The sequence below is a fragment of the Oncorhynchus mykiss genome, chromosome 7, assembly GCF_057628025.1.
Source record: "Oncorhynchus mykiss isolate SJ-2025 chromosome 7, ASM5762802v1, whole genome shotgun sequence".
Taxonomy (NCBI): domain Eukaryota; kingdom Metazoa; phylum Chordata; class Actinopteri; order Salmoniformes; family Salmonidae; genus Oncorhynchus; species Oncorhynchus mykiss.
The window spans coordinates 30,800,451-30,944,629 of record NC_143028.1 but is presented as its reverse complement, the minus strand read 5'-3'; the positions used below and the strand labels follow the sequence as shown (position 1 = coordinate 30,944,629).

The 144,179-nt window shown below is 43.0% G+C and overlaps 2 protein-coding genes, 1 long non-coding RNA gene and 1 pseudogene across 14 annotated transcripts in view; 1 reads left to right on the top strand and 3 right to left on the bottom strand.

The window, feature by feature from the left end:
• Positions 1 to 9,430, bottom strand: part of LOC110527686 (uncharacterized) — a 9,439-nt gene extending 9 nt beyond the window's left edge. Inside the window, exons 1-12 of one of the 2 annotated variants that reach the window (XM_021609126.3) lie at positions 8,861 to 9,430; positions 7,949 to 8,215; positions 7,633 to 7,675; positions 5,820 to 5,863; positions 5,658 to 5,711; positions 4,942 to 4,978; positions 4,723 to 4,773; positions 4,368 to 4,460; positions 4,028 to 4,236; positions 2,106 to 3,565; positions 1,835 to 1,922; positions 1 to 1,124 (exon numbers count right to left, since the gene is read on the bottom strand). The exon at positions 1 to 1,124 is cut by the window's left edge and continues 9 nt beyond it. In XM_021609126.3, the coding sequence (XP_021464801.3) occupies positions 1,024 to 1,124; positions 1,835 to 1,922; positions 2,106 to 3,565; positions 4,028 to 4,236; positions 4,368 to 4,460; positions 4,723 to 4,773; positions 4,942 to 4,978; positions 5,658 to 5,711; positions 5,820 to 5,863; positions 7,633 to 7,675; positions 7,949 to 8,183 (2,415 nt within the window). In that variant the 5' untranslated portion in view covers positions 8,184 to 8,215; positions 8,861 to 9,430 and the 3' untranslated portion in view covers positions 1 to 1,023. The remainder of the gene's footprint in view (positions 1,125 to 1,834; positions 1,923 to 2,105; positions 3,566 to 4,027; positions 4,237 to 4,367; positions 4,461 to 4,722; positions 4,774 to 4,941; positions 4,979 to 5,657; positions 5,712 to 5,819; positions 5,864 to 7,632; positions 7,676 to 7,948; positions 8,216 to 8,860) is intronic. The other variant, XM_090240667.1, reaches the window with a different exon arrangement.
• A 14,312-nt stretch (positions 9,431 to 23,742) lies between these two features.
• Positions 23,743 to 44,763, top strand: LOC110527685 (poly(rC)-binding protein 2). 8 transcript variants are annotated; one of them, XM_090240666.1, is made up of 13 exons: positions 23,754 to 23,936; positions 24,796 to 24,921; positions 25,666 to 25,804; positions 25,963 to 26,019; positions 26,135 to 26,251; positions 26,578 to 26,709; positions 33,720 to 33,848; positions 34,087 to 34,161; positions 37,293 to 37,334; positions 38,337 to 38,409; positions 38,773 to 38,828; positions 39,000 to 39,169; positions 43,670 to 44,763. In XM_090240666.1, exons 3-13 carry the CDS (start codon positions 25,736 to 25,738, stop codon positions 43,704 to 43,706), a joined length of 957 nt encoding a protein of 318 aa, XP_090096792.1. In that variant the 5' UTR covers positions 23,754 to 23,936; positions 24,796 to 24,921; positions 25,666 to 25,735; the 3' UTR covers positions 43,707 to 44,763. The 8 variants fall into 8 exon arrangements, with proteins under 8 accessions (XP_036839070.1, XP_036839067.1, XP_036839069.1 ...); XM_090240664.1 differs by having other exon boundaries at positions 38,316 to 38,409; XM_090240665.1 differs by having other exon boundaries at positions 33,720 to 33,854.
• A 3,985-nt stretch (positions 44,764 to 48,748) lies between these two features.
• LOC110527683 (mitogen-activated protein kinase kinase kinase 12-like) lies at positions 48,749 to 112,646 on the bottom strand (annotated as a pseudogene). The gene is made up of 15 exons (XR_016497194.1): positions 112,147 to 112,646; positions 105,274 to 105,457; positions 104,568 to 104,759; positions 104,115 to 104,273; positions 77,768 to 77,926; positions 75,926 to 76,034; positions 61,467 to 61,576; positions 54,961 to 55,077; positions 54,627 to 54,764; positions 54,124 to 54,333; positions 53,366 to 53,556; positions 52,750 to 53,021; positions 52,479 to 52,546; positions 52,031 to 52,325; positions 48,749 to 48,839 (listed from the first exon to the last, which is right to left on the bottom strand). The product of XR_016497194.1 is annotated as a mitogen-activated protein kinase kinase kinase 12-like (transcript).
• LOC110527684 (uncharacterized) lies at positions 65,769 to 71,822 on the bottom strand. 3 transcript variants are annotated; one of them, XR_002474151.3, is made up of 5 exons: positions 71,517 to 71,822; positions 71,159 to 71,246; positions 70,514 to 70,680; positions 66,104 to 66,138; positions 65,769 to 65,884 (listed from the first exon to the last, which is right to left on the bottom strand). It is a non-coding gene; the product is annotated as an uncharacterized LOC110527684 (long non-coding RNA). The 3 variants fall into 3 exon arrangements; XR_016497196.1 differs by lacking the exon at positions 66,104 to 66,138; XR_016497197.1 differs by lacking the exon at positions 71,159 to 71,246 and having other exon boundaries at positions 71,517 to 71,820.
• Positions 112,647 to 144,179: the final 31,533 nt, after the last annotated feature.

The following is a 144,179-nucleotide window of genomic DNA, read 5'->3' as shown; positions in this document are numbered from 1 at the left end:
ATTATCTTTATTAACATCCAATAAATAAATACCAACTTTCACAAAGGCACAGCAGTAGTATCTTATGTACAGTACATCTGTCAAGGCTCAGGAGAAGACCTAGACGAAGACAGTTTCGAAGTAACAAACATTTATTACAATAACAAAGAGGCAGGCAAACGACAGGTCAAGGGGCAGGCAGAGGTCATTAGTCCAGAGAAAAGTCCAAAAGGTACAGAACGGCAGGCAGGCTCAGGGCAGGCAGAGGTCAGTAATCCAGGGTGGTGTGACAAGGTACAGAACGACAGGCTGGGTCGAGGCAGGCAGAATGGTCAAAAACCGGGAAAGCTAGAAAACAGGAACTAGAGACAGATGGGAAAACACGCTGGTAGGCTTGACAAAACAAAACAAACTGGATACAGACAAAACACAGGTATAAATACACTGGGGATAATGAGGAAGATGGGCGACACCTGGAGGGTGGTTAAGACAAGCACAAAGACAGGTGAAACAGATCAGGGTGTGACAACATCGATTTAATGATTGTCATCAACAGTAACACTATACATGGAGATAGGACAATCTCTTCACAATTAAACAGTATGTGTGGACTATACCTCCAGGGCAATCCTTTCCATCAGATTACTCTGTCTGCACTCAGTCAAAGGACTGGTGTTGCATAGGAGTGGCAGCATTCAGAATGCACCGACTGATGCCACCTGATTCATAATGTCATTAACACTAACATGAACAGACCTCATACCTCATAATCAAACAATCAGTATCTGTTGGATGAACATGTTTCTGCGTGACTCATACAAATAATACTCAGAGTTCCCTGAGTCTAGTTCCCAGAGGGCCTTGGTCAAGTTCCTGCCTGACTACCATGCCTTGATAGGTATTTAACATACCACCTAACCACATCGTATGATATAGCAATCTGATGCCCAACTGCACAGTCGATGACATGGCACGCGACCATTGGTTGATGCAATGCAATGCCTGCGCATCGAGTCAGGCAGGAACTCAACCCTTATCAGTCTGTCAGCTCTTGTCTCTGTCAGTGGAGTAGACTGAAGAGATGACGTCTTCATCAGCATAGCCACTACTGTCTGACTGCATGCTGTCCCCTCGAACCACCAGACCTACACAGAGACAAATACACTGACACTGTCAGCTACACAGAGAGAAACACAACCACACTTAGCGTAACCCTCGAACTCCCAGGCCTGCATACTGTACAGGCAGATAATCACACAGTCAGGTCGAACGCAGATTTAGTTACACAGTCATACTCATGTCACTTAACCCTTGAACCACCACCAGGCCTACAACATACACACACAGATGGATACACAGTTATATTCTATTCATGGATTTAACACGTCAGGCCTGCATTACAGTACTTCCCAGAATAAAACATGCAGGGTTGGCCAGAAATCAGCCCATACTTTACTCAACATTTCCAGTTAGCTGACAATCTTAAAGAACAAGAATGTGAGAAATTCTTATTACGAGAAGGTGTGAGAACAAGTGGTGAACGCACCCCTTTCTTCACACACACACATACATGCATGCACAAATGCAGCAACTCATTCACAGCTAACGTGACAACAGCACTGCCCATTTGAGGAACAGTATCAACGACATTGACTTTCAAACTGTAAATTGAAACGGTTGTGTGTTCCTGTGAAATTAAACTGACGTCACATTCAGCACATTGGCTGCTCCGAATTGCGGTAGTCAGTCACCTTTCACTAAACAACTACTTTGGTAGTAAGCAGATGTACACTGTTAATATCACTCGGTTCAGCTGAATATGACCATGATGTATCAATCAAGACTATGAACTCACCTGTGTTTTGATTGACAGTAGACAGTGACAAAGATGTTGACCTTATGGTTTCTTGCTGTCCAAAGTCTTCCTCCCCTGCACTATGTACCTGTTGTTAAACAAAATTGGAAAACAGGTGGTCAGGAAAACTCCTGGCTCCAAGTATATGTCAGGCAGCCATGGGTGGATAGGTAGTTGACTACGCCACCTAGATGTGTCAATAAGCCCTAGGAAGTCAGACTGGAGTAGATTGTGCCATATAGGTTAAATCCCAAAAATTCAGTAATTTTACCTCCTCTAGCTCAAAGGAGTTGGCCTGTTGAAGACTGTGGGATGCCTCCCCTTGGACCCGGATTGGTGGCGGTTTCAGAGGACTCAGGCACCGCTTGTTCGCCCATACACCTGGATAATACTGGGCTGCTGAAGGCACCTTAGTGGTACCACCACTGGGAGTGAGAACCATCTCCGGTGTGTATGCAGAACTAAAACTACAAGCCACATCAGTTACAGTGATTAGACAAGGGGACCTCTTTCCACTAGGGAGCTTTATGGGCACGAACGTTGACTCCACCAGTGTCCCAGTTTCTAGCAAAGGAGAGTCACCCTCAGACTCAGCCTTTGGAATGGGAGTTATGGCGACCTCTAAACTCTTGGCTGAGTTATTGGTAGTTAAATCCTTCTCCTCTCTGGATTTGTGTAGTGCGTCTGATGTGGTGAAGGACCGGTCAGATCTGACATTCTCACAGGACACAACAGACGACAAAATGGTCGCCATCTGTGTGTTATTATTCCACTGTTGTAGTTGACTGCTGTAGAGTGCCTGGTGCACACTCTCAACGACCTGAGGACATATGACGTCATGGGTAACCTTGGCAACCGGTGCCACCACCGCTGCCCAGTCTGTGGGATGAATTGTGTTGTGAGTTTCTCCAACCTCACAAGTAGAACTTGGAGTAGTAAGGCAAAAGTCCAGCTTCATTCTACTACTGGGTTCTCGCTGACCTGATTCTGAAAGTGATGATGCTCGAAGATTTGGAGTTACATCGGTGTCTCTCTCTCTCTCTAAATCAGCCCCATCCCCATCTGATGACGATCCCTGGTCCAACCCCTTGCCTCTGACTGTGTCTCTATATCCCTGTGTCTCTGTCGCTCTGTCCTTGACCAGATGTGGCTCCACAGAACTAATTAAACTACTATGCCCTGTGTCCTGTACATCTGATAACAAACCCTGCTCCATCTCCTTGTCACTGACTGTGTCTATGTGTCCTTGTGTCTCTGTCTCTCTATTCTTCACCATAGTACTCGTGTCCACAGCAGCACTCATCCCATTACTGTCCCCTGTATCCTGATTCTTCTCCTCCATGCCTCTGGATACAGCCTCTGCCTTGGCATTCTCCAGGACCAGTCCCACCAAGTCAGGCAGGCTGCTTCTCTTCTTGGGGGACAACCCAGACCCAGGTCCGGAAGAAAATCCCGGACCGTGGCAGGCAGAGTCCGAGCCTAGCTGGGTGGAACCACCAGAACTAGTATACAGGCACATCTTAGAAACCGTGTCCTTAAATCGCTCCACTGGAGACCTCGGTTCGCTGCAAACGCTTCCCATGAAGCGCCGTCCAGTCTGCTTGTCGGCGGTGGGGGAGATGCTGAACTCGGGAGGGGAGAGCTTCTGAAGGGGCATGCGGGACACATGGGAGTAGAGGGAGTAGAAGGCATTGGCCATGGCTGTTAGCACCTCTACCTGCCTGAAACGACCTGCAGGGGGGAGGTGCGTTCATCAGGACAATTGAAAGAGAAAACAACCATTTGTTTTGAATGTTCTGGCTGCCTAACACAGGACAATGAGAGATGCATTAATGGTTTTTGTTCATAGCAAAAAACTGCGTATAATGTATTTATTGTATGTTACGATGATTGGTGGAGAAACATACTATACTGACAGTGCTATGTAAATGTAGACCGAATCATATAGACACTGTCTATTTAGAGATTAAGCTCTTTAAACCATTTGAACTGCATAAAAAGTGCTGCATAACTAAAGTTATTATGCAAATGAAAGTTGACTCATGTACAGACCTGGTTGTGTTGTGGGTGGGTGTTTATGACAATGATGATCATTACCACAGTAATGTGTGGGATTCGGACACAATGGTGGTGTGTGTGGGTGCGTGAGTTTGTGTGTGTGTGTCTGTCTGCCTGCATGCGTTTGTGTCTTACTGGCCAGAGAGAGTCCTGGGTCCTCCTGTCGGAGGCGGTACAGTTGGGACTGGAGGAAGAGGAGGAAGTTGATACCGTGAAGCTGGGAAGGGAAGTTGAGGAAACGGGTGGGGATGCGGTCTGTAACATCAGGCTCGTCACATCCGAACCCCAACTCGTACAGAGTCTCCTCTGCATCCTCTGCACACAGTTGCAGCACCTCAGACACACTGGGGTGTGTGTGTATGTGAGTGGTGGGGATGGAGAGATAGAGGGAGATAGAGATGTCCTGACAGATTGTATATACTATATGACTGTTAAGACTGTAACATAAGGTTGATAGTGGTTGGTCCTAACACACCTTGATGCCTTACTGGTGCTGTTGGAGAAGCCACTGGAGGCAATACTGTAACCGAGGTGGAGTAAGGGCAGAGCCAGCCTCTGACGGGGAGTACTGCAGGAACAAAGACATGAGATCAACATGCGACAGGTGAAAAATAAGCAATGAAACAACTTAAAAAACAAACAAAGTTATTATAGTAACAATGTAATAACGGTTGAAGCATGCCTGTATTCAACAGATATCATATGTTAATGTAATCGTATTTAATGTACTAGTAGCTGTTAAAATGCATAAAGAGGGATAGTCAAAATAAACTCTAGAATATTAAATATAGCTTGCCATATGTCATAGTTTGTGGGTTGCTCTAACTGACCTGGTGGTGACTCCACATCTGTGAAGATGTTTGGGTGGCGGAAGCAGCACCCTACACAGGCACCAGTCAGCAGGCACAACAGTGGGAAGATAAAAGCAGGTCAAGCTCAAATCATGTCAACCAAACTTGACAAATCTAAACCTCCCTCTGAATAGGAAGGAATTTGGTGCATAATTTCTGTAATGAAATCACACATTCTTCATATTCCATTTATCTTACCTCAGTTCTGAGACTCCTTCGACATTTAATGCTGTAGCTGTAAAACATTAAAGTGAGTGAAAACAGAACACTGTGTGTGTGTGTTTGTGTATGTGTGCGAGCGTGCGCATTTGCATTCATGCTTGTGTGTGCGCGTCTTCCTCCCAGATCTCTGTGACATTTGGCCCTTTGTGTTGTGAGGCTCCAGTGAGTGTTGGCTCCTCTCTTTGCAAACATGCTATTATTATTGCTTTGTATATTGGGCCAATCTTAAAGAGTTTCCGTCAGTCAGCAGCTAAATCACATGCACCAGGATGTCAGTCACTCATGGAAGAGGTGAAGGCTTAAGGTTTGATGCTACAATGAGTACATGTTCCTGGTGTACTATCAGTGGAGAAGCAGTCCTTAGACATGAGGACAGGCAGGGTATGTCACCAACATGTACAGACTTCTACTCTGAATTTAAATGGAACATTTAAAAAATGAAAGTGTCCATTATTCAAACAGGTATAATATTGGATAAAAGACCTATGTTCTTTAAACATATTAAATGAATGGAAAATTAGTTTGAATAGGAATAGCAAAAACAAAGAGGAAGGCGGTCACACACAAGATTAAAATAACCTTTTTCCAAAACATCCATGATGCTCTCCTACTTTTCCTACAAAGCTATTTCCTGCTTTGATTATTTACTATGGTATGCGTGTCATTGGGTTTATGTTCTCTTTTATCCTCACCCTCGGCACCCAGACTCAGGTCATCTTCAAAACTGTTCGCTTTCAGCAGAGACTCTGGAAGAGGAGAATAAATTATAAAATAGAAGCAGAGAGACTATAATCAGTGTTTTATGCCGACCAGTCGGTAGATTGCAGTGACGGTGGCTTTATTGTCAGACTTACCAACAGTCAGATGATTGCTAGAGTTCTCTGAGCCTGTCTCCAGCCTAGTAAAAATATATAACGTACACCAAAAAAACATTTTAGGATTCTGTATGGAGGAATGTGTAAGGGTGTGAACTGGCGGCAGAGAAGTCAGACGCAGGAGAGAAATAACTGTGTTTCCAACTACGCAGTTTATTGACAAAAAACCTCACAGGAAAACATAATAATTCAAATCAATGGGTAACATAACTCGATGCACATCAGTACAGACGTACACATACACTTACAATAAACAATCACTGACAAGGACATGAGGGGGAACAGAGGGTTAAATACACAACATGTAATTGATGGGATTGGAACCAGGTGTGATGGAAGACAAGACAAAACCAATGAAAAAAAAAATGGGATCAGTGATGGCTAGAAGGTCGGTGACGTCAACCACCGAACACCGCCCGAACAAGGAGAGGGACCAATTTCGGCGGAAGTCGTGACAGAATGGTCTAAGATTACTCCAAATGTGTTCTCCAACTCATAAAAACTAAAACTAAAAATAAATGTTTTGAAAAAGGCTCAGGGTCATCGTTCACCGTTGATTTGTCCTATCTTCGCAAGGTCAATCATTTTGACCCCTACGTTAATTTTTTTTAAAAAATGTATTACTTGTTCAACAAAATCTCTGTCTCTGAGCAATTGTATTAGTATAAAATAATATCTCACTTTTTTGAGCATACTATATAAAATAATAATTTGGTGTGTCCTATTTCACACAAGTACATGTGTGTATTAATACACATATCCCAACTCTTCCTGAGATACTCTTGGAGAGTGGGGTCACAGCCAGGGTCTGCCATAATCAACGGTGACCCTGAAGCAATTAGGGTTAAGTGCCCCATTTCTTTTACAGATTATTAAGACAGAAGTTCACTTTGTCGGCTCGTGACCTTTCCGTTACTGGCCCGATGCTCTCACCGCTAGGCTACCTGCCATCCTATATATCTATTTTATACAGTCATTTTTGCTAATCTTTATCAAGGGTGTCAATTTCGCAGACCACAGTATACTATACAGCTCTGGATCAACCTATAGGCATGATCTCTAGCTAGCTATCCTCCCAGTCTGTTCAGTAAAGCTACAGCTTTTAAAAGTTGGTTCACTTCCTACATAGGAGATGCTCTCAGGCTGAGTGATTAGCAGTCAGATTGTCAAGTCACGTTAACCACAGATGTTTTAAGAACGCCCCAACATTTCTTATCTGACATTATTTTAAATCAGATTCTATAAAACCCACAAAATAGCCTGAACATCCAAGTTCACACACCAGTTTAGCCACATTTTCAGACTCAACTTGATCAGCCAAGTTAGCCATGATCATTAGTAACACATGTGTAATTGCACAATAGTGAAGTTTGCATCCAGTGATGGAACAATTGCTTTTCTGTGACTACAATTTTCTGGTCAACACATAACTACAATAATCAACAGAACAAACAGTACTTTTGTACCATTTCCTATGATGCAAACTTGGGACTATAAACACCAAAAGCATTCAAATAGAATGTCCTCTAGTATAAACAGAGCCAAACTAGTTCTAGAACCAAGGTGTTTTGGAACAAGAATCCACTTTGGGCAATGCCATTGACCTGTATCCATATTCTAAACAGAATTCACATCTGTAACATTTCCCCAAACTGTGGGTGGTTTACCTAGACAATTTATTTTTATTGTTTAACTTACCAGTTGCCACTGGCTGACACATCATCCTATTAAGAGTCTTTCTTGTAAATGTCATTTCAAAGTCAAACCTTGCACGGCATGCTCACTCACTCACCCACAGCCCAGAAGCCAGCTCTCAATCTTTCCTGCAGAGCATCCTGTGGAAACAGTGGACATAGAACAGTCTGGGTGAGCATTCAGCATTCAGAAAATTAAAACTTCTTACACTCTTTTTTTCTGTGCTTTGTCGCAAAGATGTGTGATGCATCATGAAGTGGCCAACCGCCCACATATGAGTTATAAATATACCAGACTAAGCAGAGTTTTAACCCCCTGCATGTTATTTTCTTTATCACACAGATATCTTACAGTAATAAATCAATGTCACTCAAATATAAATTCTTAATCAAGCTACCAAAATGAGAACTGACCATCTGAGAAGACGTCATCCTCTGATGCAGACTGGTGTTGATCAGAGGGATGGGTGTATGGTGGTCCATGTGGGGCAGAAGGATGGGTATATCCTGGTCGTTGTAGGGTAGATGGGTGGGCAGAGGGGTGGATGTATGGTCCTGGTACCTGTGGATCTAGTTCTTCCAGGGTTAGCCACTGTCGACTTGTCTGGACCCAGGCCTGACGCCTGGTCGTAGAAGACGGGCTCTCCATCAGACCGCTCACCTATTCACTCAACAGCTCACCTATTCATTGAATAGGCTACTTCAATAATTATCAACTGGGAGAACCCAAATCATGAAGTAAGTACTGTATCAGTAGGTTTATATTGACACAATACTTCCAAACCAGGACCATCCAAATGATAGTTTCAGTGAAACTACAGTAGCCTACAGGGCATTTCATGCAGGAACATTTAACCCCCTGATATATAATCTAGTACAGCTGGTTGGAATAGCAAATTATTACATTATTGAAATGAACAGCTGCAATTTTAAAAGAATTGACACCACACACTCACTCAAATAAATCCATAAGTAGATAATCATCATAAGTCACAAACTCACAAAATAATTGCAATTATGTTAATGTTGTGCTGAAAAATAATAGCCTACATGACAATCACATTAGAAGTTCCCTCTTAGAAAAATAAAGTTATTGTATTATAAAGCTTAACAACTGCCAATATTTGTAGAAAGCTTTCAGTGCACATAATTACTCATGTCAAATTTGATACAACTTTATTTCACTGCTCAAGCAAAAAACAAGGACGTATTTAGAAAACATGGCTGAAAATCCAAACGCATGCAGATGCTGATACCAAAGTAGGCCTACAGTATTATATTTCAATAACTAATGTAGAGACAAGCAAATCTTCATTTCAAGCCTACCTTCACTGGCAGGTTTCAATTCTGGTTTCTCCCACTGCGCTCACCAGTCTCGACTCGTGTATCTTATTATCAGAATAGCACTGCTTAACGTTACATCATCCAGGTTTTCTTCAGTTTTTCTGATGACAATCTACTTAAACTGTTTATCAAGTACAAATGTTGAGACTATCAACACATCGCCTAGGCTACATGTTCGCGCCTGTCTCGTTCAACTGTCTCTTTAGGCGCAAATACAGAGAAGGTAAAAAAGGAAGTGTGGCTTCAAGTGAAATAAATTAACATTGCGACACATCCTCCCGGCAGTAAAAGAAGCCGACACATACACACTGTAGAATAGCTAGTCTAAAGACGAAGAGCTGACGGTGGCCCTCTTTATACCTGCTGGTGATAATATGCGCCCTGATATTTTCGTAGCAGGTTCAGGAGAATCTACGCTGCAGGTTAGGATAATTAGGTTAGCGAAAGGGTTAGCTAAATGGGGGGAAAATGGTTTAATTTTGAGGTCAATTTGACAAAAGCTGTATCCCATCTAGACATGACCCTCGAAGTTGGAGAGACATACAGATAGTTGGCCCAACCAGGTCTCCGTGCATTTTGTATTATTGTGGATGTAAATCAGAGACACTCTGTTTATTATGATATGTTATGTTTCGTTTGATATGCATTAATTTGTGGATATCCATCACCCATTTCGTATACGTTACAAATTAGTATTGGTATTATATGTTACGAATTTAGAAAGTATGGTACGTATTAGCCAAATGTTTGAAATATTACGAATTCTAGCTAGGTGGCCAGCTGGCTAGTGTTAGCTTAGGCTAGGGGTTAGTATTAGGGGTTAAGGTTAGGGGAAGGGTTAGTTAAAATGGTTAGGGTCAGGGGAAGTGTTAGCTAGCATGCTAAGTAGTTGCAAAGTAGCTACAGAGTAGTAAGTAGTTGAAAAGTTACTACTTTGCTAAAATGCTAAAAGTGTCCGTGATGAGATTTGAACTCTGGAACATTCGGGTTGCTAGACTTAAAGTTATAGGCCCACCCATCCACCCAAAACAAGTAACCATCTGTCTTGTCTAAGTATACGAAATGTAACATAGCACACACATTTTAATGATTTACGTTTACTATGCTATGTCTAGTCTATGAGACCAGGCTGGACAGACAGACACCAGACCACAGGCTCTCCTGCTAGTGTGTGCCAAGGCTGAGCAGTCAGTGCAAACAGGTTATCTATTATTTATCCCTTCAATTCCTTTACGTTCCTCACAACTAAGTTAAATAGATTTTTATTATAATAAATCCCTTTAAAAACAGCAATATTTTGATGATCCTGAAACAAGACTGAAATCTGAGTTAGGCCGATGCTACTGGAGCCATAATCTTATGAAAGTTGTATTTATTTATTTTTTTTACATTAAAATCATTGCCTGCAGTAGGGTTAGACATGCAGTACCAGTCATAAGTGTAGACACACCTACTTATTTTAGGGTTTTTCTTTATTTTTACTATTTTGTACATTGTAGAATAATAGTGAAGACATCAAAACTAAAATAACACATATGAAATAATTTAGTAACCAAAAAAGTGTTAAATATATCAAAATCTATTTTACATTTGAGATTCTTCAAAGTAGCCACCGTTTGCCTTGATGACAGCTTTGCACACTTGTTAAACGTTAATTTGTGAAATTTCTTTCCATCTTAATGCGTTTGAGCAAATCAGTTGTGTTGTGACAAGGTAGGGTTGGTATACAGAAGATAGCCCTATTTGGTAAAATACCAAGTCCATATTATGGCAAGAACAGCTCAAATAAGCAAAGAGAAATGACAGTCCATCATTACTTTAAGACATGAAGGTCAGTCAATATGGAACATTTCAAGTTTCTTCAAGTGCAGTCACAAAAACAATCAAGTGCTATGATGAAACTGGCTCTCATGAGGACCGCCACAAGGAAGACCCAGAGTTAAAATCCAATCAATTGTGTTTGTCACATGCGCACAGTGAAATGCTTACTTACAAGCTCTTAACCAACACCTTTAAAATAATACCTTTAAAAAGTAAGAAATTAAAGTAACAAATAATTAAAGAGATGGTAGCAGCAACATTATGTACAAAATATGTTACAAACAATGCAAAAAAATAAAATAAATAGCACAGTTGGTTAAGAGCCTATAAAACGGCAACCATCCTCTCCGGCGCCATTCTGTACAGATGATCTGTGTACTGTGTATCCAAGCAAACTATGGAACATTCTAATTCATCATAAACCCAGATTTTAGTCTGTAACCTATGCCTATCTTAACATCTGGCACATAACAACAGCACAATTGCCAGAAAATAGCCTAAGGTTTCTTGCTCAGAGATTTCAAAATCCTCTCTCTAACTTTTATCACTCATACTCTCCTTTCGGATGTATCTATAGTTATGCAAATGCACAAAGAGGATTTATTTACAATTATAAACCTGGTTCTAGTCCTGAAAGCCATGGTATATCAGACAATATACCACCGGTATGACAAACCATGACTTTTTACTGTTCTAATTACGTTGGTAACCGGTATATAATAGCAATAAGGCATCACAGGAGTTTGTGGTATACAGCCAATATACCACAGCTACCAGCTGAACAGCCTTTATCCGTGGTATATTGGCCATATACCATACCCCCTTGAGCCGTATTGCTTAATCATAGCAGTCCAAGTTAAATCTACATCCACTGATGGAAAATGATTTTTTGGGAGTCTAGTTTTCAGGCCTTTTAGATGCATTTTGAGTGGTCATTGGCCTAGAAATTTTAGCTTGACCTGGCAACCCTGCACTGACAGAAAGTTGGAAAACTTCTGCTGTTTCTAGGAAACATGACAATGGCAGACATGGAATTCACCTTTGTGAAATGTATTCTATTGAAACCACTTCTCTGACACGAAGCTGAACATGATCAACATGGTCCAAGGAATGAATATCAATATCTAACATCCACAATACTTATTTGGAATTTTTGTGATGGTTTTCTTAAAATATAACCAGGTAGTGAGTGCATAGACTACTAGAATGAGAACTTGTAGTTTTTTTTTCAGAATATTGGATATTTTTATATTTTTTTACCTTTATTTAACTAGGCAAGTCAGTTAAGAACAAATTCTTATTATGCTCTGATATGCTCTGTAGTATGCCATAGTATGCCATTTCTCCGTGCCCTTGTACATTCCTCATTATTATTTGTGATTGTGCAACTTGGAATTGTAACAGATGTGATTAAATGGAGTCCACAAAGATACGTACTGTATGGTAATTGATTGCATGTAAGTATCACTAAAGCATGGAGTGTATTTATTTAATTCTCAACCTTTTTGTTGCTTTTGTCAGAAAACACGTAAAGAACGGAATTTGATTAAATCACAAAACACTCACTGTACAGAAAAGGATTAGACTATACATGTACATCAGTTCACATATTGGGTAAACAATATGAAAAGGAACCTCCCGGGTGGTGCAGCGGTCTAAGGCAGGGAGGGTTTGGCCAGCCGGGATGTCCTTTTCCCATCACGCTCTAGTGACTGGGCTGGGTGCATGCACGTCGACTTTGGTTGCACGGTGTTTTCTCTGACACATTGGTGTGGCTAGCTTCCTGGTTAAGTGAGCAGTGTGTCAAGAAGCAGTGCTGCTTGGCAGGGTCGTGTTTCGGCTGAAGCATGGCTCTTGACCTTCCACTCTCCTGAGTCCGTACGGGAGTTGCAGCGATGGGTCAAGACTGTAACTACCAATTGGATATCACGAAATTGGGGAGAAAAAGGGGTAAAAAGTACCTCAAATAAAAAATATAATATGAAAAGGCTTAGACTATACAGTATATACATCAGTTCACATAACTTACTGGGTAAATAATGTGCCAAGCAGTCAAATACACTTGCTATTGACTCCACAACTGGTGTCTCGGGTACTTGCTCATCAATGGCTGGTTTCCTGGACACAGATTGAGCCTATACAATTGCCAGTGTAGAAATCCCCTACAATAACCCATGTGTAGCCTATTACACTTTACTCACACTTAATCGACAATCAACAAATATGCATTTTTTTTGGTGACAGCAATATTACAGACAAAACCAATTGTAGGCTCTAACATGGGACACAACATTTAGATAAATACATTAGCTATATTGTTGCAAGCAGCATACAGTCAGGTCTATAAATAGTTGGACATTGGACATTGACCAAGTTATTATTGTTTTAGCTGTCTACTACAGCATATTGGAGATTCAATTAAATAATAATATGAACTGAAAGTTCAGGTATTTACATCCAAATCAGGTGAACGGTGTAGGAATTACAGCACTTTTATATGTGGTCCCCCCCTTTTTAATGGACAATTAGCTGCTCAGCTGTTCCATGGCCTGGTGTGTGTGTTATTCTCTCATTAGTTAATTTACAAGTAAGCAGAAAAAAAGGTCTGGAGTTGATTTCAAATGTCGCATTTGCATATGGAATCTGTTGCTGTTGTCATGACTCTCCTGTGAGGATACAACAGATCAGGTTACAGTGGATCAACTCTATAGAGCTCTCTCTCTCCCACAGAGGGGGAGAGGGATGGAGGTGGTGGTTTTATGACACCTCACGTCGTTCGTAAAAAAAAAAATAGGCAGCAGACGATTCCTTTTGGGGTTTAGTTTGGGTGATCGGATGTCTGTGTCTTATGAAGAGTTTGCAGCCCAAAACTACAACATCAAACCATGGACACTGGGATAATATATTTCAACATCCGGATATTGGGTATGATGAGAGATGCAATATGGAAAATGAATGTTTATTTTGTGATGTCATTAAAAGTTGCATGAAGACGTTATAATAAAAACATTGTAACTTGAAGAGTTTTCATACTGTGTACATCATTGTGTGGAAAGTATCCAGGATAAAGAGAATGTTTTGTGATGATAAGACTGTGATTTTGGTTCTCTAACGAGACCATAGTAAATTGTGAAACCTTGCCTTGTAACAAGGGAAGCCAAAGAGTGCGTCAGCCTGATGTAAAAACGTCCCCTTTTTACCCGAGGGTATAAAGCATTTGAGTTAAGAATTAAAATAAACGGACCACAGCTGCAGCATGGGCTAAGATAGTCGCAACCCCAAAAATACAACACGAGGTTGAAGACAAAGGCATCTATGCTACGGTTGAGTAGCTGTTCTAAGTACTGTATCTAAGAAGGAGAATTTAAGTAGGATCATCCAGTTATTCTCTTTAAATCATTGTGTCCTACACTGCTTTCATTGCCACTCTTGGATCATCGACATGGCTGATTAGCCATCCTCAGGAGACCACTCTTCCAGAATAAGTGGAAGTAAACAGAAAACTAAGGACATTGTGACCTCTTGTGGACAATCAGAGACTTACACCTGAGAACAAAAGACAAGGTCATCCAAAGAGAGCCCAACAGAGCTTTACGAGGAAGACCTTCAGCACGTAAATGCATCATTATATTACCTCTTACCCAAAGGAACGGCACTTCGGGGCAAGGTATTAGGGCTAAACTAAGTGTAGTTTACAAATGTATCCAAGTGTTGCTTCTCTTTCTCGCTCTTTCGCTCTCTCTCTTTAAATCGAAATCTTGTGTAACAAGTCTCATATTTTATTAGTACGTTAGGGACTTGTTGTCATCATATTACATTTCTAACCTGTACCGTGTGTGTGTGTGTGTGTGTGTGTGTGTGTGTGTGTGTGTGTGTGTGTGTGTGTGTGTGTGTGTGTGTGTGTGTGTGTGTGTGTGTGTGTATCTTATGTTATCATTTAGCTTGTTAGTAAATAAATGATCAAATCAATTTGTGTGATTCAGAATAATTAGTAAGACTCGGGTTTGTGCAGATCTACAAAGTCAACGACATTCAAAATGAGACTGATATGAGGAAATGATTAATTGGTGACTGGTATGATATCTATATATTCTTGAGTTAATTCGGGAGAAGGGCACTCATTAAGACGGTAACTCCCGTGGTGCCCAAAAATCCTAATGAGTTAATTGTTACATGATTAATTATTATTCGATAAATAGCAGTCATCACATTAACTAGATCTAGATTCCAAGATGGCGTAGCAGTGCAGACGTTGTAACAACACCACCCGTAGCACACGCTCCAGCAGGTATATCTCACTGGTCATCCCCAAAGCCAAAACCTCCTTTGGCCGCCTTTCCTTACAGTTCTCTGCTGCCAATGACTGGAACGAATTGCAAAAATCCCTAATGTTGGAGACTTATATCTCCCTCACTAACTTTAAACATCAGCTATCTTAGCAGCTAACCGATCGCTGCATCTGTACACAGCCCATCTGTAAATAGCCCATCCAATCTACCTACCTCATCCCCCATATTGTTTTTATTTACTTTTTGCTATTTTGCACACCAGTATTTCTACTTTCTACATCATCTGCACATCTATCACTCCAGTGTTAATCTGCTAAATTGTAATTACTTTGCTACTATGGCCTATTTATTGCCTTACCTCCTCACGCCATTTGCACACACTGTATATAGACTTTTTTTCCTGTTGTGCTATTGACTGTACGTTTGTTTATTTCATGTGTAACTCTGTGTTGTTGTTTGTGTCGCACTGCTTTGCTTTATCTTGGCCAGGTTGCAGTTGTAAATGAGAACATGTTCTCAACTGGCCTACCTGGTTAAATAAAGCTGAAAAAAATGAATAAATAAATGATAGTCATGTCACGACACTGTTAGCCCTCAATATGAAGTCCAAAGAGCTGTCAATGCCAGTGAAGCAAGACATCATTAGGCTTAAAATTCAAAACAAATCCATCAGAGAGATAGCAAAAACATTATGTGTGGCCAAATCAACTATTTGGTACATTCTTAAAAAGATTGAACGCACTGGTGAGCTCAGGAACACCAAAAGGCCCAGAAGACCATGGGAAACAACTGTGGTGAATGACAGACAAATTATTGGCCAGATCAAAAACACCCTCAAGGAGGTAGGCGTATCTGTCAAAGTCAACAATCAAGAGAAGACTTCACCAGAGTAAATACAGAGGGTTTACCACAAGATGTAAACCATTGATAAGCCTCAAAAACAGCTAGACCAGATTAGAGTTTGCCAAAAAAACATCTAAAAAAGCTAATGGACAGATGAGACAAAGATCAACTTGTACCAGAATGATGGGAAGAGAAGAGTATGGAAAAGGGAAGGAACTGCTCATGATCCGAAGCATACCACCTCATCTGTGAAGCATGGTGGAGGTAGTGTTATGACATGGGCGTCTATAGCTGCCAATGGAACTGGTTCCCTAGTATTTATTGATGATGTGACTGCTGACAAAAGCAGCAGGATGAATTCTGAAGTGTTCATGACCATATTATCTGCTCAGATTCAGCCACATGCTTCAAAACTCATTGGACGGCGCTTCACAGTGCAGATAGACAATGACCCGAAGCATACTGCGAAAGCAACCCAATAACTTTTGAAGGAAAAGAAGTGGAATGTTCTGCAATGGCAAAGTCAATCACCTGACCTGAATCCAATTGAACATGCATTGAGCATGCATTTCACTTGCTGAAGGCAAAATGCCCCAAGAATAAGCAGGAACTGAAGACAGCTGCAGTAAAGGCCTGGCAGAGCATCACCAGGGAATAAACCCAGCATCTGGTGATGTCTATGGGTTCCAGACTTCAGGCAGTAATTAACTGCAAAGTATTGGCAACCGAATTATTAAAACTCACAATTTAATTTATGATTGTTCATTTGTCCAATTACTTTTGAGCCCCTAAAATTGGGGCCTATGTATAAAAGTGGTTGTAATTCCTACACGGTTCATACAACATTTTTGACAAAACCCTTAAATTAAAGATGAACGTCTACATTTAAAGCACATCTTGATCGATTCCTTTCAAATCCTTTGTGGTGGCATACAGAGTCAAAATTATGCAAATTGTGTCACTATCCAAATACCTGACTGTATTTAATTTATTTACAGTGCCTTCGGAAAGTATTCAGACCCCTTGACTTTTTCCACATTTTGTTACGTTACAGCCTTTTTCTAAAATGTATTAAATAAAACATTTTCTTCCTCAATCTACACACAATACCCCATAATGACAAAGCGAAAACAGGTTTGTCTTATTTACATAAGTATTCAGACCCTTTGCTATCAGACTCCACTTGTGGTAAATTCAATTGATTGGACATGATTTGGAAATACACACACCTGTCTATATAAGTTCCCACAGTTGACAGTGTATGTCAGAGCAAAAACCAAAACTTGAGGTCGAAGGAATTGTCTGAAGAGTGCAGAGACAGGATTGTGTAGAGGCACAGATGTAGGGAAGGGCACCAAAAAATGTCTGCAGCGTTGAAGGTCCCCAAGAACACAGTGTCCTCCATCATTCTTAAAAGACTGAGCAATCGGCAGAGCTCTATAGTTCCTCTGTGGAGAGCTGTGCGAGAAGCTTCCAGAAGGACAACCATCTCTGCAGCACTCCACCAATCAGACCTTTATGGTAGTAGCCAGATGGAAGCCACTCCTCAGTAAAAAGCACATGACAGCCTGCTTGCAGTTTGCCAAAAGACACCTAAAGGACTCTGAAAATGAGAAACAAGATTCTCTGATCTGAATGCCAAGCATCACATGTGGAGGAAACCTGCAACCATCCCAACATTGAAGCATGAGGGTGGCACGCTGTGGAGATGCTTTTCAGCGTCAGGAACTGGAAGACTAGTCAGGATCGAGGGAAAGATGAATGGAGCAAAATACAGAGATTCTTGATGAAAACCTGCTCAAAGTGCTCAGGACCTCAGACTGGGGCGAGGGTTTACCTTCCAACAGGACAACAACCCTAAGCACACAGCCAAGACAATGCAGGAGTGGCTTTGGAACAACTCTCAATCAGAGGTTGACCGATTAATCGGAAGGGCCGATTAATTAGGGCCGATTTCAAGTTTTCATAACAATCGGAAATCGGTATTTTTGGAGGCAGATTTTGCAGGTATTTTTTTTAAACTTTATTTAACGAGGCAAGTCAGCTAAGAACACATTCTTATTTTCAATGGAGGCCTAGAAATTGTGGGTTAACTGCCTTGTTCAGGGGCAGAACAACAGATTTTTACCTTGTCAGCTCAGGGATTCAATCTTACAACCTTACGGTTAACTAGTCCAACGCTCTAACCACCTGCCTCACGAGAAGCCTGCCTGTTATGCGAATACAGTAAGAAGGCAAGGTAAGTTGCTAGCTACCATTAAACTTATCTCATAAAAAACAATCAATCTATCATAATCACTAGTTAACGACACATGGTTGATGATATTATCTAGCGTGTCCTGCGTTGCATATAATCGATGCGGTGCGCATTCGCGAAAAAGGACTGTCATTGCTCCAACGTGTACCTAACCATAAAACATCAATGCCTTTCTTAAAATCAATACACAGAAGTATATATTTTTAAACCTGCATATTTAGCTAAAAGAAAGGTTAGCAGGCAATATTAACCAGGTGAAATTGTGTCACTTCTCTTGCGTTCATTGCACGCAGAGTCAGAGTCAGAACAGTTTGGGCCGCAGTTTGGGCCGCCTTGCTCATTGCAAACTAATTTGCCAGAATTTTACGTAATTATGACATAACATTGAAGGTTGTGCAATGTAACAGCAATATTCAGACGGAACCGTTCCGTATTTCACTGAAAGAATAAACCTTTGGTTTCCAAATGATAGTTTCCGGATTCGACCATATTAATGAACTAAGGCTCGTATTTCTGTGTTATTATGTTATAATTAAGTCTATGATTTGATTGAGCAGTCTGACTGAGCGATGGTAGGAACCAGCAGGCTCGTAAGCATTCATTCAAACAGCACTTTTGTGCGTTTTTGCCAGCAGCTCTTCGCAATGCTTCAAGCATTGCACTGTTTATGAATTCAAGCCTATCAACTCCCGAGATTAGGCTGGTGTAACTGATGTGAAATGGCTAGCTAGTTAGCGGGGTGCGCGCTAATAGCGTTTCAAACGTCACTCGCTCTGAGACTTGGAGTAGTTGTTCCCCCTGCTCTGCATGGGTAACGCTGCTTTGAGGGTGGCTGTTGTCTATGTGTTCCTGGTTCGAGCCCAGGTAGCGGCGAGGAGAGGGACGGAAGCTATACTGTTACACTGGCAATACTAAAGAGCCTATAAGAACATCCAATAGTCAAAGGTATATGAAATACAAATGGTATAGAGAGAAATAGTCCTATAATTCCCATAATAACTACAACCTAAAACTTCTTACCTGGGAATATTGAAGACTCATGTTAAAAGGAACCACCAGCTTTCATATGTTCTCATGTTCTGAGGAAGGAACTTAAACGTTACACGTTAAACGTTCTTACATGGCAAATATTGCACTTTTACTTTCTTCTCCAACACTTTGTTTTTGCTTTATTTAAACCAAATTTGCCAGCATACCACTGCTGGCTTGCTTCTGAAGCCATCCTGGTCAGATGGGAGACCAGATGCTGCTGGAAGTGGTGTTGGAGGGCCAGTAGGAGGCACTCTTTCCTCTGGTCTAAAAAAATATCCCAATACCCCAGTGCAGTGATTGGGGACACTGCCCTGTGTAGGGTGCCGTCTTTCTGATGGGACGTTAAACGGGTGTCCTGACTCTCTGAGGTCATTAAAGATCCTATGGCACTTATTGTAAGAGTAGTGGGTGTTAACCCCGGTGTCCTGGCTAAATTCCCAATCTGGCCCTCAAACCATCACAGTCACCTAATAATCTCCAGTTTACAATTGGCTCATTCATCCCCCTCCTCTCCCCTGTAACTATTCCCCAGGTTGTTGCTGCAAATGAGAACGTGTTCTCAGTCAACTTACCTGGTAAAATAACGGATAAATAAAAAAATGGAACATGTTTCATTATTTAGTTGAGGCTAAATTGTTTTTATTGATGTATTATATTAGGTTGAAATGTGTTCATTCAGTATTGTTGTAATTGTCATTATTACAAATAAATAAAATGAATTGGATGATTAATCGGTATCGGCATTGAAAAAAATCATAATCGGTCGACCTCTCGTCTCAATATCCTTGAGTGTCCCAGCCAGAGCCCAGACTTGAACCAGATCAAACATTTCTGGAGAGGCCTAAAAGTAGCTGTGCAGCGACACTCCCCATCCAACCTGACAAAGCTTGAGAAGATCTGCAGAGAAGAATGGGAGAAACTTCCTAAATACAGGTGTCATACCCAAGAAGACTCGAGGCTGTAATCGTTGCCAAAGGTGCTTCAAGAAAGTACTGAGTAAAGGGTCAGAATACTTATGTAATTGTGATATTTCCGTATTGTGTGTAGATTGAGGGGGGGGGGGGGGGGGGGAAACTATTTAATCAATTTTAGAATAAGTCTGTAAAGTAACAATGTTGAAAAAGTCAAGGGGTCTGAATACTTTCCGAATGCGATGTACCCCAAGAGTGAAGTAATGTTTCTGAAAATGCTCTAAAGGTTGGTGGGACATGTCAAATAGCCCAACAGCAAATGAAGAGTCAATTTACATTTATTTTGCCTGCAGAGATCCCAGTAAGAAGAAGCAGCATATCTGTCACATCGCAGGTTGTGGGAAGGTGTATGGTAAGACGTCTCACCTTCTAACCCACCTCCGCCGGCACACTGGAGAATGACCATTTGTCTGCAGCTGGTCTTTCTGTGGGGAAGAGATTCACACGCTCAGATGAACTGCAGCGCAGTAAGAGGAGACACACAGGTGAGACGTGCCAATACAATATATCTTTATTTAGCCTAGTGGTTAGAGCATTGGTCCAGTAACCGGAAGGTTGCTGGATTGAATTCCCGAGCTGACAAAGTAAAAATCTGTCATTCTGCCTCTGAGCAAGGCAGATAACCCACTGTTCCCCAGGCGTCGAAGACGTGGATGTCGATTAAGACAACCTCTGATTCAGAGGGGTTGGGTTAAATGCGGAAGACACATTTCAATTGAATACATTGAATAACTGATTAGGTTTCCCTTTATTTCCATTTTACAGCGATAATGAAAATGATCAATTTTCACCACAGGTCATGGCCAAGTCAGGAGCTGTAGATACTGTTGTCACTCCTTACGAGGGCTAGATTTCCTTGGCAGACCGTATGGCCAGACCAAGAAAAGCTCTGGGCCCTAGTTACAGGCTCTGAGTTATAATAACTTGGTTTTAGGAATAACCCCTGGCCCTAGCTATTGACATTTCTGTCATTTAGCAGACTCTTCAGTCTTGGCAACTTTTATGGTCAAATGTGACAATGACTGTGCAGTTGATGTATGATGTTTTCATTTCTGAATAATTGTTATGAATTAAACCGCTTGATGCCAGAGTGAATAAAAAAGAAGGAACATTTACACAGGATTTATAAAAATGATAAAATATCTGAGAACTAGCTACCAGCAACCATGCATTTTCAATTAAATGAGGGACACGAGAAGACTAGAGAATTTGAGAGCCAAGTTCAACATTTCCCAAGATTATGCAAATTTCAGCCACGTGATGGCCAATCAGGATAGGGCAGCTCAGGCTAGCCAGATTTGACATAGGCTAACAACCTGATGAAGATCCGGTTCGGATAGAAATGTTAATGGGGGGGGGGTGTTTACAATCTCACATATGCCAGCCGGGACACTAACCTTATGTTTCGTTATTACTTCCAGGTGAGAAGCTCTCATGTACATTGTGTCCAAATCGCTTAATGCGCAGCGACCACCTCTCCAAATACATCAACACCCACCTCAACTTAAAGGAACCACCTGCGGTGCCACAGCCTCCAATAACTCTGCCCCTCAGTCAGAAGGCGGAATCACAAAGGGTGGGGCAGGGGGCGTAGTCAGCGATCAGCACACACGTATCGCCATGGAAACACTATCGCCTGAGGGCATTGCCCGATTGGCCAGCAGCGGCATCAACGTGTTGCATGTGGCTGATCTGCACTCCAACTGTAACGGATATGAATTACTGATTGGATGTGGGAGTCAGGTCAGAAGAGGAAAGTAGTGTAGACAGTGGACATGGACTTTTATCTAAGGGCTAAGAAGGGATAATGGATAATGTATGTATGGATAATATACAGAACAAAAGTACAACTAAATGCTACTGATATGAAGGGAGGGTAGAGTTCAATAAGTTATTTTTGAGAGCTGCGGCAAGGCAGAAAGACCCTGTCCCTTTATTTAGATGTATGGCGTTGCCCCATGGACTTCAAGCCAATGGAATGTTAAGTGGAGTAGAATCTATATGTTGGTTAGGTAGATCTGATGATGGAAGGGTATGAATGGCACTACTAAAGTGGTGATTTAATTTTGTTTTATATAATAATTTATCTAGGCAAGTCAGTTATGAACAAATTCTTATTTACAATGACGGCCAAACGCGGACAAGGCTGGGACTCCCAATCACGGCTGGATGTGATACAGCCTGGATTCGAACAAGGGACAAGTGACGCCTCTTGCACTGAGATGCAGTGCCTTAGACCGCTTAGACCACTCAGGAGCCCTGTCATAAATTGTCGTTAACATAATCACAAATTCCCCTCTCTGCAACTGGTGTGAGATTGAGGTAGGCTTCCAATGCAATATGAATCCATCTCTTCCAGTCTTTTTGTACAGCATACAGATGGCTGCACACTACTACTATTGCTACTCAAGAGTCTAGCCCCCCCTTCTCAGTTCCCTCTTGGGTCTCTTCTTTTCCAACCCTCTCTCCCTACCTGGGTATAGTACAATGTATACCAGGGCTTCCTTCTATACTCCACTGCACTAGCGCTTGTGAGTGGGTTGGGCCTTGCCATGTCTGCTCTGACCACACCCAGTTTGACCATTAGTTCCTTCTCATTGGAGGCCAGTTTAAAGTTTTTATTTGCAAAGTTTGGAGCGTTTCATCTTGCTGAATATGCTGCAGACCTAGGAGCACTAATCATCAGGGGATGGACGAACTCTCTGGTAGCCTATTCCCTACTTTTGACCAGAAGTCGTGCACTATGTAGGGAATAGGGTGCCATTTTGGACACCAATCTAAAATCCTAATTTTACATATTTTTTGTTGTTGTTGACATTTATGATGAATTATAGGTATACATTCAAGCCATCATGCTTTGATAAGTTTACTATCGTAGCAAAACACTTTTTTGATAACTTTCTATGTACATATATATAATTATTAGTTTTAATTGTAAAGCTACGGAAATTACCATAGGAAGGATCAACTGAACTTTTTGCAAGAAATTGCTTTTCTGTTGTGAGTGATTGTGTATGAGAATCAATCTTAAAATGATATTGTTATAAACTTTTATATGAATGTAGATCTAGTTTGTTAACTCTATTTCGAGAATTCTGTCTATAGAATGAACTATGCTTGTATTCCAGTTCTTTCCAGTACAAAAACGTATTTCTGTGGCTTTTGTCAACTTGCTTCATACTCAAGCTCTTTCTCTGATGCATTTGGAAATCTAATTCCTCCTCGACTAACAGTTTATTTGCAAGTAATGCAAAAAATAGACTATGGAATGTAACTTTTGGATGTAACTTTTGTGGCGCAATGGGTAACGATGCTTCATGAGTGACTGTGGTTGATGTGTGCAGAGGGTCCCTGGTTCGAACCAAGGTTGGAGCGAGGAGAGGGATGGAAGCTATACTGTTACATCTGGAGTGTATGGTTGGTGAAACGGTAGTATGTATGTTGAAGAGACAGAAAGATTGAAGTCGGGGTTGGAAGGGATTTGGGGCATGCGGGAGGGTCTATTATAAGTCAGTAGAGCTCTTTTTTAAGGGTTATTTTTTTAATTTTCTCAGAAGTACTAGGCAGGAGGATTTAGAAATGTGGAGCTTATGTTGTAAACCGTGATTGACCACACTCCTAAACAGTAGGTGGCGGCATGCACCTTTAACGTTTGTTTACGGACCGCCATTATATCATGGAAGAAGAAGCAGCTCAGCGAGTGGAGCCCGATCATCATCTCACACTTCCCTCTTCCCCGAATCCTTTTAAAACTCTCCCCCGGGTTTCTACCCTCCCGAACCTCTCCCTTTCTACCCTCACAACCCCACCCCCTCCCCGACAACGCATCCCAAAACACGGATCAGGTAAGAACATTTTATATGTGTGTGCAATACAATCACAAATAAACCCACCGCGTGAATTTGCCAGGCCGCACGACTTGCACGCAGCTCACAAAGCCAGCCAAATGGCTGCTATTTACGCTTTTCCATTTGTAAATGACGAGTGTTGGTGTTTGTAGCCGATATATTCTTGAAACCGTGCTAGCGTGAATGACTACAGCACAGCCATTCATACAATGTACACATGCTCCACATATGGATGCTAGCCACTCAGTTAACTTGCTAGTTAGCGCGCTATGCTAGGTCGTAAATCTAGCTAAAAGCTAAACTAGAGCCGGCCGGTGAGGCTAAACTGCGTGCCTTAGCTATGAGTGCAGTTAAATTCATTGGAGCCAAGTAATCGGACACATTGTCCATTCATTTACGAACTGAGCCGTGAGTTCCTTTCGTTCCGGATTCAGTCTTGGGACCATTAACCTGTTTGTTAGTCTAACATGCAAGAAGTGTGCTACTAGCAAGCTAAAATATGCACACGTGAACCATTGCTATGATGACCACGCCAACTAAATGTGTTCCTTTTAGTCTAATGGCATGTTACTTTGCATGAATTATGATACAGTTCTAATGATAATCATGGACGCAACCTCATACTAGAAGGCCCCATTATTTTGGTGGGTCAGAAGTTAGCTAGCTGAGAACTCAACTCTTTCCATATAACGTTAGCTACATCTCTACGGAGTTGAGTGTTGGCGGAGTGTACCACTATCAGTCCATACTCGTAAAAATATATTGTTCATTGCTTACATTGTACTAGCTTTTCTTTGGGTGCTGAAATCCGTAGTTTAAAAAAATTAAATAAAGTAACATTTTTTCCTCTGCATAGGTAACGTTAGCCGTTGTTGAGAAGGAGCAGACCGTCATTTCACGGCAGATTCTTACAGTAGTTTTGGCAAGGGACACAGAATGCATTATAGATTTATCAAACTATGGATTACAACTGACAAGCACGGTAAGCAGTAAGCGTTAAAAAATGTATATGTATTAAAGTATCGAGTAGTAGAGCACGTTTTGAAGTCTTAACTTCGCACTCCATTGAAAAGCTGTGGATTAAAGGGTGCAATATGACAGACCTCACTCAAAATGACTTCTTAATCAAAAACGACTCAATTCAGCACCCAAAGAAAAGCCCACAGTACACGGGACAAACATGGGTACAAGGTGGAATAAAATAATGTACATTTTTACATCCCTGATAGCGACTCAATGTAGTTGGTGGTACTCTCAGCCAACACTTATAGCAACTCTACTCTGTAAAGGTACAGAGTTTAGTTTATGCAGCAAGGTGACGAGCTGCAAATTGATGTTTCACTCTTATAATAATGGCAATCAGTTTAGATCAGGTGTTTGATTAGTTTGTAAGAACATCAGTGCCTACAGATCATCTCATCCATTGAACTAAAAGCAGCTACTGTTGTAAGTGACATGGCATTATTTGGATGGTTTCAGCAGCTTGGATCATTTACTTGATACCTTCCTATCAAGTTTTATGAGTTCAATAGTTCGCTAGCTATTTAGTATTATTGTACAAAGTCATAGGCTGAATTAAAAACCAAAACCACCAGTCTTGTTCTGTTCACTGTTCTCACATTCTATATTCAATTGTTCTCCTGCTCTTCCCTCGGCCCCATAATACTTCCAATGCACTATTCTAACTTTTCCTACTTTTCTCACTTTTTTCTTGTCTTACCTCCAGATCCAATCTTTGTGACCATACCCCAGTTTTGACCCATCTGCAGCAGCTACTCTCCCATCCAGTGGTAGTTATGGACTCCGGTGTTATTGAAGGAGGACTCAATGTCACCCTGACCATTAGATTGCTCATGCACGGCAAGGTGAGCAAGATCCCACAGCAGATGACTGTTAGCCCACGGTGCTAAAGGCTAGGTAATGTCATGCTGACCATTAGATTGCTGATGCAAGGAGTGACCTCCCACAGCAGGTGACTAAAGTTTAGGAATTACATTTCTAAATGTATTTGTTTTTCTTTTAGGAAGTTGGAAGCATCATTGGCAAGAAAGGTGAATCTGTGAAGAAGATGAGAGAAGAGGTGACAGATGCCTTCTGTTTCTAAATGACACTAAAGCTGTTTGTGTTCTGTTAGTTGCACCTCTTTTATATAACTCTTATAACTAATGGTGAATTTCCCATCCCCCTGCGTCCAGAGCGGAGCTCGCATCAACATCTCCGAGGGCAACTGTCCTGAGAGGATCATCACTTTGGCAGGCCCCACCACCGCCATCTTCAAAGCGTTCTCCATGATCATCGAAAAGCTGGAAGAGGTAACTTAATTACCCTGTCTTGTCCAGGCCCAACTGTTTTATTTGTCACTTTGGCATCTATAGGGAATGCGATGTGGCTACTTTTACGGAACCGATTAACACTACCTCTCAGGTGCATGAATAGAGGGGCTGACTGGATGTGTGAGGTGTTCAACTAATCCTAGAGGACTATTGGAAGTTGATTTGAAAAAAGGTTATTTATTAACAATACATCTGTTTACAGTTGTCCTCCAAGAGTGTCTGAACACCTCTCACATATCCATCAATGATGTTGTCAAGTGGAAGTTGTGGAGTAAGTTCATTGATCAATCAATCTTCTCTCCCAGGACATCAGCAGCTCCATGACGAACAGTACGGCCACCAGCAAGCCCCCTGTCACCCTCCGCATCGTTGTGCCAGCCAGCCAGTGTGGGTCCCTCATTGGCAAGGGAGGCTGCAAGATCAAAGAAATCCGAGAGGTGGGTGGGAGAACATGTACTCACATTTGCACTTGCTTTTTCTTACTAGCCAGCAATGCAAACTAGTCACATCTCGGTGAAATTATAATTTTTGAATCCAAAATAGGTGACCTACGTGATTTGTGTAGATGAGAAAAGTTTGGGTGGGGGAGGAGGCTTTGGATCACTACTGGCTGTAAGCGAACAAGTGAAGCGCGTTTGGAGCAATACTGGCTGTATCCAAGGCTCAACCAATCGTTCACATTAACAGAATGCAACACGCGACTGAAGTTAGAAGATACAACCAATTTGCTTGTTACAGCATCAGCACGTGCTCTAGGATGAGTGCAAAGGCAGTTTGCCAGTTGCAGCAGCGCGTCCCCTGAACGATAACAGAGGTAGGTGAGAAACCTGACCACGGAGATGGGGGTGAGAAGGTGATGACCCGTATTTCATGAGCTGTAACCGAAAAACAACTGGCATTTGGAAAGTTTGAGGTAAGGTAGGGCTGGGCGGTATACCGTATTTTACTATGTACCGGTATTAATGCACTGACCTGTTTGGGTTTTTTACTTTACCTTCTATAATGGTATTTTAATATTTGGTTTGTTAAATGTGATGCGCAGTGTGTAACGTCCGTTTTCATAGTTTACTCCGCTACTTGGGTCATCCCTCTACGTTCTCTCTTTCCATGCCGCTTTCCACACAGACCTAGTCCCACCCCTGTCACTCGAGGAGCGCATTTGTTGTTGCTTGACCACGAGACTGTTTCATTCAGTCTGCATGGTCAATGCAGCACATGTAACAATGTTGATGACGACAATGTTGTTTCCACTTTGATCTTAATATAAATCCACAAGCGTTCTATAATTACAATATTAGTTTGTTTCTCACATCTGCAAACAGCTAGTTTGTATTTTCTTAGTAAGTTAAGCTAAATAGTGTTAGCCACTAATGCTAATCGCTAGCTAACTAATGTTAGCTAATAAAAGTACTGAGTCAGAGCAAATGTAGCTAGCTAATACAGCCTGATACCAGTGCTGGTGGAGGCCTAAATCAGCATGTTTGTGCAACAGTATATTCTAAATTAAAGCGAAAAGGTGACGCATGAATGTTGGCTACATGAATTTATTTATTTTTATTTTACCTTTATTTAACTAGGCAAGTCAGTTAAGAACAAATTCTTATTTTCAATGACGGCCTAGGAACAGTGGGTTACGCTCTAACCACTAAGCTACGCTGCCGCCCCATAAAAGATTTAATGTAGCCAAAGACTGTAAGGTCCCCTAAGAAACACTGAACATCACTTTGGTTCCTACCCTGTCACAATAACTTATCCATGGCATTTTCATTCGTTGTCATGTCAAACAACACTATTCAAAGTCCCCTTTATTTGTTATATTCCATCTATAGAATTATAATAAACATTCTATTTCTTTGATTCCAAAAGTTCACCCAAGTGTTTTGATCTTAATCACAATTGCAACATTTGGTTAAAAATACATTTTGTATTTTTGCCAATATCGTGGCAGTGTGGAAATTGATGGAAATGCAGAAAATTATTTTGGGTTGAATTGAACAGCATAAAACAATCTGAATGGAGAAAGACCCATTGAAATCATTTAGGATATATGTTGCCACCCTAGGGTCACCCACTACTCATAAAGCAAATGTAGAACTTTTATTAATCAAAAAACATAAAATACTGTCATGTGAAAAATACCATATGATATTTTGGCCATATCACCCAGCCCTTATGTGAGGGAGAAAGCGTGGTTGAACAAGTATTGTTAACATTAAGTATCTTGCTAGCTGGATCGAATTCTCCGTTAGCTAGCCAGAGAAATGTTGGGCAACATTAGCCAACTTACCTGATCAAATGGAGTTTATGGTGTGAAAATTAGCTGATTTAATAAAGTCAGACAGCTAGCTAGCTAACATTACAACATCAGATGAGCTAACTTTAGTAACCTAACCAATTCACTATAGTGTTAACTGGTATGCGACTCCTTGCCGTTTCTCAAGTTATAACGTGTTACTTGCTTACTGGACCCTGGCAATCTGTGTGAAATGTTAACTAGCTAATGAACTAACTGCTATCTGTGAGCTAATGTTTTCCCTCTACAGAATGTGGTTAATTTTCAGAATGAGAGAATTAGGTGAAAATGAGGTGTTGCTTGTTAAACCTCTTAAGTCTACCCCTTCCTTTTTCGAACATTCTGTTAAAAATCGCGCAACTTTTTAGCGTCCTGCTACTCATGCCAGGAATATAGTATATGCATATGATTAGTATGTGTGGATAGAAAACACTCTGAAGTTTCTAAAACTGGTTAAATCACGGCTGTGACTATAACAGATCGTGTGTTTCATCGAAAAACGCAAGAAAAACTGCTCTCTGAAAGCTAAAAATAATTTCCATGCGTCACTTTCATGGGTTGTTAAAAGGGCACAAAATTAATTATGGATCTGCATGCAATTCCTACAGATTCCACACGATGTCGTCATTTTCCAGGGAGTTTTTTCTTGGTAAATCCAACTAACTGGATTCAATTTCTTCCGGTCTCCACCAGGATGTTTTGAATGTGCACATTGGCAGCCATTGATTTGAAGACGAGGAGCTATTGAATACACATCGCCCTGTAATCAATTTGATAGATTATAAACGTTTACTAAAACCTAAAGTTGGATTACAAAAGTATTTCGAAGTGTTTTGTGAAAGTTTATCGTCGACTTTTTTAATTTTAAAAAATGACGCAGCGTTTAAAAACGATGTTTTTTTCTGAATGACACAGCTTCCATAGAAAGCTATTTTGGGTATATATGGACCGATTTAAACGAAAAAAAGACCCAATAGTGATGTTTATGGGGCATATAGGAGTGCCAAGAAAGAAGCTCGTCAAAGGTAATGAATGTTTTATATTTTATTTCTGCGTTTTGTGTAGCATATAAGCTAAATCTTTGTTTACGTCGCATTCAGGCATTTTGAGGTGTTGCATGCTATCAGATAATAGCTTCTCATGCTTTCGCCGAAAAGCATTTTAAAAATCTGACTTGTTGGCTAGGTTCACAACGAGTGTAGCTTTATTTCAATACCCTGCATGTGCATTTTGATGAACGTTTGAGTTTTAACGAGTACATTTAGCGTAGCGCATTTGCATTTCCAGGTGTCTACTTGAGACATCTGCGTCTCAAGTAGGAGCAAGAAGTTAAACAAGTGGATTCAGGGATCAAGTGTAGCTGGAGCTGGGCCTGGCTTAAGCTGGATGCCACTGTAGAGGTTAGAGGTCGACCGATTATGATTTTTCAACGCCGATACCAATACCGATTATTGGAGGACCAAAAAAGCCAATGCCGATTTAAAAAAATAAATAAAACATGTATTTGTAATAATGACAATTACAACAATACTGAATTAACACTTATTTTAACTTAATATAATACATCAATAAAATCTATTTAGCCTCAAGTAGATAATGAAACCTGTTCAATTTGGTTTAAATAATGCAAAAACAAAGTGTTGGAGAAGAACGTAAAAGTGCAATATGTGCTATGTAAGAAAGCTAACGTTTCAGTTCCTTGCTCAGAACATGAGAACGTATGAAAGCTGGTGGTTCCTTTTAACATGAGTCTTCAATATTCCCAGGTAAGAAGTTTTACAGTGGGGCAAAAAAAGTATTTAGTCAGCCACCAATTGTGCAAGTTCTCCCACTTAAAAATGATGATGAGAGAGACCTGTAATTTTCATCATATGTACACTTCAACTATGACAGCCAAAACGAGAGAAAAAAAATCCAGAAAATCACATTGTAGGGATTTTAAATGAATTTATTTGCAAATTATGGTGGAAAATAAGTATTTGGTCAAACAAGCAAGATTTCTGGCTCTCACAGACCTGTAATTTCTTATTTTAAGAGGCTCCTCTGTCCTCCACTCATTACCTGTATTAATGGCACCTGTTTGAACTTGTTATCAGTATAAAAGACACCTGTCCACAACGTCAAACAGTCACACTCCAAACTCCACTATGGGCAAGACCAAAGAGCTGTCAAAGGACACCAGAAACAAAATTGTAGACCTGCACCAGGCTGGGAAGACTGAATCTGCAATAGGTAAGCAGCTTGGTTTGAAGAAATCAAATGTGGGAGCAATTATTAGGAAATGGAAGACATACAAAACCACTGATAATCTCCCTCGATCTGGGGCTCCACGCAAGATCTCACCCCGTGGGGTCAAAATGATCACAAGAGTGAGCAGAAATCCCAGAACCACACGGGGGGACCTAGTGAATGACCTGCAGAGAGCTGGGACCAAAGTAACAAAGCATACCATCAGTAACACACTACGCCGCCAGGGACTCAAATCCTGCAGTGCCAAACGTGTACCCCTGCTTAAGCCAGTACATGTCCAGGCCCGTCTGAAGAGAGCATTTGGAAGACGATTGGGAGAATGTCATATGGTCAGATGAAACCAAAATATAACTTTTTGGTAAAAACTCAACTCGTCGTGTTTGGAGGACAAAGAATGCCATACCTACTGTGAAGCATGGGGGTGGAAACATCATGCTTTGGTGCTGTTTTTCTGCAAAGGGACCAGGACGACTGATCCGTGTAAAGGAAAGATTGAATGGGGCCATGTATCGTGAGATTTTGAGTGAAAACCTCCTTCCATCAGCAAAGGGCATTGAAGATGAAACGTGGCTGGGTCTTTCAGCATTGCAATGATCCCAAACACACCGCCTGGGCAACGAAGGAGTGGCTTCGTAAGAAGCATTTCAAGGTCTTGGAGTGGCCTAGCCAGTCTCCAGATCTCAACCCCATAGAAAATCTTTGGAGGGAGTTGAAAGTCCGTGTTGCCCAGCAACAGCCCCAAAACATCACTGCTCTAGAGGAGATCTGCATGGAGGAATGGGCCAAAATACCAGCAACAGTGTGTGAAAACCTTGTGAAGACTTACAGAAAATGTTTGACCTCTGTCATTGCTAACAAAGGGTATATAACAAAGTATTGAGAAACTTTTGTTATTGACCAAATACTTATTTTCCACCATAATTTGCAACTAAATTCATTAAAAATCCTACAATGTGATTTTCTGGATTTTCTTTCTCATTTTTTCTGTCATAGTTGAAGTGTACCTATGATGAAAATTACAGGCCTCATCTTTTTAAGTGGGAGGACTTGCACAATTGGTGGCTGACTAAATACTTTTTGGCCCCACTGTAGGTTTTAGTTATTATAGGACTATTTCCCTCTATACCATTTGTATTTCTTTTACCTTTGACTATTGGATGTTCTTATAGGCACTTTAGTATTGCCAGTGTAACAGTATAGCTTCCGTCCCTCTCCTCGCTCCTCCCTGGGCTCGAACCAGCAACACAACGACAACAGCCACCACATTGAAGCAGCGTTACCCATGCAGAGCAAGGGAAATAACCACCCCAAGGCTCAGAGCGAGTGAAGTTCGATACGCTATTAGCACGCGCTAACTAGCCAGCCATTTCCCTTCGGTTACACCAGCCTCATCTCGGGAGTTGATAGGTTTGAAGTCATGAACAGCGCAATGCTTGACGCACAACGAAGAGCTGCTGGCAAAACGCACGAAAGTGCTGTTTGAATGAATGTTTACGCGCCTGATTCTGCCTAACACCGCTCAGTCAGATACTTAGATAATTGTATGCTCAGTCAGATCATATGCAACACAGGATACGCTAGATAATATCTAGTAATATCATCAACCATGTGTAGTTAACTAGTGATTATGATTGATTGTTTTTTATAATATAAGTATAATGCTAGCTAGCAACTTACCTTGGCTTGCTGCATTTGCGTAAAAGGCTCCTGGAGTGCAACGAGAGAGAGGCAGGTCGTTATTGCGTTGGACTAGTTAACTAAGGTTGCAAGATTGGATCCCCCGAGCTGAGAAGGTGAAAATCTGTCTTTCTGCCCCTGAACGAGGCAGTTAACCCACCGTTCCTAGGCCGTCATTTATAATAAGAATGTGTTCTTAACTGACTTGCCTAGTTAAATAAAGGTGTAAAAAAAAATAATGTATCGGCAAATCGGCACCCAAAAATACCGATTTCCGATTGTTATGAAAACTTGAAATCAGCCCTAATTAATCGGCCATTCCGATTAATCGGTCGACCTCTAATAGAGGTGAAAGGAACACCACACACTCCCCCTCCCCCTTCTCACTTTTTCAATACACTTTTTAAATTATGCCAACAACGGGTATCATGCTCAGCTGGCACATTGTACACTTTCTGCCTGTGGACATCTATTCTACAATGTAATAATGTGCTGTGTAGCCCAAAGATATTGGTTTTGTTGAACTTTCCTATAACACTTGTGTGAGTGAGGGGGGATTATTAGATTTTTACTCTGAATGTTATTTTTGCACACATGTAGCCTTGTGCACTTGATTGATGTCTACCATAGTGGCCACTATAATAAAAAAAAAATAGAATCCCTGTTTCATTCTATTTCTACTTTAAATGTTTTTTTCTGAAGTGCAATATATAGATTGTGTGGTCACAAGCTTTCTATTAAAAAGCCTGTCATGGCTAACTGCCATTTTAGTGTATTGTTTTTTTCTCAAGACTTGAGTGTTTGCAGTAAAATCTAGGCAACAAATAACATTGCATTGCTTTCTTACATTTTTTTTTAGCTGTGAGTTAGATTCACGTTAACCACTTTATCTTACACACAGAGACTGATCATGTAGATTCTTTGTTTAATTAGTTAACTTGCATTTCCCCCTAGCAGGGATTTTATGGATGTTTCAGTGCAAAGAAAGTGTCACCTTCTTGGGCCCTCACCAGTTTGCATCCCCGACTTGCACAGATTTAGCAGAAAGTGGCTATTTTGAAAGGTTTTACTTGCAGTGACTAAGTTACTGCTTGCTGGTGGTCGTTTTACCTACCTTAGTTCAGAGCACTGATTGTAAGTTTTGTCTGGATATGAGCGTCTGCTAAATTACAAAAATGTTAGTGTAATATGTAAGTCCAGACCAGTCAATCTCTCCTCTCTCTCTAGTCGACAGGTGCTCAGGTACAGGTGGCAGGGGACATGCTTCCTAACTCTACAGAACGGGCCATCACCATCGCAGGGACCCCCCAGTCCATAATTGAGTGTGTCAAGCAAATCTGTGTGGTTATGCTCGAGGTAAGTGTAAGTAATATCCTCAAATCGTTGTTCTATTTTTATTCAGCTTAAATGTTCATAATTTTATTCATTTGTCAAATTACCCTTACAACCTCTTGGTACCGATTTTGGCATCTCTTGCTTACTTATACAAAAGTGTTTTGAAAACACGTCTGAATTAAACCCATTTTCCTGTCCCTCCTTCTCTCCCATCCCTCCTTGTCTCCTGTCTCTCCTTTTAACTTTCCCTTTCCTCCAGTCTCCCCCTAAGGGGGTCACCATCCCATACCGACCAAAACCTTCAGGATCCCCTGTCATCTTTGCTGGAGGACAGGTATGTTTGATATATTTTTACACATTTATATACAGTGGGGCAAAAAAGTATTTAGTCAGCCACCAATTGTGCAAGTTCTCCCACTTAAAAAGACGAGAGGCCTGTAATTTTCATCATAGGTACACTTCAACTATGACTGATAAAATGAGAGAGAAAAAATCCAGAAAATCACATTGTAGGATTTTTAAAGAATTCATTTGCAAATTATGGTGGAAAATAAGTATTTGGTCACCTACAAACAAGCAAGATTTCTGGCTCTCACAGACCAGTAACTTCTTCTTAAAGAGGCTCTTCTGTCCTCCACTCGTTACCTGTTTGAACTTGTTATCAGTATAAAAGACACCTGTCCACAACGTCAAACAGTCACACTCCAAACTCCACTATTGCCAAGACCAAAGAGCTGTCAGAGGACACCAGAAACAAAATTGTAGACCTGCACCAGCCTGGGAAGACTGAATCTGCAATAGGTAAGCAGCTTGGTTAGAAGAAATCAACTGTGGGAGCAATTGTTAGGAAATAATCTCCCTCGATCTGGGGCTCCACGCAAGATCTCACCCCGTGGGGTCAAAATGATCACAAGAACGGTGAGCAAAAATCCCAGAACCACACAGTGGGGACCTAGTGAATGACCTGCAGAGAGCTGGGACCAAAGTAACAAAGCCTACCATCAGTAACACACTACGCCGCCAGGGACTCAAATCCTGCAGTGCCAGACGTGTCCCCCTGCTTAAGCCAGTACATGTCCAGGCCCGTCTGAAGTTTGCTAGAGAGCATTTGGATGATCCAGAAGAAGATTGGGAGAATGTCAGATGAAACCAAAATATAACTTTTTGGTAAAAACACAACTCGTCGTGTATGGAGGACAAAGAATGCTGAGTTGCATCCAAAGAACACCATACCTACTGTGAAGCATGTGGGTGGAAACATCATGCTTTGGGGCTGTTTTTCTGCAAAGGGAACAGGACGACTGATCCGTGTAAAGGAAAGAATAGATGGGGCCATGTATCGTGAGATTTTGAGTGAAAACCTTCCATCAGCAAGGGCATTGATGATGAAATGTGGCTGGGTCTTTCAGCATGACAATGATCCCAAACACACCGCCCGGGCAACAAAGGAGTGGCTTCGTAAGAAGCATTTCAAGGTCCTGGAGTGGCCTAGCCAGTCTCCAGATCTCAACCCATAGAAAATCTTTGCAGGGAGTTGAAAGTCCGTGTTGCCCAGCAACAGCCCCAAAACATCACTGCTCTAGAGGAGATCTGCATGTAGGAATGGGCCAAAATACCAGCAACAGTGTGTGAAAACCTTGTGAAGACTTACAGAAAATGTTTGACCTCTGTCATTGCCAACAAAGGGTATATAACAAATTATTGAGAAACTTTTGTTATTGACCAAATACTTATTTTCCACCATAATTTGCAAATAAATTCATAAAAAATCCTACAATGTGATTTTCTGGATTTTTTTTCTCATTTCGTCTGTCATAGTTGAAGTGTAACTATGTTGAAAATTACAGGCCTCATCTTTTTAAGTGGGAAAACTTGCACAATTGGTGGCTGACAATACTTTTTTGCCCCACTGTACATGTTTTTATTTAGATAATTTAATCAACTTACTGCTGGCTGGGAAGGGGGATGGGGGGGTTCCTCTGAGAACTAACCTGTAGTTTATCTGTGTCCTGCTGTATTTTTATAGGGAATTTACCAATAATAAACTCTGATACTTTTGCCCAGCCTTTGGTTTTGTTACTGTTACGACATCTCTGGTGGTTACCAACAGAAATAGGGATGTGCACGGTTATTTGAACATCTGAATGGGCATTAGTATTCAAATACTTGTGGGAGTATTTTTTGGGCAGCAGGGTAGCCTAGTGGTTAGAGCGTTGGACTAGTAACCAAAAGGTTGCAAGTTCAAATCCACCGAGCTGACAAGGTACAAATCTGTCGTTCTGCCCCTGAACTGTTCCTAGGCCGTCATTGAAAATAAGAATTTGTTCTTAACTGACTTGCCTAGTTAAAGGTAAATAATTAATGTTTGTGGGCAAGAGTGTAGGGGCCTATTAAACAGAGAAAAGGGCTTTTTTTCAAGTTAAAATATCCATCCATATACAAGGATATACCATGACATTTCAAATTATTAATTTAATAAAAACCTTTTCAGTGTAGCTATGACCTCCCATACGTCATAGGAGAGTCTGCTTGCTCCCATTTCACTGGCCCCTCTGCAGCTTCAGCAATATCGCGCCAGCCTCTCTCCCTTGTGCCTTTGTGCTAAGGTTAAAAACTTAAGTAAAAAATATCCAGAAATCCCACACAAATGCATGCTATTATTCGAATAGTGAACTTATTTCAAAGCCCCATTCCTAAACTGAAGTAGACCTCCCTCCACCCACCATTGTTACTGTTACTGGGAGAATTAATAAATAAAATCCCTGAAAACCCAAGCCCAGTTCATGCTCCGCTAGGCAGAATGGAAACGTGCATTGTTTTTTCTGTGTTTTCAATCGCTTTAACATTCCTTTAGATATGTTATCTTTCTCTATAATATGGATACTTTGTTCAAGATTTGGCTACTTTAAAATGTATTGAGCATTTAGAGATATAGACCTATAGGATCTGTGTGTGTTGAAGAAAAATATACTCTTGTTTGGGGACATGAAACATTCAGGCACTCTGCACAGACACTATGGAAGCTCTAGTCCTGAGCGCAGAGTTAAATTGTTTCAAACCATTTTTAAACTTGAAATTGTTGTTTGAGATGGATGTACAATGCCTAGTGAAAGTCGACACACCCTTGCAACGTTTTTACATTTTGTTGCCTTAAATTTCTATTTAAATGATCAAATTGAGATTTCCCCTCACTTATCTACACAATATACTCCACATTTTCAAAGTGAAAGAGAAATTATAGAAATGTTCGGGAAATTTAATAAAACAGACCTCTTGATTGCAAAGGTCTTCACACCCCTTTCTGTGGAACATCTAAATACGTTCAGGAGCAAATTTTCATTTAAATTTCTTGGATGGGGATTTTATACTTTTAACATTCTAACATACGTTTGTCCTGTATACTCTTGTGGCTGCGAATCGTGATATGTGGACAGGATGCCTATGAACACGTTGTTCTTTTTTCAGGCGTACGCCGTTCAAGGACAACATGCGATACCACAGCCAGATGTAAGTGCTGTTGTCACAATTTCTTCCTCCTGGTGTCCGTATCCTCGCTACCCTCTGTCCTTCCCCCAAAATCCTTACCTGTCCCTGCCCTACCTTTCCGTACCTTCCCTACCTTATGCTATCATCCCTACCCTTCACCTCTCAATTTATGCCCCCCAGTTCCCTATCCTCTGTACCTCCATGCCCTCCCATTTCTTTTATCTACCATTCCTAACCTACCCTCCCTCCAACCAGTGCACTAGGAAAAGGTGTTAGGTAGACTGTAGGGCCAAGTCTCCAAACCCAGCCTGGTTGTAAATGCCTTAAGAGGAAGGGTTTGATCAGAAATTTGCGTTATGGTGAAGAGATGATATTAATAGACAAATCGTTTAGAGGAGTTGGTGTATTTGGTAGTGTGTTAACCAGTAACGTCATTCTCAAAATTTTTATTTAACATAGCACTAGGTTATGGTTTAAGAAATTATGTTTATGTTCACTATTGATCTTATATTATTGTCTTAACTATTACTGGGTTGATTATACTATGGCCTGTAGTTGTGTGGGCCTGGTTGGTTTTGTTTGGTACAGGCCAGGAAATATCTATTCCTACATACTGAGAACATGTAGTGTCATATTCATCTGCCAGAAGACTATAAGCAAACATTCCGAGTCCGAGTTCTCCAGAGCTACAGTGGAAAGACCATGGGGTACAAATTTAAGAATGATTCCACATCCCATCCAACACTTGTCCATTTTAGAGAAAGAAAATAAGATAGCTGGGTTGTGTGTTTATCAGTGCATGCAACTGAGTTTAACAGAAGGTCCAGGTAGTCCCTAACTGTTCATTAGTTTGTTATGTAATGAACACAACTCCAACTACTATTATGAATGAATGCCATGGTGAATGAAATGGTTTTGGTACTTTACTGACTGTGCTTCTTGTCCCTTCTCTTTCCTTTCCATTTCTCTCCTCCCTCCCTGCCCCATCTCTTGCCCTCACAGTCTTCCTCTATCTCTCCACAGCTCACCAAGTTACACCAGCTGGCCATGCAGCAGAGCCCCTTCCCAATGGCCCCAAGCAACCAAGGATTCCAAGGTACTGGACTTAACAATACAATAGTTTGTATAAAAAGATAAGGTTATTGAAACTACTGCGCTCAGAACTGGTGTGTTGACCAAATTAGAACATCAGCAGGAGTGCATTTTATGCTTTTAAAAAAACAAATATTTGTTGAGGCAAAATGCAAATGTTCTGGCTGTCAGGCCATCGTTGGTTTGTCACATGGATAGAGAAAACAACTCCTCGACGAAGGCTTTACCTACTGAAATGTCAGTTAAGATTTTGTTTTTACATTTTGTTTTTACATTGAACCTGCCACCACAATGGCATTTACATATCATGAAGAGTGCCAAATTGTTCCGGATCCTTGTTTTATGTATTTTTGGCTTGTTGATTTAGGAGGGATGGATGCGTCTGCCCAAACTAGTTCCCATGAGATGACCATTCCAAATGATGTAAGTATTTCCACAGTGATGACTGACCCTCCCCTTCCATTTCCCTCCAGTGGTTAGACATTTCACACTATCAATCGACTCCACTCTAATTGATTGACGTAACTGAATTCCTGGTTTTGTCTCCCATCTTGTTGATTGGCTTAACTGACTTTCTGTTTTTCTTCCTCCTAGTTGATTGGCTGCATCATTGGTCGCCAGGGTGCTAAGATCAATGAGATCCGCCAGATGTCGGGTGCCCAGATAAAGATAGCGAACCCTGTCGAGGGCTCCGCAGACAGACAGGTCACCATCACTGGTTCCCCCGCCTCCATCAGCCTGGCAGAGTACCTCATCAACGCCAGGTCAGACACATTAGTTACAAGCTTTTTAACCAACTGCCATCTTTTGTCCTTTTAGAGTCGGGGATAAATTGACTTTGGGTTGCAAAATTCAAGAAACTTCCCCTAAATTCCAGTTGGAGGATTACCTCCCTGCACATTCCTGATTCTGGAAATCCTCCAACATGTTTTCTGAAAAACCTGAGGACTTTGAGTTCTGGGAACTTTCTGGAATTTTGCTCCTGGTCCTGGAGCACCACAGTTGCTTGGTGCAGTAGGCTTTTGATCCAGCCCAACGCAAACTAAAACAGCTGGGTTGGAACAAAAGCCTGTGGCTCTCCAGAAGGACCTTCTTCCGCCCAGTATTCAACCAAGCCCCCCCCACCCTTTTTTTTTTTTTTTGTAGAACTGAGAATCCACCCAATCTCATCTACCCCCACACCATGGTACTTCCTTTTGACATTTTGGTGCCTCCCAGTTAGTCTGCCTACAGTGCAATGTGTTTGTGTTAACTGCTTAACCCCCACCCCTATCCATGGCATGTTTGAGGGGATCAGTTTGAACAAGACGAGGCACAGAATCACAGATTTTTATCACATAATGAGTAGTTATTTGGGGATGGAAGGTGATTTGTAGATCAGTGATCCTGTGCAGTCCGGCTGGAACGTAGTCGATCTCAAACACGCACATTGTCTATTGAAACATGAGTTGGTCTTCTAATGATGTTTACTCATTGATGGCCACTATTGTCAGTTTTTCTATGCCTGTCACTCTCACACCCCTCCCTGACTGTCAGTCTGCTTATGATTCCCCTTCATGCACCCTCCCAACCCTGAAGTCTACCCCTCACTCCTTCCATACTCACCAGCCTATCCTGGAACCCATCCCGACTGTGTGTCCCTCTTTTTCCTTCTTGTCTCTCTTGTTTCTACAGCGTAGAGTCCTCTAAATTCTCCTCCTCGAACCCTGAACAGACCCACAGCACCAGCCTCCTCTGCCCTCCTCTCTCCACTACTACCACCTTTCCTGCCGCTACCTCTACTGCTTCCTCCTTCTCTTCTTCCTCCTGTTTGGCGCCCCCCTCCGCCTCCATCTCTCTGTCCTTGTTGGCTCCTCAAGGACCTTCTTCCTCTGACTCACCACTCCCACCCAACTCCCCTGCTGTCCCCTGTGTCTCCGGTCTGCTCAGTCTTAAGCCCCTCCCCCTCCTGGCCCTCCATGTTGTTTCCACTGGCCCCTCCTCCTCCGGTAACCCTGTCCACTCAGCCAATCCCGAGCCAAAGCTTTCCTCGGAGCTGGGCTCCAAGTCTAAAAGGCGAAGGCTTTCTCCGTACTAAAGCTACAGCCATAATAGAAACTACAGTACAGACGTGAAGTGTGTCCCAAATGGCACTTCCTTATATAGTGCACTAAATCAAATCAAATTTATTTATATAGCCCTTCGTACATCAGCTGATATCTCAAAGTGCTGTACAGAAACCCAGCCTAAAACCCCAAACAGCAAGCAATGCAGGTGTAGAAGCACGGTGGCTAGGAAAAACTCCCTAGAAAGGCCGAAACCTAGAGAGGAACCAGGCTATGTGGGGTGGCCAGTCCTCTTCTGGCTGTGCCGGGTGGAGATTATAACAGAAGATGCCAAGATGTTCAAATGTTCATAAATGACCAGCATGGTCGAATAATAATAAGGCAGAACAGTTGAAACTGGAGCAGCAGCACAGTCAGGTGGACTGGGGACAGCAAGGAGTCATCATGTCAGGTATTCCTGGGGCATGGTCCTAGGGCTCAGGTCCTCCGAGAGAGAGAAAGAAAGAGAGAATTAGAGAGAGCATATGTGGGATGGCCAGTCCTCTTCTGGCTGTGCCGGGTGGAGATTATAACAGAACATGGCCAAATGTTCATAAATGACCAGCATGGTCACCAGGGCCCTTGTCAAAAGTGGGCTCTGGTCAAAAGTGATACACTTTATAGGGAATAAGGTGCCATTTGGGATGTTGCTTAGCGTTGTCTGTACTTGGTCGTCACTGCTTTAAACCTGGCTGTGCCTTATGCCACATGCTTAACTATACAATTAATCAAAAAATGTCACAAAAAAAGTTACACTTCAAGATCTGGCTTCTCTCCTCCTTGTCCTTTGTTCCACTGCTTGGTTTATGTCTCGCTCACCCCCTTGAAGGTCCCTGATCGTTCTATCTAAAGACTGCATCAGCATGGGCACGCTTGTCTCAGACCGACTTCAACGTTACTAATTAAAAGCTTTTGGTTGGATTTTCTCTTGCTGTAAGCTCAGGTAGCACCTCTCATGCCATCTTTATGTTAAGATCTCATGCTGTATTTAATTTATTTTAATATTAACTTTGTCCTGGATAATACAGTTGAAGTCTGAGGTTTACAAACACCTTAGCCAACTACATTTCAACTCAGTTTTTCACAATTCCTGACATTTAATCCTAGTAAAAATTCCCTGTCTCAGGTCAGTTAGGATCACCACTTTACTTTAAGAATGTGAAATGTCAGAATTATAGTAGAGTGATTTATTGCAGCTTTTATTTCTTACATCACATTCCCAGTGGGTCAGAAGTTTACATACACTCAATTAGTATTTGGTAGCATTGCCTTTAAATTGTTTAACTTGGGGCAAATGTTTCGGATAGCCTTCCACAAGCTTCCAACAATAAGTTGGGTGAATTTTGACCCATTCCTCCTGACAGAGCTGGTGTAACTGGGTCAGGTTTGTCGGCCTCCTTGCTCGCACACGCCTTTTCAGTTCTGCCCACAAATGTTCTATGGGATTGAGGTCAGGGCTTTGTGATGGCCACTCCAATACCTTGACTTTGTTGTCCTTAAGCCATTTTTCCACAACTGTAGAAGTATGCTTGGGGTGATTGTCCATTTGGAAGACCCATTTGCGACCAAGCTTTAACTTCCTAACTGATGTCTTAAGATGTTGCTTCAGTATATCCAAATCATTTTCCATCCTCATGATGCCATCTATTTTGAAGTGCACCAGTCCCTCCTGCAGCAAAGCACCCCCACAACATGATGCTGCGTCCTCCATGCTTCATGGTTGGTATGGTGTTCTTCGGCTTGCAAGCCTCCCCCTTTTTCCTCCAAAAATAACAATAGTCATTATGGCCAAACAGTTCTATTTTTGTTTCATCAGACCAGAGGACATTTCTCCAAAAAGTACGATCTTTGTCCCCATGTGCAGTTGCAAACCGTAGTCTGGCTTTTTTATGGCGGTTTTGGAGCAGTGGCTTCTTCCTTGCGGAGCGGCCTTTCAGGTTATGTCGGTATAGGACTCGTTTTACTGTGGATATAGATACTTTTGTACCTGTTTCCTCCAGCATCTTCACAAGGTTTTTTGCTTCTGTTCTGGGTTGATTTGCACTTTTTGCACCATTCATCTCTAGGAGTCTTCTTCCTGACCAGTATGACTGCTGCGTGGTCCCATGGTGTTTGTACTTGCGTACTATTGTTTGTACAGATGAACGTGGTACCTTCAGGCTTTTGGAACTTGCTTCCAAGGATGAACCAGACCCTTGGAGGTCTACAATTTGTTTCTGAGGTATTGGCTGATTTTCTTTTGATTTTCCCATGATGTCAAGCAAAGAGGCACTGAGTTTGAAGGTAGGCCTATCCACAGGTACACCTCCAATTGACTCAAATGATGTCAATTAGCCTATCAGAAGCTTTTAAAGCCATTACATAATTTTCTGAAATTTTCCAGGCAACTTAGTGTATGCAAACTTCTGACCCACTGGAATTGTGATACAGTGAATTATAAGTGTCTGTAAAGTCTGTAAACAATTGTTGGAAAAATTACTTGTCATGCACAGAGTAGATGTCCTAACCAACTTGCCAAAGCTATAGTTTGTCAAAACAATACATTTGTGGAGAGGTTAAAAAACAAGTTTTAATGACTCCAACCTAAGTGTATGTACATTTCCGACTTCAACTGTATGTGGGGTAGCTAGTTATATTTGTAAAGTGTTCATTATAGTGCAAAAATCTTGTTTTGTTTATGTATCTATATGCCACATGGGGTAAAGTTGGGCTTAATCACTATAATAATTTTCCCTCAGGTATCATATAGCCCTGCTAATCATGGGCTGTTGGACCTTTACAATTTCAGGAAATTGATGTCCTCGTAATGCCTAGATTAGGACTCTTGAATCGACCCATACCTGCTTCTTTTATCATTTCGCTGGCAATCACTGATGCACTACAATTTATTAGCACTGATCAGAGGTCAGTGACCGTAAGGTGAAATGGAAGGACATGGAATACACTCTTTGAAGAGGTTGATGTCAAGGAAACAACATCCTCTTATCCATTGATAGTTAATACACCTCTAGAGGTTTATCTATTGGGTAGACATTTTATGAACTGAAAAAAGCGGTGTGGAGGTTTGTAAGAAGGTTAAATTTTGAAAAGGTGAGTTTGTCCTCTTTTATTGTTGTAATTTGAAACGCACAGCATGGCTTATTCTCTCCCCCTTCGATCTCTCAATGTGTCTCTCTCCAGGCTCTCCTCTGAAGCTACAGGACTGGCGGCCAACTGATAGAACAGACTCTGCATAGATGTGATCTGCACTAATCCCCCCCCCCCCCCCCCACATGTTACCTTCTACCACCAATCGATCCATCAGTCAGCTCTCTCCTTTTAAAGTGGTCAATGCAACTATCCAACTTAGTTTATTTTTATTATTTTATGAAAATCACGCCCACCCACCTGATTTTACTTTGATCTGCATTCATTTTTATGTTTTTACTTTTTTTTTTTATTAAGGCCTTTTGTGTCCCAGTTGGATGTTTTTAATGATTTGTTCTTAGGTTATTTTTTGTTGAAGGGAGAAAGTTTTCCATATCTTTCTTGACACCATCACAAGAGTATAGGTATAAAAATCTCAATAGGTTTAGTTCGCTAAAAGTTTTTGTATTTTTGTTTTATACAAAGAACAAATAAATGTCCAAACAAAATATACTTTTTTTTCTTCTGCATTTTTAGCGCCCCCCCCTAGTTTATTTGAAACGTTTTTCTGGATCCCCTGGTAATTTTATCCATTGCAGAAATTAAAAACTCACCTTCATTTGGTTATGTCACTATGCTCACAAAATTAAAGGGGAAATCGGTCACTGCTGGTATTTTGGGTATGACAAACAGCTCTAACACTACTAGAAGACATGGATATTGCATTTGTTGAAAACAATTTCAAACTGTATGTATTCATGTCACCTTAACTTTTTTGTTTCTGTGTCATTCCTATTTTTCCACCTTCACTTTTGCCCCACCCACCCGTGTGATCATGTTTCTTCAATGGAGGAAATATTTGTTTTAACTACCAAAGGAGAGAAACTCCTGAACTGACTGACTGGTGTGTCTGTGAGTGTGAGGAGAGAAACTAAGATATTATGAATCGCTGAAACTAAGACAGGGCGATTAAAAATAAATGAATTTCCTGCTCTTTGCTTTCTTTGCTCAAGTCATATTTAATTTTTTATTATTTGCAGGAAATAAAGTAACTTTTGTGCACGTTTTGGAAAGAAATGTAGACATTGGGTGCCACAACATTGTCAAAGAACTACAGAAATAAAGATGTGAAATGCTCAAACTACAAATTCTCGTTCTGTGTTGTGTGTGTGTAACAATGTTCATTGGAAATTAAAGTTGATGGAAGTTCATTGGAATGGTCACTGCTATGATTTTATGAAAACCTATACTTACCCAGCATTAAACACCCACGTTTCCAGTTTTTGAACAGTGATTTTTATGTCTTAATTTGTTTCTTAAATATATTTATTGTACACAGATGCAATTATAAAAACAAACATGTACTTTTAAAGGAACGAGGAGTCTGTTTGATTCAGCATATTGGGAACTAGCTTGGAGCCAAATCTGTTAGTGTTCTGTGTTTACCATAGGGACTTAGTAAGACAAATCAACATATCAGGCTAATCAGAAACGTACACGAGCCTCTTTCTCCAGTCACCATAGGGCAGTGGTCTTTTGCTGTATCGGCAACAAAACAAATCCACATCTACGGTCAGGTCCAAAATTACTGGCACCTTTGAGAAAGATGATTTAAAAAAAAAAAAGCCTATAAAATAAATGAGTTAAAAGGACAGAATAAATTCAGATTTTTTTTTATGTTTAAAAATCTATGCTTTTCCAGAAAATAAATACTAGTGGATCTATAAAACCTTACAGAACACAGGAGCTGCCATTTTATAGCTTATCAAATGGAACCTGCTGAGTCATTTGATAGGATGGAACGGAGGCTGTTTAAACATAGGCCTCTATTGCTGCCCAAGTTTACACTTGCTCACTCCTACCCATGGATATTAAAACATACACTGCTCAAAAAAATTAAAGGGAACACAAACACAATGTAACTCCAAGTCAATCACACTTCTGTGAAATCAAACTGTCCACTTAGGAAGCAACACTGATTGACAAATTGCACATGCTGTTGTGCAAATGGAATAGACAACAGGTGGAAATTATAGGCAATTAGCAAGACACCCCCAATAAAGGAGTGGTTCTGCAGGTGGGGACCACAGACCACTTCTCAATTCCTATGCTTCCTGGCTGATGTTTTGGTCACTTTTGAATGCTGGCGGTGCTTTCACTCTAGTGGTAGCATGAGAAGGAGTCTACAACCCACACAAGTGGCTCAGGTAGTGCAGCTCATTCGGGATGGCACATCAATGAGAGCTGTGGCAAGAAGGTTTGCTGTGTCTGTCAGCGTAGTGTCCAGAGCATGGAGGCGCTACCAGGAGACAGGCCAGTACATCAGGAGATGTAGAGGAGGCGGTAGGAGGGCAACAACCCAGCGGCAGGACCGCTACCTCCGCCTTTGTGCAAGGAGGAGCAGGAGGAGCACTGCCAGAGCCCTGCAAAATGACCTCCAGCAGGCCACAAATGTGCATGTGTCTGCTCAAACGGTCAGAAACAGACTCCATGAGGGTGGTATGAGGGCCCGACGTCCACAGGTGGGGGTTGTGCTTACAGCCCAATACCATGCAGGACGTTTTTCATTTGCCAGAGAATACCAAGATTGGCAAATTCGCCACTGGCGCCCTGTGCTCTTCACAGATGAAAGCAGGTTCACACTGAGCACATGTGACAGACATGACTGTCTGGAGACGCCGTGGAGAACGTTCTGCTGCCTGCAACATCCTCCAGCATGACCGGTTTGGCGGTGGGTCAGTCATGGTGTGGGGTGGCATTTCTTTGGGGGGCCGCAGAGGTAGCCTGACTGCCATTAGGTACCGAGATGAGATCCTCAGACCCCTTGTGAGACCATATGCTGGTGCGGTTGGCCCTGGGTTCCTCCTAATGCAAGACAATGCATTGTGGCTGGAGTGTGTCAGCAGTTCCTGCAAGAGGAAGGCATTGATGCTATGCTATGAGCACATCTGGGACATCATGTCTCGCTCCATCCACCGGGCCAGTCCATAGCATCAATGCCTTCCTCTTGCCACGTTGCACCACAGACTGTCCAGGGCTTGGCGGATGCTTTAGTCCAGGTCTGGGAGGAGATCCCTCAGGAGACCATCCGCCACCTCATCAGGAGCATGCCCAGGCGTTGTAGGGAGGTCATACAGGCACGTGGAGGCCACACACTACTGAGCCTCATTTTGACTTGTTTTAAGGACATTACATCAAAGTTGGATCAGCCTGTAGTGTGGTTTTCCACTTTAATTTTGAGTGTGACTCCAAATCCAGACCTCCATGGGTTGATACATTTGATTTCCATTTATAATTTTTGTGATTTTGTTGTCGGCACATTCAACTATGTAAAGAAAAAAGTATTTAATAAGAATATTTCATTCATTCAGATGATGTGTTATTTTAGTGTTCCCTTAATTTTTTTGAGCAGTGTATTTGGATTGGGAGAGGGTGATTCCACCATATTTCTTACAGCAGTCCTTTCCTTTTCAATCCAAGAAGGGAAGTGAACAAGTGCGCATTTAGTTGATAAGGATTTAGAAATCGGGACACAACCTTAGCTGACAAGAAAGTAACTAGTTGCCAGACAACTAGTTAGTTTAAGAACAAACTAGTCTGCTACTCGTGAGTGGTAGATTTCCTTTTTTCTATAGATTCTGTTTCTATGGGTGATTAAGTCCCTTTGATCTGAACCTCATGCTCTGACTAACATCTGCATTTGGACAAAAATACAAGTACAACCCATACATATTATATTACAACCATGCTTTAGTGATCTGATCTAGGATCTTGACACTTGTAGATGGTAATGCAAATGGTCGGTGACTGAGGCTTCGTCTCGAATGGCACACTATTTCCTATGAAGTGCACTACTTTTGACCCAGAGCTGTGGTGATTAGGGTGCCATTTGAGATTTTACCTGAGTTTTTGTTCTCAATGGTATCCTAGTACATAGTATTGCATTTTAATACAGTATAAAGACTGCAATACCAAATAAATACAATGGTTAATCAACAAAAACAAGTGCGGTCAGACCCTGAAAGAAAGGGGCTGTAGTTTTAGTTTACTCCACAGTGCAGTCAGGGGAATGATTCAGAGTTAGTGTACATATTGCTTGGTGTTGTTCATTATCTATTATTTTTCTGTTCTCTTCAACCTGTCTAATGCCATAGAAATATAATTATTAGATTTCTATGCTTATTAATGCCCTGTAATCATCATCATCATCATCATCAACAGCATCCGGTATCAGACCAATAGAATATCTGTTCAGGGCCATGTTCAGTAGGCAAACATTGAATGGTTCAGATAGAAATGTCATGCATAGAGCTGACATGATTCATTTGTTCTACATGTCAGAGAGGTATGTATGTTCTACATAATCTATTTATATCTGAAATATCCACAATGTTGTGCCCTGAATGCACCTGAGTTCTGTTGTCTGGTACAATTCAATAGCGCCCTCTAGTGTAAAACATTAGTCAGCACCATTAGATGATCCAGTCTCACATTTCAACTCTTACAAATGTTTGTTAATTGACAAATTGTCCCAAGAGGTCCAAATATTTACATACAGTTGATGTTACATTAAATAAAATACAGATTGTATAAAAAAAAGTTGGACAAGAAAATCCCTGATGAAAAACATTTATAAATACATGTGAAAATGTAAAGAAGAATGTAAACATTGATTCTCTAATACCCAATAAATAAATTAAACGACACTCAGTGCACAATCCTTGTGAGGAAACAAAATATTTTGGACATGAAATAATCAGTACCAATCAAGTAAACAAAGTGCAGATGCCTCTCTGACAATGTTGACATATAATCTGAATGGGAGACTTTACATAGAATAGATAATAAAGTATGACAATATTTGGACAAAATATAGAAGAAAGAAACAACGGATAGTGAAAGAACAACGGATAGTGAAATAATTACTATAACATGTAGAAGTTACATCTGTAGTATGGTGTTGCAGAGGTACCTGTAGGTGAGGTGAGTTGGCTTGTTGAAGTGTTTTTGCAAGGCTGGGACTGGGAAGTGAGAGAAGGGAGGTTGAGGTAAGGGGGTTTGGTTGGCTGTACATAGGCCTGTCCAGGAGACTGGGGCTGAGGGGGGGGGGGGGGGGGGGGGGGGCTGGCCTCCTCACCAGTTGGTGCTTGGGGGCCTATGGGGCTGGGGCTCTGTGCAGCCTGAGTAGCTCAGCACTGTCACACTCAGAGTCATCATACAGGCCCTGGGGTGAGGTGGAGAGGCAGAGTTAGAGGATGGCAATGGGCATTACTGCATTGTTATTAATACAGTTTTCCTAGCCATTGATTAAATACATATTTCCCTCATCAATCTACACACAATACCCCATAATGACAAAGCGATTACAGGCTTTTTGAAATCTTAGCAAATTATACTTATTTACATAAGTATTCAGACCCTTTGCTATGAGACTCAAAATTGAGCTCAGGTGCATCCTGTTTCCATTGATCATCCTTGAGATGTTTCTACAACTTGATTGGAGTCAACCTGTGGTAAATTAAATTCCTTGGACATGATTTGGAAAGGCACACACCTGTCTATATAAAAGGTCCCACAGTTGACAGTGCATGTCAGAGCAAAAACCAAGCCATGAGGTCGAAGGAATTGTCCGTAGACCTCAGAGACAGGATTGTGTCGAGTCACAGATTTGGGGAAGGGTACCAAGACATTTCTGCAGCATTGAAGATCCCCAAGAACACAGTGGCCTCCAAATGGAAGAAGTTTGGAACCACCAAGACTCTTCCTAGAGACCTCAGACTGGGACGAAGGTTCACCTTCCAAATGCAAAATGACGCTAAGCACACAGCCAAGACAACACAAGAGTAGCTTTGGGACAAGTCTCTGAACGTCCTTGAGTATCACAGCTAGAGCCCAGACTTGAACCCGATTGAACATCTCTGGAGAGTAAAGGTCGACCGATTAATTGGAATGGCCGATTTCAAGTTTTTATAACAATCGTTAATCAGCATTTTTGGACACAATCATGGCCGATTACATTGCACTCCGTGGAGACTGCGTGGCAGGCTGACTACCTGTTATGTGAGTGCAGCAAGGAGCCAAGGTAAGGTGCTAGCTAGCATTAAACGTATCTTATAAAAAACAATCAATCTTAACAGAATCACTAGTTACCTACACATGGTTGACGATAGTTTACCTAGCTTGTCCTGCATTGCATATAATCGATGAGGTGCCTGTTAATGTATCATTGAATCATAGCCTACTTCGCCAAACGGGTGATTTAACAAGCGCATTCGCGAAAAAAGCAATGTCGTTGCACCAATGTGTACCTAACCATAACATCAACGCCTTTCTTAAAATCAATACACAAGTATATATATTTAAACCTGCATATTTAGTTCATATTGCCTGCTAACATGAATTTCTTTTAACTAGGGAAATTGTGTCACTTCTCTTGCGTTCTGTGCAACAGAGTCAGGGTATATGCAGCAGTTTGGGCCGCCTGGCTCGTTGCGAACTGTGTGAAGACTATTTGTTCCAAACAAAGACAGCCAACTTTGCTAAACGGGGGATGATTTAACAAAGCGCATTTGCAGGAAAAAATCCACAATCGTTGCACGAATGTACCTAACCATAAACATCAATGCCTTTCTTAAAATCAATACACAGGAGTATATATTTTTAAACCTGCATATTTAGTTTTAAAAAGTCCAGGTTAGCAGGCAATATTAAATTAGGGAAATTGTGTCACTTCTCTTGCGTTCATTGCACGCAGAGTATATGGAACAGTTTGGGCCGCCTGGCTCGTTGCGAGCTAATTTGCCAGAATTTTACGTAATTATGACATAACATTGAAGGTTGCGCAATGTAACAGGAATATTTAGACATATGGATGACATCCGCTAGATAAAATAAGGAACGGTTCCGTATTTCACTGAAATAATAAACGTTTTGTTTTCGAAATGATAGTTTCCGGATTTGACCATATTAATGACCTAAGGCTCGTATTTCTGTGTGTTATTATGTTAGAATTAAGTCTATGATTTGATATTTGATAGAGCAGCGTTTCAATCGGTGACATCGTTCGCCCTGAGCCCTGGAAGTAGTTGTTCCCCTTGCTCTGCAAGGGCCGTGGTTTTTGTGGAGCGATGGGTAACGATGCTTCGAGGGTGGCTGTTCTCGATGTGTTCCTGGTTTGAGCCCAGGTAGGGGCGAGGAGAGGGATGGAAGCTATACTGTTACACTGGCAATACTAAAGTGCCTATAAGAACATCCAATAGTCAAAGGTATATGAAATTCAAATGGTATAGAGAGAAATTGTCCTATAATTCCTATAATAACTATAACCTAAAACTTCTTACCTGGGAATATTGAAGACTCATATTAAAAGGAACGACCAGCTTTCATATGTTCTCAAGCAAGGAACTTTAACATTAGCTTTTTTACATGGCACATATTCCACTTTTACTTTTTTCTCCAACACTTTATTTAAACCAAATTGAACATGTTTCATTATTTATTTGAGGCTAAATTGATTTTATTGATGTATTATATTAGAATAAAAGTGTTCATTCAGTATTGTTGTAATTGTCATTATTACAAATAAATAAAAATCGGCAGATTAATCGGTATCTGCTTTTTTTGGTCCTCCAATAATCGGTATCGGCGTTGAAAATTTGCGTCGGGCCAGTTATGGTCGCGTCGGGCCAGTTATCTTTGATAAGTAGCTAGCTGGTTGCTAGCTAGCTAGTTATCTCCCATGCCAATTTCTAATATCTGACTTACTCGTAAATATGAAGATATTTCTTAATGAAAGTTAACTGGCTAGCACATCAAGGTTTGTGACATTAGCTATTCCCAGTTATATCATGTGTTTTCACTTATTTATTGCATCTGCATGCTTGTTGCGTTCTCCCTGGTGCACTTGTTTGTTCGTGAGCTGGCTGCTCATTCTAAATAGTATAATCGAATCTGTTCAAAACAGTGGCATCATGTGACATGCAAAAGTGAAATAAGCGTATTTATGCTGTTGTTCAAATGCACAGATCACTTTGAATATCTTTTCAAATAAACTACCGGTAGTTTGAAAACTTGGCATATTTCTGTCATGCTGCTTTGTTGACAACTTCAACCACGACCACCCCCCACGCCCATACACCCAGCCAATCAGCGGCCGCCACTGGTCCCTACACAAGAGCCAAATCCAAATGTAGACCTATATTCTGTTATAGGGATGGCAGCCTTAATGATCAGAGCATGCATTATGATCAGGATTTCGGCTCATCATTTCTCATCGATTATTACTAAACATAACAGTTCTCATGGTAACCTTACCATAGTTCTAGTTGTCACGGTAACACTTTGTCATAGTTCTAGTTGTTACAGTATCCCACCTCATAGTTCTACAGTTCCCAGAGTAACCCTGTCCCTAACTACCTCATAGTTCTGCTCTGAATTGAGCTCGGTCTTGACCTGGCGGATGGTGGCCTCCTCTGATAGGCCTTCGGCTGGGTCAAGGGTAGGGTCGACAGAGATCTCCGACCCCTGGGACAGAAGGTCGTCGCTCTTGTCGTCCAGCCGCTCATCCGTGTTGGTGCTGACCACGTCGAGCGTGCCACTGTGGGAGTGGTCACTGGTGTTGCCCTCCTCTCCGTCCGACACGGACACTGGTGACAGGTTCTCAGAGCTGAAGGTGGACAGGGACTGGCACTTGTTGATGCTCACTGGCCGACTGCATGGGGAAGAGAGGAAATAGATTAAATAATGGGGCTCTCAATAACTCAGACACAAGCTCTTTTTATCACACCAAGAAGTTTTCCTGCTGGACTATATACTATAGAATCTTGACTAAATACACTATAATGTATAAGATGTATATTCTCACCGTCTCCGTGGTAACTCCACCTCCCTGTTCACCTCCCCTTCCTCTTCCTCTGACGACACACCACATCTCTGGAGGAGACATGGAAGAGATATGATGAGACTTAGAAAGGGATCAGCTTCATCTTACAGCTATTTCTCTCAATTGATTTGGCACATGGTCAGAATGTTTTTAGGAAAAGAACCAGCACCAGCACATTACAGAAAATGCACCACAGACAAACATATTTTTTTCTGGCCCAGCATCTTTTTTTTTACAACTGTGGCAGATCTACCTGTTTGCGTGTGACTTGTTTCCGGTAGAGCAGTGCTGCAGGTGTGAGATAGCACCTGGGTGACCTTATGATTCCCGTCTCCTCCTCCTCATCCTGGGGTATTCTCCCTGGGCCTCCCAGCATCGACCCCCTCCCTGCTGTCGCCCCCCTCCCACAGGGCGAATCTGGGCTACTGGAGAACGGGATGGAGGCCGCGTCCTCGCTGGGGGTGTCACTACGCATTGGGGTCTCTGTCTGATCGTCTGTCCCTACTCCACCTCGACCTCCTCCACCTGCAAGTCATTCATACCAACCAGCATCAGTTTCCTTATTTCCTAAACACAGAAGGACTATACACTGTAGATGTTGTGTTATGGTGTATTTTTTAACAAATGTCTGTCTGATCATGTCTTGTGATTTATGTCCTGTGACTGAAGTGATGTAGGTGATATATTATGGATGCATCCCAAATAGCATCCTATTCCCTTATCGTGCACCACCATACGTCTCTAGTCAAAAGTAGTGCACTTACGTAGGCAATAGGTTGCAATTTGGGATACAACCTATACGTACGCCATGTATCCCTGTATATTACCAGCAAATTTCCCTATGGGACATTATTATAACTATTCATCACCTCTTCCTCCCAGGCCAGCAGAGGCGCTCTGGCTGCCCCCTCTCTCCAGGCCGGGCTTCTCCTGTCCCTTGCGGCGGCCCTCTGCCTCCAGATCGGTGGAGATAAGGTCTGGGCTGGACGAGGACATCTTCAGCAGCAGGTCATGTTGGAGACCTCTCAGGGCTGCGCTGGGGTCCAGGTGCTGCTTGCTGCTGGGGGGGGGGGGGGGGGTACATCTTTATTGTGAGCACTGAAGGCCGATTTGAGGATAGTTTTCAATGTACACTGAGTGTACAAAATATTAACTTTCCATGACAGACTGTCCAGGTGAATCCAGGAGAAAGCTAAGATCCCTTATTGATGTCACTTGTTAAATCCACTTCAAATCAGTGTAGATGAAGGGAAGGAGACCAGTTAAATAAGGATTTTTAAGTCTTGAGACAATTGAGACGGATTGTGTATGTGTGCCATTCAGAGGGTGAAGCACCACCAGTTTGTGTTAAGAACTGCAACGCTACTGGGTTTTTCACACTCAACAGTTTCCTGTGTGTTTCAAGAATGGTCCACCACTCAAATGACATCCAGCCAACTAGACACAACTGTGGGAAGCATTGGAATCAACATCGGCCAACATCCCTGTGGAACTCTTTCGACACCTTGTAGAGTCCATGCTACAACAAATTGTGTCTGTTCTGAGGGAAAATGGGGGTTGGGGGGGATGGGGTGCAACTCAATATTAGGAAGGTGTTCTTAATGTTTTGTGCACTCAGTGTAGATACCTGGGTGTGGAGGTGGTGGTGGTCAGTGACAAAGTATTAGCCAAGCCCAGGTCTCCACTGCTGCCCTTCCCTGCCTTCCTGTAGCGGGGCTTGGCCCGACGCGACCTCCCCGGGGACATGGAGCCCTTCTGGGGGCAAGAGGGGATGGTCACCTGGGTCATGGAGGAGTCCAGTTTGGGGAGGATCACCTCTGACTTCAGCAGGTCTGGCCTACTGGAACACACAGTGAGTAAAGTCTACAGTACACTCAGTACACTGAATAAATAAAGTCAAAGTCAAGTCAAGAGAAATAGATGCACCTACAGCCTTTCTCCTTGTATCCAAATAAACAATATACAGTGAGGGCTCAAACTGTACATGCTTACGACCAGTAATAATACATAATAACTGTATGCCTAGTAAGTGTTACATGTTTTTAATTCAAAACACATGTATACAGACAGGGATTGAATGTGTGGGATTAGTGAGTGTGAATGGTTCAATGGTTTCCCCCTCAGTCTCACCTCTTGATGTGAGAGGCCAGTTTCTGAGGTATGTTGCGTTTCTTGATGAGTTTCTCCATGGAGTTGGATGAGCGTTCTTGTCTGGAGCTGTGGTTTTTGACGCATACTGGGTACTTCTTATCCAGGGAATGCTCCCTCCTGGGAGACACACACACAACAGCATTCATTAATTCATTACTTGGCCACAATAAACATATCACAAATGTCTGTATTATGTATTACATTATGTCTGCTATTCCCTCTCCCTGTATGTGTCTTTGGCAGATGAGCATGAATATTGTACACACAGGTAGATATTGATTGTAAGGTGTGCAACAATAAATATGATTATTACTTGAGTAGCTCTTTCTCCTTGAGTTCCAGCTGTAGCATGACAGCATTGAGCTCCATGTAGAGGTTGTTGGCTCTGTCCAGTTTCCTCTCGTAGTGCTCACGGATGTCCAGGGCATGCCTGAGATGGAGAGAGAGAGAATGGAACGGGACGGACGGGGTTAAAACATGGGGTACAGCTAGCCATTAATTTGATGTATGCAAAGGCGCAATGAACAAAATTGGGAGCAACATCAACATCATTGGACAGCCATAAACAACACACACAGTACAGCTTTTGCTGTATGTTGATACGTACAGTAAGTCGGAAGTTCACATACACCTTAGCCAAATACATTTAAACTCAGTTTCACAATTCCTGACATTTAATCCATGTAAAAAAATTCCCTGACCCACAATAAGTTGGGTGAATTTTGACACATTCCTCCTGACAGATCTGGTGTAACTGAGTCAGGTTTTATAGGCCTCCTTGCACGCACACGCTTTTTCATTTCTGCCCATGATCTATAGGATTGAGGTCGGGGCTTTGTGATGGCCACTCCAATACCTTGACTTTGTTGTCCTTAAGCTATTTTTCCACAACTTTGGATGTATGCTTGGGGTCATCGTCCATTTGGAAGATCCATTTGTAAATCAAGCTTTAACTTCCTGACTGATCTATTGAGATGTTGCTTCAATATATTCACACAACTTTCCATCCTCATGATGCCATCTATTTTGTGAAGTGCACCAGTCCCTCCTGCAGCAAAGCACCCCCACAACATGATGCTGCCACCCCCGTGCTTCACGGTTGCGATGGTGTTCGTTGGCTTGCAAGCCTCCCCCTTTTTCCTCCAAACATAACAATGGTCAAATTGACCAAACAGTTCTATTTTTGTTTCATCAGACCAGAGGACATTTCTCCAAAAAGTACAATCTTTGTCCCCATGTGCATTTGCAAACCATAGTCTGGCTTTTTTATGGCGGTTTTGAAGCAGTGGCTTTTTCTTTGCAGAGTGGCCTTTCAGGTTATGTCGATATAGGACTCGTTTTACTGTGGATATCGATACTTTTGTACCTGTTTCCTCCAGCATCTTCACAAGGTCCTTTGCTGTTGTTCTGGGATTGATTTCCACTTTTAGCACCAAAGTATGTTCATCTCTAGGAGGTAGAGATGTTTCCGCCTTCCTGAGCAGTATGACGGCAGCGTGGTCCCATGGTGTTTATACTTGCGTACTATTGTTTGTACAGATGAGTGTGGTACCTTCAGGTGTTTGGAAATTGCTCCCAAGAATGAACCAGACTTGTGGATGTCTAGAATTTTGTTTCTGAGGTCTTGGCTGATTTCTTTGGATTTTCCCATGATGTCAAGCAAAGAGGCACTGAGTGTGAAGGTAGGCCTTGAAATACATCCACAGGTACACCTCCAATTGACTCAAATGATGTCAATTAGCCTATCAGAAGCTTCTAAAGCCATGACATAATTTTCGGGAATTTTCCAAGCTGTTTAAAAGCACAGTCAACTTGGCGTATGTAAACTTCTGACCCACTGGAATTGTGATACAGTGAATTATAAGTTAAATAATCTGTCTGTAAACCATTGTTGGAAAAATGACTTGTGTTTTGCACAAAGTAGATGTCCTAACCGACTTGCCAAATCTATAGTTTGTCAAAACAAGAAATTTGTGGAGTGGTTGAAAAACAAGTTTTAAACATCCTACTTCAACTGTATGTATACATGTATGTATGTAGCTATATATGTACAGTGTATTCGGAAAGTATTCAGAACCCTTGACTTGTCCACATTTTGTTACGGTACAGACTTATTCTAAAATGGATTACATTATATTTTTTCTGCTCAATCTACACACAATACTCCATTATGAAAAAGCAAAAACAGATTTTTGGAAATGTTTGCTAATTTATAAAAACAAAACTGAAATATAACATTTACATAAGTATTCAGACCCTTTACACAGTACTTTGTTGAAGTACCCTTGGCATCTATTACAGCCTCAAGTCTTCTTGGTTGTGACGCTACAAGCTTGGCACACCTGTATTTGGGGAGTTTCTCCCATTCTTTTCTGCAGATCCTCTCAAGCTCTGTCAGGATGGATGGGAGGGGGGAGTCGATGCACAGCTATTTTCTGGTTTCTTCAGAGATGTTCACTTGGGTTCAAGTCTGGGGTCTGGCTGGGCCACTTAAAGACATTCAGAGACTTGTCCTGAAGCCACTCCTGTGTTGTCTTGGCTGTGTGCTTAGGGTCGTTGTCCTGTTGGAAGGTGAACCTTTGCCCCAGAGCTCTGAGCACTTTGGAGCAGGTTTACATCAAGGATCTATCTGTACTTTGCTCCGTTCATCTCTCCCAAGATCCTGATTAGTCTCCCAGTCCCTGCCACTGAAAAATATCCCCACAGGATGATACTGCCACCACCATAATTCACCATAGGAATGGTGGCAGGTTTCCTCCATACGTGACTCTTGGCATTCAGGCCAAATAGTTCAATCTTGGTTCTCATGGTCTGAGTGTCTTTAGGTGCCTTTTGGCAAACTCTAAGTGGGCAGTCATGTGCCTGTTACTGAGGAGTGGCTTCCGTCTGGCCACTCTACCTAAAGGCCCGATTGGAAGGTTCTCCACAGAGGAACTCTGAAGCTCTGTCAGAGTGACCGTCGGGTTCTTGGTCACCTCCCTGACCAAGGCCCTTCTCCCGAATTGCTCAGTTTGGCCGGGCAGCCAGCTCTAGGAAGAATCTTGGTGTTTCCAAACGTCTTCCATTTAAGAATGTTGGAGGCCACTGTGTTCTTGGGGTCCTTCAATGCTGCAGACATTTTTAGGTACCCTTCCCCAGATCGGTGCATCGACACAATCCTGTCTCGGAGCTCTACAGACAATTCCTTCGACCTCATGGTTTGTTATTTGCTCTGACATGCACTGTCAACTGTGAGACCTTATATAGACAGGTGTGTGCCTTTCCAAATCATGTCCAATCAATTGAATTTACCACAGGTTGACTCCAATCAAGTTCTAAAAATATCTCGAAGACGATCAATGGAAACAGGATGCACCTGAGCTCAATTTTGAGTCTCGTAAATAAGGTATTTCAGTTTTTTATTTTTAATACATTTCAAAACATTTCGAAAAAACTGTTTTCACTTTGCATTTAGTGGGGTATGGTGTGCAGATTGCTGAGGATTTATTTTTATTTAACAAAATGTGGAAAAAGTCACAGGGTCTGAAAACTTTCCGAAGGCACTGCATAGTATGTATAGTGGCAAGAAAAAGTATGTGAACCCTTTGGAATTACCTGGATTGGTCATACAATTTGATCTGATCTTCATCTAAGTCATAACAATAGATAAACACTGTCTGTTTAAACTAATAACACACAAACAATTACATGTTTTGTTTGAATGTCTTTCTTGAACACGTTGTGTAAACATTCACAGTGCAGGGTGGAAAAAGTAAGTGAACCCTTGGATTTAATAACTGGTTGACTCTCCTTTGGCAGCAATAACCTCATCCATTTGTTTTCTGTAGTTGCAGATCAGACCTGCACAACTGTCAGGAGGAATTTTGGACCATTCGTCTTTGCAAACTGTTTAATTTCAGCAATATTCTTTGGATGTCTGGTGTGAACTGCTCTCTTGAGGTCATGCAACAGCATCTCAATCGGGTTGAGATCAGGACTGGGCCACGCCAGAAGGCGTATTTTCTTCTGTTAAAGCCATTCTGTTGTTCATTTAGTTTTGGGTCATTGTCCTGTCCTATTGAGCTTCAATTGGCGGACAGATAGCCTTACATTCTCCTGCAAAATGTCTTGATAAACTTGGGAAATCTGTCCAGGCCCTGAGGCAGCAAAGCAGCCCTAAACCATGATGCTCCCTCCACCATATTGTACAGTTGAGATGAGGTTTTGATGTTGGTGTGTTGTGTCTTTTTTTTCTCCACACATATTGTTGTGTGTTCCTTCCAAACAGCTCAACTTTAGTTTCATCTGTCCACAGAATATTTTGCAAGTAGTGCTGTGGGACATCCAGGTGCTCTTTTGCGAAATTCAGACATGCAGCAATGTTTTTTTTTGGACAGCAGTGGCTTCTTCTATGGTGTCCTACGATGAACATTATTCTTGTTTAGTGTTTTACATATAGTAGACTTGTCAATAGAGGTGTTAGCATGTTCCAGATATTTCTGTAAGTCTTAAGCTAACACTCTAGGATTCTTCTTAACCTCATTGAGCATTCAGCATTGTGCTCTTGCAGTCATCTTTGCAGGATGGCCACTCCTAGAGAGAGTAGCAACAGTGCTGAACTTTCTCCATTTATAGACAATTTGTTTTACAGTTGACTGATGAACATCAAGGCTTTTAGAGATTATTTTGTAACCCTTTCCAGCTTCATGGAAGTCAACAATTCTTAATCTTAGGTCTTCTGAAATCTTTGAGGCATGGTTCAAATCGAGCAATTCTTCCTGTGAATAGCAAACTCAAATTTTGTGAGTGTTTTTGATAGGGCAGGGAAGCTCTAACCAACATCTCTAATCTCGTCTCATTGATTGGACTCCAGGTTAGCTGACTCCTGACTCCAATTAGCTTTTGGAGAAGTCATTAGCCTAGGGGTTCACATACTTTTTCCAACCTACACTGTGAATGTTTAAATTATGTGTTCAATATAAACAAGAAAAATACAATAATTTGTGTGTTATTAGTTTAAGCACACTGTGTTTGTCTATTGTTGTGACTTAGATGAAGATCAAATCCAATTTCATGACCAATCTATGCAGGAATCCAGGTAATTCCAAAGGGTTCACATACTTTTTTATTCCTAGTTCCTAGGCCTTCATTGAAAATAATTTGTTCTTAACTGACTTGCCTAGTTAAATAAAGGTAAAATAAATTTAACTGTGAGAGACGGAATTTAAAACAAAAATCAAGAAAATCACATTGTATGTAAGAAATTAATTAGCATTTTATTGCATGACATAAGTATTTGATCACCTACCAACCAGTAAGAATTACGGCTCTCACAGACCTGTTAGTTTTTCTTTAAGAATCCCTCCTGTTCTCCACTCATTACCTGTATTAACTGCACCTGTTTGAACTAGTTACCTGTATAAAAGACACCTGTCCACACACTCACTCAATCAGAGAGCTGTGTAAGAAGATCAGGGGTAAAATTGTAGACCTGCACAAGGCTGGGATGGGCTACAGGACAATAGGCAAGCAGGTTGGTGAGAAGGCAACAACTGTTGGCGCAATTATTCGAAAATGGAAGAAGTTCAAGATGACGGTCAATCACCCTCGGTCTGTGGCTCCATGCAAGATCTCACCTCGTGGGGCATCAATGATGATGAGAAAGGTGAGGGATCAGCCCAGAACTACACGGCAGGACCTGGTCAATGACCTGAAGAGAGCTGGGACCACAGTCTCAAAGAAAACCATTAGTAACACACTATGCCGTCATGGATTAAAATCCTGCAGCGCACGCAAGGTCCCCCTGCTCAAGCCAGCACATGTCCAGGCCCGTCTGAAGTTTGCCAATGACCATCTGGATGATCCAGAGGAGGAATGGGAGAAGGTCATGGGGTCTGATGAGACAAAAATAGAGCTTTTTGGTCTAAACTCCACTCGCCGTGTTTGGAGGAAGAAGAAGGATGGGTACAACCCCAAGAACACCATCCCAACTGTGAAGCAGGGAGGTGGAAACATCATTCTTTGGGGATGCTTTTCTGCAAAGGGGACAGAACGACTGCACCGTATTGAGGGGAGGATGGATGGGGCCATGTATTGCGAGATCTTGGCCAACAACCTCCTTCCCTCAGTAAGAGCATTGAAGATGGGTCGTTTCTGGGTCTTCCAGCATGACAACGACCCGAAACACACAGCCAGAGCAACTAAGGAGTGGCTCCGTAAGAAGCATCTCAAGGTCCTGGAGTGGCCTAGCCAGTCTCCAGACCTGAACCCAATAGAAAATCTTTGGAGGGAGCTGAAAGTCCGTATTGCCCAGCGACAGCCTCGAAACCTGAAGGATCTGGAGAAGGTCTGTATGGAGGAGTGGGCCAAAATCCCTGCTGCAGTGTGTGTAAACCTGGTCAAGAACTACAGGAAACGTATGATCTTTGTTATTGCAAACAAAGGTTTCTGGACCAAATATTAAGTTCTGCTTTTCTGATGTATCAAATACATAAGTATATTTGATATTTGATATATATTTGATACAAGGGGACAGGACGACTGCACCGTGATGTATATTGTCTTGTCATGCAATAAAATGCAAATTAATTACTTAAAAATCATACAATGTGATTTTCTGGATTTGTGTTTTAGATTCCGTCTCTCACAGTTGAAGTGTACCTATGATAAAAATTACAGACCTCTACATGCTTTGTAAGTGGGGAAACAAATACTTGTTCTCCCCACTGTATGTAACTTTTGTAGCATTATTCCTGTATGTTCATTCCCTCGCTTTCTCACTCACTCACTCACTCACTCACTCAAATATTCATTCATCCGTCCATAATACTCTCCCTGCACCTGAGCTCCTCTTTGCGTCGTATGATCATATCCTCATCCAATCTGTGTATACAGGTCCCCTCAGACTTGATCTTTTCAAAGTGCTGCTTCACCTCCACTCGCCACTCCGCCTGCACCACAGACACAGAAACATATAATGTGTTAGTTAAAACTCAGCAACACAGACCATAGTGTCTCAGTCATAACAGTCAGACAGACAGCAGCATAGACATACCATGTTTCAATCAAAACAACGGTCGAAACAAATCCATGTCACAGAGCATCTCAATCCAAAATCTCAATACAAAACTGAAATATCACATTTACATAAGTATTGAGACCCTTTTCTCAGTACTTTGTTGAAGCACCTTTGGCAGCGATTACGGCCTAGCAAACTAGCCAATGTTAGCCAACAGCTTGACTGCTGTTTTTAGGTCAGAACGCTCGGATCCACCCTACTCCTTGGGTTTTTAGAAATGTTAGCAAATGTATTACAAATAAAACGCATAAATACCTTATTTACATAAGTATTCAGAACCTTTGCTATGAGAATAATTGAGATCAGGTGCATCCTGTTTCCATTGACCATCCTTGATGTTTCTGCAGCTTGATTGGAGTCCAACAGTGGTAAATTCAATTGATTGGACAAGATTTGGAAAGGCACACACCTGTCTATATAAGTTCTAACAGTTAACAGTGAATGTCAGAGCAAAAACCAAGACATGAGGTCGAAGGAATTGTCCGTAGAGCTCCGAGACAGGATTGTGTCGAGACAGAGATATGGGGAAGGGTAGTGAAAAATGACTGCAGCATTGAAGGACCCCATGAACACAGTGACCTCCATCATTCTTAAATGGAAGAAGTTTGGAATGACCAAGATTCTTCCTAGAGCTGGCCGCCAGGCCAAACTGAGCAATCGGGGGAGAAGGGCCTTGGTCAGGGAGGTAACCAAGAACCCGATGGTCACTCTGACAGAGCTCTAGAGTTCCTCTGTGGAGATGGGATAATCTTCCAGAAGGACAAACATCTCTGCAGCGCTCCACCAATCAGGTTAAGAGTGGCTAGACAGAAGCAACTCCTCAGTAAAGGCACATGACAGCCCGCTTGGAGTTTGCCAAAAGGCCCCTAAAGACTCTCAGACCATGAGAAACAAGATTCTCTGATCTGATGAAACCAAGATTAAACTCTTTGGCCTGAATGCCAAGCATCACGTCTGGAGAAAACATGGCACCATCCCTACGGTGAAGCATGGTGGTGGCAGCATCATGCTGTGGGGATTATTTTCAGTGGCAGGGACTGGGAGACTAGTCAGGATCAAGGGAAAGATGAAAGGAGCAAAGTACAGAGAGATTCTTGATGAAAACCTGCTACAGAGTGCTTAGGACCTGAGACTGAGGAGAAGGTTCACCTTCCAACAGGACGACCCTAAGCCTTGTCTTGGTTGTGTGCTTAGGGTTGTTGTCCTGTGGCTTCGGGACAAGTCTCTGAATGTCTTTCAGTGGCCTTGCCAGAGCCCGGACTTGAACCCGATCTAACATCTTTGGAGAGACCTGAAAATAGGTGTGCAGCGAAGCTCCCCATCCAACCTGACAGAGCTTAAGAGGATCTGCAGAGAATGGGAGAAACTTCCCACATACAGGTCTGCCAAGCTTGTAGCGACATACCCAAGAAGACTTGAGGCCATAATCGCTGCCAAAGTACAGAGATATTTAAGTTTTTTATTTTTCATAAATGTGCCAACATTTCTAAAAAAACTGTTTTTGCTTTGTCATTATGGGGTATTGTGGGTAGATTGATGAGGATTTTTTTTATATACATTTTAGAATAAAGCTGTAATGTAACAAAATGTGGAAAAAGTCAAGGGGTCTGAAAACTTTCCGAATGCACTGTATACAGACACATTTTCGGAATGGAAAAACGCTTTCAATGTAAACTTAAACGACCTACACCAAATAGAACGTTTTTGCCCACTGAAGTTGGTTAACAATGCGTAACTGCAGTCAGGTCAAGTCCCTGGGGAGGACGACAAGCACGCAGATGAGCTTCCCTGAGACGGTTTCTAACCGTTTGTGCAGAAACTCTTCAGTTGTGCAAACCCATAGTTTTATCAGCTGTCCGGTAGCTGGTCTCAGACGATCCCACAGGTGAAGAACCCGGATGTGGAGGTCCTGAGCTGGCGTGGTTACACGTGGTCTGCGGTTGTGAGTCCGGTTGCACTTCCTGCCAAAATGTCTAAAATGACGTTGGAGGCAGCTTGGACATTCCTGCAGTCAGCATGCCAATTGCCCGCTCACTCAGACTTGTGACACTTCTGTGGCATTGTGTTGTGTGACAAATCTTCATATTTTAGTGTGGCCTTAATTGTCCCCAACACAACATTTGAGAGGAATAAGCTTTTTGTGCTTATGGAACATTTCTGGGATATTTTATTTCAGCTCATGAAACATGGGACCAACACTTTACATGTTGCGTTTATATTTTTGTTCAGTATATTTTTCTTGTGACAGAAGCAAGAAGTATTAGCTGGTAGATTTGAGCTTTTGATGGCTGTAGATGTGCATAAAGATAAACACACGTAACTTTACTTGCCGAAGTCTGGTGGTTTATTCACCAGCTAGCATACAGCCAAATATGCTCCTTGTTCTATCTGTGATACAGTGGTACCAAAGACAGCACAGTATGAAGATAGGCAGAAACTGCTTCTCCAATAGAAATCGCTGATCACGCTTGTAGGCGTTGTCAGGCAATGTTGGCTAGATAAGCTACAACACAGAAACATGCCTTCGGGTCTAACATTCATCTCGCACCGAACTGCGAATGTGCAGACCATCAAATTAAAGGCACTCCTTCAATATAAAGTAGCTTTTGTCACTGTCACAAGGTTGGAGTAATAACATGTTCAACTATTTTAGACATTGGCTCAACTCTAGGTTGTACTTTTAGATTTCAAGAAAATTAACAACCAAGGAAGAATTTTTCACTTCTCTCATTGACTTCTCAAACTGAAAACCCCGGCCTCGTCTGCTTGGTCTGTTTCACAAGTGTAAGCACCTCTAGCTTTAGAATCTCTGTGGCGGTACTGGTACATCCAGATACCTCCGAGTGACAGATTGCATTTCATTCTCAGTACATAGTCATCAATCATGCAAGGGAAAATGACTGGTTGTTATGAGCCCTTTGTTGTTCACACAAGAAACCTATTTCCAATGATATAGCTACCATCACATAACAGATGAAAGGGTAAAGGGTTTATAATAATCTTTGAGCAAAAGTGTATGCCATAGGATTAGGAATGAGTAATTTAATAGGATATCTGTGGTGTATGTATGCACTGTACAGGTGATGGCAAAGTGCAAAAACGTGTTGGTGGCATGCTACACCCAGGTTTTGCCCTATATGCCTCAACCCATATGCCCGGCTGTATGCAATGCTTACAGGCAAGAACATGGGGACATGGATGCTGAAATAAGTGGGTAGGTAAATGCAAAGTATGCTATGTTAGAGCATAGGAAGGCTTCTAATTATAGGGAGACTGGACATCCCTATAATAACTGATATATAAATTAACCCCCAGTCAATCGGGAAATCTAACCCTGAGCAAAATAATAGTGGACTAGAACACACCTGTAGGCTTTCTGTAGATTGGAATAACTTTTTATTCCATTTCAAAGTCTTCAATCAGATCAAGCATTAACCAGTGATAGCAGACACTCATATATGTTTTGGCCGATGCTTTGTTGGTGTCAGAGGTGGAACTGCATTGGTCAAATCGGTGAGCAGCTGCTCTTGTGATCATTTTCACGAAGCCACACACGCCCTACTCCAGTCAGAAGTTCAGAATGAGAAAGTGTAGGCTATATAGAAATAATTACGCTCAAATTGAAAAATCATTAAAGGAAATTAGGATCTCTTATCCTAATCGAGGTGTAGAGCACATTTTATATTCCAGTGTTCGAACTTGTACACAAGGCTGCATGGGATTCTGTTAATGCGACACGGTGCAGCCAATGACAATGTCCACTTTAGGTTTATGCCGGGAGCCACTTGAGGATTTGACAGCTCTAATGCAGTTCCACCCTGACACCGTCAAAACAACTGCAGATGTTGGCTAAAGCGGATCTGATTGAATCGAGCCCTTAGTTTGCAATTGATAACAGGTTCTGAAAGGTAGGCAAATCGTTGGCAGAAAGTTGTTGTGCATTAGTGTTGTGGGTACCTAAGAACAAATGTCCACTTGGTAATCCCAGCGTGTGCAGACCAGCTCCCCGATCCCACCTACACTGGCTTAAAACTAACCCCATTAGAATGATTTAGTGAGTCAAATTGTGTAAACATCTTTACTTTATTTGAAGGATATAAATATTTTAAAAACTGTATTTATTGCAATTACAACCACTGCCTCAGCCTCTGTCCTTCTGGTCTCATGCAGCACAGCAGTCCTGTAAAACAAATGGCACAAATGTAGAGTTAGTTCATTAAAGTTATTGTAGGTGGAATCCTAAACTTGAGATCTATGTAATTTCACTTTTGTGCAAATCATGATGTCATGTCAGTAGAAGATTTATGGCAGAAATGATGTGTTGATATGACTCAGCCCATTATGTTATGGCTCCAAATCCAACATCAACAAATCTTAGTGGTAGGATTCCGTGACTTACCTTCACTATACTTGAATGAGTGTGTAGACAGCACTCTGAGCGCAGACATGAAATACAGAGGTATATTACAGTTGAATAGTGATCAGTCTCCATCATAGCTCCAAATCAAACATCAACATTACCTAGTGATAGAATTTGAAGACACACTACCGTTCAAAAGTTTGGGGTCACCTAAAAATGTCCTTGTTTTTGTTTTTGTCCATTAAAATAACATCAAATTGATCAGAAATACAGTGTAGACATTGTTAATGTTGTAAATGACTATTGTAGCTGGAAACGCCTGATTTTTAATGGAATATCTACATAGGCGTACAGAGGCCCATTATCAGCAACCATCAACCACCGTCTTGTGTTCTAATGGCACGTTGTGTTAGCTAAGTTTATCATTTTAAAAGGCTAATTGATCATTAGAAAACACTTTTGCAATTATGTTATCGCAGCTGAAAACTGTTGTTCTGATTAAAGAAGCAATAAAACTTTAGACTAGTTGAGTATCTGGAGCATCAGCATTTGCAGGTTCGATTACATGCTCAAAATGGCCAGAAACAAAGCCTTTCTTCTGAAACTCGTCAGTCTATTCTTGTTCTGAGCAATGAAGGCAATTCCATGTGATAAATTGCCATATTGAGGCCTGTGATACATTTTCTCCAAAAAGTACAATCTTTGTCCCCATGTGCAGTTGCAAACCGTAGTGTGGCTTTTTTATGGCGGTTTTGGAGCAGTGGCTTCTTCCTTGCCAAGCGGCCTTTCAGGTTATGTCGACATAGGACTCGTTTTACTGTGGATATAGATACTTTTGTACCTGTTTCCTCCAGCATCTTCACAAGGTCCTTTGCAGTTGTTCTGGTATTGATTTGCACTTTTCACACCAAAGTACATTAATCTCTAGGAGACAGAACGTGTCTCCGTTCTGAGCGGTATGACGGCTGCATGGTCCCATGGTGTTCATACTTGCGTACTATTGTTTGTACAGATGAATGTGGTACCTTCAGGCGTTTGGAAATTGCTCCCAAGGATTAACCAGACTTGAAGGTCTACAATTTTTTTTCTGAGGTCTTCGCTGATTTCTTTGGATTTTCCAAAGAGGCACTGAGTTTGAAGGTAGGCCTTGAAATACATCCACAGGTACACCTCCAATTGACTACAATTAGCCTATCAGAAGCTTCTTAAGCCATGACATAATTTTCTGGAATTTTCCAAGCTGTTTAAAGGCACAGTCAACTTAGTGTATGCAAACTTCTGACTCACTGGAATTGTGATACAGTGAATTATAAGTGAAATAATCTATCTGTAAACAATTGTTGGAAAAATTACTTGTGTCATGCACACAGTAGATGTCCTAACCGACTTGCCAAAACTATAGTTTTTTAACAAGAAATTTGTAGAGTGGTTGAAAAATGAGTTTTAATGACTCTAACCTAAGTGTATGTAAACTTCCAACTTCAACTGTATACACCTGTTCTGAAAGGCCACAGAGTCTGCAACACCACTAAGACAGGGGCACCACCAAGCAAGCGGCACCATGAAGACCAAGGAGCTCTCCAAACAGGTCAGGGACAAAGTTGTGGAGAAGTACAGATCAGGGTTGGGTTAAAACCATTATTAAACAACAAACCTGCCAAGAGAGTGCCGCCCACCAAAACTCACGGACCAGGCAAGGAGGGTATTAATCAGAGAGGGAACAAAGAGACCAAAGATAACCCTGAAGGAGCTGCAAAGATCCACAGCGGAGATTGGAGTATGTCCATAGGACTGCAGGGGGGCGGCAGGGTAGCCTAGTGGTTAGAGTGTTGGACTAGCAACCGGAAGGTTGCAAGTTCAAAACTCCCGAGCTGGCAAGTCTGTCGTTCTGCCCCTGAACAGGCAGTTAACCCACTGTTCCTAGGCCGTCATTGAAAATAAGAATTTATTCTTAACTGACTTGCCTAGTTAAATAAAGGTATAAAAAAAATACAATAAGCCGTACACTCCGCAGAGCTGGGCTTTACAGAAGAGTGGCCAGAAAAAAAGCCATTGCTTAAAGACAAAATAAGCAAACACATTTGGTGTTCGCCAAAAGGCATGTGGGAGACTCCCCAAATATATGGAAGAAAGTACTCTGGTCAGATGAGACTAAAATTGATTTTTGGCCATCATGGAAAATGTCTGGCGCAAATCCAACACCTCTCATCGCCCCGAGACATCATCCCCACAGTGAAGCATGGTGGTGGAAGCATTATGCTGTGGGAGTGTTTTTCATCAGCAGGGACTGGAAAACTGGTTCAAATTGAAGGACTGATGGATGCGCTAAATACAGGGAAATTCTTGAGGGAAACCTACTTTATTCTTCTAGAGATTTGAGACGGAGGTTCACCTTCCAGCAGGACAATGACCTTCAGTATACTGCTAAAGCAACACTCTAGTGGTTTAAGGGGAAACATTTAAATGTCTTGGAATGGCCTAGTCAAAGCCCAGACCTCAATCCAATTGAGAATCTGTTGTATGACAAAGATTGCTGTACACCAGCGGAACCCATCCAACTTGAAGAAGCTGAAGCAGTTTTTCCTTGAAGAATGGGTAAAAACCCCAGTGGCTAGATGTGCCAAGCTTATAGAGACATACCCCAAGAGACTTGCAGCTGTAATTGCTGCAAAAGGTGGCTCTACAAAGTATTGACTTTGAGGGGGTGAATAGTTATGCACGCTCAAGTTGTCGTGTTTGTTTCACAATTAAAAATATTTTGTATCTTCAAAGTGGTAGGCATGTTGTGTACATCAAATGATACAAACCCCCCCAAAATCTATTTTAATTCCAGGTTGCAAGGCTACAAAATAGGAAAAAAGCCAAGGGGGTTGAATACTTTCGCAAGCCACTGTACATTTCAGTCATTTAGCAGACGCTCTTATTCAGAGCGACTTTCAGTTGCAAGTGCCATGCTCTGCCAACTGAGCCACCAGGCTCTCCTGAACATGGTTAGCTACCGATGTCCACTTTGTCACAATTTCCTAACCAGTACAGGTGGTTGATTATGGACCTCCCCCAGCACCTCACCACATCACAGTTTCTCTCCTTCCCAAGAGCATTCTCCCATTCTTCTCTACAGATCCTCTCAAGGTATGTCAGATTGGACGGGGAGTGTCGCTGCACAGCTATTTTCAGGTCTCTCCAGTGATGTTCGATCGAGTTCAAGTCCGGGCTCTGGCTGGGCCACTCAAGGACATTCAGAGACTTGTCCCGAAGCCACTCCTGCGTTGTCTTGGCTGTGTGCTGAGGGTCGTTGTCCTGTTGGAAGGTGAACCTTCTCCCCAGAGGTCCTGAGCGCTCTGGAGAAGGTTTTCATCAAGGATCTCTCTGTACTTTGCTCTGTTCATCTTTCCCTTGATTGACTAGTCTCCCAGTCCCTGCCACTGAAAAACATCCCCACAGCATGATGCTGCCACCACCATGTTTCACTGTAGGGATGGTGCCAGTTTTCCTCCAGATGTGACACTTGGCATTCAGGCCAAAGAGTTCAATCTTGGTTTCATCAGAGCAGAGAATCTTGTTTCTCATGGTCTGAGAGTCCTTTAGGTGCCTTTTGGTAAACTCCAAGCAGGCTGCCATATGCCTTTTACTGAGGATTGGCTTCCGTCTGGCCACTCTACCATAAAGGCCTGATTGGTGGAGTGCTACAGAGATGGTTGTCCTTCTGGAAGGCTCTCCCATCTCCACAGAGGAACTCTGGAGCTCTGTCAGAGTGACCACCGGGTTCTTGGTCACCTCCCTGACCAAGGCCCTTCTCCCCATATTGCTTAGTTTGGTCGGGCGGCTAGCTCTAGGAAGAGTCTTGGTGGTTCCAAACTTCTTCCATTTAAGAACGATGGAGGCCACTGTGTTCTTGGGGACCTTCAATGCTGCAGATATTTTTTGGTATCTTTGGTGGGCGGCACTCTCTTGGCAGGTTTGTTGTCTGTGCCTCAACACAATCCTGTCTCGGAGTTCTATGGACAATTCCTTCAACCTCATTGCTTGGTTTTTGCTCTGACATGCACTGTCACTGTGGGACCTTATATAGACAGGAGTGTGCCTTTCCAAATCATGTCCAATCAATTGCATTTACCACAGGTGGATACCAATCAAGTCGTAGAAACATCTCAAGGATGACCAATGGAAACAGGATGCACCTGAGCTCAATTTCGAGTCTCATAAAGGGTCTAAATAAGATATTTCTGTTTTTAATTTTTAATAAATGTGCAAAATGTTCTAAAAACCTGATGTCACTTTGACATTATTGGGTATTGTGATTGATGATGCAATTCCTCAACATGTGAACAGGTGTGTTAAGGACTCTGTAATTGCCAGTACGAGGTACACTTTTTTCACTGTCTACATTAGTCTACAACACACGTAGTCATAAAATCACATTACAAGCTCACTACAGTGTCATCTTACAGTTTGGCATCGCAGATGGTGTTTGTGTCATCATCAGGGTGACAACTGGAGTCATCGTTGGAAAAGTCCAAGGAGCTGAGGACTGCAAGGAGCTGAGATTTCAGGAATGCACACCAGTGTTGCTGTATTTGAAGACACGCTCTTGTGTTTTGGCTGGAACTGGGTGGCTGTAAATTATACAGAAAGACAACTGATGTTTTGGTGTCTCTGTGATACTCCTATTCATGGCTTTACCATCCACATGCAACTCTTTGTGGTGATAAACAGGCAAAATGACACGTTTGATAATCTAGTGGCTACATAAATCATTATCTCATTCCCATTGGCAAGTCCAGTCAAACTGTCTGCCCCCAAACCCCTTTCCCACTTGAGTGCAGCCTGTCCCTCTCACACTCTCCACAGCTCCACTGAACCCTACCTCAGATAGCAATTTGTATTGATATTGTTTCTTAGAGATGTTTTTCAATTGAGCTGCGGATTTACACAGTATGCCTGTATTTGAAGTCATCTGAATGTCAACTATGTCAGTAACAACAGTAACATGAGGTAACATTACATCTGAATAGGTGGGGAGAGGCAAAGGGAATAGCCAAGCCAACTAGCTAATTATTTGTGTTGTTTCTACTTGAGCGTCATAAACTCGACCTTGCTCCTCCTTTGTGGGATGCTTGCGCAGAGAAATTACAAGCCTGTGGCGGGTCTGCCTGGGAGCAATCTCTCTTCTGCTAGAAACCTGTAAATATATGTACATTGTAACCTAGAAAGTTTTGGATACGTTTTGTCCTAAACCAAATAGTTTGGTAGCTTGCTAGCTGAACTGAACTCACTTCATTCGGATGTTTTGATATCATACATTTATCACAGCTAAGCTAACGTCGTTAGCTAGCTAGTTTATTGCATAAGCATTTCATGTAATGATGTAGCTAACAATTGTAGAAGGGGCACAGTTATAATTTACATTTGATCAGATAACTAGCTAGCTGAGAAGTTCTCTTTTACTTACAGTCTCGCCGTCCGGGTAGATGGTTGGAAAAGCATCTTCATTGAGTCAAAGCCACATTTGAAAGCCCAGCTCCACCGGCAAGTAATTTAAAAAAAGGACTCCCGGGTGATATTGTAATAACATATTAAAACATGTAATAACGCATTCACTGACTGTTGTCTGCCTGGGCTTAACTATGCAATCATGGCTTGTACTCTGTGTTATACCTTCCCTCTCTCTCTGTTTCTCTATATACTAACTACACTGGAAACCCCCACACGGGTGGCTGACTAAGATAATATACACACTGAAAACCCATAAATACACGCACACACTCAAAAGCCTTCGGGAGGGGCTCCAAAGACAAAGAACTCTGTCGAGAACCAATGGGATACTGACACCAGGCTGGAGAGGACTGTCTATCACCTACAAGCAACCTACCAGAAGCCAGGACTACCAGAATCTACCTACGTCATTTCAATGTATAAATGAACTGCGCAATATGTTTTTAGCTCTCTTCTTCCGATAGTTCCCTAAGAGCTGGACGAATGGGAGCCGTGCAGCACGTTTTGCCAGATATCATTACGCTTGAATAAACGGCCTTTAATATACCGTAGCCGCCTTGTCCAGAGTCTCATCTTGGTCTCGTTTCTCCTGTAACTAATCATCAACAATATACACATTGCAGACTGACACACGTACAGTTTCTTTACGACTCTTCAAAGCTGAGGAAAGTCATCCACTGGCAGTAAACATGAGGATGGAGAGGGCAACTCATACAAACTCCAGTCTTTGATGTTTCAACCAGCAACCCTGCACGCACCGTAGCTGCGGGGCATTGCACAATTGGACAGACAGACAAACGTATAAAGCTACAAAAAGACAAAGAGATACAGAAGTGAGACAGATAAACTTGGACAAAACTACAAACAAACAAATGGATTTAGACAAATAGACAGATTGATATATAGATACAGAGTGCAAAATAGCTGTTTAAAACAGCAGCAATAGCAAGTGGACGTCGAAAGGATGTTTGGCTCAGTCGTGAAGAGGAATAACTTTGAATGTGTTTCTAATTAATGTTTTAAACATTCAGGCCATGCTTGTGGGTGGTAACATTTAAATAAAACCCAGCCCTGAAGCAAAACGTAGGCAAAAAATGATTTGTACTTCATCTCATAGGAAAACACAACATTGAATTGGATTTGCAATAAATGGGCAGTTCGGATTTGTCCAAATATATCATACGTTGACTAAAAGGGTGACTTATTGATGTAAATCGTGCAACATCATGGGTAAGCTCTGGCCATTGTCTTTCAACTCTAAAAATTGGATTTCTACTCGCATGGGCGTTTATAAAGAATTAAAAAGTTATTTCAGAACTTGAATTACTTGCCAATACAACTACATGAATCTAGAAATTACAGTGGGGCAAAAAAGTATTTAGTCAGCCACCAATTGTGCAAGTTCTCCCACTTAAAAAGATGATAGAGGCCTGTAATTTTTTTTCATCATAGGTACACTTCAACTATGACAGACAAAATGAGAAAGAAAAATCCAGAAAAATCACATTGTAGGATTTTTAATGAATTTATTTGCAAATTATGGTGGAAAATAAGTGTTTGGTCACCTACAAACAAGCAAGATTTCTGGCTCTCACGGACCTGTAACTTCTTCTTTAAGAGGCTCCTCTGTCCTCCACTCGTTACCTGTATTAATGGCACCTGTTTGAACTTGTTATCAGTATAAAAGACACCTGTCCACAACTTCAAACAGTCACACTCCAAACTCCACTATGGCCAAGACCAAAGAGCTGTCAAAGGACATCAGAAACAAAATTGTAGACCTGCACCAGGCTGGGAAGACTGAATCTGCAATAGGTAAGCAGCTTGGTTTGAAGAAATCAACTGTGGGAGCAATTATTAGGAAATGGAAGACATACAAGACAACTGATAATCTCCCTCGATCTGGGGCTCCACGCAAGATCTCACCCCGTGGGATCAAAATGATCACAAGAACGGTGAGCAAAAAACCCAGAACCACACGGGGGGACATAGTGAATGACCTGCAGAGAGCTGGGACCAAAGTAACAAAGCCTACCATCAGTAACACACTACGCCACCAGGGACTCAAATACTGCAATGCTAGACGTGTCCCCCTGCTTAAGCCAGTACATGTCCAGGCCCGTCTGAAGTTTGCTAGAGAGCATTTGGATGATCCAGAAGAAGATTGGGAGAATATCATATGGTCAGATGAAACCAAAATATAACTTTTTGGTAAAAACTCAACTCGTCGTGTTTGGAGGACAAAGAGTGCTGAGTTGCATCCAAAGAACACCATACCTACTGTGAAGCATGGGGGTGGAAACATCATGCTTTGGGGCTGTTTTTCTGCAAAGGGACCAGGACGACTGATCCGTGTAAAGGAAAGAGTGAATGGGGCCATGTATTGTGAGATTTTGAGTGAAAACCTCCTTTCATCAGCAAGGGCATTGAAGATGGCTGGGTCTTTCAGCATGACAATGATCCCAAACACACCGCCCGGGCAACGAAAGAGTGGCTTCGTAAGAAGCATTTCAAGGTCATCGTTGAAGTGTACCTATGATGAAAATTACAGGTCTCTCTCATCTTTTTAAGTGGGAGAACTTGCACAATTGGTGGCTGACTAAATACTTTTTTGCCTCACTGTAAGTTTTGTTGGTCAGAGTGCAGTATTTATTTAGTTAATAAGTGCCTTCGGAAAATATTCAGACCCATTGACTTGTTCCACATTTTGTTAGGTTGCAGCCTTAATCTAAAATCGATTAAATAGTTTGTTTTCATCAATTTACACACAATAACCCATAACGACAAAGCAAAAACAGTCTTTTAGAAATGTTTGCTAATTTATACAAATATTTTTTTTAATCACATTTACATAAGTATTCAGATCCTTTCAAGCTCTGTCAGGTTGGACGGGGAGTGTTGCTGCACAGCTATTTTCAGGTCTCTCCAGAGATGTTCGATCGAGTTCAAGTCCAGGCTCTGGCTGAGCCACTCAAGGACATTCAGAGACTTGTCCCGAAGCCACTCCTGCGTTGGTTTGGCTGTGTGCTTAGGGTCGTTGTCCTGTTGGAAGGTGAAACTTCGCCCCAGTCTGAGGTTCTAAGCGCTCTGGAGCAGATTTTCATTTAGGATCTCTACAATTTGCTCCGTTCATCTTTTCCCCGATCCTGACTATTCTCCCAGGCCCTGACGCTGAAAAACATCCCCACAGCATGATGCTGCCACCACCATGCTTCACCATAGGGATGGTGCCAGGTTTCCTCCAGACGAGACATTTGGCATTCAGCCCAAAAAGTTCAATCTTGGTTTATCAAACCAGAGAATTGTGTTTCTGAGAGTCCTTTAGGTACCTTTTGGCAAACTCCAAGCAGGCTGTCATGTGCCTTTTCCTGAGGAGTGGCTTCAATCTGCCCACTCCACCATAAAGGCCTGATTGGTGGAAAGCTGCAGAGATGGCCATACTTCTGGAAGGCTCTCCCATCTCGACAGAGGAACTCTGGAGCTCTGTCAGAGTGACCATTGGGTTCTTGGTCACCTCCCTGACCAAGGCCCTTCTCCCCCGATTGCTCCGTTTGGCTGGGCGGCCAGCTCTAGGAAGAGTCTTAGTGGTTCCAAATCCATTTAAGAATGATGGAGGCCACTGTGTTCTTGGGGACCTTCAATGCTGCAGACACATCTGTGCCTCGACACAATCCTGTCTTGTAGCTCTACAGACAATTCCTTCGACTTCATGGCTTGGTTTTTTCTCTGAGATGCACTGTCAACTGCGGGACCATATATAGACAGGTGTGTACCTTTTTAATTTTTACATTTGCAAAAATGTCTAAAAACCTGTTTTCGCTTTGTCATTATGGGGTATTGTGTGTAGATTGCTGGGGATTTCAAAATGTTTATCCATTTTAGAGTAAGGTGGTAACAAAATGTGGAACAAGTCAATAGGTCCTGAATACTTTCCGAAGGCACAAAAGTTTGCTAGCAAGTCTTTCACACTGGCTTTAGCCAGGGCCTCTCTGGGCAAGTTCAGGGGGTTGCCTAGCAGCACTTGCCTCTAACAGCTGTCACGACAGCTCAAATGGCTTTGAAAAAATACAATTTCAGCTAATAGGGAGAAGTGTCTAACAAAATAATTATATTATGGAATTCACTAATCATAAACTATTTACATATAATAGAAATGTGGGTACATTTGTGGACAAAATTCAAAATTACTGTACCATGAAATTACTGTACCATGAAAGTTTAATTTCTAAATGGCCGTCCTGTAGTAATGTTGCCGGCATGCCAATGTCCATTCTAGTGTTTCATTTATTTATGTACCTGATATTGTAAGTACGTCTCTTGTGGGGTTAGGGTTAGAGAGCTGTACTCTGCTGGGCTCTACTTTACCTGAGATTTGAAGTATGTCTCCTGTGGGGTAGACAGCAGGTCAGCTGAAGCGATATCCAGATGTAGGAGGATCTGACGGAAAGAAGGTCTGTTCCTGGGCTTACAGCTCCTGGGAGCAGAAAAAAACAACATTAGAACATGTCTACTTCTACCTTTTAAAGGGTAACTCTCAACCCCAATTTCAGCCTTTGTCCAACCCCTTCAAAAAAATAAAAACGCATTCAGGTGAGAAGTTGTGGGTGGGGAGAATTGCTCATAAATACTAATTTTGGGGGTGGGTAAATGTAGTTATACCTGACCCCAACAATTTCTCACTAGCATACTTACCAGAAGTCCACTGGCATGCTCTGATAATAAAATGGTGTGCATCGCAAGCAAATATGGCTCTGGATAGTTATCTCACCGTGGTAATATGCCAAGTTCCTGACATTAATTGCCACTTGCCAGTTCAAATTCCCCATGCAGTTATTTATTTATTGTGGACTCTGTATTGTTTTGGGAAGAAAAGTGCTATCGTCACTGTGAAAAATGAAGATTAGGGGCTCAATTCAATCCAACCCGCATTGCAGTATTTACCCAGTAGCTTTTTTTCCAATGGTCAAATTACTCACAGATTTGTCTTGGGTACTGTATAACAACTACTACCACCCATCTCACAGGTATGCTTTCCCTTTCAGAATTAGATGTGTGTGCAGGTAGCTTGCGATTGACCTGTTGGAGACCACAGACATAGAGGTGCCTCTACATCAGGATTTCAATCGTAGAGTTGAACCGCTGTGGGCAAAAAGAGCTAGATTGACAACTAAAAGACCAAAAGAAGTATGTGAACACCTGCTCGTCGAACATCTCATTCCAAAATGATGGGCATTTAATATGGAGTCGGTCCCCCCTTTGCTGCTATAACAGCCTCCACTCTTCTGGGAAGGCTTTCCACTAGATGTTGAAACATTGCTGCAGGGACTTGCATTCAGCCACAAGAGCATTTGTGAGGTCGGGCACTGATGTTGGGTGATTAGGCCTGGCTCGCAGTTGGCGTTCCAATTCATCCCAAGGTCAGGGCTCCGTGCAGGCGCCAAGTTCTTCCACACCAATCTCGACAAACCATTTCTATATGGACCTCGCTTGGTGCACAAGGGCATTGTCATGCTTAAACAGGAAAGGGCCTTCCCCAAACTGTTGCCAAAAAGTTGGAAGCTCAGAATCGTCTAGAATGTCATTGCATGCTGTAGTGTTAAGATTTTCCATTACTGGAACTAAGGGGCCTAGCCCGAACCATGAAAAACAGCCCCAGGCCATTATTTTTCCTCCACCAAACTTTACAGTTGGCACTTTGCATTGGCGAAGGTAGCGTTCTCCTGGAATCCACCAAACCCAGATTTTCCGGACTGCCAGATGGCGTGTTTCATCACTCCAGAGAACACGTTTCCACTGCTCCAGTGTCCAATGAGTTTTACACCACTCCACTCCACTTGGCCTTGTGCATGGTGATCTTAGGCTTGTGTGCGGCTGCTCTGCCATATAAACCCATTTCATGAAGCTCCCGACGAACAGGTATTGTGCTGGAACTCGGTAGTGAGTGTTGCAACCGAGGACAGATGTCTATGTGCTACGTGTTTCAGCACTCGACGGTCCCGTTCTGTGAGCTTGTGTGGCCTACCACTTCGTAACTTAAAACGTTTTTTTTTCATGAAAGCTACTCTTGTAGCTCTTGTTTATCTCCTCCTCAGTTACAGGCATGTTTATGGCCTTTCCTCCACGACTCCCTCCCTTCATCCATCTCTCCATTTCTCTACCTCCCACCCCTTTCCCCCTCCCTTCCTCTCTCCCATTCCTCTATTTCACCAGCACTGTCGCAGCAGTATTTTGAATCCATCTGGGCAGCTCTCTGGGACGGGCAGGTTCAAGCTGTTGTTGCCCACTCCCCAGATGATGGCCGAGGAGTCCACGTCTTTATACGGCACCTCTCCTGTTAGCATCTCCCACAGTACCACACCAAACGACCTAGAGTGAAAGAGAGAGACATCTATGAGCTCCAACTAATCTTTAAGACTATCCTTTCCATACCACCCTGCATCCTACAGCTGGCCGGCCTCTAAAGCTAAGCAGGGTTGGTCCTGGTCAGTCCCTGGATGGGAGACCAGATGCTGCTGGCAGATGATGCTTCCCTCTAGTCTAAGGAGATCCCAGGATAGTGAAGGGGATATTGCCCTGCCTAGGGTGTCATCTTTCAGATGAGATGTTATAAGGGTGTCCTGTGGTTTTAAAAAAATCTCATGGCACTTATCGTAAGAGTAATGTTCTAAACCTTGGTTTCCTAGCCAAATTCCCAATCTGGCCCCTTTCAATCATGACTACCAAATCATCCAAATTGGCATATATCACACCTCATTTCTCCACCATGACAGCTGATGTGGGGAGAGTGTTCTTAAGCAAAATGGTTTCCATGCATCCTCCTAAGTGGCTGTTACACATTGGTCATGGAAGAGGTAAGTTTGCCACCTTACTATGTAAAGCACTTTTAGCACCTACTGTAGGAGGAAAGGCACTATATAAATGCAATAAATGATTATACAATAAAGACTGAAATCACTCTAGTACACAAGTTTTATAAGACATCAAATTCCTACCCCACTTGTGTTTGTTTTTCAGCCTCTTATGTACCCACCATACTTTTTCCAATGTTGTTTTCATCTCTGAACTAACACACAATGAACACAACACTGTGTACATGTTTGTTTGAGTAGTAAAGGGGTTAGTCAGACAGCCTGTGTTTATGTGTGTACTGTGCTCCCCTGGCCGACGATGCAGGTCACCACCACTCATGAGGACTGTGAGCTCTCGTTCTCCGTGGCCAACGCGAGTAGGAAATGTAAGCGTGCTAACCCTCGCAAGGCTGCCGGCCCAGACGACATCCCAAGCCGTGTTCTCAGAGCATGTGCAGACCCGTTCAATCTCTCCTTATCCCAGTCTGCTGTCCCAATTGCTTCAAGATGTCCACCATTGTTCCTGTACCCAAGAAAGCGAAGGCTACTAAACTAGCACTCACTTCTGTCATCATGAAGTTCTTTGAAAGGCTAGTTAAGGATCATATCACCTCCACCTTACCCGGCACCCTAGACCCACTACAATTTGCATACCATCCCAACAGATCCATGGATGACACATTCGCCATCACACTGCACACTGCCCTATCCCATCTGGACAAGAAGAATACCAATGTAAGAATGCTGTGTATCAACTACAGCTCAGCCCTCAACACCATATTGCCCTCCAAGATCATCACTAAGCTCTGGGCCCTAGGTCTGAACCCCACCCTGTGTAACTGGGTCCTGGACTTCCTGACTGGCTGACCCCAGGTGTTGAAAGTAGGCTGATCCTCACAAGGGTGCATGCTGGGCCTCCTCCTACACTCCCTGTTCACCCATGACTACGTGGCCACGTACGTCTCCAACTCAATCATCAGATGACGCAACAGTGGTAGACCTGATTACCAACAACGATGAGACAGCCTACAGGGAGGAGGTGAGAGCCTTGGCGGAGTGGTGACAGGAAAATATCTCTCCCTCAATGTCAACTAAATGAAGAAGCTGACCGTGGACTTCAGGAGACAGCAGAGGGAGCACGCCCCACGTCCACATTGACGCGGTCGTAGTGGAGAGTGTGAAGACAATGTGGTGAAGAAGGCGCTTACAGCGGCTCTTCAACCTCAGGAGGCTGAGATCGCTAAGATCCTCACAAACTTCTACAGATGCACCATTGAGAGCATCCTGTCAGACTGTATCACCGCCTGGTACGGCCTCTGGAGAGCCCTGCGGTTGCAGGCGGTGCAGTCAGCCCAATGCATCACCGGGGGCACACCGATGGTCCTCCAAGACAGCTACAGCACCCGGTGTCAAAGGTAGGCCAAGAAGATTGTTGGAGCCAAATTCTAATTTTCTTTATTTGTGCTATAGTTATTGTTTTGCTCAATTTATAAAAAATATATTATTGAATAAGTATAAGTATAAATATTTTATTATGAATTATGGAGAATGGTTGTAGAACTCATGTGTTTCTATTATGATTATCACGGGTACTTAAAATCATTATAGAGCATTTCCTGGACACACCCCTTTTTTCCCATGTTCCCCTTCCTTTTACCTATTTAGTTTTTTTGCAGTATGGGTCTACTAGGCCTCAGGTATTGGCGGTACCTTCCCATTTTATTGACCGCTACACTACAACTTCCAACTAAGACATCTCCTACGAGTCTATCTTTCGTTTACAGTTTAAATCTGATCGCTTTGACTTTGTTCATCGATGGAATATAGCCTATGAAATGGAAAATAAATGTTTGTTTTTACACTATTTGGGCTTTGGATTCCCTGTTCTGTGGTTGCTTTGGAAGCGCATCTGACTACGACATCACATACAGTACCTGTGGCCTCAAGGCAAGTTTGGCCTTATATAAGATCATCAAGGACCTCAGCGACACGAGCCATGGCCTGCTCCCCCCGCTACCATCTAGAAGGCGGAGACAGTAGAGGTGCATCAAAGCTGGGACAGAGAGACTGAAAAACAGCTTCTATCTCCAGGCCATCAGACTTTTAAATTGTCACCACTAGCTGGCCTCCACCCAGTACCCTGCCCTGAACTTAGCCACTGTTACTAGCCAGCTACCACCCGGTACTCTACCCTGTACCTTGGAGACTGCAGCCCTATATACATAGTCATTGAACACTGGTCACTTTGATAATGTTTACGAACTGTTTTACCCACTTTGTTTGTATATATTGTATTCTAGTCAAGGTTAGCTTCCGTCCTCCTCTGGATACATTGACTTCAATACAAAACCTAGGAGGCTCGTAGGCCTCAGCCCCTTCCATAGATATATATGATAATGATGACCACTTCAACCAAACAATTATTTTGCAGTAAGAAGTGACATGTTGTCCATCCAAACATATAATTAGGATCAGAGAATGAACCTAGTGTGTTGTATTGGGATTGTGCCACAGAGCATTTATGGGGGTTCTGTGGGTTGAGAAACTTGGTAACATTGTTGGACAGAGATTAAGATCAACTCTATAAGGCCATAATTAAACAATAGAATGCTCATCCATAAGCGGTGCTCCTAGTGGCCGGGGACTTTAATGCAGGCAAACTTAAATCCGTTTTACCTCATTCCTACTAGCATGTCACATGAGCGGAAAAAAACTCTAGACCACCTTTTCTCCACACACAGAGATGCATACAAAGCTCTCCCCGCCCCCCATTTGGTCCTGATTCCTGCTTACAAGCAAAAACTAAAGCAGGAACCTCAAGTGACTCGCTCAATACCGAAGTGGTCAGATGACACGGATGCTGACTGTTTTCCATGCACAGACTAGAATATTTTCCTGGATTCATCCAATGGCATTGAGGAGTATACCACCTCAGCCATCGGCTTCATCAATAAGTGCATCGATGACGCCGTCCTCAGTGATTTTACGTACATATCCCAACCAGAAGCCATGGATTACAGGCAACATCCGCATTGAGCTAAAGACTAGAGCTGCCGATTTCAAGGAGCGGGACACTAATCCCGCTATGCCCTCATACGAACCATCAAACAAGCACAGCGTCAATTCAGGATTAAGATTGAATCCTACTACACCGGCTAGGATGCTCGGCAGATGTGGCCGAGCTTGAAAACTATTACGGACTACAAAGGGAAACCCAGACGCAAGCTGCCTTGTGACGTGAGCCTACCAGACGAGCTAAATGTCTTTTATGCTCGCTTCGAGATAAGCAACACTGGAGCATGCATGAGAGCACCAGCTGTTTTGGACGACTGTGTGATACCGCTCTCGGTAGCCAATGTGAGCACGAACTTTAAACAGGTTAACATTCACAAAGCCACAGGGCCAGACTGATTACCAGGACGTGAACTCAAAGCATGCGCGGACCAACTGACAAGTGTCTTCACTGACATTTTCAACCTCTGCCTGACCGAGTCTGTAATACCTACATGTTTCAAGCAGACCACCCATAGTCCCTGTGCCCAAGGAAGCGAAGGTAACCTGCCTAAATGATTACCGCCCCGTAGCACTCACATTGGTAGCCATGAAGTGCTTGGAAAGGCTAGTCATGGCTCATATCAACAGCATCCTCCCGGATACCCTGGACCTACTCCAATTCACATACCGCCCCAACAGATCCACAGATGATGCAATCTCAGTTGCACTCCACACTGCCCTTTCCCACCTGGACAAAGGGAACACCTATGTAAGTAAGAATGCTGTTCATTGACTACAGCTCAAGGTTCAACACCATAGTGCCCACAAAGCTCATCACTAAGCTAAGGACCATGGGACTAAACACCTCCCTCTGCATCTGGATCCTGGACTTCCTGATGGGGCGCCCCCAGCTGGTAAGGGTAGGCACCAACACGTCTGCAACGCTGATCCTCAACACTGGGGCCCTTTGGGGGTGTGTACATAGTCCCCTCTTGTACTCCCTGTTCACAACTCCAACACAATCATTAAGTTTTCTGATGACACAACAGTGGTAGGCCTGATCACCGAAAATGATGAGACAGCCAATAGGGAGGAGGTCAGAGACCTGGCAGTGTGGTGCCAGGACAATGACCTTTCCCTCAATGTGAGCAAGACAAAGGAGCTGATCAGACTACAGGAAAAGGTGGGCCGAACAGGCCCCCATTAACACAGACGGGGCTGTAGTGGAGCAGGTTGAGAGCTTCAAGTTCCTTGGTGTCCACATCACCAATGAACTATCATGGTCCAAGCACACAAAGACAGTCATGAAGAGGGCACGACAACACCTTTTCCCCCTCAGGAAAATGAAAAGATTTGGCATGGGTCCCCAGATCCTCAAAAAGTTATACAGCTGCACCATCGAGAGCTTCACCGCCTGGTATGGCAACTGCTCAGCATCTGACTGTAAGGCGCTACAGAGGGTAGTGAGTATGGCCAAGTACATCACTGGGGCCAAGCTTCCTACCATCCAGGGCGTATATAATAGGCGGTGTCAGAGGAAAGGTGGAGGCAGAGACTGTTTTCTCTGCTACCGCACGGCAAGTGGTACCGGAGCACCAAGTCCAGGACTAAAAGGCTCCTTAACAGCTTCTACCCAGGGGCTGAACCAGAGTGCCACCCCAAAATTTCGGGTGCCACCCCAAAATGTAATTCGCTACTGGCAGTTTGATGCTGATTGACATCTCATTTCAACTCTTGTTGAAAGAAGCATTTATTTTGATGTTTGGCGGCAGATTTTTCAAATCGAGGACGAGGAAGAGAGAATATTAACTTTGGTTGCGAGATACATAAGAAAAAGAAGAACATACAGAAGGAGAAGAGGGAATATTTCCACAGCTCCACAAGCTCTTTTTGTGATTAGCGAAAGCATCATATTTTTAAGGTAAGTTTTAAGGTTTACCAACGGGTTTAGGTTTCCTGAACAACGCTGTGTAAGTTAACGTTAGACCTTTGGCTACATTTAAAAAGATATATACTGTATATATTTCACCTTTATTTAACCAGGTAGGTCAGTTGAGAACAAGTTCTCATTTACAACTGCGACATGGCCAAGATAGAGCAAAGAAGTGCGACACAAACAACAGAGTTACACATGGAATAAACAAACATACAGTCAATTTTTTTATTTTTTTTATTTCACCTTTATTTAACTAGGCAAGTAAGTTAAGAACACATTCTTAATTTCAATGACGGCCTAGGAACGGTGGGTTAACTGCCTTGTTCAGGGGCAGAATGACAGATTTTTACCTTGCCAGCTCGGGGATTCAATCTTGCAACCTTACAGTTAACTAGTCCAACGCTCCAACCACCTGATTACATTGCACTCCACGAGGAGGTTGCCTGTTACGCGAATGCAGTAAGAAGCTGTTACGGTGCGTGAATGAGGACCCAAAAGCGAATTAACTTAAACAGAGCTTCTTTAATTACCAAACATAGGTAGGCTCAGACGGACCGGCAGATTCCGACAGGACAAGACAAGGTTACAGCAAACATGACGACAGTCTGGTTCAGGCATGAAACACAACAAACAAGAATCCGACAAGGACAGGAACAAAAACAGAGAGAGATATAGGGGACTAATCAGAGGGAAAAGGGGAACAGGTGGGAGAAGGGGTGACGAGGTAGTCAAGAGGAGACAAGGAACAGCTGGGGGAAAGCGGGGGAGAAAAGGTAACCTAACAACGACCAGCAGAGGGAGACAGGGTGAAGGGAAAGGACAGAGACAAGACACAACATGACAGTACATGACAGTACCCCCCCACTCACCGAGCGCCTCCTGGCGCACTCGAGGAGGAAACCTGGCGGCAACGGAGGAAATCCTCGATCAGCGCACGGTCCAGCACGTCCCGAGAGGGAACCCAACTCCTCTCCTCAGGACCGTACCCCTCCCAATCTACGAGGTACTGGTGACCACGGCCCCGAGGACGCATGTCCAAAATTCTACGGACCCTGTAGATGGGTGCGCCCTCGACAAGGATGGGGGGGGGGGGGGGAGACGAGCGGGGGCGCGAAGGACGGGCTTGATGCAGGAGACATGGAAGACCGGGTGGACGCGACGAAGGTATCGCGGAAGAAGAAGTCGAACTGTGACAGGATTAATGACCCGAGAAATACGGAACGGACCAATGAACCGCGGGGTCAACTTGCGAGAAGCCGTCTTAAGGGGAAGGTTCTGAGTGGAGAGCCAAACTCTCTGACCGCGACAATATCTAGGACTCTTAGTTCTACGCTTATTAGCAGCCCTCACAGTCTGCGTCCTATAACGGCAAAGTGCAGACCTGACCCTCTTCCAGGTGCGCTCGCAACGTTGGACAAAAGCCTGAGCGGAGGGGACGCTGGACTCGGCGAACTGAGATGAGAACAGCGGAGGCTGGTACCCGAGGCTACTCTGAAAAGGAGATAGCCCGGTCGCAGACGAAGGAAGCGAGTTGTGGGCGTATTCTGCCCAGGGGAGCTGTTCTGACCAAGACGCAGGGTTGCGAAAAGAAAGACTGCGTAAGATGCGACCAATAGTCTGATTGGCCCGTTCTGCTTGACCGTTAGACTGGGGGTGAAAGCCGGAAGAGAGACTGACGGAAGCCCCAATCAAACGGCAAAACTCCCTCCAAAATTGAGACGTGAATTGCGGACCTCTGTCCGAAACGACGTCTGACGGAAGGCCATGAATTCTGAAAACATTCTCGATGATGATTTGTGCCGTCTCTTTAGCAGAAGGAAGCTTAGCAAGGGGAATGAAATGAGCCGCCTTAGAGAACCTATCGACAACCGTAAGAATAACAGTCTTCCCCGCTGACGAAGGCAGTCCGGTGACAAAATCTAAGGCGATGTGAGACCACGGTCGAGAGGGAATAGGAAGCGGCCTGAGACGGCCGGCAGGAGGAGAGTTACCGGACTTAGTCTGCGCGCAGACCGAACAAGCAGCCACGAAACGACGCGTGTCATGCTCCCGGGTGGGCCACCAAAAACGCTGGCGAATGGAAGCAAGCGTACCCCGAACGCCAGGGTGGCCGGCTAACTTGGCAGAGTGAGCCCACTGAAGAACGGCCAGACGAGTAGGAACGGGAACGAAAAGAAGGTTCCTAGGACAAGCGCGCGGCGACGGAGTGTGAGTGAGCGCTTGTTTTACCTGCCTCTCAATTCCCCAGACAGTCAACCCGACAACACGCCCCTCAGGGAGAATCCCCTCGGGGTCAGTGGAGGCTACTGAAGAACTGAAGAGACGAGACAAAGCATCAGGCTTGGTGTTCTTAGAGCCCGGACGATAAGAAATCACGAACTCGAAACGAGCGAAAAACAGCGCCCAACGCGCCTGACGCGCATTAAGTCGTTTGGCAGAACGGATGTACTCAAGGTTCCTATGGTCAGTCCAAACGACAAAAGGAACGGTCGCCCCCTCCAACCACTGTCGCCATTCGCCTAGGGCTAACCGGATGGCGAGCAGTTCGCGGTTACCCACATCATAGTTACGTTCCGACGGCGACAGGCGATGAGAAAAATACGCGCATGGGTGGACCTTGTCGTCAGAGAGGAAGCGCTGAGAAAGAATGGCTCCCACGCCCACCTCTGACGCGTCAACCTCGACAACGAACTGTCTAGAGACGTCAGGTGTAACAAGGATAGGAGCGGATGTAAAACGATTCTTGAGGAGATCAAAAGCTCCCTGGGCGGAAACGGACCACTTAAAGCACGTCTTGACAGAAGTAAGGGCTGTGAGAGGAGCTGCCACCTGACCGAAATTACGGATGAAACGACGATAGAAGTTCGCGAAGCCGAGAAAGCGCTGCAGCTCGACGCGTGACTTAGGGACGGGCCAATCAATGACAGCTTGGACCTTAGCGGGATCCATCTTAATGCCTTCAGCGGAAATAACAGAACCGAGAAATGTGACGGAGGAGGCATGAAAAGTGCACTTCTCAGCCTTCACAAAAAGACAATTCTCTAAAAGGCGCTGGAGGACACGTCGAACGTGCTGAACATGAATCTGGAGTGACGGTGAAAAAATCAGGATATCGTCAAGGTAAACGAAAACAAAGATGTTCAGCATGTCTCTCAGGACATCATTGACTAATGCCTGAAAGACAGCTGGAGCGTTAGCGAGGCCGAAAGGAAGGACCCGGTATTCAAAGTGCCCTAACGGAGTGTTAAACGCCGTCTTCCACTCGTCCCCCTCCCTGATGCGCACGAGATGGTAAGCGTTACGAAGGTCCAACTTAGTGAAAAACCTGGCTCCCTGCAGGATCTCGAAGGCTGAAGACATAAGAGGAAGCGGATAACGATTCTTCACTGTTATGTCATTCAGCCCTCGATAATCTATGCAGGGGCGCAGAGACCCGTCCTTCTTCTTGACAAAAAAAAACCCCGCTCCGGCGGGAGAGGAGGAGGGGACTATGGTACCGGCGTCAAGAGCTACAGACAAATAATCTTCGAGAGCCTTACGTTCGGGAGCCGACAGAGAGTATAGTCTACCCCGGGGGGGGGGTGGTTCCCGGAAGGAGATCAATACTACAATCATACGACCGGTGTGGAGGAAGAGAGGTGGCCCTGGACCGACTGAACACCGTGCGCAGATCGTGATATTCCTCCGGCACCCCTGTCAAATCACCAGGCTCCTCCTGTGAAGAAGAGACAGAGGAAACAGGAGGGATAGCAGACATTAAACATTTCACATGACAAGAGACGTTCCAGGAGAGGATAGAATTACTAGACCAATTAATGGAAGGATTATGACAAACTAGCCAGGGATGGCCCAAAACAACAGGTGTAAAAGGTGAACGAAAAATTAAAAAAGAAATGGTTTCACTATGATTACCAGAAACAGTGAGGGTTAAAGGTAGCGTCTCACGCTGAATCCTGGGGAGAGGACTACCATCCAGGGCGAACAAGGCCGTGGGCTCCTTTAACTGTCTGAGAGGAATGTCATGTTCCCGAGCCCAGGTCTCGTCCATAAAACAGCCCTCCGCCCCAGAGTCTATTAAGGCACTGCAGGAAGCTGACGAACCGGTCCAGCGTAGATGGACCGACAAGGTAGTGCAGGATCTTGAAGGAGAGACAGGAGTAGTAGCGCTCACCAGTAGCCCTCCGCTTACTGACGAGCTCTGGCCTTTTACTGGACATGAAGTGACAAAATGACCAGCGGAACCGCAATAGAGACAGAGGCGGTTGGTGATTCTCCGTTCCCTCTCCTTAGTCGAGATGCGGATACCTCCCAGCTGCATGGGCTCAGCACCCGAGCCGGCAGAGGAAGATGGTAGTGATGCGGAGAGGGGAGCGACGGAGAGCGCGAGCTCCTTTCCACGAGCTCGGTGACGAAGATCAACCCGTCGCTCAATGCGAATAGCGAGTTCAATCAAGGAATCCACGCTGGAAGGAACCTCCCGGGAGAGAATCTCATCCTTTACCTCTGCGCGGAGACCCTCCAGAAGACGAGCGAGCAAGGCCGGCTCGTTCCAGCCACTGGAGACAGCAAGAGTGCGAAACTCAATAGAGTAGTCTGTTATGGATCGATTGCCTTGACATAGGGAAGACAGGGCCCTGGAAGCCTCCTCCCCAAAAACAGATCGATCAAAAACCCGTATCATCTCCTCCTTAAAGTCCTGATACTGGTTAGTACACTCAGCCCTTGCCTCCCAGATTGCCGTGCCCCACTCACGAGCCCGTCCAATAAGGAGAGATATGACGTAGGCGACACGAGCAGTGCTCCTGGAGTAAGTGTTGGGCTGGAGAGAAAACACAATATCACACTGGGTGAGGAACGAGCGGCATTCAGTGGGCTCCCCAGAGTAACACGGCGGGTTATTGATTCTGGGCTCCGGAGATTCGAAAGCCCTGGAAGTGGCCGGTGGATCGAGGCGGAGATGGTGAACCTGTTCTGTGAGGTTGGAGACTTGGGTGGCCAGGGTCTCAACGGCATGTCGAGCAGCAGACACTTCCTGCTCGTGTCTGCCTAGCATCGCTCCCTGGATCCCGACGGCTGAGTGGAGAGGATCCGAAGTCGCTGGGTCCATTCTTGGTCGGATTCTTCTGTTACGGTGCGTGAATGAGGACCCAAAAGCGAATTAACTTAAACAGAGCTTCTTTAATTACCAAACATAGGTAGGCTCAGACGGACCGGCAGATTCCGACAGGACAAGACAAGGTTACAGCAAACATGACGACAGTCTGGTTCAGGCATGAAACACAACAAACAAGAATCCGACAAGGACAGGAACAAAAACAGAGAGAGATATAGGGGACTAATCAGAGGGAAAAGGGGAACAGGTGGGAGAAGGGGTGACGAGGTAGTCAAGAGGAGACAAGGAACAGCTGGGGGAAAGCGGGGGAGAAAAGGTAACCTAACAACGACCAGCAGAGGGAGACAGGGTGAAGGGAAAGGACAGAGACAAGACACAACATGACAGTACATGACAGTAGCAAAGTTAAGTTGCTAGCTATCATTAAACGTATCTTATAAAAAAAACAATCAATCAATCATAATCACTAGTTAACTACACATGGTTGATGATATTACTAGTTTATCTAGCGTGTCCTGCGTTGCATATAATCGATGTGGTGCGTATTCTCGAAAAAGGACTGTCTTGCTCCAATGTGTACCTAACCATAAACATCAATGCCTTTCTTAAAATCAATACACAGAAGTACATATTTTTTTAAACCTGCATATTTAGTTAATATTGTCTGCTAACATGAATTTCTTTTAACTAGGGAAATTGTGTCACTTCTCTTGCGTTCTGTACAACAGAGTCAGGGTATAATGCAGCAGTTTGGGCCGCCTGGCTCGTTGCGAATTGTGTGAAGACTATTTGTTCCTAACAAAGTGTTAAGGGAATTTTTATCAATAATGACTAATTATGTATACATTTCAATCAGGATTGACTAATCAGAATACTATTATGTTACTGTATATGTATGAATTTTCTTTTTAATCCTAGTACTGAATATAATGTGTGTAAATATAATTAAGAATTAGAACAATGACTGTCTGTTCCTTGGTAGAAATTAATTAACTATATCGCCAGACTGGCTAGAATAATTATCTACACAGGTTGACCTTGGCTCTAGACGATGTGGGAAGGCATGATAACTATACAGCCTTTGTACCAGTGTCAAGAAGAGACAGAACAGTTTAGAAAACGCTGACGTCATTTTCAGTTTATAACAGGTGATAAAATGTATCATGGGCAGTACTCACGAGAATAAACGCAGTTGGTTGATTTCAAAGACTGGTCTCTGCCCATTTTATACAAATAAGGGTCTAACAAACTCTTATGAATTGACAGAGTGATTCATTTTAATTGGGTATTAAAACATAGAGGAATTTAATTCCTCTAACACAAAGACAGCCAACTTCGCCAAACGGAGGATGATATAACAAAAGCGCATTTGTGAAAAAAATCACAATCGTTGCACGAATGTACCTAAACATAAACATCAATGCCTTTCTTAAAATCAATACACAGAAGTATATATTTATTTAAAAGAAATCCAGGTTAGCAGGCAATATTTAACTAGGGAAATTGTGTCACTTCTCTTGCGTTCATTGCACGCAGAGTCAGGGTATATGCAACAGTTTGGGCCGCCTGGCTCATTGCGAACTAATTTGCCAGAATTTTACGTAATTATGACATAACATTGAGGGTTGTGCAATGTAACAGGAATATTTAGACTTATTCGTTAGTTATCCGTATTTCACTGAAATAATAAACGTTTTGTTTTCGAAATGATAGTTTCCGGATTCTACCATATTATTATTCTACCGTATTTCTGTGTGTTATTATGTTATAATTAAGTCTATGATTTGATAGAGCAGTCTGACTGAGCGATGGTAGGCTCCAGCAGGCTCGTTCATTCAAACAGCAGGCTCGTTCATTCAAACAGCACTCGTGCGTTTGATTTTTTATACCTTTATTTAACGAGGCAAGTCAGTTAAGAACAAATTCTTATTTTCAATGACGGCCTAGGAACAGTTCAGGGGCAGAACGACAGATTTGTACCTTGTCAGCTCGGGGGTTTGAACCTTCCGGTTACTAGTCCAATGCTCTAACCACTAGGCTACCCTGCCGCCCCAGCAGCTGTTCGCTGTGCTTCAAGCATTGAGCTGTTTATGACTTCAAGCCTATCAACTCCCGAGATTAGGCTGGTGTAAACGATGTGAAATGGCTAGCTAGTTAGTGGGGTGCACGCTAATAGCGTTTCAAACATCACTTGCTCTGAGACTTGGAGTAATTATTCCCTTTGCTCTGCATGGGTAACGATGCTTCGAGGATGGCTGTTGTTGATGTGTTCCTGGTTCGAACCCAGGAAGGGGCAAGGAGAGGGACGGAAGCTATACTGTTACACTGGCAATACTAAAGTGCCTATAAGAACATCCAATAGTCAAAGGTATATGAAATAAAAAATCGTATAGAGAGAAATTGTCCTATACTATAGTAACTACAACCTAAAACTTCTTACCTGGGAATATTGAAGAATCCTGTTAAAAGGAACCACCAGCTTTCATATGTTCTCATGTTCTGAGCAAGGAACTTTAACGTTAGCTTTTTTACATGGCACATATTGCACTTTTACTTTCTTCTCCAACACTTTGTTTTTGTATTATTTAAACCAAATTGAACATGTTTCATTTTATTTGAGGCTAAATTGATTTTATTGATATATTGTATTAAGTTAAAATAAGTGTTAATTCAGTATTGTTGTAATTGTCAGTATTGCAAATATATATTTTTTTATATCTGCCCATTAATCGGTATCGGCTTTTAATTAATCGGTCGACCTCTAGTAGAGATCCTGGGGTGCAAAGGAGCAAAAACATAAATAACAGTATGGTGATGAGGTAGTTGGGTAGGCTATTTACAGATGGGCTATGTACAGGTGCAATGATGGGTCATCATAGGTACACTTCAACTATGACAGACAAAATTAGGTAGGTAGTAGGTTTTCACTCAAAATCTCATACATGGCCCCATTCATTCTTTCCTTTACACGGATCAGTCGTCCTGGTCCCTTTGCAGAAAAACAGCCCCAAAGCATGATGTTTCCACCCCCATGCTTCACAGTAGGTATGGTGTTCTTTGGATGCAACTCAGCACTCTTTGTCCTCCAAACACGACGAGTTGAGTTTTTACCAAAAAGTTATATTTTGGTTTCATCTGACCATATGACATTCTCCCAATCTTCTTCTGGATCATCCAAATGCTCTCTAGCAAACTTCAGACGGGCCTGGACATGTACTGGCTTAAGCAGGGGGACACGTCTGGCACTGCAGGATTTGAGTCCCTGGCGGCATAGTGTGTTACTGATGGTAGGCTTTGTTACTTTGGTCCCAGCTCTCTGCAGGTCATTCACTAGGTCCCCCCGTGTGGTTCTGGGATTTTTGCTCACCGTTCTTGTGATCATTTTGACCCCACGGGGTGAGATCTTGCGTGGAGCCCCAGATCGAGGGAGATTATCAGTGGTCTTGTATGTCTTCCATTTCCTAATAATTGCTCCCACAGTTGATTTCTTCAAACCAAGCTGCTTACCTATTGCAGATTCAGTCTTCCCAGCCTGGTGCAGGTCTACAATTTTGGTGTCCTCTGACAGCTCTTTGGTCTTGGCCATAGTGGAGTTTGGAGTGTGACTGTTTGAAGTTGTGGACAGGTGTCTTTTATACTGATAGCAAGTTCAAACAGGTGCCATTAATACAGGTAACGAGTGGAGGACAGAGGATCCTCTTAAAGAAGAAGTTACAGGTATGTGAGAGCCAGAAATCTTGCTTGTTTGTAGGTGACCAAATAGTTATTTTCCACCATAATCTGCTAATAAATTCATAAAAAATCCTACAATGTGATTTTCTGGATTTTTTTTCTCATTTTGTCAGTCATAGTTGAAGTGTACCTATGATGAAAATTACAGGCCTCTCTCATCTTTTTAAGTGGGAAAACTTGCACAATTGGTGGCTGACCCCCCAAAAAAATTGCCCCACTGTATAAGGACAATTCATGGCTTGAAGATTCAACTTATTGTTTCGCCTGTAGGCATTATTCTCTGCCCAATACACCTGAATCTGCCTTCACATCACAGTCAGGTTTTTGTAACTGGAAAAAGGCACTGTTTAAACATTCTGGGTTTAAGCTCCATTTGAAGGCAGAGCATCATATCAATGCTAGGTATGCTTGGAATCAACATAAAAGGGCTATTGACAGCAACTCAATGAGATGTCATAAATGAGGACCGTAAAAAGAAAGTGGAGGAAAACTGTACTTACATTAAAACAATTGCAGATGTGCTCCTATTAACTGCCACTCAAAATATAGTGCATGAGCCTGATGACTCTCACAACAAGGTTAATTATTTGACAATCGTGTAAGAAATAGCAAAGCATGTCCCTCTCATAGAGCAAAGCATGTCCCTCTCATAGAGAAAAGGATGCCAATGCAAAGTACACAAGCCACCAAATCCAGAACAAAGTTCTTGAGGGCTTAGCTGAGATGGTACAAAGTGAAATAATAAGAGAAGTAAAAGAAAGTTACATTTGTGTAATTTATTTATGTAACCTTTATAAAAACCATTGAATTCACAAAAGTATAAAACAGCAAATTAAAAACATTGACAGGTCAGGGAATCAGCCTCAAAATCCTTTGTCAGTAAAAGTATTTTGTAAAGTGTAAGGACGATGGCGCAGAGTACATGAAAGCCCTTTTACCAAATTCAGCTCGGACATTTGGAACAGTTAGCAGGATAAAGTCCAGCGAACGAAGAGAGTACCCACCACATTTCTGAACAATAATAATGCACAAACAAAAAGGTAGTGAACCCAAAATGGCTTTGTAAATAAAGGTATACCAGTGACTGAGCCTACGAGTGACTAGAGAAGGCCAGCCAACCCTGGTATACAAAGTGCAGTAAGGGTTTTGCAGTTTAAAATAAATCTCAAATCTCTCATGGTAAAAAATGTCAATTGATCTCACACACTGAGCGGAAGCATTCATATATAAAATATCCCCATAGTCTAGTAAAGGCATAAATGTAGCTGATTACTAGCCTCCTTCTGGCTTCAAAAGAAAAACAGGCCTTATTCCTAAAATAAAATCCCAATTTCAGCTTCAATTTTTTTGTAAGTTGTTGAATATGCAATTTAAAAGACAGGCCGTTATCAATTAAAATTCCAAGATATTTATATGAGGTTACAACCTCAATCTCCTTGCCCTGGCAGGTAGTAATAGGTGAAAGGTTCAGAGGTCTATTTCTTGCATTAGAAAACACCATCAGTTTAGTTCTCTCAGTATTGAGGATACGCTTCAATTGACACAAGGTATGTTGAACAGTATAAAAAGCAGTTTGCATGTTCTGGAAAGCTTTTGTAAGAGATTAGGCACAGCAGTAAATAACAGTATCATCAGCATAAAAATGTTGTGCATTTTGGACATTTTTGTCTAAATCATTTATATAAATAGTGAATAAAGAGAGAACAGAGCCTTGGGGCACACCATTCAAGACAGAATTTTTTTTGCAGATTGTTTGCAGATGAAATCAAAGATTTAAAGAAAAAAAGAACAGATGTCTTTAGTTGTGAGGTACTACATTGAGGTACTATTACAACGGGGCCATCCACAAAAGCTTTTTGGACTTTCAGTCAGCTGAAAGCTTAGAAGCAGCAAGTCTCACAAAAATTATAATTGATTGCCTTGAGAAACATGGTCTGGACTACAGAAATAATCTTGTGGGGCAAGGCTATGACTATGTGCATCTGTCATGAGCGGAAAGCATTCTGGTGTGTCTGCACGGATTAAAAACAGTGCAAGATTAGCATTTTATGTGCAGTGGTAATGCACATTGTTTGAATTTGGTTCTTGTCGATGCTGTAAAATCAGTACCTGAGGCAGTTAACTTTTTTCCTCTCCTGCAGAAGATGTATAACTTTGTATCTGGCTCGTAAGTTCATCTCAAGTGGCTTGCAGTTCAGAAAGAGCTGTATCCACAGCAGCAGACTTACGGATGGATGTAAGGTGGACATGCAGATACATGGCGTGCTGTAATCTGAGAGACATACTTCCAGCAGTTCTGAGAGTGCTACAGGATTTCACACTTGAAAATAGTGGCGATAGATCAGTGGAGACAAGGGGCCTTCTTTCTCACATATATTTACATTTAATAGGGCTTTTGGTTACCTTTTGTATAGTGCTTGGTGATGCCAAATTTCTTTCTGACATGCTCCAATCAAGCTCTCTTGACCTAGCAAGGGCTGTGGATCTAGTAGGTGCCATTACAGACACAATACAGGACTACAGAAGTGAGGGTTACTTTGGAGAACTATGGAAAGAGGTTGAAGGAGATTGCAGAGCATTGCAAAATAAGTGTACAAACAGTGTATAAAAGACAGCCTAAAACAAGCTTAAGATTTCACAACTCATTGGTGATGAGCACTGTAGGATAGAAAAATAGGGACCAAAGTGATGGAGAGCTATCTTTTTTCAGGTGCTTGACAGTCTCACAGCTGAGCTGCAGGGGCTATTCTCAAAGAATTGTGAGATAATGCAACGGATGCAGTCTCTCAACCTAAAGAGTGCAACATTCTTGAATGAGGACCCTCTGATTGCCTTTGCTCAGACCTTTGAGTCAGATTTAGAGGACCTCAAACTAGAGGTCGACCGATTATGATTTTTCAACGCCGATACCATTTATTGGAGGACCAAAAAAAGCCAATACCGATTAATCGGACGATTATTTTATTTTATATATTTATTTGTAATAATGACAATTACAACAATACTGAATGAACACTTTTTTATTTTAACTTAATACATCAATAAAATCAATTTAGCCTCAAATAAATAATGAAACATGTTCAATTTGGTTTAAATAATGCAAAAACAAAGGGTTGGAGAAGAAAGTAAAAGTGCAATATATGCCATGTAAAAAAGATAACGTTAAAGTTCCTTGCTCAGAACATGAGAACATATGAAAGCTGGGGGTTCCTTTTAACATGAGTCTTCAATATTCCCAGGTAAGAAGTTTTAGGTTGTAGTTATTATGGGAATTATAGGACTATTTCTCTCTATACCATTTGTATTTCATATACCTTTGACTATTGGATGTTCTTATAGGCACTTTAGTATTGCCAGTGTAACAGTATAGCTTCCGTCCCTTTCCTCGCCCCTACCTGGGCTCGAACCAGGAACACATCGACAACAGCCACCCTCGAAGCATCATTACCCATCGCTCCACAAAAGCCGCGGCCCTTGCAGAGCAAGGGGAACAACTACTTCAAGGTCTCAGAGCGAGTTACGTCACCGATTGAAACGCTATTAGCGCGCACCCCACTAACTAGCTTGCCATTTCACATCGGTTACACCAGCCTAATCTCGGGAGTTGATAGGCTTGAAGTCATAAACAGCTCAATGTTTGAAGCACAGCGAAGAGCTGCTGGCAAATGCACGAAAGTGCTGTTTGAATGAATGCTTACGAGCCTGCTGCTGCCTTCCACCGCTCAGTCAGAATCATAGACTTAATTATAACATAATAGCACACAGAAATACGAGCCTTAGGTCATTAATATGGTCGAATCCGGAAACTATAATTTTGAAAACAAAATGTTTATTCTTTCAGTGAAATACGGAACCGTTCCGTATTTTATCTAACGGGTGGCATCCATAAGTGTAAATATTCCTGTTACATTGCACAACCTTCAATGTTATGTCATAATTACGTAAAATTCTGGCAAATTAGTTCGCAACGAGCCACGCGGCCCAAACTATTGCATATACCCTGACTCTGCGTGCAATGAACGCAAGAGAAGTGACACAATATCCCTAGTTTAATATTGCCTGCTAACCTGGATTTATTTTAACTTAAATATGCAGGTTTAAAATATATATACTTCTGTGTATTGATTTTAAGAAAGGCATTGATGTTTATGTTTAGGTACATTCGTGCAACGATTGTGATTTTTTTAGCAAATGTGCTTTTGTTATATCATCCTCCGGTTGGCGAAGTTGGCTGTCTTTGTTAGGAACAAATAGTCTTCACACAGTTCGGAACGAGCCAGGCGGCCCAAACTGCTGCATATACCCTGACTCTGTTGTACAGAGCGCAAGAGAAGTGACAATATCCTTATTAAAAGAAATTCATGTTAGCAGGCAATATTAACTAAATATGCAGGTTTAAAAATATATATGTCATGTACTGTCATGTTGTGTCTTGTCTCTGTCCTTTCCCTTCACCCTGTCTCCCTCTGCTGGTCGTTGTTAGGTTACCTTCTCCCCCTCTTTCCCCCAGCTGTGCCTTGTCTCCTCCTAACCACCTCGTCACCCCTTTTCCCACCTGTTCCCTTTTTCCCTCTGATTAGGTCCCTATATCTCTCTCTGTTTCTGCTCCTGTCCTTGTCGGATTCTTGTTTGTTGTGTTTCATGCCTGAACCAGACTGTCGTCATGTTTGCTGTAACCTTGTCTTGTCCTGTCGGAATCTGCCGGTCCGTCTGAGCCTACCTATGTTTGGTAATTAAAGAAGCTCTGTTTAAGTTAATTCGCTTTTGGGTCCTCATTCACGCACCGTAACATATACTTGTGTATTGATTTTAAGAAAAGCATTGATGTTTATGGTTATGTACACACTGGTGCAACGACAGTGATTTTTTTGCGAAAGCGCTTGTTAAAATCACCCGTTTGGCGAAATATATATGCAATGCAGGACAAGCTAATTAAACGAGTAATATCGTCAACCATGTGTAGTTAACTAGTGATTATGTTAAGATTTATTGTTTTTATAAGACACGTTTAATGCTAGCTAAAACCTTACCTTGGCTCCTTGCTGCACTCGCATAACAGGTAGTCAGCCTGCCACACAGTCACCTCGTGGAGTGCAATGTAATCGGCCATGATCGGTGTCCAAAAATGCTGATTACCCGATTGTTATGAAAACTTAAAATCGGCCCTAATCGGCCATTCCAATTAATCGGTCGACCTCTACCTCAAACATGAGGTTCATCAAACCAAGCGGCTTCTTGATAGGACAGAAAAGTGGAAGGGACAGACTGTCTACTCTCCTTGACTTTGTTGTGTTTCTAGAAACTTTATAAAATAAGTCTTCCATGAGATATTTTGACTTTGTAAGATTTCTGTTGTTACACCAGTCAACAGTGCTTCTTGCAAGAAAAGCTTCTCAGCTTTAAAACGGATTAAAACCCACTTTAGGACAACAATGGTTGAAGTCACCTCGGAATTCTCAGTGTGAGTCAAGGAGGGCAAGCTCCCTCACCATGCATGACATTGTGAAACATTTTGCCAGTTCTCACCAGAACCGCAGACTTATGCTGTTTTAAATCTACCTAGGATAATTTGGCACTTAGGCGGTCCCTATAGTCATGATTAAAACCTGCACTGTGTACTAGCTAGTACACTGACATTCTAAAATGATCAATCCAAAGGGTATCATGTCACACAGATTTAATTTGGTCTTGATTAGGCCAATTCCAAAACTTTTCTTTGTTATTAGTTAACATAATATATATGAGCATAAATATGATATTGTAAGTCTGTAATATTGATGGGCACCAAAATCATTTTGGTTTTCAAGTCCATTTCTGCTTGATACCTGGTATGTTAAATTGTAGTGTTTTTTTGTAAACATACTTTTTCCTAAATAAACTATGTAATTTATGTAACACACAAATGCTATCTTATCTCCTTGGTGCTTGAACTTTATTTTCTGAAAATATTTTGATGTTCAAAACACTTATAGACCCAGATTATATATTCATGAAAACAGAGTGACTCAAGTCTCTCCATGTATGTGAGTACAGTGTGTGTGTGTGAGAGAGAGTAAGAAATTGAGCTGCAGTTCCGAGGTAGAGACACTGACTATTCATAGTATGTTAAAGAATTCTAGTGAAGCAACCCTTTTGGACAACACTTTCTGCCACATTGAAGAACTCCGGGTTAAGTGAATTATCACTTTTACCTCTAATCAGCAATCATAGGATTCATTCATGATCCTTAGACACCAGGTCAGGGTTACACACTAATTTTATGTCATGGTCTATGGACCCCTTGAAGTAACCTTGGCCACCATGTATAAAACTCTAGTTCTGCCACTGCTTCTACCCCCAAGCCATAAGACTGCTGAACAATTAATGAAATGGTCACCGGACTATTTACATTGACACCATCCCCCCATTTATTTTGTACACTGCTGCTACTCACTGTTAATTATCTATGCATAGTCACTTTACCCCTACCTACATGTATAATTTACCTCAACTTATATGTACCCCCACACATTGACTCGGTACCAGTACCCCCTGTATATAGCCTCGTTATTGTTATTTTCTTGTGTTACTTTTTATAATTTTTTACTTTAGTTTATTTGGTACATATTTTCTTAACTTCTTGAACTGCAGTGTAACGGCCTTCCTCCTCCTCTAAACGTCCATAACGTTTATTTAAAGACATAAACTAAACATCACAAAACAATAAACGTGAAACGAACGAAACCCGAAACAGTACCGTGTGGCAACAAACACACACGGAAAACAAACACCCACAAACCAAAGGTGAAACCCAGGCTACCTAAGTATGATTCTCAATCAGGGACAACAATAGACAGCTGCCTCTGATTGAGAACCATACTAGGCCGAACTCAAAAACCAACATAGAAAAACAAACATAGACTGCCCACCCCAACTCACGCCCTGACCGTACTAAAATGTTTGTTTATATTAAAAATTGGGCTGGCTAGGCTGCCTATAAGTTTTTAATCCAAAATTATTAAGTGGAATTAATCAGTCAACATAATAGTGATGACTGATGTGAGTAAATGTTTTATAAGCCCTACAGTTGCATTGGCCTGCATGATGCTAACATGCATAAATCAAGCTCAGCCCTGTGAGTTCTATTGTCTATCAGTTATTGTCTGTGTCTGGGTAGAGGAAATCCCCCTCCTAATCTTGTCTAAATATAATTTATAAAAAACAAATTTAAGGTAGCTGCAGGGGAGGAACTGGGGTACGAAGAAATTTCCTTAACTATAGACTTAAGAAGAAAGTTAAGCAAAGGTGCTATTCCTATTGGAAATGTTCTTAAGGTTTTTCCTAAATGTCTTCCTAAGAAAACAGTTAAGAAATGGGATTCTTAAATAGTTATTTAGGATTTTGATGTACAGTAGCTAACGTTAGTCTGGCTATAATGTGTGAAAAAGAACGTTCTTTTTTGTGTGTATAAAGGGTTCGCGAGCCAACTAAAAAAAATATTCTCGAGACGAGGCAAAAAAATAAATGTAACAAAATGTAAATATCAACATTTTATTATAGTGGGCCAAATCCTATCATCCCTATCACATAGGCTTATTTATTAGTTTCAAGCACGTCACAAATGAAGATATTTACGAAGTTTTTTAAGAAATATATTTACGAAGTAACTAAGAAAACTACAAATTCACGAAGAACATTTTGAGGAATTGCATATTCAAACTATCTTATGAACTTCTTCTTTTTTGTCTTAAGCAGCTTCTTAAGTTTTTTCGTAAGTAATGTTTTGTGAATCGGACCCCTGGTCCCATCATAGCCCATATAAAAAATTTTTTTACAACTGATTAATCACTGTCATTCATACCTTGTAGTGTCCAGAGTTTTTCTACTTAGGTTAACATAAGGAAAAACTCCAGGCCCCAGGGGGTAAAAATTGCCCCACTGCTCTGGGATCTATGGTGCCACCAGTCTGCTTGCAGATGTCAGTTATCGTCGGGTATGTGGATGATCAGGGCTTTATTCAGGAACATTTCTTGGGCTACTTTGATGTGTCAAGTGGGCGAGATGCGCAGTCTGTTTTTCACTTTATGAATTTTGAGATGTCTAAGTTTAACATCATAGAGAAACGTATTGTCCAAACCGACGATGAAATGGAATGTATTTGCTATTTGTATTTACTGCTAAGTCCCCTCCTGTTCCCTACATTTGTCACTACCACTGTCAACTCTCTCCTGACATGAACTGAAGCCCCGTCTCATGTGCCCGCTCATCCACTGGTTTCCCCTCCATGCACTGCGAGTACCTCTATCAATTTTCTCTCCTTACTGTATGTAGAGTCAATCACAAACACAAAAACAATCACATTAATACACATCAGGGATTTTACTCCTTGCTTGGACTAACTCATTCTTAGCTCTTTTGTCTAACTGTGTAGCTAACTGCATTAGCATCGAATAGCCCCTGCGATATGCAACTCAAAGTCAGGAACCAATATACACAGTCAGTTAGGAAAGCAAAGGCTAGCTTTTTCAAACAGAAATTTGCATCCTGTAGCACTAATTCCAAAAAGTTTTGGGACACTGAAAAGTCCATGGAGAATAAGAGCACCTCCTCCCAGCTGCCCACTGCACTGAGGCTAGGACACACTGTCACCACCGATAAATGTATGAAAATTGAGAATTTCAATAAGTATTTTTCTACGGCTGGCCATGCCTTCCACCTGGCTACCCCTACCCCGGCCAACAGCTCTGCACCCCCCGCAGCAACTTGCCCCCCCACCCCTCCCCCACTTCTCCTTCACCCAAATTCAGATAGCTGATGTTCTGAAAGAGCTGCAAAATCTGGACCCCTACAAATTAGCTGGGCTAGACAATCTGGACCCTCTTCCTAAAATTATCCGCCAGAATTGTTGCAATCCCTATTACTAGCCTGTTCAACCTTTCTTTCACATCGCTTGAGATCCCTAAATATTGAAAAGCTGTCGCGGTCATCCCCCTCTTCAAAGGGGGAGACAATCTAGACGCAAACTGTTACAGACCTACAGTATATCCATCCTGCCCTGTCTTTTGAAAGCCAAGTTTAACAAACAGATCACCGACCATTTCAAATCCCACCGCACCTTCTCCACTATGCAATCTGGTTTCCGAGCTGGTCATGGGTACACCTCAGCCACACTCAAAATCCTAAACGATATCATAACCGCCATCGATAAAAGACAGTACTGTGCAGCCGTCTTCATCGACCTGGCCAAGGCTTTCGACTCTGTCAATCACCGCATTCTTATTGGCAGACTCAATAGCCTTGGATTCTCAAATGACTGCCTCGCTTGGTTCACCAACTACTTCTTAGATAGAGTTCAGTGTTTTAAATTGGAGGGCCTGTTGTCCAGACCTTTGGCAGTCTCTATGAGGGTGCCACAGGGTTCAATTCTCGGGCCGACTCTTTTCTCTGTATATATCAATGATGTCGCTCTTGTTGCTGGTGATTCTCTGATCTACCTCCACGCAGACGACACCATTATGTATGCATCTGGTCCTTCTTTGTACACTGTGTTAATAAACCTACAAACGAGCTTCAATGCCATACAACACTTCTTCCGTGGCCTCCAACTGCTCGTAAATGCTAGAAAAACTAAATACATGCTCTTCAACCGATCGCTGCCCACACCCGCCCGACTAGCATCACTACTCTGGATGGTTCTGACTTAGAATATGTGGACAACTACAAATACCTAGGTGTCTGGTTAGACTGTAAACTCTCCTTCCAGACTCACATTAAGCATCTCCAATCCAAAATTAAATCTAGAATCGGATTCCTATTTCGCAACAAAGCCTCCTTCACTCATGCTCCCTCGTAAAACTGACTATCCTACCGATCCTTGACTTCAGCGATGTCATTTACAAAATAGCCTCCAACACTGTACTCAGCAAATCGGATGTAGTCTATCACAGTGCCATCTGTTTTGTCACCAAAGCCCATATACTACCCACCAATGTGACCTGTATGCTCTCGTTGGCTGGCCCTCGCTACATATTCATCGCCAAACCCACTGGCTCCAGGTCATCTATAAGTTTTTGCTAGGTAAAGCCCCGCCTTATCTCAGCTCACTGGTCACCATAGCAACACCCACCCGTAGCATGTGCTCCAGCAAGTACAGTATATTTCACTGGTCATAACCAAAGCCAACATCTACTTTGGCCACCATTCCTTCCAGTTCTCTGTTGCCAATGACTGGAACGAATTGCAAAAATCACTGAAGCTGGAGACTTATATCTCCCTCCCTAACTTTAAGCATGTTTTTTGTCTTCCCAGTCAAATCTGGTCCTCTACTGGTCAAGCCTCTGAACACCTCAACTCATGCCACATTCCCTCATTCAATCACTGCTGTGATCCCTTTCATGCACTGTGTAAGTAGCCCTCTCGCGCCTATACCATGGGTCTACCATCGTCCTCAATTTTTCAAGTCACCAGCCTTGTTGTTACTTAACAGCCTTATTCTAAAATGTATTTAATTAAATGTTTTCCTCAATATACACACAATACCCCATAATGACAAAGTGAAACAGGTTTTTAGAAAATTTTGCCCAAATAATTTAACAATTATAATACATTATTTACATAAGTATTCAGACCCTTTGCAATGAATTACAAAATTAAACTCAGGTGCATCCTGTTTCCATGGATCATCCTTGAGATGTTTCTACAACTTGACTGAGTCCACCTGTGGTAAATTCAATTGATTGGACATGATTTGGAAAGGCACACATCTGTCTATTAAAAGTCCCACAGTTGACACTGCATGTCAGAGAAAAAACCAAGCCATGAAGTCGAAGGAATTGTCCGTAGAGCTCCGAGACAGGATTGTGTTGAGGCACAGATCTGGGGAAAGGTACCAAAAAATGTCTGCAGCATTGAAGGTCCCCAAGAACACAGTGGCCTCCATCATTCTTAAATGGAAGAAGTTTGGAACCACCAAGAATCTTCCTAGAGCTGTCCGCCTGGTCAAACTGAGCAATTGGGGGAGAAGAGCCTTGGTCAGGGAGGTGACCAAGAACACGATGGTCACTCTGACAGAGCTCCAGAGTTCCTCATGTGGATGGGAGAACCTTCCAGAAGGACAACCATCTCTGCAGCACTCAACCAATTAGGCCGTTATGGTAGCGAAGCCAGATGGAAGACACTCCTCAATTAAAGGCTCATGACAGCCCGCTTGGAGTTTGCCAAAAGGCACCTAAAGATTCTCAGACCATGAGAAACAAGATTCTCTGGTCTGATGAAACCAAGATTGAACTCTTTGGCCTGAATGCCAAGTGTCACGTCTGGAGGAAACCTGGCAACATCCCTACGGTGAAACATGGTGGTGGCAGCACCATGCTGTGGGGATTTCTTTCAGCGGCAGGGACTGGGAGACTTGTCAGGCTCGAGGGAAAGATGAACTGAGAGTTCCTTGATGCAAACCTGCTCCAGAGTAAGTATGAGGTTATTTTCTGCATATGCATCTTGCTTTGACGCCAAACCCACCGCTGGTGTACGTGGCCAAAGACCATAGCATCTGGTTCCAATCCAAGTGCCAATGCCTTTTAACAAGCTTCAGGCATTTACATTTCTTGGTTACTGTCAATAAAGGCTTTTTCTAGCAACGCTTCCAAATAGCCTATTGGCATTGGGGTGGCGTCCAATTGTAAATTAAGAGACTCTGTGAGCTCTCCAATTCTCCAACTGTGGCTTTATACTTTTCTTTGCCTCCAGAAACATCTTCCTGACTTTGTGTGGGGACAAGATACACCCCACAGGGCGCAGATGTCAATTCAACGTCTATTCCAATGTTGGTTTAACGTCATTTCATTGAAATTACGTGGAAACAACATTTATTAAACCAGTGTGTGCCCAGTGTGCCTGGTGCCTTGGGACACAGAGACACACAGAGACACACAGAGACACAGAGATTACTCTTACCAGATGTCAACCTTCTCTGAGATGGGTTCGTTCCTGATGACCTCCGGGGCCATCCATGCGACCGTACCGGCGAACGACATCTTGGTGCTCTTATCACTCATTTCCTTAGATGTGCCAAAGTCTGAGATCTTCACTGCGTCGTCGTACGTAATCAACATGCTGGAGGGAACAGGCACAGTCAGGAAAGTGTACTGTAGCCACAGCTACAGCCATTCTAGGTTTCCCTGGCCTAGAACTATTCAAATGACCTTAACGAGAATATGGTTGTGAGGTCTTGTACCGTGATACACTAACACTAAAACACCCGCAATGGAAGTAAGTCATATAAATTGATATTTACTTTGTGTATGACCATATGTTTGCATGACAATGAACACAATAGAGGTGTTGGCTCAAGCACAAACAGGACTGCAATGAAGCTAAAGTATAGTTATCAATGTAGGTAGAACTTACTTGGGTGACTTGAGGTCCCTGTGGATGATCTTGTGGAGGTGAAGGTAGTTCATGCCCCCAGCGATGCCCATGGCCCAGTCGATGAGTAGGGAGGGGGTGATTTTCCTGCCCGCCCTTAGCACCTCATACAGCTGACCTTGTGCACAGTACTCCATTAGGATACAGTAGCAAGGAGCCTGGGTGCAGATACCCCTAGAGAGGAATAGAGAGAGGATAGGAAGGAGAAGAAGAGAAGAGTGGGTGAGTAAAGACATGACACAGTACTCCATGATGATGGAGTAGCACAGAGCCTGGGTGCAGATACCCCTGGAGGGAGGAGAGGAGAGAAGAAAGGGGGAGAAGAGCGTGAGTAAAGACATGACTCAACATATAATATTTTATAACTTATATATGTCTTTGTAGGGAAGAGAGGGAACAGTGGGATTATAGAAGGTTTGAGGAAATGCGCCAGAAAGACCCTGAACATATAATCACTATTTACAAGCTACTGTACCTACCGGAAGGAATGAATAAATAAAACGTATTGATTCTCTAAGGGGAAATTTGGTTTGTCACCAGTATAACACAAAAACATGGACAACCCAGACACAGGCATACATGATCAGAACACAAATATCTGAGGACTAATGGCGAGGAAAAGAGGAAACTGGGGACGACATGAGCAGATGAACAAGAAACCCCCTGATATTTCTGCTAGTATTCTCACTTGAAGGTGATGATGTTGGGGTGTTTGAGCTTCCTCAGGTGTCTAATGTCTGTCTCCTTGATGTCTCGAACCTTCTTCACAGCTACTTCCTGTCCGTGGAGTTTCCCCAGGAAGACAGCCCCCTGGACCCCGCTGCCCACCCACTGCAGCTCTGAGATGTCCTCAAACGGTACCTCCCACAACTCTGAAGGGGGGAGAGGAGAGGGGATAGGAGGGAGGGGGAGAGAACACGGAGAGACGGAGAGAATAGAGAGAGGTCAGTGATACAGTATCGTCAGAAAAAAGGGGTCGGGGTGAGACACATCCTGTTTATGAGTGAGTGAGTCACTACTTTTAGAATGACAGTAATTAAAACCAACATTTCCAATATTACTGCATCTAGGATGGACACCATTCCTTGATATACTATGTACATTTACATACTGTATGTCACGCTCGTCTGAATGAATGGACCAAGGCGCAGCGTACTTAGAGCATGCGCAGTAGTACACTCCTGTACTCCCTGTTCACTCATGACTACACTGCCAGGCACGAGTCCAACACCATCATTAAGTTTGCCGATGACACAACGGTGGTAGGCTTGATCACCGACAACGACGATTCAGCCTATAGGGAGGAGGTCAGAGACCTGGCCGTGTGGTGCCAGGACAACAACCTCTCCCTCAACGTGATCAAGACAAAGGAGATGATTGTGGACTACAGGAAAAGGAGGACCGAGCACGCCCCCATTGTCATCGACGGGGCTGCAGTGGAGCAGGTTGAGAGCAGGTTGAGAACAAACTAACATGGTCCAAGCACACCAAGACAATCGTGAAGAGGGCACGACAAAACATATTCCCCCTCAAGAGACTGAAAATATTTAGCATGGGTCCTCAGATCCTCAAAAGGTTCTACAGCTGCACCATCGAGAGCATCACTGTCTGGTATGGCAACTGCTCAGCCTCCGACCGCAAGGCACTACAGAGGGTATTGCGAACGGCCCGTTACATCACTGGGGCCAAGCTCCCTGCCATCCAGGACCTCTATACCAGGCGGTGTCAGAAGAAGGCACTAAAAATTGTCAAAGACTCCAGCCACCCTAGCCATAGACTGTTCTAGGTCCAAGAGGCTTCTAAACAGCTTCTTACCGCCAATCTATAAGACTCCTGAACACCTAATCAAATGGCTACCCAGACTATTTGCATTGCCCCCCTCCCCTTTACACCTCTGCTACTCTCTGTTGTTATCATCTATGCATAGAAACTTTAATAACTCTACCTACATGTACTTATTACCTCAACTAATCGGTGACCCCCCGCACATTGACTCTGTACCAGTACCCCCTTATATATAGTCTCGCTATTGTTATTTTACTGCTGCTCTTTAATTACTTGTTACTTTTATTTCTTATTCTTATCCATATATTTTTCACTGCTTTGTTGGTTAGGGGCTTGTAAGTAAGCATTTCACTGTAAGGTCTACTACACCTGTTGTATTCGGCACATGTGACTAATAACATTTGATTTGATTTGATTCTCATCTAATTTAATGAGAAATATTACTGTGATTGAAAATTCCAGGTTGTCTGGAATATCAAATAACATTCAGCTCAGACACCCATACATACCCCACAAGACATGCCACTAGGGGCCTTCACAGTCCCCAAGTCCAAAACTAATTCATGGCAACGCAGAGTATTATACAGAGCCATGATTGCATGGAACTCCCTTCCATATCCATTTACTCAAGCAAACAGCAAAGTCGCCTTTAAAACTTGATTAAACAACATCTCATGGAACGGCAGGGACTGTGAGGGGACACACAAACACACGCGCAAACATAATTTTTGTTGTTTTTATATCATTGTATCTAACATTTTGGTGACTGTCCTTGTCTATCAGTGTATCAGTGTTTTGTTGCTTGTTATGTTTTGTGTATCTTGTGGACACCAGGATGAGTAACTGCTGCTTCTGCAAAAGATAATGGGGATCCAAATAAACAAATAATAGGGTTGCAGTGCAAACGATGCATGAACGAAAGACAACTACAACAACAACAGAATATAACAATCATATTTCATGGCAATAATTGATAGACTTCTGAAAAAACAAATCCATCAAGGTAGATCATTAATCATTCGTAGCGCCCTGGCTAATTTGATAAATGTATCAGAAAATTATCCCTGTGATGGAAGGGAACAGCAGAACAGCAGTAAATTCTGCATCCTGTGTTAACCGTCTGTCTGTCTCCCCTTACCAGGCACACTCCCCTTCCCAACCCCCATCACCCCCATCCCTGGGGAATCCCCCCACCCCTCCTCTGCTATCCTTCCATATTAGCCTCTCAAATCCCCCTCTTCCCGTCCTCTCAACACTCCCCTCATGTTCCCTCGCTCTACCCCCTCCTCTTCTACCCTTCCACAATAGCTTCCAAAATCCTTACCTTCCTCTCATTTTCCTCTCTCCTCCTTCTCCCTTTCCCTCTCCCACTACTTTTCCCCTCTCCTCCTCCTCCTCCTCTCATCCCCCTTCTCCCATTCCCTCTCTCTGTCCCCTCTAGAGCACAGAAGTCTTGTTAAAGTCGACTTGCCACAATAGCAGGATTTAGAGTAGAAAGTGTATTACCCAGAATTTTAGTGTGTATGTGTGTGTGTTGTGTTTGGGGGTGAGGTGAGGTGAGGTGTATTCACACATTCCAGGTGTAAAGCTAGCTTAGGGGTGAACTGGGGGGGGGGTATGTTATTTGAATACGGGCATGCGCACACACACAAACACACTTACATAAACACAGGCGTGCACACACACACACACACACACAATCTGGCAAAGAGGTGCACATATGTTTTATTCCATCTCTCTCTCTCTCTCTTTCTCCTTCTCTCTCCAGTCAGAGTGGGTTTTCTTACAATATGCTGGTGTGTTTTAATTTTTTAGTAATTTTACCACCGACTGGTTGATATAATTATACTTAATCACATGTAGGCCTAATCATCCCATTAACATACACTATACAGTTGATGTCGGGAAGTTTACATACACCTTAGCCAAATACATTTAAACTCAGTTTTTCACAATTCCTGACATTTAATCCTAGTAAAAATTCCTTAGGTCTTAGGTCAGTTAGGATCACTACTTTATTTTAAGAATGTGAAATGTGAGAATAATAGTAGAGAGAATGATTTCTTTCAGCTTTTATTTCTGACATCACATTCACAGTGGGTCAGTTGTTTACATACACTCAGTAAGTATTTGGTAGCATTGCCTTTAAATTGTTTAACTTGGGTCAAATGTTTCGGGTAGCCTTCCACACGCTTCCCACAATAAGCTGGGAGAATTTTGGGCCATTCCTCCTGACAGAGCTGGTGTAACTGAGTCAGGTTTGTAGGCCTCCTTGCTCGCACACACTTTTTCAGTTCTGCCCACAAATGTTCTATGGGATTGAGGTCAGGGCTTTGTGATGGACACTCCAATACCTTTACTTTGTTGTCCTTAAGCCATTTTGCCACAACTTTAGAAGAATGCTTGGGGTCATTGTCCAATTAGAAGACCCATTTGCAACCAAGCTTTAACTTCCTGACTGATGTCTTGAGATGTTGCTTCAACATATTCACATACTTTTCCTTTCTCACGATGCCATCTATTTTGTGAAGTGCACCAGTCCCTCCTACAGCATAGCACCCCCACAACATGATGCTGCCACCCCCGTGCTTCATGGTTGGGATGGTATTCTCGTTTTACTGTGGATATAGATACTTTGTACCTGTTTCCTCCAGCCTTGTGAACAAGGTCCTTTGCTGCTGTTCTGGGATTGATTTGCACTTTTTGCACCAAAGTACATTCCTCTCTAGGAGACATAACGCTTCTCCTTCCTGAGCGTTATTTTTTCTTTTTTTAACCTTTATTTAACCAGGAAGGGCTCATTTAGATTTGAAATCTCTTTTTCTGAGGTCTTGCCTGGCCAAGATAGGCAGCACCAAGTCATTACAAATTTACAGACAAACAACATGAAAAAGTACATAACATAAATAACAAAATCATAAAACAGCAAAAACATTGACAGGTCGGGGAATCCGTCTCAAGATCATTCATCAGTGATTTAAAAATACCAATCAGGACAAGTTCTTCCAGTTTAAAAGTATTTTGTAAAACGTTCCAAGACGATGGTGCAGAGTACATAAAAGCCCTTTTACCAAAAGACATTGAACAGTTTGCAGGATAAAGTCCAGCGAACGAAGAGAGTACCCACCACATTTCTGAGCAATAAAAATGGCAAAATAAAAAAGTAGTAAACCCAAAATGGCTTTGTAAATAAAAGTATACGTATAAGTATAAGTATAAGTGTTTTGCAGTTTAAAATAAATCTCAAAGTGCCATGGTAAAGGGTGTCAATTGATCTCAAACACTGAGCGGAAGCATTCATATATAAAATATCTCCATAGTCTAGTAAAGGCATAAATGTAGCTGATTACTAGCCTCCTTCTGGCTTCAAAAGTAAAACAGGCCTCATTCCTAAAATAAAATCCCAATTTCAGCTTCAATTTTTTTGTAAGTAGTTGAATATGCAATTTAAAAGAGAGGCCGTCATCAATTAAAATTCCAAGATATTTATGAGGTTACAGTCTCAATCTCATTGCCCTGACAGGTAATAATAGGTGAAAGGTCCAGAGGTCTATTTCTTGATTTAGAAAACACCATTAGTTTAGTCAGTATTGAGGATAAGCTTCAATTGACAAAAGGTATGTTGAACAGTATAAAAAGCAGTCTGCAAGTTCTGGAAAGCTTTTGTAAGAGACGAGGCACAACAGTAAATAACAGTATCATCAGCATAAAAATGAAGTTGCGCATTTTGGAAATGTTTGTATAAATGATTTATATAAATAGTGAATAAGAGAGGACCAAGTACAGAGCCTTGGGGCACACCATTACAGACAGACAATTTAACAGACATGAAGCCCATCAAATTGAGTTATGACGGCTGCGTGGTCCCATGGTGTTTATACTTGCGTACTATTGTTTGTACAGATGAACGTGGTACCTTCAGGCATTTGGAAATTGCTCCCAAGGATGTACCAGACTTGTGGAGGTCTACAAAACATTTTCTGAGGTCTTGGCTGATTGCTTTGGATTTTCCCATGATATCAAGCAAAGAGGCACTGCGTTTGAAGGTTGGCCTTGAAATACATCCACAGGTACACCTCCAATTATGTCAATTAGCCTATCAGAAGCTTCTAAAGCCGTGACATTATTTTCTGGATTATTCCAAGCTATTTGAAGGCACAGACAACTTAGTGTATGTAAACTTCTAACCCACTGGAATTGTGATACAGTGAATTATAAGTGAAATAATCTATCTGTAACAATTTTTTGAAAAATTACTTGTGTCATGCACAAAGTAGATGTCCTAACCGACTTGCCAAAACTATAGGTTGTTAACAAGAAATGTGTGGAGTGGTTGAAAAACGTTTTAATGACTCCAACCTAAGTGTTGGAGTCAACTTCCGACTTCAACTGTATTTGCAAAAGTATGTGGAATCAAATTAGTGGAATCGGCTATTTCAGCCACACCAGTTGTTGACGGGTGTATACAATCCAGCATACAGTCATGCAATCTCCATAGACAAACATTGACAGTAGAATGGCCTTACTGAAGAGCTCAGTGACTTTCAACGTGGCACCATCATGGGATGCCTCCTTTCCAACAAGTTAGTTTGTCAAATTTCTGCACCTCCTAGAGCTGCCCTGGTCATATGTAGGTGCTGTTATTGGGAAGTGGAAGCGTCTATGAGCAACAATGGCTTAGCCGCGAAGTGGTATGCCACACAAGCTCACAGAACGGGACCACCTAAACATTTCTTGTCCTTGGTTGCAGCACTTACTACAACACTTGCTGCCTCTTGAAGCAACATCAGCACAAGAACTGTTCATTGGGAGCTTCATGAAATGGGTTTCCATGGCCGAGGAGCTGTATACAAGCCTAAGATCACCATGCGCAATGCCAAGCTTTGCCAGGAGTGGTGTAAAGCTCACCGGCATTGGACTCTGGAGTAGTGGAAATGCGTTCTCTGAAGTGATGAATCATGCTTCACCATCTGGCAGTCTGACGGACAAATCTGGGTTTGGCGGATGCCAGGAGAATGCTACCGCCACCAATGCAAAGTGCCAACTGTAAAGTTTGGTGGAGTAGTAATAATGGTCTGGGGATGTTTTTCATTGTTTGGGCTAGGCCCCTTAGTTCCATTGAAGGGAAATCTTAAAGCTACAGCATACAATGACATTCTAGACAATTCTGTGCTTCTAACTTTGTGGCAACAGTTTGGGGAAGGCCCTTTCCTACATCAGCATGACAATGCCCCTGTGTACAAAGCGAGGTCCATAGAGAAATGGTTTGTTGAGATCGGTGTGGAAGAACTTGACTGGCCTGCACAAAGCCCTGACCTCAACCCTATCGAACACCTTTTGGATGATTTGAAACGCGGACTGCGAGCCAGGCCTAATCGTCCAAAATCGGTGCCCGACCTCACTAATGCTCTTGTGGCTGAATGGAAGCAAGTCCCTGCAGCAATGTTCCAACATCTAGTGGAAAGCCTAGTGGAAAGGCTGTTATAGCAGAAAGGGGGGACCAACTCCATATTAATGCCCATGATTTTGAAATTAGATGTTTGACGAGCAAGTGTCCACATACTTTTGATTATGTAGTGTATGAACACTTTCCTCCATACTTAAATATATTTATTTTTCTGTAAAGGCATACCAAAAAGCTATCATTAAATCTGTTCAAATTGTGATCACACACAATAGTGTGCAGGACGGGTCAATATTTGCATTGTTTCCTGGTCAGGTCATGTTGTCAGGAGAAGCTCCCGACTCTAAACACAATCCCTATCTCTCTTCTTACCTTCCAGGTTGTGTTTGTGTTCGGTGGAGTAGGCCTTGCCGATCATGGTCCAGACTGGCTTCAGACACCCAAACAGTCCCTCCAGAAACCCTCCACTTCCTGCCGACAGCAGTCTCACATCATCAGCCTTGCTCTGGACCGCACCTTCCTCCGCGTCCTGGCCCTCTCCCCTCCCCCCTCCTTACCCATTCTCACGGAGCTTCAGCACGCTGTTGGCAAAGTGCTCCTGCTGTTCTTCGCTCGGCGTGGGGCTGTGTCCCTCGCAGGTGTGTTCTTCATTATGGCCTCCACCTCCCCCGTCCTCAGACTCCGGAGCACCCCCGGTATCGATGGATAGTACATTCCGCAGGACACACTGGGTGGGGGTCAGATCCATCTCAGGGGTGCAGGCGGGGGACTCGTCCAGCCGGTTCCGGAAGGGAGGGGTGTGTTCTGAGAGGGGGGGTGTTGAACTCTGAGAGGGAGGGGGATGGGGCGCGGGTCTCAGTGATACGGGCCATGGGGAGCTGTGGTCATGGGAACCTTAAGAACCCCGGGACTTGTGTCTGGCTGACTGGTGGTCAGGGCCAGAGAGAAAGGTTGGCCTGTAGGAGGAGAAAGGATAGTCATCATTGTAGATAACTACAGTTTGCCTTCTATCAATAGCAACCTTGGAACGACATATGTATTACACTGTATACTTGTAAGGGGACACTGAAGTCAGAGTCTGCATCAGGATTTTGGGGTTACCATGTCAACCTTTTATCCTGTTATGACTAGCCTCTATGATGATAATAATAACAGAGGCTAGTCATATACGGGCTAGTCACCACTAACCAAAGAATAAACATGATGTGTGTCTTTTCATATTTTATATTCTTAGAAGAGTATTCAGTCATTGTTCAAATACAAACAGTTAGAGTGTGTAGGCTAGCATACTGCAAATCAAATTGGAGGGAATTTTAGCGTTGTGCACAGTCCTTCTGTTTTCTCTCATATCCTCCTACTACATCTCTGGGAGATCAGTGCAACTTTTGTTAATAGATCAGTGCTATCTTAATATAATAGCAGTTCTTGTGTTGCTGTTAGTAATGGCAGAAAAGAGTGAGTGGCTGCTCTACAAAGCTTGTCAGGTCCCCAAGGACAGACATCCCCCACAACAGATCCCGGAGAATATGAATAGATTTTCCTCTGACTTCTAGGCAATTTTTTATTACTAATGATGATAGAGTATAAGGACAATACTGCAATGACATATTCGTATAGCAACATTCCCTTGGTAAATTAGCTGTTCAACAAAATAATGATAGCCAATCTGGATATCAAGGCAAAGTTATGATAACTAGGCCTAGTAACGGTAAAACTAACCTGTCGCACGACGGTCTAAACCCATCTCACGTTCCCTATTAATAGGTGAACAATCCAACAAAATGATTTGCACAGATAATTCCAGGAGGATATTAATATTAAGGAAGTCTCGAGGTTCTGTTCACCTGAGTGAGAATACCTTACGATAAGCTGTAGACCATACTATTTACCAAGAGTTTTCATTAATTCAATTCGTAGCTGTCTATTTACCACCACAAACCGATGCTGGCACTAAGAACGCACTCAACGAGCTGTATAGAGCCTTAAGCAAACAAGGAAATGCTTAAGTGTTGTCCATTAGTTTACTCCAATTAGGGGAGAGGTGGTAGGGCAAGAGGAAAATATATTTTTAAAAGATAAACATAGTGTATTCGGAAAGTTTTCAGACCTCTTGACTTTTTCCACATTTTGTTATGTAACAGCCTTGTTCTAAAATGTATTCAAAAAAACATTTTCCTCATTGCTCTACGCACAATACCCCATAATGACTAAGTTAAACAGCATTGAAGGTCCCCAAGAACATACTGGCCTCCATCATTTTTAAATGGAAGAAGTTTGGAACACTAACACTCTTCCTAGAACTGGCCGCCTGGACAAACTGAGCAATCAAGGGAGAAGGGCCTTAGTCAGAGATGTGACCAAGAACCCGATGGTCACTCTGACAGAGCTCCAGAGTTCCTCTCTGGATATGGGAGAACCCTCCATAAGGAAAACCATCCCTCCAGCACTCCACTAATCAGGACTTAATGGTAGAGTGGCCAGCCGGAAGACACTCCTCAGTAAAAGTAAAAGGCACATGACAGCCCGCTTGGAGTTTGCCAAAAGGCACCTAAAGACTCTCAGACCATGAGAAACAAGATTATCCTGTCTAATGAAACCAAGATTGTACTCTGGCCTGAATGCAAAGAGCCACGTCTGGAGGAAACCTGGCACCATCTCTATGGTGAAGCATGGTGGTGGCAGCATCATACTGTAGGGATGTTTTTCAGTGGCAGGGACTGGGAGACTAGTCAATCAAGGGAAAGATGAACAGAGCAAAGTACAGAGAGATCCTTGATGAAAACCTTCTACAGAGCGCTCAGGACCTCTGGGGCGAAGGTTCACCTTACAACAGGATAACAACCCTATGCATACAGCCAAGACAACGCAGGAGTGGCTTCGGGACAAGTCTCTTAATGTCCTTGAGTGGCCCAGCCAGAGCCCGGACTTGAACCCGATCGAACATCTCTGGAGAGACCTGAAAATAGCTGTGCAGCGATGCTCCCCATCCAACCTGACATATCTTGAGAGGATCTGCAGAGAAGAATGGGAGAAACTCCCCAAAAACAGGTGTGCCAAGCTTGTAGTGTCATACTTAAGAAAGCTGTAATCGCTGCCAAAGGTGCTTCAACAAAGTACTGTGTAAAGGGTCTGAATACTAATGTAAATGTGATATCTCAGTGTTTTTTTATACATTTGCAAAAAAAATCTAAAAACCGGTTTTTGCTTTGTCATTATGGTGTTTGTGTGTAGATTGATAAGGAAATAGCTTATTTAATACATTTTAGAATAGGGCTTTAACATAATAACATGACTCAAAGGGTCTGAATACTTTCCGAATACACTGTGTATATATATATATATATATATATATATATACACACAATACCAGTATAAACCTTCTCATTCAAAGTTTTTTTTTATTTTACTATTTTCTACATTGTAGAATAATAGTGAAGACATCAAAACTATGCAATAACAAATATGTAATCATATAGTAACCAAAAAAGTGTTAAACAAATCAAAATGTTATATTTAGTTTCTTAAAAGTAGCCACTCTTTTCCTTGATGACAGCTTTGCATTCTCTCAACCAGTTTCTTGAGGTAGTCACCTGGAATACTTTTCAAACAATCTTGAAGGAGTTCCCACATATGCTGAGCACTTGTTGGCTGCTTTTCCTTCACTCTGCCGTCCAACTCATCCCAAACCATCAATTGGGTTGAGATTGGGGGATTGTGGAGGCCAGGTCATCTGATGCACCACTCCATCACTCATTCTTGGTCAAATAACCCTTACACAGTCTGGATGTGTGTGTTGGGTCATTGTCCTTGTTGAAAAACAATTGATAGTCCCACTGGGGCGGCAGGTAGCCTAGAGGTTAGAGTGTTGGGCCAGAAACCAAAATGTTTCCAGATCAAATCCCTGAGCTGACAAGGTAAAAATCTGTAGTTCTGCCCCTGAACAAGGCAATTAACCCACGGTTCCTAGGCCGTCATTGTAAATAACAATTTGTTCTTAACGGACTTGCCTAGTTAAATAAAGGTTAAATATTTTTATATTTTTTTAAGAAGTGGTTTCTTTGCAGCAATTTGACCATGAAGGCCTGATTCACACAGTCTCCTCTGAACAGTTGATGTTGAATGTTACTGCCTGTGTCTGAAGTCTGTGAGGTGCAATCTGTGGTGCAGTTAATTAACTTTCTGAGGTTGGTAACTCTAATGAACATATCCTCTGCAGCATAGGTAACTCTGGGTCTTCCTTTCCTGTGGCGCTCCTGATGAGAACCTGTTTCATCGTAGAACTTGATGGATTTGCAACTGCACTTGAAGACACTTTCAGAGTTCTTAAAATGTTCTGCATTGACTGACCTTCATGTCTTAACATAGTGATACTGTCATTTCTCTTTGCTTATTTGAGCTGTTCTTGTCATAATATGGACTTGGTCTTTTGCCAAATAGGGCTATCTTCTGTATACCACCCCTAACTTGTCATAACACAACTGATTGGCTCAAACGCATTAAGAAGGAAAGAAATTCCACAAATGAACTTTTAACAAGTGTGCAAAGCTGTCATCAAGGCAAAGGGTGGCTACTTTGAAGAATCTCAAATATAAAATATATTTTGATTTGTTTAAAACTTTTTTGGTTACTTCATGATTCCATATGTGTTATTTCATAGTTTTGATGTCTTCACTATTATTCTCAATGTAGAAAATAGTAAAAAATAAAGAAAAACCCTGGAATGAGTTGGTGTGTCCAAACTTTTGACTGGTACTGTATATAACCTGTAACGTCTGCTTCCAACTCACACTCTCAAGCACATAGATCCCCTGAACGCAGCTCACTTTCCAGCTCACACTCTCAAACACATAGATCCCCCGAATGCAGCTCACTCTCCAGATCCCAATCACCTGAATTCTGATCACCTGTTCACACACCTGTATGTCATTTACACACACTATTTAGTTCCGTTCTTTGCACCCCATCATTGTGGGATATTGTTTGTTTTGATACACATTCTAGTCGGAGCGCTGTTAATGTCTGTATTAGTCCTCCCTTGTTTTGTAGTTTTTGGCCATCCTCACTAATGGCGTTTTTTTTGCCTATTCACTGTCTGTGCTTTTGCCTATCAGATTTCCTGTCATCGACCTCTTGCCTGATCTCCCAGACTATGTTATTAGCCTTTTCCCTGCATGTACTGTTACCTTTTTGGAGTCCCTGTGTATGACATTCTGCCTGGACCAAGTTACCTGCCTCCTCCTATGGTCCTTTACTAATAAACACCTGCTGCGCCCTACGCTTGAAACCAGCACTCTGTTTCCCATCGTACTCATTACAGAATACCTCAACAAAAACCACAGATGGATTCAGCGAATCTGCAGCTACGTCTAACCCGACAGGAGGAACGAATCAATGAACTCTGCGACCTCCTTCGCCAGTCCATTCCTGCTTCACTGATATCAGGTGCCACAGCCTCCTCTTGTTCATCTCCCTCTATATCCATGCCTAATAAATACGACGGCTCCATAGGGAAATGTCAAGGATTTCTCATGCAATGTAACCTGTACATAGACCATCACCCAGCTGACTTCAAAGACAGGGTGGACTTCGTCATCTCCCTACTCACAGGCAAAACTCTGGATTGGGGCATGGCCCTGTGTGCCGCTCAAAGTTCTGATCTGTCCTCTGAGTCCCGTTTCCACGCCCTCTTCAAGGAGGAATGAGGTATTTTCTTGGCTGTTTATTTACCACCACAGACAGATGCTGGCACTAAGACCGCACTCAGTCAGCTGTATAAGGAAATCAGCAAACAGGAAACTACTCCCCCAGAGGCGGCGCTCCTAGTGGCCGGAGACTTTAATGCAGGGAAACTTAAATCAGTTCTACCAAATTTCTATCAACATGTTAAATGTGCAACCAGAGGGAAAAAATTCTAGATCGCGTGTACTCCACACACAGAGACGCGTACAAAGCTCTCCCTCGCCCTCCATTTGGTAAATCTGACCACAACTCTATCCTCCTGATTCCTGCTTACAAGCAAATATTAAAGCAGGAAGCACCAGTGACTCAGTCTATAAAAAAGTGGTCAGATGAAGCAGATGCTAAACTACAGGACTGTTTTGCTATCACAGACTGGAACATGTTCCGGGATTCTTCCGATGCCATTGAGGAGTACACCACATCAGTCACTGGCTTTATCAATAAGTGCATCGAGGACATCGTCCCCACAGTGACTGTACGTACATACCAGAAGCCATGGATTACAGGCAACATTTGTACTGAGCTAAAGGGTAGAGCTGACACTTTCAAGGTGCGGGACTCTAACCCGGAAGCTTACAAGAAATCCTGCTATGCCCTTCGATGAACCATCAAACAGGCAAAGCGTCAATACAGGGCTAAGATTGAATCATACTACACCTGCTCTGACGCTCGTCTTATGTGGCAGGGCTTGCAAACTATTACAGACTACAAAAGGGAAGCACAGCTGTGAGCTGCCCAGTGACACGAGCCTATCAGACGAGCTAAATCAGTTCTATGCTCGCTTCGAGGCAAGCAACACTGAGGCATGCATGAGAGCATCAGCTGTTCCGGACGACTGTGTGATCACGCTCTCCGTAGCTGACGTGAGTAAAACCTTTAAACAGGTCAACATACACAAGGCTGCGGGGCCAGAGGGATTACCAGGATGTGTGCTCCAGGCATGTGCTGACCAACTGGCAGGTGTCTTCACTGACATTTTCAACATGTCCCTGATTGAGTCTGTAATACCAACATGTTTCAAGCAGACCACCATAGTCCCTCTGCCTAAGAACACAAAGGCAACAATGCCTGAATGACTACAGACCTGTAGCACTCACGCCCGTAGCCATGAAGTTCTTTCGAAAGGTTGGTAATGGCTCACATCAACACCATTATCCCAAAAACCCTAGACCCACTCCAATTTGCATACCGCCCAAACAGATCCACAGATGACGCAATCTCTATAGCACTCCACACTGCCCTTTCCCACATGGACAAAAGGAACACTTATGTGAGAATGCTATTCATTGACTACAGCTCAGCGTTCAACACCATAGTACCCTCAAAGCTCATCACTAAGCTAAGGATCCTGGGACTAAACACCTCCCTCTGCAACTGGATCCTGGACTTCTTGACGGGCCGCCCCCAAGTAGTGAGGGTAGGTAGCAACACATCTGCCACGCTGATCCTCAACACTGGAGCTCCACAGGGGTGTGTGCTCAGTCCCCTCCTGTACTCCCTGTACTCCCTGTACACCCACGACTGCATGGCCAGGCATGACTCCAACACCATCATTAAGTTTGCAGACGACACAACAGTGGCCTGATCACAGACAACGACGAGACAGCCTATAGGAAGGAGGTCAGAGACCTGGCTGTGTGGTGCCAGAATAACAACCTCTCCCTCAACATAACCAAGACTAAGGAGATGATTGTGGACTACAGGAAAAGGAGGACCGAGCACGCCCCCATTCTCATCGATGGGGCTGTAGTGGAGCAGGTTGAGAGCTTCAAGTTCCTCGGTGTCCACATCAACAATAAACTAACATGGTCCAAACACTCCAAGACAGTCGAAGAGGGCACAACAAAGCCTATTCCCCCTCAGGAAACTAAAAAGATTTGGCATGGGTCCTGAGATCTTCAAAAGGTTCTACAGCTGCAACACTGGTTGCATCAGTGCCTGGTACGGCAATTGCTCGGCCTCTGACCGTAAGTCACTACAGAGGGTAGTGCGTACGGCCCAGTACATCACTGGGGCTAAGCTGCCTACCATCCAGGACCTCTACACCAGGCGGTGTCAGAGGAAGGCCCTAAAAATTGTCAAAGACCCCAGCCACCCCGGTCATAGACTGTTCTCTCTACTACCGCAAGGCAAGCGGTACCGCAGTGCCAAGTCTAGGACAAAAAGGCTTCTCAACTGTTTTTACCCCCAAGCCATAAGACTCCTGAACAGGTAATCAAATGGCTACTCTGACTTTTTGCATTGTGTGCCCCCCCAAACCCTCTTTTTACGCTGCTGTTACTCTCTGTTTATCATATATGCATAGTCACTTTAACTATCCATTCATGTACATACTACCTCAATTGGGCCAACCAACCAGTGCTCCCACACATTGGCTAACAGGGCTATCTTCATTGTGTCCTGCCACCCGCCAACCCCTCTTTTACGCTACTGCTACTCTTTGTTCATCATATATGCATAGTCACCTTAACCATATCTACATGTACATACTACCTCAATCAGCCTGACTAACTGGTGTCTGTATGTAGCCTAACTACCTTTATAGCCTCACTACTGTATACAGCCTGTCTTTTTACTGTTTTATTTATTTACTTACCTAACACCTTTTTGGCACTATTGGTTAAAGCCTGTAAGTAAGCATTTCACTGTGAGGTTGTAATATTCGGCGCACATGACAAATACACTTTGATTTGTTTGACAATTCGGCTTCAGGTTGTCAAACTGGGGACCTGTTATGTGAGCTGCGACAGGGCTGTCGCCCCACCACTGAGTATGCAATTGAGTTCCGCACCATGGCTGCAGGTAGTGGATGGAGTGAACCTGCGCTCCTTACAGTCTACCGGAGGGGTCTAAATCAGGAGTTACAGACCGAACTGGCCTGCAGAGGAGATTTAAATATACATTGGCAACCTACTGGTGGACCACAGACATATACAGTCGCCCATAGCCTGCGAGTCTTCCACACCCTTCTCTTATTCATCAAGGTCTAATAGCCCCGAACCAATGCAACTTGGCTGTGCCCCTCTCACGCCTGCCGAGAGACAATCTGATGTATGTGAAAACCTGTGCCTCTATTGTGGAGAGAATAACCACCTACTCAATAGGTTGTCCTATTTGCCCCCCACCAACGGATGACCACAACCCCTCTACTTCCGCCTGGGTAGGCATCTCTACGTTTTTAAATATTACCAAAAAGCAGTTTTGTATCCTGGCTATTTTTCTGCTAATGGGGTCACTCAGTTTGTGGAGGGACTAGTGGACTCAGGTGCCACAGGTAATTTAATTGACTGACAATTGGCACAACTGGTAAAAGCCTAACTAATCCCTGTTAATCCTCCCTTTTAGGATGAATGCGTTGGATGGACAACCTCTCGGAAACTGGTCTTGTGACTCACACCCTTCAGATTTGCCTCCTTCACTCTGAGGTCATTCAGTTAATGGTGTCGTGTTCGCCTAAAGAACCCCTCCTTCTCGATCACCCCTGGCTAAGCCTTCACGACCCTGCCATCTCTTGGCAACAAGGGGAACTGCTGTCATGGTCTCCAACCTCCCAACTGCTTCAATCTACCCTGTCGAGCCACCTCTATGGAATAATCGGAGTCCGCCATTCCAACCCACATCCCACCTGTATATGCCCAGTTCCAGAGCATCTTCTGCAAGAAAAAGGCATCCATTCTGCCCCCTCATTGCCCCGAGGACTGTGCGATCGACCTCCTCCTCCTTTATGGCAAGGCTGAGAAGAGCGCCTTTCACATTACTACGGTAACCTTCCTAGATTTCGTGTTGACACCAGGAGGGGTCAACATGGACGAAGGAAAGGTCACGGCCGTGCTTAACTAACCCCGTAAAGGAACTACAATGTTTCCTAGGATTTTCCAATTAAACTCAAAAAAAGAAATGTCCCTTTTTCAGGACCCTGTCTTTCAAAGATAATTCGCAAAAATCCAAATAACTTCACAGATCTTCATTGTTTAAGGTTTAAACACTGTTTCCCATTCTTGTTCAATGAACCATAAACCATTAATGAACATGCATCTGTGGAATGGTCGTTAACTTCTCTAGGGTAGGGGGCAGCATTGGGAATTTTGGATGAAAAGCGTGCCCAAATTTAAACTGCTTGCTACTCAGCCATAAAAACTAGAATATGCATATAATTCGTAGATTTAGATAGAAAACACTCTGACGTTTCTAAAACTGTTTGAAATGTATGTGAGTATAATAACCCATATGGCAGATAAAAACCTGAGAAAAAATCCAACCAGGAAGTGGTAAATGTGAGGTTGGTCGTTTTTCAACTCATTCCCTATTGAGGATACAGTGGGATATTGGTCATGTTGCCCTTCCTAAGTCTTCCACTAGATGTCAACAGTCTTTAGAAACTTGTTTGAGGGTTCTACTGTGAAGTGGGGGTGAATGAGAGTGGAATGAGTCCGAGGACTGCCAGGAGCCACAAGATGACCATGCGCGGTCACGTGAGAGTTAGCTTGCGTTCCATTGCTTTTCTACAGACAAAGGAATTCTCCGGTTGGAACATTATTGAAGATTTATGTTAACATCCTAAAGATTGATTCTATACTTCGTTTGACATGTTTCTACGGACTGTAACGGAACTTTTGGACTTTTCGTCTGCTCGTGCGTCATGAGGTTGGATGAACTCGCTAACAACAAGGAGGAATTTGGACATAAATGATGGACATTATCGAACAAAACAAACATTTATTGTGGAACTGGGATTCCTGGGAGTGCATTCTGATGAAGATCATCAAAGGTAAGTGAATATTTATAATGCTATTTCTGACTTCTGTATTTCTGACTTCTGTCGACTCCAACATGGCGGATATTCTTTTCGTAAAGTTTTTTAAAAATCTGACACAGCGGTTGCATTAAGATACTAACAGCTTACATACGGTAGGCAATTAAGGTCACAGTTATGAAAACGTAGGACACTTTCAGAGTCTACTGACTCTGAGAAGCACCAAAAGAAAGATTCCCAGGGTCACTGCTCATCTGCTTGAACGTGCCTTAAGCATGCTGCAAGGAGGCATGAGGACCACAGATGTGACCAGGGAAATACATTGCAATGTCCATACTGTGAGATGCCTAAGACAGCGCTACAGGGAGACAGGATCGGCAGCTGATCCTCCTCGCAGTGGCAGACCATGTGTGGCAACACCTGCACAGGATCTGTACATACGAACATCACACCTGCGGGACAGGTACAGGATAGCAACAACAACTGCCTGAGTTCCACCAGGAACGCACAATCCCTCCATCAGTGCTCAGACTGTCCACAATAGGATGAGAAAGGCTGGACTGAGGGCTTGTAATCCTGTTGTAAGGCAGGTCCTCACCAGACATCACCGGCAACAACGTCGCCTATGGGCACAAACCCACCGTCGCTGGACCAGACAAGACTGGCAAAAAGTGCTCTTCACTGACGAGTCGAGGTTTTGTCCTACCAAGGGTGATGGTCGGATTTGTGTTTATCGTAGAAGGAATGAGCTTTACACCGAGGCCTGTACTCTGGAGTGGGATCGATTTGGAGGTGGAGGGTCCGTCATGGTCTGGGGCGGTGTGTCACAGCATCATCTGACTGAGCTTGTTGTCACTGCAGGCAATCTCAGCGCTGTGCATTTACAGGGAAGACATCCTCCTCCCTCATGTGGTACCCTTCCTGCAGGCTCATCCTCACATTACCCTCAGGCATGACACCAGCCATACTGCTCATTCTGTGTGTGATTTACTGCAAGATACATTTCAGTGTTCTGCCATGGCCAGTGAAGAACCCGGATCTCAATCGCATTGAGCACGTCTGGTACCTGTTGGATCGGAGGGTGAGTGCTAAGGCCATTCCACCCAGGAAATTGCAAGTGCCTTGGTGGAAGCGTGGGGTAACATCTCACACCAAGAACTGACAAATCTGGTGCAGTCCACGAGGAGGAGATGCACTGCAGTACTTAACCCAGCTGGTGGCCTCACCTGACTGTTACTTTTGATTTTTTTCCCCCACCTTTGTTCAGGGACACATTAGTCAATTTCTGTTAGTCACATGTTTGTGGAACTTGTTCAGTTTATGTCTCAGTTTTTAAAACTTATGTTCATACAAATATTTACACAAGTTACGTTTGCTGAAAATAAACGCAGTTGACAGTGAGAGGACGTTTCTTTTTTTTGCTGAGTTTACTACCACCGGTTCATCCAAAACTGCACCATCACAACCGCTTCTCTCAGCTCTCACCAGTCAAAAAACCCGTGCCCTCCAATGGACCGACACCGCCCTAACAGCTTTTGAAACCTTGAAACGCCTCTTCACCTCTGCACCCATCCTTAGGCAGCCAGATCCTACCCTTCCTTTGTTCTGGAGGTTGATGCATCCGAGGTCGGCACAGGAGCGGTTCTCTCTCAGCGGGTAGGGACACCTCGCAAATTACAACCGTGCACCTTCTTCTTTTCCAAGAAACTGTCACCCGCTGAGAGGAAATATGATGTCAGGAACCGAGAGCTCCTCGCCATTAACTTCTTGACGATACCCATCCCTGTCGATACCCATCCCTGTCACTGGATCATTTTCGCCAGCAACCGCTGAATAGCATAGTGCAACAGTCAAATAATATTACTAAAAAATATTCATATTCATGAAATCACAAGTGCAATATTTCAAAACACAGTTTATCCTTTTGTTAATCCACCTGTCATCTCAGATTTTGAAATTATGCTTTACAGCGAAAGCAATCCAAGCGTTTGTAAGTTTATCGATAGCCGAGGTTAGCATTATGTACACTTATTATCAGGAATCTTGGTCACGAAAATCAGAAAAGCAATCAAATGAACCGTTTACCTTTGATCTTCGGATGTTTTCACTCACGAGACCCCCAGTTCCACAACAAATGTTCCTTTTGTTCCATAAAGATTATTTTTAGACCCAAAATACCTCCGTTTGTTTGTCGCGTTCTGTTCAGAAATCCACAGGAAAGATCGGTCACAACAACGCAGACGGAAATTCCAAATAGTCTTCATAATGTCCACAGAAACATGTCAAACGTTTTTTATAATCATTCCTCAGGTAGTTTTTAAAATATATACAGTGGGGAAAAAAGTATTTAGTCAGCCACCAATTGTGCAAGTTCTCCCACTTAAAAAGATGAGAGAGGCCTGTAATTTTCATCATAGGTACACTTCAACTATGACAGACAAAATGAGAAAAAAAATCAACGTATCGTTGTATCGTAGTAACGAGTGGAGGACAGAGGATTCTCTTAAAGAAGAAGTTACAGGTCTGTGAGAGCCAGAAATCTTGCTTGTTTGTAGGTGACCAAATACTTATTTTCCACCATAATTTGCAATTTTTTCTCATTTTGTCTGTCATAGTTGAAGTGTACCTATGATGAAAATTACAGGCCTCTCATCTTTAAGTGGGAGAACTTGCACAATTGGTGGCTGACTAAACACTTTTTTGCTCCACTATTCGATAATATATCAACCGAGTGTGTAGGTTTTTCAATAACAATGGGAGGAACAATGGAGGCTTTACTCTGTAGCGCAAAAACTCACTCTGAGCCCCCACCTATCCACTTACACAATGTGATCTTTCACGCTCATTTTTCAAAATAAAAGCCTGAAACTATGTCTAAAGACTGACACCTTAGGGAAACCAGAGAAAAATGAATATGGTTGGTATCTCTTTCAATGGAGGATAGACATGCATAGGAACAGAAGGGTTTCAAAATGAGAGGCACTTCCTGATTGGATTTTCCTCAGGGTTTCGCCTGCAATATCAGTTCTGTTATACTCACAGACAGTATTTTGACAGTTTTGGAGAGTTTTCTATCCTAATCTATTATATGCATATTCTAGCATCTGGTCCTGAGAAATAGGCCGTTTACTTTTGGAACGTTATTTTTCCAAACATAAAAATAGTGTCCCCTAGCTTCAAGAGGTTAATTAAGCTGGCTATCGAAGAGTGACGTCAGTGGATAAAGAGAGCTCATCACCCATTCCTGGTCCTCACATACCACCGTAATTGTGCTAAGTGGCTCAAGAGAAATTTGAAGGCTGATTCCTTATCCCGTCTATTTGATTCCCCTTCCTCTAACCCAGCTCCTGAGCCCATCCTGCCTCCATCTTGTGTCATGGGACCCATACAGTGGAAAATCCAATCTATGCTCCGACCCAGCACCTCCCGACACCCCTGCCGGCAAGACCTACGTTCTGGCCTCCATCAGACCCCAACTAATGCAGTGGTGCCATACCTCACTGAGTTCTGGCCATCCCGGGATAACCCGGACCACAGAGCTACTGAGACGCAAGCTCTGGTGGTCATCCCTAACAGCAGACGTACAAGATTACGTTCTTTCCTGTCCCGTCTGTGCATGGGCAAAGAGCCCTGTCCAACTACCTACCGGTAAACTTAAGCATTTACCTACACCACACAGACCATGGTCCACATTGCCATGGATTTCTTCACTGATCTGCCAGACTCTTCGGGCTTCACTACTATTTAGATGCAGAAGGGGGATGAGTCCCCCCTTCCGCATCTACCTAATGCCATGGAAATGGCCAAGTGCATGTTCCATCTGTATGGGATCCCGGAAGACATCGTTTCTAATTTGAGACGCCAGTTCGTCTCTAGCGTGTGGCAAGCCTTCTGTGACTGACTGGGGGTCGGCCTATCCACCGGATACCATCCCAAACCAACGGGCAGATGGAACGCCTGAATCAGGAAATAGGGAAGTACCTTTGCCAACACTGCACCCACCAACCACACGAGTGGAGTTATCTAGCCTGGGCCGAATACGTACAAAACACCCCAGTGTATTTCTCACTCCTTTTCAGTGTGGGGATACCAACCCCCCCCCCCCCCCCCCCCGTGTTCCCATGGAAGACAGAGCCCGGAACTTTGCCTGCCGTCGACTAGTGGTTTCGACGGAGTGAGCAGGTTTGGGAAACCACACATCGGCACCTACATCGACCTTCCTACTCCCAGAAACAGTTCGCTGACCGGCGTCGCCGACCGACTCTTCCACCCTGGGCAGCGTGTGCGGCTCTCTACCCGGGACATCGTGACCCCTGCAAAACGTTCAGTCCCTGGTTCATTGGTCCCTTCAAAATAACACACTGCATCAATCCTGTCACCTACCTCCAGTTGCCCCGCCATTACTGGATCTCCTCATTCTTCCATGTGTCCCTTCTCAAGCCTGTGAGGTACAGCCCTCTCCATCCTCCAGTTGCACACCTTGGTGCACCCCCTCCGTTTGACGTTGGCGGTGTACCCGCTTATTCCATCCAAGCCCTCCTTGACTCCAAGCGCCTGGGTGGTCGCATCCACTACCTGGTGGATTGGGAGGGAACGGTCCCAGGACATCCTCGACCCAGCCATGATCCTGGCTTTCCACCGTAACCTTCCTGACCGCCCAGCTCTACGTCCCCGTGGGACGTCTCTACGTCTTCCTAGACCGTCAAAAGCCACCCGTGGAGGGGGGCTTGTAACATCTGCTTCCAACTCACACTCTCAAACACACAGATCCCTGAACGCAGCTCACTCTCCAGATCCCAATCACCTGAATTCTGATCACCTGTATGTCATTTACACACATTATTTAGTTCAGTTCTTTGCACCCAATCGTAAGGTATTGTTTGTTTTGATACGACATTCTATTCAGAGCTCTGTTTATTTCCATATTAGTCCTGCCGTGTATCGTAGTTTTTGGCCATCCTTTTTTTTGCCTATCAGATTTCCTGTCATCAACCATAGTCTCCCGGACTACGTTATTATCCTTTTCCCTGCCTGTACTGTTATCTTTTTGGAGTCCCTGTGTGTGACCTTCTGGCCTGCCCCTGGATCCAGCTACCTGCCTCCTATGGGCCTTTACTAACGAACACCGGCTGCACCCTGCGCTTGAAACTAGCACTCTTTCTCCCATAATACTCATTAGATAACCAAACTATCATTGCTCATTGTGTATTTATTACAATTATTTTCTTATTATTAGTAGTTTTTATTTGGGGGAGGGGGGAGGTTCTGCATTGTTGGGAAGGGCCACTAAATACGCATTTTACTCAGTCTACACCTTTTGTTTACGAAGCATGTAACAAATAACATTTTATTTGAGAATCACATGACTAAAGGACAGAATTATGATTTGGATGAATCTGGTAAATGAAGCTCCTTTTCACTGGCATTTTACCTACCCTCCTCTGTTCTGAGAGCCTTGGAATCTGAAGGTCAGTGTCTCAAATAATAGGCCTACTCACTCACTCATTTCTGTAGGCCTGGATCGCTCCATTACCTGGACACAACTCACTGGACAAAAACGGGTTGAAACTGATTGGATTTTAAAAAGTAATCATGTTAAGGGAATTACGTATTTTTTCTCCCCACCCAACTGTTAACTTAAATCCAATGAAATTGTGAAATGTTTTGTTGATTTCACGTTGAATTCATGTTGACAACTCAACCAAATGTAAGGCATAACTAGACGTTGAATTGCCGTCTGCGCTCAAAGGGAAGCTGCTTCATACAAATCAAATCAAATGTATTTATATAGCCCTTCGTACTTCAGCTGATATCTCAAAGTGCTGTACAGAAACCCAGCCTAAAATCTAACCTAAAATCTAACTTGTTAACTTCAAGGCCATGGATAGCGCACGTTGTTGCAAACATTATTTACCAGTTGACTATCTAAAGTTACATGCAGTGCTTCCCATTCTCTTGGTATATCCCATGTTTGTAAAACTAACTGATAATTCATGGGACCTCTACCCTGCACGCAAAACCAAAAAGATCAGAGGCAGGAACACAAAAATAAAAATGTTCAGGCACAAACATGTCCAGCATATTATGCTAACCATGTTCCTGTTTTTATGTGTTCTGTTTACAACAGGAGATACACAACAGAAGATACACACCACAACAGTCTCAGCCAGACATTCAAATTATAAATTTTTGGACGCTTCAAATTCAGATTTGCTGAATTGGAAGGGAGAAACTGTCAATGATTTAGTTATAGGAGAAACGAGACCAAGATGAGACTCTGGACAAGGCGGATACGGTATATTTGAGGCATTTTAATCTAGCATAGTAATATCTGGCAAACGTGCAGCACGGCTCCTATCGTCCACTCTTAGGGAGGTTTCGGAAAAAGAGGGCGTAACACATATTTGGGCAGTACATTTATACATTGAAATGACGTAGGTAGATTCTAGTAGTCCTGGCTCCTGGTTGGTTGTTCGTAGGTGATAGACAGTCCTCTCCAGCCTGTTGTCTGTATCCCATTGGTTCTTGACAGAGTTCTTTGTCTTTGTAGCCCATCGCAAAGGGTTTGGAGCAGTGTATATTCATGGGTTATCAGTGTGTTTAACAACAGTCCGTGAATGCGTCATTACATGTTTTAATATGTTATTACAACACCCCCTCTTCACGTCTACTAGACGTGACAAAAACTAAATGTAAGAAAAATAGAATAGGACATTTTAGGAAATTTGCAGTCCCCCTCTTCACGTCTCCAAAGAGACGTGAAAATTACTCATATGTGCATGTTTCAAACTCCACCAGAGGATCCTCCTGTTGTATGAGGGGGAACATCAGTGCAGGGTCATTATTTGGTGCAATAGCAGAAGTAATGACTCGAGAAAGCAGGGAGCGGGCACATGGGATGCAACAACAGCCACAGAGGGTTAGTATTGCAACAAACACAGAGATAGAGACCAGAATAGAAGAGACCAGGACCTTATATTTACCAAATGCATCCATCCAGGAGTCCCACTTGCTGGTATCAACCCCAGAGTGGGATTTCATTTTACCATTCAGGGTACGTAGTCCTTCTAACGCAACAGTGAGACTGCCATCAGAGGCTGTGTTATTGGGGATAAATGTGCAACATTGCTCCCCAAACATAAAACATATACCACCCTTCTCAGCCAGCAACATGTCAACGGCAATGCGATTTTGAAAAGCCATAAGGGAGGTAGCCGCCAGTTGACCATGTACGGCCTCAAAACCTTGTTGAGTCCAGTTCCCTAATTTTTGGACATTGAAATGTATATAGTTAATGCGGTCAACATTTTTATTCACAGTGCACCACCAGCAGAGAGATGATTCAAAACCTGCGGCGACCTGGTCCACCAGCTTGTACTCATCAGGGACCCCCCTAGGAACACCTATAGCATCAATATATGTGGGATCCCCAACAGTCAGGGCTGCTTCCCGCTTGGTTCTGGTAGGCAGAAACTGTGGGTCCACAGCCTGTATCCGGGTCACCAAATCACCCACACCTATAGGGTAAACAGAGATAGGCAGTAGAAGTGTCACAAGCGCACAAGTACCCGTAGCCTTATTGGGAGGTCTGTCAAAAAGCCGAGGTCCCCCACACCACCACCAGATGTCAGCCCTGATCACTGGCTTAAAAACACCAACTACTACGATAGTATTTGTACACCAACCAACAGGGAGCAAACCTAACTGTAGTATACCCCCTGTCATGTTAATACAGGAGAATTCGGCCCTGGCAACATCAGAGGAAAATACTGGTGCCCTGTCCGTAGCGGAGACAACAGGGTAAACTGCATCCCACAAGAAACAATTACCAGTCGGATTGTCTTGGTCCATAAGGGGCATTAAACATCCGATCTCGACAGTAGCCGGGACAATGCGGAGCAATGGTCGGGCACCCATGCAAACTACACAACTAGTGGGGGTTGTATTGGCTGCTTGTTCGGTCAATAATAGCCAATTGTTAGACAAACCTGAGATACCTGTAGCAACCCGAATGTTCTCATCCGGGGTAGGGGTGGTGACCACTAAAACAGCAGAACCCCACCCATCCCTGTGCTGGGGCAGGGTATGTGGCTTTGCCATATCGTCACGCACCGTCACAGAAGTAGGCTGTGGTTCTGGCGTAACACAGATATATAGTGTGAAATGGACTTCAGCCCTGTCGGTATCTACATATGGGGCCAACGTAAAAACCTGACACCCCATAGTGGTCCCAGGTCGTACAATCAGCTTTAGTTGAAAACCAGTGCGTGAAAATGTAAGCCGTTTGCGCCAGGCAAGAACAACCCGTCCCTCGGAATAGCTGGACCAGTCATGCCCCGTTTCTGCCACCAAGTTTTTCCAAGACCACTCACCATATCCCCCTTTGGTTATATACCAGTTAAAACTGGAATAGGTCCAGGCAGGTAGCCCCAAACTATTTTGCGCATGACCCAAAAGGCCCCAAGGCAGGTAAACGGTGGTGGTGGCATTGAAAGGCAAACACAAGGTGGTGCTCTTCAACTCCTGGGGGGTGCACTTAGTGACTCCCACCTCACGCCTAGAAACGGTATGGTCTTGTGGTAGATAAGAGGGAAAAGAGAGAGAGTTAGTTTCACCTGGCAGAGTAGAATTCAGTGTGTGAGTCTGTAGTGGGTGCATCTGTAGTGGGTGCATCTGTTGGTTTATAAGCCATGTGAGTGTACATACAGTGACTCCTCCCATGAGAAGAAAAATAACAAACAGTGGTCCGGAGATCCCCAACCGTTCCCAAGGAGTACGGTGTGACTTAGTCAGTGAATATGGGGTTGAACCTCCCATTTTCCCTGACTAAGGAGGTGCAAGATTTGGGGCCGAATGTAGACCACTTAGGTCGGTTCTGACTTCCGTCAGTGTGCGGGAAGGGGTTGGAGCTGGTGTACAATGTGTGAGGTGGTGCCAAGGTGCGCCCAATTTACCTTTGACCTGGACTGAGTGTGAAGTAACCTCCTTCACTTCGTACAGACCAGTCCACCTGGGTTCCAGCCACTTTCTCTTGTGGACCTTTCCCCTTACCCAGTCTCCAAGTTTTACCTTCAGTGGTGGCGTGTCCCCCGGCAGCTCCCCCTCCGGTACCTTGTGAACCTGGGTAGAGAGTGCTGCAGAGAGAACCGTCAGTTTTTTCACATAATTAGACATTACAATTTATTGCACATCAAGGGCGGGCATATGACCTCCCTCCCTTGGTGGGCCAGGCATGACTCTACCAGTCATTATCTCATGAGGAGAGAGATGGGTGCCTGATCCTGGTGAGGCTCTCATGGCCATCAACGCCAGGGGCAGGGCTTCGACCCATTTCAACTTCGACCCGGCACATACGTTTGACTTGCGCGTTCCATGAGATCTTGAGATTGTGGCCTATAACTGACTTCGCATCCTCCCCCGCCGCTGGAATTGCCTCTACCCATTTGGAAAACCTATCCACCATCACTAATAGGTATTGTTTCCCATTAACCACCTTATCCGCCCCCATGTCTGTGTATTCTATGCTAATAACCTGAAATCATGCATTAGGTAATGGGTATGAGCCCATTGGTGTTCGATATGGTTTCTTTGGGTTGTGTCTGTCACAAACATTGCATTCGTCACAAAATAAATCATAAAATAAATAAGTCAGTCATTTTTTATGTGAGGGTCTTTTGGAGGGTCTTTAGTTTGCCTTCGTGTGTGTGTGGGCCATGTGCTTCTCATAAAAGTTCTGGGTCCATCAGTGTGGACTGCTTCATGGGCATGGGCTGAGTCTGTATAGATATTCAGTCTTTCCTTTTCCTCTGATGAGGACCTGCGTCAATCCGATGATTTCAGCTAATTTGGCCGATGCTGGTTGAGGGATGATGGCTGATTGAAGGGTGACATCACGAGGTGAGCTGTTTTTTTTAATAGCTTTTGCTACTGCAGCAACGTATCTGGAGCATGTTGTCTGTTCTACCTCAATGTGGTCAAGTTTGGAAGAGTAGTGCATCAAGACCCGTCTCTCCCCCTCTTGTTTCTGGAATAGGACGGATGAGGTGAATCCTTCCCTTTCAGAAACATCCAAATGGAACTTGTTCTTGTAGTCAGGTGCAGTCAGAGCTGCTGCCGCTGATAGAGCCGTTTTCAGGAGTGCTATGGCTATTGATGCTTCAGCCGTCCAGGCCAGGGGTGCATGGAGGTTCCTTGATCGTAGGATGACCGGTGCTGCCACCCCCTCTGGGCCACACACAATGGTACAACACCTGATAGGAGGGGTCAGGTGCATCCTGTCTTCGTCCCAGTCTGCAGTGTAGAGGCAGTCATCGGTTTCTGTTGCATTGAGTGTGCAATGGATCTCAGCTTGGGGAGTCTTATATGGGTGCAGTGTAGATTTGAGCTTTCAGTTGGTTGAACTTAAACTGGATGTGAGGGGTGGCAGGCCCTGTGGGTAGGCATTTTGGCCAGTACACTTCTGGGGTTTCAGACAGTGTGGGCATCTTTTATGGCCAGGGCATGGTGTTCCCTGCCATACCTTGAAACTGTGGTTGGTTGTAATCTTGCTGTTGCTGCTGCATGTGGCTGGGCCCTGGGTGGTTGTATTGTAGAGGAGGGGGTCCTCTTCCTCCTCCTCCTCATCCTGTGTTCGTGGCTTTGGGTAGTAGTATTTTCATTGCAGTTAGTGTATCCATGTAGAGGCTCCTCCATGTAGGCTGGGCATCTGTCCCATCAAGGCGGTCTTCCCAGGCTGGTACTCAACGAAGCGTGGATCAACTGCTGGGCGTAGGGGAAGTTGGTAGGCCCCTTCCTGCTCCTTTCAGTGCTTGTGTCAAGCCTATGATTTCAGAATGGATTTTGTGAATAGGGAGGTGGCACTTCAGTCTTCTCTTCCTGTGGCAGTGGCGGGTATGGAGAGAGCGGGGCCGATGGGGTGGTCACGGTGGGTGGTGGTGTGTTGTGGTTGTTGTTTGTGCCTTCTCTGACGTCATCTGAGGCCCCAGCAAGCACCCCCATCATATCAGGTTTCTTTTGTGGGCATGTCCTTTTTTTCACCTCTATTGCCCATGTCCCTATTCTCAGCTCCGCCTCCGCTCTCTCTCTCTCCTTCGTTCCTTTTTTCTTGAAAAAAAATGGCTGCTATTATTTTCTGCCTCACTCTCTTAGCCTAATTTCCCCCCATATCTTCTTTATTGTTTTATATTCCTGTTTTCCTCCTGCCCTTTCCTGTATTCTCTGATCTAAATATTCATTGAATTTGAGTTTGGGAACGGTAATTGAGGCCATATTGACGATTCACTATGTCTGGGTCCGATAAAAAATTATGTAAAACAATTAAAAACAACTAAATGTTGCACATTGCACTATGGCCCTCCGCAACTATGTGCACTTAGCCCGTCACTTGGTCGAAACCAGCGATGTATCCCTGGTGCCCACACAGACTTATCTCTCGTGTCTCACCCTCGTGCACACAGAGTTTTGTAGAATTGCTGTACTATAATATCGCAAAGGGATATTCACGAGATAATTATGCGTCTAGGGTATTTTACTGGAGTAATTTTACAGGTTCACACATTTCTACTGCCTGGCGAAATGTTAGTGTCCCAAACGCCTACTTTTGGGTCAATGTCAATGCATTCAGATGCCTTCTATAATATTTGTCAAATTAATTCTAGGCAACCCCAACAGCACAAAGAGAACAGAAATCAATTCGTTACACGGCACGGCGGCCGCACAGCCCCGCCCAAACTTTTGACTCGGCGGTCAAATTTAGAGCCGGTGGTCAGTATCCCTCGGTCTCATGGAACGGTGAATCAGTGACATTAATCTGGAGAGATCAGGTTTAATTCCTTCACTCCTAGTCCAATTATTTAGCTTGTTAACTGTTGCTCCTAGTGGGATGCTACTCCACTAGTTACAGTCTTAAATATACGTCTCGATCAATTAACAAAACATTTCATCATATTTCATTTCACTGAGTTATCGAATCCCTCACCGTAACACCTAAACGATTGCCAAATCGAAAATTGCCAGCCTATTTGGACCCGATTAAAACAGTGCATCACATTCCATCAAATTCTGTTATCAAATCCTTCACCGTAACACCTAGTTGATTTACATATCAACTACTGCCAGCCTATTTGGATTAAATTTTAAACAATATATCACATCATATCACATTCTGTCCTCCAATTCCTCACCACGACACCCAGTAATTTTATTACTGTTGCAGGACTATTTGAATCAGATTTGAACAATATATTTACACAGATATCATTATGCAAATGCCTTTGGTTATCGGAACAATTTTCATAAATTTTAACGGCAATTCATACTCACGCACTCAGTACTTCTGACCATAATTTGGATATTGATTATACTATAATATGCAGAATTCGATTAAACCGGTTCTGCGTACCTTTATAATGTCGAGCTCTTTGGTCAGTTTCCTGAGGCGAGTTGAATCCCCGATGGCTCCTGTAGACAGGTCGCCCGTCCTTCTAGAATCTGTCGTCAACTTGTCTTTTCTCTCATCAAATCTATGGACCGAATTCATGGATTTCTAAAATCCTCTAGCTACCAATTTGTCAATGATTTAGTTATAGGAGAAACGAGACCAAGATGAGACTCTGGACAAGGCGGATACGGTATATTTGAGGCATTTTAATCTAGCATAGTAATATCTGGCAAACGTGCAGCACGGCTCCTATCGTCCACTCTTAGGGAGGTTTCGGAAAAAGAGGGCGTAACACATATTTGGGCAGTACATTTATACATTGAAATGACGTAGGTAGATTCTAGTAGTCCTGGCTCCTGGTTGGTTGTTCGTAGGTGATAGACAGTCCTCTCCAGCCTGTTGTCTGTATCCCATTGGTTCTTGACAGAGTTCTTTGTCTTTGTAGCCCATCCCAAAGGGTTTGGAGCAGTGTATATTCATGGGTTATCAGTGTGTTTAACAACAGTCCGTGAATGCGTCATTACATGTTTTAATATGTTATTACAACAAAACCTGTTCATTGTCTGTAAACTGTAAAATCTCAGAGTAATCACTAAATCATTTCATGCCACTGATTTTTCTCTCAGAGACCCTGTTCCCCTCCGTAACAGCAACTGCTAGTAGACAAGCGGAAAAAGTCCCCATGCGTATAGGCTGGGCGGTGCATTGTATTGACCTCCTTAATGGCACCGGTGCATAGCCTACATAGCCTATACGGCACCACACCATCTACGGGACCCATGCGCTAAGTGCATCACCATTGAATAGCCTATATGTCTATCTATATAAATTAGGCTACTACTGATTTATTTACATGGAAATGTGATTTACACAAATGACATACCATGTCTTGTGCTTAAATAGTGCGTAATTTGCTATCTGTACACTACATCAATTGAGCATAGCCTGGCAGATTTACAAATATCATTTTATGCATTTGTTTATCATAAAGAAGGCCTACCTTTAGCAAATGCAGAAAGCTCAAGTCAAACTCCATTCTTGTTAATTGTATCGTTCATATAGGCTGCTTTTTATTTAATGTGTGTCAGACAGACTCAGTCGTCTAAAACAGTGCAATCATTCTGCTTTCCTCGTTTTGGTTATATAATCAGTGTCACCGCGCGCGACTCGCATCCACTATTCCTGCACAGATTATTCTAGAATGGGCTCTCGAGCAATGGAAACGATCAACCCGATCCATATAGATTTAAAGCTAAAATCTCTATCCCGGTCCCGCAGGTGAAGCGGTCATAGACATGATTTCCCTTTCTTCTCGCCTGTAAGGTGAAGAGATGTTATGTTTGGAGGAGCTGCATGTCCTCCTCTTCAAGCCCCTGTAGGTTTTATATTGCGGGAGTGTCTCTCTCACCTGCAAGAGAGAGAGAGGCGCCGGGCATGTGTCACTGCTCGTGTACGTACACTAGCGGCCGGTGTACATTACTGGATGCACCGGGCAGTGAAACACCGCTTCCCATTCATTGTCAATGGAATGAAACCGGTGAGAAGCGGAGTGGGCAGGGGACCATTGGGTGGCGCGAACGTGGCGAGGGAGGCGGTGAAAAAGTTCAGCATTTCCAAACTTTATGCAAATCACCAGATATTTTTATTGAATATCTACTTAGGCGTACAGAGGCCCATTATCAGCAACCATCACTGCTATGTTCCAATGGCACGTTGTGTTAGCTTATCCAAGTTTATACTTTTAAAAGACTAATTGATCATTAGAAAACCCTTTTGCAGCCTCATTCCTTCAATGATAAACGCAAATCCGACCATCACCCTTGCTGAGACAAAACCGTTCACAGCCAAACTATTTCAGCATTCCTTCAAAAAACACATAACATTAGTTTAAGCATAATGTTATGTGTATACATTCAGTACATAAGAGGCACTTACCCCCAGCAGAGAGTGACAAAGAGGGTCTAGAAGATACTTTTGCATATTAAATGCAGGTTGTGAAAATTAGACTTATACTTTGTATGAACTATTCATTGCTAGGAACTGAAATCTTGCATATACTTTTTTTATGTGTGGAATCAACTCTTTTTGGGGTGAATTTTGGGTCTTTGGCGTTGGACACTGGTTATGATCAGCATCAGACTCAGAGTCGATCTGATAAACTGTCATCTTCATTTGGGAAATGAACCACGACAAACATGGTACTATGAATAAAAAAGCAAATAAGGGCACTCAATTAGATTAGTTTACACAAACATTTCACAATAGTAACATCTAATTGTAGGAGTTTAAGAAAATCCCTTCAGGTAAATTACATTTTCTGTAATGAAAACAGAAAAAATATATTGGTGCTTTGCATCCTACAGATAGACTAACGGCATCCTAGCAAAGCCCTCTTTGTATGGGGTTAGAACAAACTTCCGTGGAACATTTGTGGCTCGAGTGAAAAGAAGTTCATCCTTCAATCCAGAGAGATGGAAAATATTAAGCAGAGATGGCAGGGGATATGCGAAAAGGTCTGTCTTGTTCCTAAATGTTTTGTACACAAAGTGTTTCCATGTTCCTCCATCAGCAAGTTTTGTAATAGGACAACCTCCTTGTTCCTCAACTGGACACAATTATTCCCAGTGGACATCTGCACGGAGAAGTGAGTGAACTGCATTTTTTTTATTCTGCTCTTTCACTGTTAGACCATTTGGGACTAGGCAATTGTCATGCTGCTTTCTCTGCATCTGACTGTTGCTCTCATGGCCTCCTTTCTTCTGACAGCCTCCGTATATATCCTGCTCTAAAGGCTTGTTTGGTTTTCTTATCCTTTTTAACTGGCCAAGAAAAGCAAGAGATATTGTCAAGAACACCAAATGCTTGTGCTTCATGACTGAGATGGGTTAGGCAATGCATGTTATATGTTTTCCTTCCCATACAGGCAGCTACAGTGGTCCACAAACAAAACCAGTATCAGGAATCAAGGTAAGACCCAGATGCAGACACGTCTAATTGACAATGGTTTAATATTCCAACAGGGGCAGGCAATAGACAGGTCAAGGCAGGCAGGGGTCAGTAAACCAGAATTGGGGCAACGGCACAGGTCGGCAGGCAGGCTCAGGGTAGGCAGAGTGGTCACGTAGGCGGGCTCAGAGTCAGGACAGGCAAGGGTCAAAACCAGGAGGGGAAAAAAAGAGAAAGCAGGAGCTTATAACAAAACGCTGGTTGACTTGACAAACAAGACGAACTGGCAACGGACAAACAGAGAACACAGGCATAAATATACAGGGGATAAGAAAATCACAAGAACAAATGAAACAGATCAGGGTGTGACAGTACCCCCCCCCCCCCCCCCCCTCTAGGGGCGCCACCTGGTGTCCTACCTGAGTGGTCTGGTTGACCGGGGTGTCTGCGTTGAAATTCTACGCTGAAGCCTGGGTCCAGGATGTCCCTGGCAGGGGACCCAGCACCTCTCCTCCAGGCCATAACCCTCCCAGTCAACCCCCTGCCCCGAGGTCGAACCTTCAGGAGACACCTCACCGTGTAAGCTGGTTGACCATCGATTAGACTGAGGAGAGGGTTGGGCCTGGAAACAGGAGACAAAGGGCTGTGAGACAGGTTTGACTCTGGGATGTATATGGAGAGTACGGGGCAACAGAAGACGAACAACAGAGGGGTTAATAATCTTGGAGATGGGAAATTGGCCAATAAACGGGGGGGGGGGGAGAGTTTGCGGGACTCCACCCGGAGGGGCAGATCCTGGGTGGATAGCCATACCTTCTGCCCGAGACAATACCGGGGAGCTGGGGTCCGATGGCGATCCGCTTGTTGATGATACTTGGAGGTGGTCTTGAGGACGGCCGACCGGGCTCTCCCCTAGGTACGACGACAGCGGCGGATAAACATCTGGGCAGAAAGTAAGCCAACCTCTTCCTCCTGCTCGGGGAATAGTGTGGCTGATACCCCAGGGAATACTCAAACGGAGATAGGCCCGGGTGGAGCAGGGAAGGGTGTTGTGGGCGTACTCGACCGGAACGAGAGCTGAGACCCCCGGTCGGAGACCATGTCCATGGGTAGTCCATGGATCCGGAAGACGTGCTGCACCATGAGCTGAGCCATCTCCTTGGCCGAGGGTAGTTTGGCGAGAGGAAGGAAGTGAGCGGTCTTGGAAAAATAGTCGACCACAGTCAGGATGGCAGTGTTGCCCTCAGACGGGGGGAGACCCGTGACTAAATCCAGGGATATGTGGTACCAGGAACGGTGAGGGACAAGCAGTGGTTGCTGAAGACCAGACAGGGGTTGCCGAGGGTCTTATTCTTAGCAGGCGGAGACTGTGCAGGCGAAGACAAACACGGCGACATCCGGAACCATCGTAGGCCACCAAAAGCAGTGTCGCAAGAAGGCCAGGGTCCGGCGGGTGCCCGGGTGGCAGGCAAACCTGGAAGAATGGGGGCCCACTCCAGGACCGCATAGAGGACAGAGTCAGGCACAAACATCTGATTATCAGCCCCCCCCCCCCCCCCCCCCGGTTCGACTGGGACTGCTCAGTAAACCAGAGGTGGGGCAAAGGTAGAGGTCGGCAGACAGGGTCAGGGGCAGGCAGAGTGGTCAGACAGGCGGGCTCAGAGTCAGTACAGACAAGGGTTAAAACCAGGAGTGTGAGAAAAAGAGACTGGGAAAAGCTCGAGCTGATCACAAAAACGCTGGATGACTTGACAAACAAGAAGAACTGGCAATGGACAAACAGAGAACATTTAAATACACAGGGGATAATTGGGAAGATGGGCAACACCTGGTGTGGGGTGGAGACAATCACAAGGACAGGTGAAACAGATCAGGGTGTGACAACCAGGAGGTTTCAGGCATAGTCTGTGTGGTTTGCACACAACGATACACTTAGGAAGATGGTCATGGCAACAGCAAGCAACATGAAGTATTCATACATCACCCTTGGAATATTAGACAGGCCCAGTGTACAAGAGAAATGTACGAACTCAGTTGCCTTCCAACTGTCAGACTCATTCAATGATCTGGGTCTTCTGTTAATTTATGATGGAGTGTGAGGTCTTAGGTCAGTCAGCTGTGAAGATACATTTCTGACAACAGCTGGACCCAAACGTGTTTTCAGTGGCCCTTTCTGCCATAGAGTTATCAGTTTCCATGTAACTCCCAAACATACCAGGTGCATGTAGTCAAGAGGAAATGGAGGCAATTGACAATGATCCTAAATGTGTTGCCCCACTGTAATAAGAGTCATCAGTCAAATCATCAAAAGTGTCGTGGTTGGACCTCCGAGGGGCTGTTGTTTCTGGGAAGGTCATACGATTCAGGTTTGGGAAGGAATTTGTCACAGCCATAGTAGCCATGGACCTTTTGCATTTCTGACAAAAACCCTTGCTGGTGCGTTAAAAATAAAGCCAGAGATTTGGACTTTAAAATTTCTGTCTCCAAAAGAAACACCTTCAGTTTCCAGCCGCTGCATTTCCTCAACAAAGTCATGAAAAAAATCAAGACTGGTTGGTTTCTTCTCCTAAAAGGACATCCCAATGACAAATGGTGACTTGTTTGTCTGGACCACACCTTTGTAGTTTTCTACTAGCCCTAAGATAGGTCAGAATTGAGCATTTGAGCTCTTGTATAGAGGAAGGCCATCAATATTGATTTGGAGGTACACTCAGACAACCTTGTATGAACAGATGTTGTAAGCACACCATGTTTAATGCCAGCAAGGAAATAAGTTCCCCCAGAGACATCTTTAGTTTCCACCACTGGTTTTGTTTTCAACAAAGTCTGTAAATCTTTTGGTAGACCTAATTTGGGTATTTTCGTGAATAGAATCTTGAGTAGTTCAGCTAATGACGAATGTTGAATTTGTATCCTAAGAACCTAATCTGAAAGGAACTTTCTGATATCATCCTCCTCATCTGTACTTTCATCAATGCTCTCCTCTGTGCTCTCAGTGAAGCTCTCGTTAACCCCACCCTCACTACCACTTAGTGTGCAAACATCAGCTGTGTCAACCCTACTATTTGACTCCTGCATTGGAAGAGCCACTTGCACAAAATTGCTTATGACTTAACAACCATGCCTCTCTTCCCTTTCCACAGATCCTGACTTTCCACAGATCCTGACTCCCCTCTGAATTTTTCTATGTTCACTCCTGTAACTGGACATTTTACCTGCACACTTTCAGTATATAGACTGGATATCTGCAAAGAAAATCAAATGATACAATCAACACTGGAATGTTCAACATTACTTTAAGTCAACAACAAAACAATGCAAGATTGGTCACTGGTTATCTAAGAAGGGCAACAACAGGAAAATTAAATGTCAATGAATGTAGTTTACACCCATCTCTATGGTATCTTTCTTTGTGTGTGTCTAAGGATGGTGGACAATTTCTACTCTGTGCATGCAGATAATACTTCACTGAACGTATAGCACCAATACTAGACTGATGTAGTCCTAATTAATAACTAAATATATAATTGAAGAAACGAGGGCTGAGTATTACCCCCAAAAAATGACATTATAATTGCTTTAGTCAGTATATTCACTTAATTGTTGTGTAAACTTGTCAATTGTAAACAAATTAGCTGATTTCGTGGAATTGCAGAACAGCGTTAAACATATTTACAGTTCATTCTATTGGTGCGTAAACTGGTGAAATGGTGATTATGATTGGTGCTCATTTTTGTTGACCACATGACCTTTAACTCAGTTTTAAATATGCGTGTCTCAGCTCTAAGCTCTAAGTTAAAGCGACACTGAAGAGCTATGCTAGAATTGTATCAATGTGATGAGGACACCTCTGTGCAGCTGGTTGAGAGCTACAGCTAGCTTAGAGATAGATAAGTTAGATAAATTAAGGTATATTTGGTGAGCGAATAGGGCTAGTAAGTTAATTGTAGCAATAATTTTAAGTAACCTACATTTAACGTTGCTCTTTACAATTTAGCCAAGCTAACGTTACAACAAGGCAGTTCCAACGGCTACTCACGTGACCCCTGCAGCTTGCTAGTTTGTTCTGAAGAACATCTCACAACCCCGAAAGACCGTTGACTAGCCAGCATAGCTAGCTAACTAAGCAATTATCTTTACTATTTTTTTTACTTTTAGCTGGTTACTGTTTGTAACTTGACAATGTTAACTTTCTGGCTCCCTATAATTGTTCGTGTTACCGGACAACAGTAGGGCACTTTTATTGTCCATGTAATGTTAGTTGGCCAAACCTAAAGTTGTCTGCCAACTTAGCTAACGTTAGCGAGTCTAATGTTAGCGTCTGTCAACTAACCTGAAGTCCCTAACGTTAACCCTGAAGGCATTATTAACTTATTGACACATGACAATTCCCAGGGTCCTTGTTAACGTTAACCTTAGCCATACTGTTTGTCATGATATAACATATCAAACAATAACCATAACTTAAAAAGTTTTGAAGATCAGATCAAATTTTATGACCAATTTATGCAGAAATCCAGGTATTTCCAAAGGGTTCACATACTTTTTCTTGCCACTGTATGCCATGAGAAGATGTATTGAAGGTGGTGGTGGGGATAGGATTGAGAAGGCAGGTAGAAGGCTTAAGTTGTGATATCCCTTTCCTGAGCATGTATTACGCGATTAGACTGATTAGTCATGTAACTGTAATTAACTAGGAAGTCGGGGCACCAAGGAAAAATATTCAGATTACAAAGTTATCATTTCCTAAAATAACTTTTCAGATATTTTATCTGATCAATTAGTCTTCAAATTAATTAATGATTTACTTTACCTCACGTTAGTCTCATTCCAAACGTCGTAAATTGTTGGTTATCTGCACAAACCCAGTCTTCACTATGAGTCATCCATACATCAATTGTCTTAAATACTTTATTTATTACTAACTAAGTAATTCACAGAAATGCATAAACAAACAAACAAACAAGGTAAATGTGGTTACAAGAAATGATAGGGGAATGTGCCTTAGCGGCTTGTTAGACAAAAGGGGAAGTGGGGGTCAACTGAGATGAGACACTACAAAGTTGATATTATAACAATTGAAATGCTAATCCTTTGCACATGAACACTCACTCATTCGGAAACAAATGCAATCAATACATATATTTACGCTCAGTGTGTCGTCGGGATCTTTGTTGAAAGTTTGTTTCTGTTGGAGAGTTTTGTCCGTCTCTCTCTGACTTGGTTAGAGGGGATAATTCAGAGCGAGATTCATTCATGTTGTTGTAGAATGGATGTATCGGCAGTTGTCGTTCTTCGCGTTCAATGATACCGAATTCCTAGCTGCAGACTAGTAATTAATATCAAAGACTTGTTCTTATTCTGTCGGTATCGATAGTCTAAGAGTTTAACCACATGGTATGGTTAAAAGATTCAGCAATGGTCTTCAACCTTTTACTTCTCCGAATGGAGAAAAACATGGTCTGGTGATAATTTCTCCAAGTTGGGTTTTATTCGGAATTGCAGAAAAGGGCTGTCCCAGGACGCCTGACCCTAACATGGCTCAGGGGCAGCCCTCTGATTTAGTTAACTCCATTTCCCTTTTTGAGTTTTTCTTCATTAAACAGTCCAAAATCACATTGTAAAATTGTGTAAATAGTATCATACTCACTCATTCATCTTATACAACAATTAGTAAACCTCATATATCTGAGGCTATTATATAAACAGCGTTATGGTAATGTGGCCACACCGTCTCCCATGAGCTTCCCCAAGTTGTAACAAACGGACCAGGTCGTAGCTGGATTCTTCACCGATCTTTTATACTTTCTCCGGAACATGAAATTTGTTCGTACCTCAAGTTCTGTGAGGTGGGAAAAATTCCTTTGTTCTCTATGAAAATGTACTCTCTCTTTACTGTGTGTCCATGTGGAGATCCTCAGGAATTTACGACGTCTCTCTGACCACAGCAGTCTAGTTGAAGGAAGAAAGGGAGAGGCAGGGAGAGGGGGATGGGGCTTGCTATACCCAAAGAGGGCAATGTCATGACACCATTGTTCATATCTATTCACACCTTTGAATGAAGTGCATTTATTCTGTATTCTAGCTAGTGAAATCCATCGTACAATGGAAAAAATATTATTATTTACATAATTAATTTGTACTTCAATTCTGTTTCCCTTATAAAAAGTTAAAGGAGACCTTTGAAATAGCAGAGGCAATAAATAGTAATTATTTCATGTAATTTATGAAATGGAATCATTTAAACCCTAGAGATCTCTTGGAGAGGAAGCTGATGTGATGTCCATTGTCCATTTCATCCATTTTGTCTGATGTTTGTGTGTGTGTGGGTGTGTGTGGTGGGGGTGATCATTAGAATTAATGAAATCTCCAACCAATGAAGGGGATTCTCCATTTTCATGTATGACCTCACCCACTGTCTACAAGCCAGGAACTAAGGAAAATGTTTCATTCATAAAGTTACATGACGCACAGGTACATGCACACGCTTGATGACACACACAAACACACCCACACACACAACAGCAC

Bases quoted from the DNA above. Each gene is read 5' to 3' on its own strand.
- LOC110527685 (XM_036983171.2), top strand. From the start codon at position 25,736: ATGGACTCCGGTGTTATTGAAGGAGGACTCAATGTCACCCTGACCATT. The intron at 25,805-25,962 runs GTGAGCAAGATC...TTTTTCTTTTAG, and splicing joins GATTGCTCATGCACGGCAAG to GAAGTTGGAAGCATCATTGG. The intron at 37,335-38,315 runs GTAAGTGCTGTT...TTGCCCTCACAG, and splicing joins ATGCGATACCACAGCCAGAT to TCTTCCTCTATCTCTCCACA.